This window comes from Lissotriton helveticus, chromosome 4_1 (genome assembly GCF_964261635.1).
Source record: "Lissotriton helveticus chromosome 4_1, aLisHel1.1, whole genome shotgun sequence".
NCBI lineage: Eukaryota > Metazoa > Chordata > Amphibia > Caudata > Salamandridae > Lissotriton > Lissotriton helveticus.
The window spans coordinates 530,339,478-530,483,656 of record NC_136063.1 but is presented as its reverse complement, the minus strand read 5'-3'; positions in this window follow the sequence as shown (position 1 = coordinate 530,483,656).

Genomic DNA, 144,179 nt, shown 5'->3' with positions numbered 1-144,179 from the left:
CACAAGTCCACAGAGCACAGCAAGTGCCCTTCCCTCTTTAGCACAACAGCTAAACCCTGCACAATAGCTAGATCCTGCACAGCAGCTAACCCTTTCACAGTAGAGCGAGGCAAGTGTAACGCAAGACCGGAGCCCTGGTTTTCACTAACTCTGTTTCCCAAAAAGTCTGCAGAGCATGACTGGCTGCCTAGTTCCTTTAGAGTAGCAGTTAACCTCCGCATAGCAGCTAAACTCTACACAGCAGGGTGAGGCAGGTGCAGCACAAGGCTAGGGCACTAGTTCCCACCGAAACACCCCATAAAGTTCCACACAAGTGTGCAGTGCACTGCCATCTTCCTATCCCTATCTGACATTTAGCCCAGACAGCAGCACAGTGAGTCTAGATTAGTGCTTAGTGCTTTATGATGGTTGGCACATAGTTCTACATAAACAAGGCTCCAATGTTTCCACGGATATGCTCCTGCTCTTCCCTGGTGCTAAGATGTCTGTGGTTTATACTGACCATTGTTGCAAAGCATGGCTTTGTCAGACCCTTAGGATAAGAGTTAACCCCTTCAGCACATAAGGAGACTTTGATGGAGAACCCCCTGCTGGTACTTTAGTCCCCAGGGGTGGGTGGAGGAGGAATAAGGTGGGTTTATTGTGAGCGGCACTGTTTTCACACCATTACAAACCTATAATGCATGGCTACCTCAAGACCAAACACATATTAACCTCTTCAGCTCACAGTGATACTGTGCAGAATAAACCCCTGCTGGTGCCTCGTTAGTTTACTAGATCACAAGGGGCCTGGTGACAGGGAGGTCAGTGACTGACAGTGGTCGACTATGTTCTCATAAACACCGCTCCCACCCCATGCTTCTACACAAGCGGCTTCTCAATCAGCTCCTCACAGCTGTATAAATAATACATGATAGGAAAATTAACCCTGGCAGCTGAGCCTGGCATGCTGGTAGCCATGAAGCAGACTGCTAGCTACTCAACAACAGGTAGGACTTCAGAGACAAGAAGTAATCTCCATTTAGTCACTCAAGCTGCAGCTAAATGAGTTCATTGCAACTCTGCTGTGTCCTTCTGTAAACCATGCAGTGTATATTGTTTCTACAATCTGAGTGCTCTCTCTAGTGGTCAATGTACAATACATCCAAAATATCGTAGGCATAGAAAAGGGGTAGACACAGCTAAACTCAGATATGCAGAGGCAGGCAGAGTTTTTGTCGAAACGTGGAGTGACAAAACTGCTGGCGGGGCAGAGTTTAGGATTTGTCCCTGGGCACTCATCGTGCAACTATCTCCACATGCTGGCGCATGTGTTATGTTCAGTGATGGACCTCCTCGAAGCGACTCTCGCCCTCTCCGTGGACCCACACAGCGCAGAGGGTAAATTGCCTGCTACAAAACATGTGTACCATGCCAGATCACAGAATTGAGTGTGAGTAAAGTAGAAGCAGTCCTATTAAAACATGAAATGTTTGTCAGAAAGGTGCTATCGAGAGATGAGGTGCATTGTTGGTGAGTGGTAGTGAGGGAGTTCATGGAAGAGGAGGAAATGAGGAGGGGCACGACTGTTGCACAGTGTGCGCCACCAGTGCTAGGGCAAGCTTTGGCTGGGAGTGTAAGCCCCCCCCGAAGTTCGGGTCTAGTTGCTCCCCTGATCACAGCATCCATCATGGGCTGCATTGAACACAAATACTTTCAAAAGGCAAACCTTCAGCCCCGCATTTAGAAAATAAATGCAGCAAGTTTTATATAGTGCAAACTCAACCCAAAGGTACTGGAGCGATTTACATGATATATTTATTTATTTTTATGCATGAGGAGATTCATTGATTTGCAGAGAATAACAGGATGCTAATCTGACCCGAGACTCAAAACCCATCTCCTAAGTCAGTAGCTCCAGCATTAGGCCACAACCTCTACCACAAGAGCAGAATTGTTTTCAATGTTATATACCACTTTATGCCATACACAACCATTGTCAAAGCCAATAGTCCTGGCTTCTTGTAGGTGTAATGTTACTTGTATTATATATCTGGATGCACTGACAGAGAAAGCAAAATATCATTCGGGTGGCACACTATGAGAAGCACAGATTTTTAGCTTAATTGATTTTAAGCCATGCCCTGAACTGCATCGGTCACGGCCCTTTGAGAGATCCCCAGTTTTTTCATCACACTTAAAGCCCTGGTCTACAAGCGAGGTCGGGTTCTTGGCGCATATAGCCTTCGCTGCAGCGCACAGAGACCTTACTCTGCCGCACACAGAGGAAACAAATTAGTGGGAACATTGATGGAGACATCGTGATAAATGTCAATGCTTTGTGCTGAGGCACTCCCTTACAAACATCATTTCCTGCAAAATACTCCTACCTACAAAGTGCGCAAAATATTTTGTTTGCTCTACTTACCGAAGTGGGGGATAGAGTAATACAAAATGTGAACCTCAGTTCTGAATTAATCATAGCGGCACACGAGTGGCAGCTACAATTTCACTGGTACAGCAACAATACTGGTGGCCAGTTCTAGCTAAACAGACCAAAGATTATGTCCTTAAATGTGATATTTGCCAACAAATAAATGTTTCCACCACAGTACGCCCACCACAGACACTGCTCTTGGTTTCAAACAAGCTCTTCACTGCCTTTCCCTATTTTGATGACATTGATGATTTTTCTTTTAATTCCCCAGACCAACCACTGCATGGAACTCATGCATTTATAATTTTCCTCAAAAATACATATTTTGTTCCTCCATGGATTTCCATTTGGATTTCAATTTTCTTTTTTCTTCTGAATGGACACTATCTCCTAGAATGCTCTGCTGTTGACCTGGTAACCGAGGTATTGAAGCCTCATTCTGCAGCAAACCAAGTTCGAAGAGACCTGTCCCTGGTGAACAGTTCAGCAATTCCGGTACTTGATGGAATTGTTTGCTATAAAGTATCATATGGTATTTTTGGACCAATAGAAACTTTACAGATCCAGTATGTATTTAAAATATCCCTGTATGATATTATTACTCCTGGTAGCATCTCTGATTCTTGGGATACTCGCACAGTCAAATCAGTGCTTGATGAGCTAGAACAGTATACTGTATTTGAAAGTAAAGATATGTGTAGTAGAACATCTAATAATGATGAAATGTTTTATTTTCATCACTACATACACCATTTCTTAGTTAGTACTCCACAAGCAGTATTTAATTACACACAATAGGAACCATGCCCTATACCACCTATGGGTAGCTACAAAATATTCGCATAGAAGTTTGCATATTTTTGTGGCAATAACCCTTTAGACTCAGTGTCTAATCATTATGAACTTCTCCATTCCCTGGCAAAGAATAACATGTTAACAGACACAAAATTAATATATTCAACCCCCATTATTTCTCAGTTGTCAATACAAGGGTATGAACTTCAGAAAAGCAATATTGATTTAAAGTCCTTTTTATTCTCATGCCAAACTTGACTGTTGGTTTTGCAATAGACAATGCCTAACACAGCTTAAATACTTTATGACTGAATGCCTGGAACAATTCCTGCTTTTTAATTGATGTAATCATATTTACAGATATGGTCTGAGAGTTTTTGTTGGACTTCTGCTTTGATGATTCGAAATGAGATTGATCACATGAAAAACACGCTTTTTCATCAGATAATTTTGAATAATTGGATTACTTTCAGTGACTTTGTGGACCAAAATTGGTGACCACTGACAAAATTGAACTATTCAGCCCCCTTTATTTCTCAGTTGTCAATACAAGGATATGAACTTCGAAAAAAACAATATTAATTTAAAGTGGAACAAAATTGGTCACCACTGCCAGTATATACTTCTAGGCCCTGAAGAAGCCTTGTATTGGCGAAATGTGTTGGCTGAGAGTTTTGTGCTCACTTTTGAAGAAAAAAAGCACAAATAAAACCACCATGCACAAGCATGGATTAAATGTTGTTGTTTACACTGGCTGCCAGATGACACACATAAAGGTTATACTACTCTAAGGTACTCTGGCACACCTGCATACTCATTGCTTTATAGGTTAGGCAGTGCTAGGTAGGAGTGCAATTACATGTACTCTTATAATCCAATGCAAATGCACAATGGTTGAATTATCCATTCTGTTCACCATCCTTATAACGCTGATAATATTGCAGTGCACATATTTTACACAACAGTACAATTGCTTCAATAAATGTTTGAAATGCCAATTTGTGTACCTCTTATGTCTCCCTTTGGGCATGCTTGAGGTACCAACAAAAGGGTAAGATATGTTGTCATGATTTCCTTCGGGAATTAAAGTTATCATGTTCTAATGTTGCAGAAACCATCTGATGCTCTGTCAATTTAGAGGCCCAGATGTCGCATTGTGAGCCAGCCAGGAACTAAGTCAATATATTCTGACGTATGAGTGGGCTCAGTCCCACATAGTTTTGAAACCTAATTTTCGCTAAATGCACAGTCTTACTGGGAAAGTAGGGACTATACAACACTTTGGAGGCCTTTTGAGGACTCTTTCATTTTTTACTTGTTGCTCACATCTTTCCACTGCTGGGAAGTCTGAGCACCTTTTTTCTGGTCACTCCAACCATGGGCCTTCTTGGACACTCTAGTTCTGATCCATTTCTCAGCTGTATGCCCAGATCTCTGGGAGAAGACAGCTTCAAATCAACCAAATGCTGATGCAATTTCTCTGTGGTATAATTAGTTAAAATGTGCTCATTCATAATCAAATTATATAGCCCATCATAAGTGTCCAACTCATTGCTTTTATACAGCCTTCTAGTACTTTGACTGAGGAGTCTATTAAATCCATCCATGTCTGATTTTGACCTTTATGGGTGTCCATAATCTTCACTTTGAACTTTTCTGTGACGCCGTCAAAACTTTGCTTACTCCTTGCTCACCTGTGCTGCCATTGAGGAGGTCCTTTGTTGGGAAGAGACTCTGTTTTTCCACCACCAGACCCGCAGAAATTCCCGCTCGCCAACAGTTCTCCCGCGAAAAACCTTTGCCGCCTCTAGCCCTCCTCCTCCTCTAGCCCTCCTCCTTTGAAGCAGCGGACCGCGCACTGCCTACTACAACACCCAGAAGGCAGCGCGGTGCCACGAGAGGAGTGAAGGGGTGGAGCCAACTATCCCACATAATCGGAGCAGTGCTCCCGCGGCGTGGGACGCCGTCAAAACTTTGCTTACTCCTTGCTCACCTGTGCTGCCATTGAGGAGGTCCTTTGTTGGGAAGAGACTGTGTTTTTCCACCACCAGACCCGCAGAAATTCCCGCTCGCCAACAGTTCTCCCGCCAAAAACCTTTACCGCCTCTATCCCTCTTCCTCTGAAGCCGCGGACCGCGCACTGCCTACTACAACCCCCAGAAGGCAGCGCGGTCCCGCGAGACGAGTGGAGGGGGTGGAGCCAACTATCCCACATAATCGGAGCAGGGCTTCCGCGGCGCGGGACGCCGTCAAAATTTTGCTTACTCCTTGCTCACCTGTGCTGCCATTGAGGAGGTCCTTTGTTGGGAAGAGACTCTGTTTTTCCACCACCAGACCCGCAGAAATTCCCGCTCGCCAACAGTTCTCCCACCAAAAACCTTTGCCGCCTCTAGCCCTCCTCCTCTGAAGCCGCGGACCACGTACTGCCTACTACAACACCCAGAAGGCAGCGCGGTCCCGCAAGAGGAGTGGAGGGGGTGGAGCCAACTATCCCACATAATCGGAGCGGAGCCCACGCGGTGCGGGACGCCGTCAAAACTTTGCTTACTCCTTGCTCACCTGTGCTGCCATTGAGGAGGTCCTTTGCTGGGAAGAAACTCTGTTTTTCCACCACCAGACCCGCAGAAATTCCCGCTCGCCAACAGTTCTCCAGCCAAAAACCTTTGCCGCCTCTAGCCCTCCTCCTCTGAAGCCGCAGACCACGCACTGCCTACTACAACACCCAGAAGGCAACGCGGTTCCGTGAGAGGAGTGGAGGGCGTAGAAAATAAAACGACAAATATGAACATTGCCGGCACCATCTTGCTTAGCGAAGGCCTTTACGTGCACGTAAGCAGCAACCATTTTAGATTTCACGGCCATTTCATACTCTGCTGGTCACCTGTGAGTCACCCGACTCGCTATCATCCCCCCGTGCTCTGACTAAGCCTGAACACATGTACCAGGGTCGTAAAACCTTGTCAGCATGACAATGCTCCGGAGTCACTTCCCTCACCAAACCCACTTGTCCTTTCAACCTCCACTGCACCTGGCCACTCAATCCGGTCCCAGGCACTAACCGACCCCTGTGGGCATAGTTTATTACCCACAAACGACAGAACTTGCTTCACCACCAAAGGGGCCGGAATTTAATCAGTGACACGACCCCTTAGTTCTGACCGATTCCACATGTTTTAGATCCTGTCGGAATGTCCAGCTGCGAGATAGCGATCATCTGTTAGATCTGGGTGGAGGGACGATTGCTGCGGGGTTTGTGTGGGAACTAGCTTGAGGCGGGGATTCCAAGGATGTTTGACTATGCAATAAACTGATGCCAGGAATGTTTGACCATGTAATAAACTGACGTAAAAGCATATAAAAGGCCATGCCACAGAGATGCAGTTAGAGCACCTCCTGACGATAGCCCCGGTGTCTGATGTGATGTGTTTCTACTCTAGAGAAATAAAACTGTTCTTCGCCTTCCAGTACCCAGCGCCTGCCTCGTTATTTTTATTGCTAAATCTTAAGGTTAATTAGAGGTGGTTTGCACCAAGCGGCATCGAAAGTCTTGGGAGTCTCGCTGCTTTTCATCAATTGGCGCACCAACATCGGGCCCATCAGCGACACGTGGGTCCAGTGAGAGAGGTCCTAACGACGGAGTGAACATCTAAACGATAGGGAAGTGCACCTGCCTGAAAGAGACCCTCGTCTGGCTGCCGATCAACTGAACTTCACTGGTTCCGAACGGACCTCTCTCTCGAGAGTGACCTGCGGTCCTGACTGGGACCTTACAGGGACGGTGCATTTTTTGGAGTGAGAGGACAAACGGGCGCTGGAAGGGGACGACGAAGAACCTGTCCATAACGGTCCGGGTAAGGTCGTGATATATGACAAAGCTGATTATCTGATTGTATTGAAATTGTTTGCTCGAATACTAGTATTCCACTCTTTGAAGTTATTGGTAGTAATTGAGACATTCCCTGCTTGCAAACAAATGTAGAATAGGAATATTTCCTCTTTGCTGGCAGCGAAGGGCAGGTAGTGCGGACCTTTGTCCACGACCTATTGAGATATTTATATTGACCGCTTGTACGTCATGCCTGTCTTCTCAAAATTGTTCGATTGTTTTGGACCAGACCATTTGTTAGAGGTCAGTCAACCAGCACCACTAGAAGGCACCCCTAACAAGGACATGTATGTTAAATTTGGAGTAGCCATCTTTGCTTATAGCAAACTATGGCACAAATACACTAGAAAGGACCGGGTAAATCAGTGGCCACTGACGGGATCTTTTGATCTCGCTAAAATAGAAATCTTAGAAATAGCGCTCCACAAAAAGAAAGCTACGTCAGGCATGCTTGACAACTTTGGTCTCTGGCAGAAAGAAGCAACCCAACGAAAGAGAAGAAACAAAGCTAGACTAGATAAAGAGATGCTAAAAGCAGCTCACCAAGCTTGTAAAAAGTTAGAGGAAGATATAAAAGAAAGAGAGACTGATAGAAATGAACAAGAATCGAAAATATCAGGCCAAGGCCCTGTTAGAACGCCTTCAACTCTTTACCCTGAGTTACCGGCCAAACAGAGAATAAATGATGACCTCTTGTTGGGTCCCCCGATCATCTACATGCCACCTCCTTAAGCCCCTACTCATCCTGTAGTACAGCACCAAGAACAGCAAGGTACCAACGGAGATGCCACAACCGTTTCCGCTCCAGTCGAGCCACTTGCACCAAGTGCCTTATCAACGGACGCATTAGTAGAAATAGGATCAGTAGAAAAAGGGTTGCCCAGGGTTCCCCGATTAAGTACGCACGAGCAGGCAAACATTGACAAGATAGTCAAAACCCTAGTGCAGAGAAGAGAAACGGAAGAGTATGTGACTGGCATATGCAATTCTTATGTCGAGCGCCACAAACGATTCTTCATTGTGCGCTTCTGCTACTACACACTTACTGCCTATGAAGAGAAATATCAGGATGTAGGACCCGAGAGGCTAATGCCTCTTTATAGAAAAGTCGACATAGGAGACGAAAACAACAACGATGTAGCAGAACTATTTTTTTCCACGTTAGAAGTATTCCGCCACCTCGTAGGACAAGGGCGGATAGATACAGACAGAGCATCCTCAAAGACCTAGGTTTAGAAAGACATTTTTACTTCCTACTAACCATTTCAGAGCTACCGAGGAAAGAACTAAGAAAGTTATGTATTTCACATCTAGAGCAGTTACGACTCGCTAGCGAGGTCGGAAAAAGTTCAGTCCAGCACATTCTAGCTATTCAGACCACCTTCACCTTGCAGCCTTACTTAATTTACAAGCTGAAGACTTATGAGACATTTTTACTGACTCGTTTCAGGTTTGATACCTTTCACCGTTTGGTGACCTTTCCTCAACAAAACGATTGGTCAAAGAACCTTTCTCTTTGTCCCTGTGACGATGTTTCTCTACAGTCACCGATCCATGTAGTCTTATTCTGCAGATTTTATAAAGACCCAAGGAACCGATGGATATTACCAATACTTAAAATTATGGGTCTACGTAGCTGCCGCCCTGCATTTCTTGTGCTCCAATTTCTGGAAGTTGAGGCTTACGCTAAAAATATTGCCTGTTTTCTGAAGTTTTGTGTTATACATCGAGCAAATCTTGGCTAGATCTCAATCAGCGAAATATTTTAAAAATCTTTGTATTAACTTACAACCAATTTGTACAGACTTTTTTATTGTTTTTTTAATCGCCCCATTGATGTACTTGTGGAATTTTATAAAGTGATGTTTAAACTTACTGTTTGCACATGTTTTTATTTGAACTTTTATGGTTTTCTATGAAATTTTGGAAACCGAATAAAGAAATTTTGAATTTGAATTTCTGTGGTGAGTCGAAATCCTTCTATCAATGCTGATAGGACTCAGCCACAACTTCATGAAGGATCAAAGTCTATCTCTGTCCTTGACTGAAACAACTCCCACAATAGAGAGCACCCGTACTGGTGATCTATCCTCCTCATTTTGCAGGCCCTCTCAAAGGCTGCAAACCATTTATCAATGTCATCGTCATCACTAAACCTTGGACCAATCCCTTTGGGGATCTTAGGGTAAACAGTATCCTCTTTTTCCCTATTAAAATTGCTGCCACCATTATCTTTAGCCTTTAAACTCATCTTGGCCCTGCTTTCATCAAGGGCTAGTTTCCTTTCCTTGAGTTCAATCTTTTTCTCCTCTAGTGAGAGGAGATCAAGCTCTTCCTCAAGGCTTACTACCAACTTATCATTAGGGGGTCTGCTAGAGTTATTTCTGTCACTTTCTGATGGTTAAGAAGGTCTGGGAAACAATGGAGAGTTGTGGTCTTCACTTTCTTTCCCATCATCTTCTAGTTGGGCTAGGGCATCAGCCTCCCCCTATATAGGGTCTTGCTCTGAGGAATGGTTTTCCCTCTCTAGTTTTTCTTTCTCATGGGAGCCAAGGGCCTTCTCAAGATCCTCCCTTTTGGCTGTTACTCTCTAGCCAATGCTCCTAGCATTGCACAAAAATGTTAGATTCTTGAACTTAAGAAGAGGCATGACAGTCAGGTCGAGGTTCTTGAAAATCTACGTATCCTACACCTGCCACCAATGTAGGAAAGTGAAGCCTAACAAGCCTCACTGCATAATACTCCACTTTCCTACAATTTGCATCAGCAACTTTGGAAACAATCCCCCTAATCTCAGTGAGGTAACAAAATATCTTTAGGTACTTCAAGTGACAAATTAGTGTTCCTTTTTTGTATTGAAGTCCATATAGGAAACTTTGTTATGAGATTCCAGAGTTTAGAAGTAGAGCTGTTACAGGATGGAAAATAAATAGATTATATAAAAAAGATTTAAGAAGGAATGGTACAATTGTTTGCTCTTTGTTGGTTTTCATGTGCAGGTTAGTTGATTGATTTAACTTTTCCGTTATGAAAAATTACATGACCATTATTTCAGTGGTTTTCTGTAAAAACAATATCTGAGTAAAAGTGTTAACAAAGTAGAATGGAAACAATGTGCTTTGATATTATTGCTGGTGATGTTCTCTACTTGTAGGGGCTCCTTATGAGTCCATTGGGTTTACAGATGCAGGGAGTTTGGATTGAGAATCCATTGGTAATGGCAAGATGCAGAATTAAAGGGCCAGCAAATATTGGGCCTTAGAAATGGGGAATAAGAGGAAATCTGTGCTACCCCACCCATTTCCCTGGATTATTCCCAATTTTTACGGTGCGTTCCAACTGGAGATTTAAGCTGCTTACGCAGCTGAAATGTTGGGGGTTGGGCTAAAACACCGGAATATTGTTTTTCGCATGATTTGTAATCCCGATGTTGCTATTAACCACTACTTTTAGTCGATTGAGCAATGTATATGTTTCATCTTTATGTCAACTGTTTCAGTTATGAAATTAAAATGTATTAACTTTTTATTCTTCCAATAGTATTTCACTGTCAAGTAATTCAATTCTGTTCATAAAACGAAAAATCTTTCACGTCTCTGGCAAGAGGAAATTTGTTATAACCGTTTGAAAAAAAAATTGAAACTGGGAGAAGTCAGAAATACCCATCTCTAGCTACATGTGTTGTATTTCTTGGTATTACTGGCACAGTCTGCAAATAGTCAGCACTGAGAAGCACAAGACTGCAAGATATATTCTTAAGATGCATTAAAAACATAACACAGCCATGTTTTATTTTAGGTAAAAAAAATGGCTGTCATGGGAGTAGTTCTTACACTTTTCATTGGTTGAAGTTTGAGCTACTAAATAATAAAGTTTAGTTTGCACTCCAAAATATTGAAAAAGTACGGATTACTGTATGAAATACATAGGATTAGAAGTTGATTACCACATAGAATGCAGTTGTTTGCGTCTGAATTATCCTCATGGAAAATGTAGGCATCTTGAGTCTTCTATGACCGTTTCGGACCTTGAAAAGGTCACTTCAGAACACGAAATGGAATAATGGTCCAACTGTGGTGTGAAAAACCTGTCTGAACTATTATATTATGTACTGCCCAAAAACATTAATTTTACCTTTACTTTTTGCAAAATTCCTAATGTGTGGTACTGAACTGTGACATTGTCGAGGAACAGTGACACACAGTCTGGAATAACAAGCATTGGCATTGCCAATAGGTCTCGCTTGTGGGACCTTATAAGTATTTAGTTTTGCAGCACAATATCCGATTATGCAACAAGGATATTGTGCTGCAAAACTAAATACTTATAAGGTCCCACAAGCGAGACCTATTGGCAATGCCAATGCTTGTTTTTATTTAATGATATTTTATATAGCGCGAACATTGCCCGAAGGTGTCAGAACGCTTTACAAAAGAACCAGTTGCGTTATAAGGACTTTGGATTACATCAGTTACAATAAAAGATACAAACAGAAAAAATGTCAAATGTACAAGTTGTAAAGTCACTCAAGGAAGAGATGTAAACAAAAAACTGCAAATGTCCAAGTTGTAAAGTCACTTAAGAAAGAGATACAAACAGAATTTTTTTGTGCAAATGTACAAGTTGTAGAGTAACTCAAGGAAGAGATACAAACGGGTAAACTATAAAATCACATAGGAATGGTAGTAAGTATAAAGTACTACATATACTAGTGGGTAGAGTACCTGTAAATCCCGAATGTTTTTCTGACTGACGGTGAGGGTGGCGCTAGAGAGCGATTGCGATTGCGAGACTGAGCAGTTTGGGCAGGGGGCTGATCTCTTTACCATACAGGCAAAATGTCCGTCCAGCTGAAGGGAGCTGCTATTTTTGTGACTGCGCGGCTGAGACTGTTATTGGAAGTAAATGAAGAGATGCAGGTGCTCTCCAGCGCCGGCCCGCTGGGAGGGTCTGATGGCCGCTGCTTGAAAAGAAAATGCACATGTTTCCCGAGTCCAGCAGCAGCTGCGAGACAAGGATTTATGTCGCTCTCAGAACTCGGGCCTTTGAGAATGCTACATTTAATCACACGCACAGAAAGCAGAGCAAATGTTAAAGATGTTGCATATAAAAGGCAGGGGGCTGATCTCTTTACCATACCGGCATGCTGTTTATTTTTCCAAAGCTTGAGAAAACCTGTTCGATAAAAAGCTGAAGGAGGAGGGGGTGCGAGGGATGAGGGAACAGCTGGCTGGGGAGGGGGAGGAGAAATGCAAGGAAGGCTGTGTGCGGCGTAATTAGGGGAGGAGAAGCCGAGAAGCCGCAGAGCGCACGCTGGGCGAAGCCCTTTGATGTGCTGTGCGGCAAATGGAGGGAGGCTGATGCGCGTTCATGTTTGAACACGTGGTTCACGTGAACTTCATGAAAACCGCCAGCAAAAATCTGGTGGTTTCATGAAGATTTTCGCCACTTGAATTCTCTCTCCGCTCGATGCACATGCGCGCATCGATAGGTCGCGAGACCTAAAAAGCACCAACACTGTTTTTCCGCAGTATTGTTCGATTTGTTGCTTTCAGTTTTCACAGTGCCCTTCTCCAGAATGCTGGGCTGCACCCCGGAAGTGCTGAGGCTGTCTTTTCTAACTCCAGGTAAAGACTAATAAGATAGACTGGCTGCGGACAAGTCATGTATAAAATTGTACGGAGATAGTCACCCACAATAGCAGTGGTTTCTATGAAGGGTCCAGAGTTATACCTTAGACAATATGAACTAAACTCTAGCTGTCCTTGTTACGTAGAAGTTGTAATGGCAAGAAGTCTCATTTGCTTTGTATACCCATGTAAGCTTTTGTGTAGTGATTGGACCTTTCTGAGTTCATTATTCACCCTTAAGCTATTCTCATGGACCATCTTCTGAAGGTTGAGGAGTGACCTATCCATAAGTTGGATTTTTCATAGAAATACTAAGAGTTTCAGGTGGCCTCCTGCCTTCCATTCTCCCCAGGTCTACCATTCTGCTATAAAACATGTTTTGCAACACCGGGCATCATAGCACTTGCCCCTGCTTACATCAGCAAGCACTTATCTTACAACATTTTGTTGCACAGAACTTGGAAAATGTCTACTCATTGGTTCTTTCCAATTTAGAAAGTTTTTTGCATATGGTACACACTATCAATCAGTACATTTATAGAGCGCGCTACTCACCCAAAAGGGCTGAAGGGAGGGGGGGTGCTGCTACTGCTCAAAGAGCCAGGTCTTGAGGTGTTTCCTGAAGGTGAGATGGTCCTGGGTCAGTCGTAGGTGGGCGGGGAGGGAGTTCCACATCTTGGCTGCCTGGTAGGAGAATGATCTTCCTCTGGTGGTGGTTGTGCGGATCCGTGGGACGGTGGCGAGGGCGAGGCTGGCGGAGCGGAGTTTGCGGGTTGAAGTGTGGAACGTGAGGCGGTTGTTGAGGTATTCTGGGCCTATGTCATGGAGCGCTTTGTGTGCGTGGGTGAGGTGCCTGAACGTGATCCTCTTGCTGACGGGGAGCCAGTGGAGGTCTCTCAGGTGGGCTGATATGTGGCTGTGGCGAGGGATGTCGAGGATGAGTCATGCGGATGCGTTCTGTATGCGCTGGAGTCTTTTCTGAAGTTTGACTGTGGTTCCTGCATATAGGGCGTTCCCGTAGTCTAGTCGGCTGGTGACAAGGGCCTGGGTGACCATCTTCCTAGTTCCGGTAGGGATCCACCGGAAGATCTTACTGAGCATGCGCAGGGTGTTGAAACACGAGGATGAGATGGCGTTGACTTGCTTGGTCATCGTGAGAAAGGAGTCCAGGATGAATCCCAGGTTGCGTGCGTGGTCAGTGGGTGTCGGTGCGGTGCCCAGTGCTGTGGGCCACCAGGAGTCGTCCCAGGTGGATGGGGATGGTCCGAGGATGAGGACTTCCGTCCTGTCTGAGTTCAGTTTCAGACGGCTAAGTTTCATTCATTCCGCGACGTTTTTCATTCCTTCCTGGAGGTTGAGTTTGGCAGTGGCTGGGTCTTTGGTGAGGGAGAGTATCAGCTGGGTGTCGTCGGCGTATGAGATGATGTTGAGGTTGTGTTTGCGTGCAATGGGGCGAGGGGGCTCATGTAGATATTGAAGAGGGTTGGGCTGAGCGATGAGCCTTGGGGTACGCCGCTGATGATATCGGTGGCTTCGGAGCGGAAGGGAGGGAGGCGGACTCTCTGGGTTCTGTTGGAGAGGAACGAGGTGATCCAGTCTAGGGCTTTACCTTGGATCCCGAAGTTGTGGAGGCGGGTTATTAGGGTGCTATGGCAGACTGTATCAAAGGCGGCTGAGAGGTCTAGGAGGATGAGGGCGGTTGTTTGCCCATTGTCAAGCCGGGTCCTGATGTCGTTGGTGGCTGCGATGAGGGCGGTCACGGTGCTGTGGTTGGCTCGTAATCTGGACTGGGATGGGTCGAGGGAGCCATTGGCCTTGAGGAATGGGGTCAGCTGTTTATTGACGATCTTCTTGATAACTTTTGCAGGGAAGGGAAGAAGAGAGATGGGCGGAAGTTCTTGAGGTCTTTAGGGTCCGCTGTGGGTTTCTTCATTAGGGCGTTGATCTCTGCATGCTTCCAGCTCTTTGAGAAGGTGGCGGACGTGAGGGAGTTGTTTATGACGTTCCGTAGGTGGGGTGCGATGATGGTGTCGGCTTTGTTGATGTTGTGAAGGCATGGGTCGGAAGAAGAGCTGGAGTGGATGGTGTTCATAGCGTGGGTGGTGTCTTCAGTGCTGATGGGAGTCCAAGTGCTGAGGGTGGTTGTAGGGGGCATTGGTTCGGTGGCTGGGGGCGGAGTCAGGGCACCGAAGCTGTTGTGTATATCGGCGATCTTGCGGTGAAAGAACATGGCGAGGGAGTTGCAAAGGTCTTGCGACGGTGTGATGTCGTTGCTGCTGGCGCTGGGGTTGGAGAGCTCTTTTACGATGCTGAAGAGTTCCTTGCTGTTGTGTATGTTGTTGTCCAGCCGCTCTTTGAACGATGTCTTTTTGGTGGTGCGGATCAGCTTTTGGTATTTGCGAGTGGCGTTCTTGAGGGCTGTCAGGTTTTCTGTCATCTGTTCGCGGCGCCAGGTTTTCTCGAGGGTTCGGCAGGATTTCTTCGATTCTTTTAGGTCGTCGGTGAACCATGTGGTTTTCCTGTTCCCGTGCTTTCCTGGAGGGTTCTTCAGTGGTGCAAGGGCGTCGGTGCAGTGGATGATCCACTGTGTTTCGGGCTGCGTCGTTGGTGTCAGCAGTGTTGATTGGTGGGTTCTGGCTCAGTGATGTGATAGCTGGTCTGTGGTGACTTTGCTCCAGCATCTGCAGGGATCTGTTGCGGGCGGTGGTGGGATGTGGTCTTCTTAAAGGTGAAGTGGATGCAGCTGTGGTCGGTTCAGCGTAGTCCGGTGGAGTGGCTGAAGGTGACGTGGCTGCTGGCAGAGAAGATGGGGTCGAGCGTGTGGCTGGCGTAGTGGGTGGGGGTGTTCACCAGTTGCTTGAGTCCGAGGTTGGCGAGGCTGTCGAGCAGGGTGGTGGTGTTGTTGACGTTGTTGTTCTCCGGGTGGAAGTTCAGGTCCCCTAGGAGGATGTAGTCTGATGAGGCGAGGGCATGTGGGCTGATGAATTCGGCGATGGCTTCACTGAATTGTGTGCGTGGGGCCGGGGGTCTGTAGATGAGGGTTCCTCTGAGGGTGGTCTTGGGGTCGGTGTGGATCTGAAAGTGTAGATGTTCGGCGGTGGTGAGGGCATCTTCGGAGTTGGTCATGACGCCAATGGTGTTCCTGTGGATGATGGTGATTCCTCCTCCGGTTTAGTTGACGCGGTCCTTTCGAGTGATCTTACAGCCGTCCGGGATGGCTGTTGCGATGTCGGGGGCTGAGGAGGCGTTCATCCAGGTTTCTGTGAGGAAGGCGACGTCTGGTGCTGTTGTGTTGAGGAGGTCCCAGAGTTCGACAGCGTGCTTCTGGACGGAGCGGGTGTTGAGCAGGATGTATTTGAGGTGGTTGTTGTTGTTGCCTGGTCCGGGCAGTGGGGTGCAGGTTCCGACACAGGTGGATTTGCAGACTTGGCTGGAGAAGGGTCCGTGGGTGCGCTTCGGGGTGGCTTGGTAGCAGGCGGATGGTCGGCCGGTGTTGAGCGCGTGGAGGGTGGTGGTGTCGTATCTTCGTCGGGTTTCTTGGTTTTGGCGGGCCTTCGGTGGGCCAGCAGTGCACCCGCTGCGTGCGTCCTCTATATGAGGGGATGTGGGAGGGAGGAGCAGCTGGGAGGCGGGAGCGGGGCGGCAAATGGGAACCAGGGGTCGGGGACGCAGCGGCGGGAAAGTACGAGGGGGGAGCGGAGATACATAAGGCAAAAAAGAGGTCCAGAGGGACGAGGGTAATGGGTCACACAGTACAGCGGGGGCAAAAGCACACAGTAAACAAAAAGGAAATACAGCTGGCAACAACAATTGACAATAAAGACCAACCGCAGTGGTGGTAACGCGACAGGCAGAGGAGGGGCACAGGAGCGAGCGAGAGGCAGCAGCAAGGTCAAGCCTAAAAAGAATTTCCTTTCTGTGTAATATAGTTTTAAGGCGTTAATATAGCTTGTAAGCAATGACATTCATATTGATCAATTATGTCCCTGACTCATCATACCTTATATTCAAACCACAACAGAACATTAAATGTATCTAAACAATTTTTATTAAAAGAGTTATTTTCATATACTTGGTATAGACACTTTATCACAAAAATGAAAATCATATAGTATTTTTCCGAACAACAATATGCATATATTTACTAGACATAATACATGATTTATAATACATACAAATCAATTAAAAACAGTTTGTCGACGCGTTTCGGTGCTTCGATGTTTGGACCACCTTCCTCAGGACTAAGTTAAAACATCTTCTTTATTTATTGCAATTTTACTTTGCGGTACCAGTTTTAATCCGGGAGTTGAAGTAATAGTAGGTACTCCCCTTCCACTCAGCTGTATCGTCAGAGGATTTAGTAGTTTGTGCAGGACCATCCGAATTAATAAATACGCTTCATCAGGTTTTATATTTATTGTTTCCATTTATTTATTTTGGTTCGTCCTAGTCCTTTGTTCCTTATGGACTTGCACGATGATCTTCCCTCTTCATTAATTTTGAGGTGATCAGCAACGTCTTGCAAAAAGACGAACGCTACGCCTGCCCGGTCTCCCTGGTTGCCAGTGTTAGCAGCAAGGTCAAGGGCACACAGGAGGGCTGTGTGGTGGATGAGGGAGAGACCTACCTGGTGACATGGTCAAGGGTCGCTCTCTTCACCACCGTGCGGCCTCCATATGAGGGGATGTGGGAGGGAGGAGCAGCTGGGAGGTGGGAGCGGGGCGGCGAATGGGAACCAGGGGGGTGGGGCTGCAGGGGACACAGCGGCGGGAAAGTATGAGGGGGGAGAAGGGGTACAGAAGGCAAAAAAGGGGGCACAGAGGGACGAGGGTAATGGGTCACACAGTACAGTGGGGCAAAAGCACACAGTAAACAAAAAGGAAATACAGCTGGCAACAACAATTGACAATAAAGACCGACCGCAGTGGTGGTAACGCGGCAGGCAGAGGACGGGCACAGGAGCGAGCGAGAGCCAGCAGCGAGGTCAAGGGCACACAGGAGGGCTGTGTGGTGGCTGAGGGAGCGACCTACCTGGTGACACTACTTCATCACCCATTTTGAGCTGTATCATACAACCCTGTGTAACCAAAATAAAGGATGAGAAGAGGTATCAGAACACACGCATAAATAAAATCGCCACACTATTGTTCCACCAAACACCTGAACTATTGCCACGCTCCTCCACCTTGTAGCTCCCTCTCTGTGCTCCCAAACCCATTAAAGACAGATAAAAAAGTAACCACAAACCTGTACCCTCCTTCAGTTTCTTTTCACCTTTACCATATTGTTAGAAATAGGATTTCTGGTAGGCTAGGGCAAGGGCCGAAGCCAGGCAAATATCTCTCCTCTAGTCAGTGTAAGGGAGTTACACTCCTAAAATAACCCCTGCTCACCCCATTGGTAGCTTATCACAAGCAGTAAGGCTTATCTTAGAGGCAGTGTGTAAAGCATTTTCACATAAGCCACAGTAATACAGTGTACGCACTACAAAAGGACACCACACCAGTTTACAAAAATATACAATATTTTTATATAATTAAAACAAGACCAAAAACGACAAAAATCCAAAATACTATACGTAAAAAACAAGTCTGTAGTTATCAAAATAAGTTTCAAACAAAGTTCCTCGATGTTGATAGCTCCGTCAAGGCTACCACGGCGTTGTGAACAACAAATGCAACAGTTCTGGCCGGTCGCGGGGTCGCAGGCCAGCTTCCGTGTCTGGAAGACCCGCAAATAGTACCTGTGAGAAATGCAGGGCGATGAGGCCCTCGAAGTCACTCACGTTGCAGATCGAGCTCCTCTCTGATGGAATCAGGAGCACTGGCGTCGGCATGCGTTGGGTGATGCGGTGCGAAGTGCAGCGGTGTGGCGTGCAATGCCCCCAGGTCGCGGTGCGAGCAGCGGCTCGTGGCGGCGACGGATGGCACCTTCGGTGAGACCAGGGTTGCGGTGCAAGATGAAGGCGGTGCTCGTCACAGTGCTAGCAGGTCACAGTGCTAGCAGGTCATGGTGCAAGCAGCGGCGTCGTTGTTGCTGAAGTGTTGTCATCGGCTGACAAGCAGGAGTTGCTGGTGCTGGCGTTGGTCGGCCATGGCTGCGGTGTGGGATGAGGGCGGTGCTTCAAGTGTCTTACGAGCGGTGCCCTCGAAACACGGTGCAAGCAGTGTCAATGATTTTGGCGTGGAGTGGTGGTGTCAGGGAGGACAAGGCGTCCTCGTGAAGCAAGGCAGTGTGGCGTGCGGTGCCCACAGGTCGCGGTGGAAGCAGCGGCTCGGTGGCGGCGTCGACAGGTGTCGGCGGTGAGACCAAGATTGCGGTGTGGCAGTGCCCTCTGCGGTGCCTTCAGGACACGAAGCCGGCAGCACCGTCTTAGACGTCGTCGAGTTGCTTCTCCTCTGATACAGCACAAAACACACAATCCCCAGTGCTGCGGGCAGAAGAGCTTGCAATCTTTGCTGCTCCTGAGACTTCGTAAACAGGGAGCTCTACTTCAAGCCCTTGGAGAGACTCACAAAATAGGTTGCAGAAAGTCCAGTCCAGGCCTTTCACTGACCAAGACAGAAGCAGCCACTGCAGGTCAGCACAGCAAAGCACACAGAAACGTGGTAGTTCCTCCTCACAGCTTCTCCAGCTCTTCTTCTTGGCAGTCTTCTCGATCCAGATGAGTTCTAAAGTTCAGGGGTCTGGGCCCCAGTATTTGTACACAATAATCCTTTGATCTGGCCAGCCAGAACCAGTTTGACCTTCTCTGATGTGATTTCCTGGCAGGAGGTGGAGACGGAATTGTCAGAGGCAGACCAGGCCCTCTGAGGTGCAAGGAAATTTCCTCCCCGTTCCCCCATCGCAGCCCAGGTCTATTCAGCCTTTTCCTGACCTACCTAGACTATCTGGAGCCCCTCTGGCTCCCCAGTCTTCTGTCATCCAAAAACCCAGACAGGCAATCCACATTCCAGCAGAGGCACACGGGATGACTGAGCAAAAAAATACCTACTTTCTAAAAGTGGTATTTTCAAACACAGAATTTAAAAATTACCTTCAGTAAAAGATGCATCTTTAGATTCTGAGTCCAGGCCTACTATACTTCATTTTTCTACCTAATCCCTTGGGCCAGTTACGTTTATAAGATGTTATAACCACACATCCCATGCTCTCCTATGGGGAACTGGTAGCCTTGCAATAGTGAAAAACGAAATTGGCTGTAATTCACTCGGGACATGCCAGGCACACCCAGGCATATCCCACCTTTCACATAAACTGCACCCTGCCCACAGAAGTACCTTGGGTCTACCTTAGGGGTGTCTGACATGTAAGAAAAGGGAAGGTTAGGGACTGGCAAGTGTGTGCACTGGTCAAGTCGACATGGCAGTTGCAAACTGCGTACAGACTCTGCAATGGCAGGTCTGAGGTACATTTTATGGGCTACTCACTTGGGTGGCACAATCAGTGTTGCAGGCCCATGAGTATCATTTGATTCACAGGCCCTGGCACACTCAGAACACTTTTTGACACAGAGAGCGTCTGCACTTTACCACTGATCAGCAGTGCGAAAAGTGCGCAGAAACGTGACGCCAGCAAAAAAAGTGTCAAAACCGAGAGGTCAGAAAGCAAAAACTCAGGGGAAACACGCCAAAACATGCCAAGTCTAACACATACCCATCAAAAATACAAAAATATGCAGGCCTGTGTCCACTCTGCTTCTGGGTGTCCTCAACAAATGGACCTAATACTTCCCAGAACACTGCCACTCTTACCGATCTCATTCAGACTCACCCCCCTAAATGTCCTGAAAATAAAATGTTTGCTTGGTCTGGTGTCACTCCCTTTTTTACCTTTTGTGCCCTCCCTTCCTAATTCTGCAGAATTGCTGTACAACTTTCACTGTCCCTAACAGCAGGAGCAACCTGCAGCAATGCTGCAAATCTGCAGCAGATGTGTATCAGCTAAAACAGTCATGCACATTTTGTTGCTTCCTGGAGGTTGTACAAACATATTGAAGAAGGGGATGGGTGCAACTTCCATGTAGCCTTTAATTTACAGGCCCTGGGTTCATATATGAAGTACCATTTACCAGGGACCTATAAGTAAATAAATATGCCAATTGGGGGTATACCAATTTTACCATGTTAGGACGAGAGAGCACATGCACTTTTACTCCTGGCTATCAGGAGTAAAGTTGTAAGTAAAAAATAATGTTTTCAGCAAAAATGAGGTGGTGAAGGCAAATAATCTGGAGGAATACCGTGCAACCGTTGGCCATTCCCAACACTGTGAATTGATCCGTAATTCTTCAGGCACCAAATTATCTGTAGCTCTTAGACTTTATATTAATTTAGCTCTGTGGAACCCTCCTGCAATGGCAAGGCAAAACCAAAGATCTAGGAGTCTAATATAGGGCACTTTACCTCTAACTTGACAATGTTGAAATGGCGTGTGCAAATGTAGGGTATTATGGCACTGAAGTGTATTGCATTTGTAACAAACACAGCAATGACTTAGCCCTATAGCCCCCAACGTTGTGACCAAATGAAATGATGGTATTGATGTGCTTAGCTTTGTCAAGTGCCCACATACAACCAAGCTTCATCTGATAAAAGTAAAGGTAACTCTTTAGTCAATAGAATGTTCCTACTGTTGGTTCTGTGCTGTCCTTAGAACGTTAGGAGTGTTCCTGTGAGAGAAACAGGCTGTGACAGGTGTGGAGCAGTGGAGACGTTCAATAAATCGTATTCAGAACCTACTTTGGAGTTCGTACTTCTTCCACCAACAGGACCCACTTCACAACACCTGCCAACCACCATGTGAACTGGTAATGTTTTGGCAAAAAGCTAAGATTTGTCAATTTTAGGATTGATGAAGATATTTGAGGCATTCCACTGAGGCTCAGGGATCACCTGATTTGATCAGTGACTACGAATACATACCAGGCTACTTGTGTAGGCATTCAAATGTTTATGTTTCTCTTGTCATTTAGATAGCGACTTTTGGGTTGAGGTCAATAAATCAACACAGTGGAGCTGTGAAGAGGTATACTTCTATTGGATATTGTAAGATGGATGCAGGAATAAATCAGGCAGGTGATGTGGAGGGAGATGGATTACTCAGCCGTGCCTGCCGCAGAAAAGGTTGGTTTAACACATGATGAAATGGTCGCTAGTTGTCTCCATGCAAGAGTTCCTGGTGCTGGATATAAATTTTGTACAAGCAGCGCAGATATGATACCCTGATTTTTATAAGGAATATGCAGTCAAAAATTAGAATCGACATGCAAGAGATCTGCAACTGTATAACTCTGCTTAAAATTGTTAGTGTGGACAAAGGTGCTTTAAATTGAAAGACCATACAGACATTTATAAATGTTATTGCATTTGAAAACTGAGACACTCTTGCGATAGTAAGGCCTCGGATAGATGGGTGGATACCATTATTGGTGGCCATATTTGTGTTGGTCCACAGGGAAGGAAAGGTACAAAATGTATGGAAAGCAGCTATGCTTAGTGCTGTGCATAGGAAGACCAATATAAACTTAACTGTAAATCATTGATTTTTATTGATGCTCTGCCCTCCATGAAAATCATTGTAATGGTTCTTAAAACATATTCTGTTGAATTAAGTAATAGTTGTTAAATTTTCCATAAAGTACAATGAGGTTTCCATGCAGGGATTTCCAGGGTGCATAACACAGTGGCCTTGCCCCTGATGGCTGAAACGGTCACTCACAGAGAAAATGCACCACTTTTTCTGGACTTCTCTACAGTGTTTCACACATTGAATGGACTAAACCATGCTCAATTGGGTACACAGCAACAGTTACTTCATAAGATCAGTGAGTTGTACAGCGGCACTTAAGCTAGAGGAAAGCTCACAGAGAGCAAGGGCTTAATATCAGATTCATTAGAAGGCTTTACGGCATTAGACAGCGCTGTGTGTTTATCTATTCTATTAAATATAAATATAAGTGCCCTGATGATTGTAGTGTGTAGTTGATTACCGGGACAGGTCAGAGGGCGACCACTTTGCTTCAATTTTCTTAGCCAGTGATGTGGTATTATTGGTGAGAACCCTAAATTACCTCATATAGGGTCTGTACATCCTTGAAAGATACACCAGCGAAAATAAGCACATAATTAATGTCAGGAAGACTCACGTCCTATGCTTTGGGCTGAGTAGATCTCGAAATTGCTAGTTTTGGGATATGAGTAAATTAGCAGTTGCCTCCGGTTAGTATTATACAGTCTTTCAGATAGATGAAGGACTGAGAAGCGGTCCGCCATTTAATGCTAAGAAATGTGCTGTTACAGCCTTGGCTGGGGGCCTAGCTGGATTCACATACAATCACTGTGATTATTTGGTATTGATCTTAAAAAACCTATATGGTCAAGTGCTGTCTATTTTATTTTATAGCACTGCTACTTCATTTTTGTTGGACCCAGGCTTAGATGTTGTTGATGGCCCAGTCTGGAACAAGCTGATTGGAATTCCTTAATTTAGTCCTTTCCTGAGACACATTGACTAGGGTTTGTTCCTGAAGTCAGCCTGGACCTTGGCTCTATCAGAAGGTTATAGATCATGAACAATGGAAGACTATCAATGAATCTGAGATTGGTAGGTTTATTGGGCTTAGCTATATTTTGAATCCATGGGCAAAAAGAGTATTTTCATTGTCAATACTTGTTTGATAGCCATTGTAAGACTCTTAAAGGTTATTCATCGTTTTTTAATCAAAGGTATGCTTCAGTGGTATGCCGCTGTTATCAGCCCTTTCTCGATCTTACTGCCAATTAGGGCTATATCCCGAAGGAAGAAACATCTATATACGGGTCAGAATGTGTGTGCTGCCATTTTTGGATATTACAGTTCCACATTAAAAAAGCTCTGTTGATAGTGTACAAAAATGCTGTAGCGCACAGCATGATTTCACTAAATTCCCCAGCCTTTTAAGTATGCTATGCAATCTTATATTTTAATTACTGCACCAATGTTGCCTGATGCTAAAAGAGATTGCCATGTTTTGTTTGCGCCGTAGTCCAATTTAGGTACATGCCAGGAATGTTCAAAATGGTTAATTATCTGAACAAACTTTGGCTACAACACACATTTTCCTTATATTTTTGTGAGGGAAAGTTCAATTATCTGCAGAGATCCACAAAATTTCTACCATTCAGTATCCTCAGACTTGTCCATATAAAAACAGTACCCCACTTGTGTGGGTGAGCCTAACTCCTGAAACTGGAAAGATCACAAAATGGAACATGCACAGATCAAATTTTCCACTCAGAAGCATCCATTTTTTTAAATGTAGGTAGCTGTGGAATTTGGGACTGGGCGTAGTTGCCACCTCGGGAAATCAACCTAACCTAGACATTTCTGAAAACTAGGCAGCCAGGGATTCCAGGGTGGTCTAACTTGCCTGGATCATCCTACCTTTCCTTTTCCGAAATGCCCTTACAACCTCAAATATTGGCAGAAAACATACATTTTCCTCACATTTTTTCTGAGAAAAAGTTACAGAATCTCTGGGGATCTATAAGTTGCATACCATCCAGTGGTCCCTCACTTTTCGATATAAAAATGGTGCCCTGTTAGTGTTGGTGAGCCTAGCACGTGCAACAAGAAATAATTCAAAATGCAGCATGGACAGAATCTTTTTACGCATAACCAACCCTTTTTTGGAATGTGGATAGTTGTGGATTTTGGGCATGTGCCCGACCTCCACCCAGGGAAATCTACGAAACAACAAACAATTCTGAAAATCAATCGCTCAGAGGATTCTAGGGTGGTGTGAATTGTGTGGATCTCACAAATTACCCAGAAGTTTTTAAAACCTGAACCTTTGGCACAAAAATCACATTTCCCTCACATTTTTGTGAGAAAAAGTTCCGTAAATTGTGGGGATCCACAAATTTGCAACCATCTAGTATTCCCACACTTGTCCTAATAAAACAGTACTTTCACCTGTGTGGGTGGGACTAGAGCCCACAAGAGAAAAAGCAACAAAGTGCAACATGGAAAGATTACATTTGTCTACTCATATACAACCCTTTTTTTTGTACTGCAGTTAGCTGTGGATTTTGGGCCTGGGCTTGTCCGTCAAGTAGGGAAAGCTACCAAACCTAGATATTTCCAAAAACAAGACACAGAGGAGGTCAAAGGGTCTGTGCCCTGCATGGATGCCATGATGTTTTCTTACCTATTCTTCCCTTACAACCTCAAACTTTGGCAAAAACAAGTATATGCTTAATATTTCAGTGAGAGATTGTTCAAGAATCTGTGGGTATCAAGACATTTCCTACCTGCCAGTGTTTCCATACTAAACCAGATAAAATTGGTACCCTATTTTTGTGGGAGGGCCTATCACCTGTGACAGGAAAGGCACTAAAAGACAACCAAACAAATCAATTTTTTTCACTCAATACCAAACCTATTTTTGAAAGGTATATAGCTGTGGATTTTGGCCTTTGACTCGGCTGCCATTCAGGAAAGCCTACCAAACCCAGACATTTCTGAAACCTAGACACCTAGACCTCACTCCAAGCAACTATTGCCAAATTGCTCTCTTGGACGCTACAGGGAAGATCTTTGCGGCCAGCGTCTTGAACCATCTAAATGACTGGGCCACTGCCAGGAGGGCAATTCCTATTGTCAAAGCAGGCTTACATCAAAATCATTCAGTGACTGATAACATTGCAATCTTGCAAACTATCTTCGACAAATATGTAACCAGAAACACTCAGGTAGTTTATAGTTAATTTTACCGTAGTGCAATAAAAAGATGTTCTCTATCTCCGGGAAGGCGGCACTTTTCAGCCCTTCTTGATATCTATCGCACAAAGATTACCCCTATATTAATTTACACATTGGAGCACATTGCTAAAAAAAGGTGTTTTTTAAAAAAATCTTAAAGAAGGGAAAATTCTGCATATGGTCGCTTCCGCAGGTCAAGCTACACCTGTACAAGTGCTAAGGCTAGAATTAGAGGTAATCAGTGCATTCACAAGAGTCTTGGCAAACATCATCAGATGGGCCTATAATCTACTACACACAACCGTAGGCTCATTGAGAGCGCTCTTAATTCAAGAAAATGTCAAAGCTGGTTCAGGAAAAAATTATTTAAAAGAAAATCTAGAGATTGCTTTGGAGTCCTTTCAATGTTCCATTAAACTCCTGCAATCTTGGTCACTAGCACTCTTGAAGTTTTTCCTGAAAAAATCTACCCTGAGATTGAACTTTGATACTAATAAGGCTTGTGGTTTACAGCTATCCCATTATAAGCCATATTCAGCTAGAGTAGAATATAAAGTGAGTCAAAAATATTTGAGAACATTAGGTTAGGTGCAACATTTTGATGTTGCAATTGAGGACTCTACCATTAAAAGACAACTAAAAACTGAGGTGACACACTAGATAAATCAGGCTCCTGTGATCTGTGTGGAGGAGGTATTCATGATTTGGTACATGTATTATACGTTTGCCCAAATAAACTCCTGGTTGAAGCACATAGCCGTTTTATAAAACCTATATGCACTAAATATAATATCTTTAGACTTAATGATCAAATCAAGCAAATGAGAGTCCCCCAAAATAAATGTGTATGCTATAAAGTATTCAAATTTGTTAAAACTTTCTTACAGCTGTTTTAAAGATGTTTAATCTATGAATAATAATATCATCTGTATCTATTGTGTTTTTTATATTGTGGATCTCTGACGAGCTCTAAATCAATCAAATTTGATTTGATTTGATTTACACCTAGACGAATCCAGGGTAGTGAGACTTGCATGGATCTCTCAATGTTTTCTTTACCCGGAAGCCCTTATAAGCCTCAAACTCTGGCTAAAAATACACATTATCCTCACATATCTGTGAGGGAATGTTCTGGAAATTGTGGGGTTCAATAGATTTCCACCCAGCTAGAGTGTTCCCAGTCTTGCCTCAATAAAAACGGTACCCCACTTGTGTGGGATGGCATAGCAACTACTACTGGAAAGGCCCCGTAATACAATATGAACAGATCAAATGTTTTCACTTGAAACCAACCCTTTTTTGCATTCTGGGTAGCTGCAAATTTTGCGCCTCGTTCAGCTTGAACCAAGAGAAATCTACCAAATCCAAATATTACTAAAAGCTAGACATACTAAGGAATCCATGGTGCGGTTGTTTGCATGGACCCCCCCTTTCCTTTTACTACCCGCAATGCCCTTCAAACTTTTTCAAAAACACACATTTCCTCACATTTCTGGAGGAAAAAGATCTGAAATATGTGCATACCCACAAATTTCCTAATGTCCAGTGTTCCCACACCAGTCCTGATAAAAAGGGTACATAACGCGCGGGTGGGCTTACCGCGGGTGACATGAAAACCCCCAAAATGCAACATTGACAGATCAAATTTTTTCAATCAAAACCATCCCTTTCTTTGTATTGTGGTAAGCTGTTGATTTAGGTCCTTGGTCAGCTACCACAGAGGAGAATCTAGTCTACTGTGCCTTGTGTGGATCCCATGATGTTTTCCTACACGCAATGCCCTTCAAATCCCAAACGTTGGCCAAAAAGCATGAATTATCCTCACAATCTGCGTCAATTCTTTAGAGGAAATGTTGATATCTCCACACTGTGTATTGGGTTGTGTTTCGTCATTGGCAGTAGGCTAAGCTACAAAATTGGGCTACTGTGCTGTTTTTTTGTGAGGAGTATCAGAACATGCGGTGGTAGGAATTTTGGGGATCTGCGCAGATTCCAGAACCCTCAGCCAAAGAAATGCAAGGTGTGAATTAAGGGAAAGTTCAGGTTTCCAGACCATTGTGGGTAAGAAAACATTGTGAAATCCATGCAAGGCACACCACCATGTACTCCCCGAGTGTCTAGTTTGAAACATATGCAGGGTTTAATAGGTTTTCTGGATTGCCAGCTGACCAGTACCTAAATAGTGCAGCCATTCGTTATGGCAAGCAAGAGGAAATTGCAATCTACCAACACTCTGTTGGCACACATGTAAAAACCACACCCTAGAGAATCAACATTTCCTCTCGCTTGCCATGAGGATGGAGATGCTTTTGTCACCAGGGCTTTCAAAAGACTCTGTCCCCTGTTGTGACATGGGGGCACAGCCCAATGCCTGAGTGGGTGGACCCCATCCCTTTTTTGGGAATTTTTTTTCCAGGTGTCTAGTGGGCTTTCTGTTTCCCGGGCGGTAGATTGAGAATTGTATACTCCCATCCTACATAGCCTGTCAAAAATCCATGAAGGCAATCAAACTGGAGTTACCAACTACAGGAGAGATCTAGGCAAAAAGGAAGGGGAGAGAATGTGAGGGTAGTGAAATTCCCACCTTCCCTGAAATTGTTAAAGGGAGTATAAATCAGGGTGTAAATTTGAAATGTCAGACAGGAATGGCTAGATCATTGATAGATAACAAAACCCTATGCCCTTTCTGACAGTCAGGTGCTTCTTTGGTGTTTATCCGCAAATAATTTATAAACAACTTTAGCTGGCAGCAGATGTTGGTGTGCTGCTTTTAGGGTGATGTGAAGTCTTTGCAGGAGGGTAGTCACTGAATGAACAATGTAAACAGTGATCTTCTGTGGGAACATATGAGAATTTTAGCCAAATTAACAAAGGATTGGAGAGCTTTCCAATAATGAGTTTAATTAGTTGTTGTATGCAAGCTTTGCTAAAGTAGCCCACTGATAACAGGCATTTTAATGACCCATAAGAAAGCATCATAGATATTGATCTAGGGAATCATTTTACCATTCTGTTTGTCTTGCTGTCTGAAGGTGGTAAGCAGTAGATTTAAAATTCCCCCTACTCACTTGTGTCATTACTTGTTTCCAAATACATTATATAAACTGATTCCAATTTTTTTTTAAAATATCAATGAGGATCATCATGTAAATGGAAAATGTGTGATGAAAACACCTGCTTATTTGACTGCCATAGGACGTTTTTTTAGAGTAGTTGTGCCAATGTTGATGAGCAGTGTCGTGTGGCCATTAAATTGAGGTACATCAATTATTAACTCCATAGAGATCATGCTCCAAGGCTGTTGTGGGGTAGGAAGAGTTTTCAATACTCCAGCTGCAGGTAAATGGGAATACTTGAGTATGCTTCTTGACTAATGTCTTGAAATCGGTCCACCAAAAATCTTGACTAATTTATTCTAGCATCTTTCTTTGTCCTGGATGACTAGTACCAGGTGAATTTTGATGCCATTTCATTACTATGCCCTGAGTCTTTTTGCAGAGGAAGGAATAAGGTTTTTCCCCAATAAAAAATCAGTTTTGGCAGGATCTAATGATGATTCTTAGCTTCCTACTGTGTTCGTTTTGACTAATGCTAAAAAAACAGTTTCCTGATATGTGGAAATTGCAGGGCTGCCTGGCGCATTACCAGTTAACTTGAAGTTTTCTGAGTCAACCATCTGTCAGGATAAGGTGTCAGCATTTCTATATCTATTTACAGGCTAAACAAAAGCAAAGGCAGTGAGGGAACACAATTACAGCTGCACTTGCTATTCTATCACTAAATATATTCTCACCAAACAGTCTAGTTTATGCCCTCGTCTGTAAGTCCACTGCCCCAAGACCTACATTTAAACTAATGATACACTGGCTCAGAGAGGCACACATTAAGTAGCAAACAATATGCATACAAATCACACAAATTATTGTGGAGATTTGTCTTCATAGAAAAATCATCTTTTATTCTTGATCCACACAGCCAACGCATTTCACCCCAGCAGGCTTCATCAGGGCTAACAAGGAGAATTCTATTCCACGTTTTAGCAAATAGACGAATGATCCTCCAGTATAAATTTTTTACACAGGGATCCTTATCATATTGGGATTCATTACGCAGTATCCAATTCTCCCAGTTCGGCTCAAGTAGTCCGTATTAGGTTTCAAAATTTGTATGTTAGTACAATGTACCTCCACGTCCGTTAGTTCCAAGTTGAGTAATTTGTTTCATATGCGACATCCACGGTGATGTGATAGTCCACCCAGATCCAAAGAAAAACACGTGTTTTGTAACCAAAAATTATCATGTGAGTAAATGTACGTTCTGACTATTAGCGAGTTAGTGTTCCCAATCTCTTCAGTTTCTACTGAAGAATTTCCACAATCACCAACCCCGTAAACCTTATAACTGATTGTATGCCTGCATTTAGCCTGAATCTTTACACTCCCTCAGACTTCTGAAAATCTAGATGAGAGAGCAGAACCATGACCCCTACAGCAGGAGCTTTGAGACATTTTTAGATCTCACCAACAGACCTAGTGTTAGCAACACCTACCAGCTACTAAATGGCAGTGCTCGAAAAGAAATAATCAGCAGTCCTTTGCTAACAAGGCTCATGAGACTGCTAAAGGTAGCCCTGTCTACTTTCTCCTAACTTCTTTGTCTAGGTCTCACCTACTAAACCACAGGAATGTAGAAAATCCACTGTCTTGGAAAGCTAGCATTACTCCCATATTGTGCCATTCGACAAACAAGGACATCCAAAATGGACTACACTTCACTTTTTGTAATTAATACTGTGAGCCAAGCTTTAAGGGTGAACATCAGAAAACATCTGCATCAGTATTTGTAGAATCTCCTTTTCCATGTTTGCATTACTGACCCCATATACTCTCTCATGCTGCTATAATCATGGGATTACTTTAAGTGCAACATAAACCTCATGTCGTTTCCTTAAATGTGCATCCAGCCACTATTTTAATCTTCCAGTCCTTGAGCTGATCAGTTGTCCTTGCTAAAACAGTGGTTTTGAGGTACACTTTCCGGGAATAGACTGTTCACCTGATTCTAGTGCTCATCTAAAGTACATAATATGTCCCTGATGTCTCCATTAACTACCCTTGATGCAGCTGGAATCTGTTGCGGACGATTTGGAGTGATTCTGAGGAGAGTAAGGGGAAGGTATTCAGTTGTCTTTTTCTTCTTAGCGAGTGATTTTGGAGTGAGTACCCTGAGGGTGGGAGTGGTTGGGGAGTTGTTGATTGATAGTTGTTTCCTTTTCACATGGTTTTGTTAATTTTGGCATCAGCTCCTTATTGTGCCTTTTTTGTTTGTCATACTGAAATGCAATAAAATATATCTGAACACAAAAGTACATCAATTAGTATATTCTCACATGCAAATAAACTCAAAAAGAATCCTCTGTATTTCAATGAAAATTGACTTTGGTTTAACATTTCGAATTGTTGCCTCTCCTTTTCTTTCAATGAACGTCTCCTTACTTTCATCCTCCGAATGTCTCCTCTCTCTGAGAAAAGCCCATTCCAGGACACATGTTTGCCCTAATCTCTATTATTGGATTTCGTGCCCACACCTCATTTCAAAGATCACAACCTCTCCTTTAAAAGTCATATGACTGCAACATAAGAATTCTTATTCTCCTTTAGCTAATCTGTGAATAGCACCAACCCTTTGAATGAATTCACGTACTTCCTGCCCCACAAAAGATCACACCTAACTCTGATTCATTTATGATACCACATAAAAACTGCAGTGAACACATGTAATGGTTTCCTTAAGAGCAGAAGTCTAATCACAATGAGCAAGAGTAACCACCCAAAAAAACTATTAACCTTGTGTTCTAGAGCAGCGTAATGCCCGGCATGAAGCATGCCTTGTTAAGGGCAGTTAGCGCTATATAAATGCAAATACAATGCATTGGAATATATAATCTTCCTGGCTCATACTAACACCATAAAATCAGCAGTAAACCATTTGATTGCAGTTCATACAGGCTGCATAATTTTGCATTATACTGCTTTATATTCCTATACTCACTTAAGACAAATGTGCTATGGGTCATGTTTTTTATTGGCATTTTAAAACAATGCTACAAACAATACAAACAACAAGCCAGTTGCTGATTGATACATAATTGTCTATACATCCACATACCACTTTAATTACAAATGTTATTCCAAGCATGCACGTTCCTCTTCTTAGTACGTAAAAGGATTGAGATCCATCCAACTACAAAAAACATCAGCTAAAAACCTGATGACAGGTTATAATCCACTACATCCCCCCTCTAAGGCTGTACACAAATAGTTAATCTCTGCAGCATAAAAACTGTGACCGTTGTACAGCAAGCAACCACCACCATGTACCAACCACCCCCAGGCTTCTTGTGCTTGTTTACAGAGCCACGGATACCTCTGGCGTGCCTCCATCTACCTCCTGACACTCCCGGGCCCATACTACAAAAGGCTCCAATATGTCTCTAGCCTGGACGCCGAAGGCATCAGTTCCCAAAAGGTAGTCAATTGCGAATGCCCAAATATGACTTTTCGATCCAGTCTTTAACAGAAGGAGCCCCCTTTTTCCCCCAGTGCATGGCCACTTGGAGTTTAGCAAATAGGAGTAATAAAGTGTGGAGTTTACAGACTTTAACTGGCGTATCCTTCTCATATTCCAACAGGCCCTGTAGAGGGTTGGGGTAATCAATTGTACCTATTATCTGGTGGATCGTAGTGAAAATGTTGGACCAAAATAACGACAGCTCAAAAGAAACGAGACCCCCAACACAAACTTCAAATCACATTTGGTGTCTGGAAGTTAACTAGAAAAAGTGGATGTCAAAGCCCCCCAAAGCTGACATCTCCTAAACAGCCAGTCGGGCTGTGCAAGGAGGAGAAGCTCTGCAAGACTTCTGCCTGTTACAAGGACTTGGGAATAAGGCCTTTCAGGGTATCCATGTCAGATGTAAAAATGTAGCCGGAGCACAACCACATCTCCAACAGCCGTCATCATCTTTCAGTCCCAAGTGATGTAAACTGGAAGGCGTCCTGTAGAATCTATGAAGGTTCTTAAAGTGTATTAAGAGAAGTTTGTAGTTAGGTGACAGAGCCATGAGTTGGCTGCAACAGTCAGCCCATTGTTCTTCCGTGAATTGAATTTGCAGTTCTTCATCCCATGCCTGGAATGCCTGTGGCTGTTTCAAGGGGGCCGAGTTTTGCATGTGACTGTGGATTCGTGTAATTAGTCTATGCGGCGAGTCCGGTTTAAGCACGTTCTCTAATGCAGGCAGGGTTGGCGGTGAGCTCGGGAAAGTATCATGTAATGAACGACACATAGCCCGGAGTTTGTAATATACGAACAGTTTGGAAAAATATATATCCTGCCCTTCTGCAGTAACCAGTGGAGACTTAAAAGTCTCCTCTGGATAGAGGTCTGCAAAAGTATCGAGACCCATTTTTTGTGCTAATGTCCTGTTAGTACCCTCGCCCATGGTGGGTGGCATTGGGCTGTGTGTCAGAGGTATTCAAGGGACATATAGCATAGGAATGTTGGCTCTTTTCCTTAACTCATTCCACGCCCACCGCATGGTTTCTACCGTGTCGATGCCGTCTCGGGGTCATTTGTAGGTCTGATATAATGCGACCTGCAGGGGGACAGGCGCCGCAGCATCCGCCACCACCGCTGCGTGAGGTTGAAAAGGAGTCGGGTGCACCCAGTGATGCAGAAACTGAGCCTGAGCCCTCCATGCATACAAATGCATGTCTGGGGCTCCCAGGCCACCCTGGCGCAGGGGAAGGGTCAATAGGTCCCAAGAAATACGTGCTTGTCCACCCGCCAAGACCAGTGAGACAAGTAGGTATTTAAGAAATTTAAAAAAGGCTTTTGTGAGGTAATAGGAATGTTGACGAATCCCATACATCCTACATATTTCTACTGAGCCATATACCCAAGTATTTCACAGGTTCATCTGCCGACTTAAGAGGAAACTCTGTGAGAATTGGGGTAGTAGTGTCTATTAGAGGAAAGATAACTGATTTGGCCAATTAAAGGAGATCCCAGAAAGGCCCCCAAATTTAATGAATTCCTGAAGAAGTGGAGCAAGGTTGGTTGCCGGTTCAGTTACGTACAATGTAACGTCATCAGCATATAGTGAAATAAGAAAGATCCTCGTGCTAAACCCAATCCCCCTGGCGGTATGGTGCTGTCTACTACGTGCTGCTAACGGCTCCATCGCTATTGCTAAGAGCAGAGGGGACAGTGGGCATCCCTGCCTTGTACCTCCGAGATGCCAAACGGGTGCAACATCAAACCATTCACTCGGATCCGAGCAGACTGCTTTGTATAGAGCAGACAGATCAGGCTAATAAACAACAGACTGAACCCCATACGACTCGAAATTGCAAATAGATACGGCCATTCAAGCGTGTCAAACACTTTTATAGCATCCAGAAAAACTGCGGAGGCTTTCAAATCAGGGTGTAAATAGTGCAGTACTGTAAAAAAGGTCCTGATGTCATTTGATGTAGACCTCCCGGAAACAAAACCCGATTGATCAGGGCGAGCGATTAATCGAAGAAGGGACTGTAACCGATTTGCGACCAGCACTGCCAATATCTTCACATCCACATTTATTAGTGACAATGGTCTATATGAGTCCAAATCATTCTCGGGCTTCCCAGGTTTCAACAGTGTAATTATCATTGCCTCGCGCATTGTCAGTGGTAAAATGTCCGAGGTCTGAACCTCCTCATATAACGCTATTAAGTGCAGCACCAACTCCTCCACATAAGCCTTATAGAATGCAGTCTTTAAACTGTCCGACACGGGGGCCTTATCCAGTAGTGGGCTCTTGGTGACTTGGGTGACATCCTCCACCGTGAAGGGGATGTCCAAATATTCCTATGCCCACGACCCAACCAAAGTAGTTCTAATGAGTCAAGAAAGGGGAAAAGGCCCTCCGTAATAGAATCCTGGGTAGTAGTGTATAACACAGGTAGAAACGGGAACATTTGTCTACAATGTCTTTCGGGCCTCTAATCACAGACTGTTGTGTAAGCAGTGGACCATGGGGCACGAAACATCGCCACCAGAGTCCTCCCCAACCTGTCCCCCTCTCTGTATCTTCTGGCCTGGGCATGTTTCCCTAAAAATGTCACTTCGCGCTGCGCCTCCTCCTCAAATTCCAGCAATTTCCTCTTTCAAAAGGGCCATCGTCATGGGATCAGTAGACGAATAGAGCTGTGTTTCCAGCTCCTTAATTTGGTTTTCTAGAGTCTCAAGCGTACCCCATATAGCCTTCAATACTCCAGCCTGCCGGGGCTATGCCATTACCCCTGATTACCATCTTAAAAGTCTCCCATAAAGAGGCCTCGTGTCAACCAAACCAGCGTTAAGGGTAAAATAGTCAGTGATATCCCCCTAATTTCTTCCTTAAAAGCATCGGCTAAGAGGGCATCCGGCGACAGCCGCCAAGTAAACATGTGTTTAATTGAGTTTGGGAGCATCAAGCGCAAGAGACAAGGTGCATGGTCCGACAGGGATCTAGGAAGATGTGAAACCTCACTGGTCCATGTAGCCACATCCGGGGACACCAGTCAGAAGTCTAATCTGGACCACGCCCTATGGTGTTCAGAGACGTATGTCCCTTCCTTGGCCAGTGGGTGACTCCGTCTCCAATTATCAACCAGGTTGCCGTCTAAAAATATTAGTGTTCAATGCAGCGTTAGCTGAGGGGTGTAGCAATTGAGATATCCCTTTCCTATCCAGATCGTCATTTAGTATTATGCTGAAGTCCCCTCCCCCCCCCACCTTGGCCCATATATCTTGAAAAAAGCTAGGAGAGTCAACATTAGGACCATATACTGCTACTATCACAACCAGAATCCCGCTCAGATCAACCAGTATTATCATGAATCTATCCTCTGAGTCAACTTGTAATTCACCTCCCTTCCAGTCCAGACCCCGTCGGACCAACACGGCCACCCTCCTAGAGTAGTTTGAGTAAATGGATGAGTACACAGAGCCCCATCTACTGTGCTTTAGCCTGGGAGAGGGTGTAACATTTAGGTGTGTCTCCTATAACACACATATATCTATGTGATGTCTTAGTATATATGAGTGGACAAGTCTTGATTTCCCGCAATCATTCAGCCCACGGATGTTCCATGTTAAAAAATGTAAACTTGTCATATGGTGGCCAACAGAGTATAATGCAAAATTACAGTAGGAACAAAAAACATTACCATGGTCGATAGTACCCAGTTGCGGTATTCTAAACTGTATAGCAATATACTGGCTAGAAACATAACATCAAATCCCCCCAACCCACCTCTCACTCCAACCCCCCAATCAGGTTGTAGAAGACCCATCCCAAACATCCTAAAGTTAAAAAAAACAGCTGTGGGGAGCTCTCCCAGGGGGGTGCAGTAACACCAGCATACACCCCTGCCGTAACAGGGTGGCCAAGAGAACTGCAGTGAGCCATGCTTGTCTCGCAAGAATTTTAAGTTATACCAATACACTGTAACAAGCAGATCTGGAACATAGACGAGCCATGAAGCCCAAAACAATAAGAGACTTGCAGGCCCCATCCCAACACAGTGCACAGGGTATCAGGCAGTGCCTGGCATGCAAGAATTTTAAGTGATACCAATACACCGTTACAGGCAGAACTGGAACACAAATTGGCTGAGAAACCCAAAACAATAAGAGTTTTGCGGGCCCCAACCCAACTCAGTGCATAGCAAATCAGGCAATTGACGTATCTGAACTAGAACCGCATCAGTCATTGTCACTCAGTCGGGCCTCAGATGAGTCCGCAGAATGAGGACCTTTTTTAGACTTCTTCCCACCAATGTGCTTAGCAAACTTTAAGGCGGAGTTTGTGTCTGTGAAGAAATGTGCAGCTCCATCGTGAGTAACTTTAAGCTTGGCTGGGTATAGCAGCAAATAGGGAATATGAGCCTGTAGCAGGATTCGTTTGGCAGGGAGAAACTCATGCCTCTCTGCCTGCAGAGCTGGCATGCAGTCTGGATAGAATGAGATAATATTACCTTTGTGTATGATAGTCCCCTTCTCTTGGGCCAAGCGCAGGATAAGATCTCGGTAATTCAGAATCCTGGCCAGGATGGGTCTGGGTGGACTTCCGACCGGGCGTTTGGGTCCCAAGGAACGATGAGCTCGCTCCACAGCAAATACTGCAGATAAATTTGGATCAAAGAGCTTGTGGGGCAAATCTGCGATGTAGGTCTCCATCTTGAAGATGGCCTTTGTCTCCAGTATGCCGGTAGTTCGCAGGTTATTGCGGAGGGACTTAGCCTCCAGATCCTCGTTCTTTGCATGAATGATGCCTAACACTCTATCCATATGTAGTAACTGTTCCTTGGTCTCAACTTAAAACTCGTGGAAGTCCAAGGCCCAATTTTCAAGTACATTGAGACGGGTCTTGTGTGATCCTACCAGTGTTTTAACAGCATCTGGTTGGGTAGTCAGCGCATCTAGCTTGGTGTCATGTTCCGAAGGCGAGATCTCATCTCCAGCATCTAGGTTTGCAGATACTCCCCCCGGTCGTCCGTCTGTGACTCAGGCGGCCTCTCTTTGCTGATCTCTGGATCTGATTCCGTGAGCCTCGTGGTTCTCCTATTTTCAAAGTTCAGCTTTGGCTGTTTTGCGTCCTGTTTGCCCATGGTTCGGCCCAGGCGCTGCAAACATCTCGATCATATAGTCAAATCAAGAGTTAAAAACAAGGGGGCATATTATCAAGACAGGCGATACAATTATTGCTGTTTTAGCTGCAGAAAACTGCCGCTAAAACAGCGATAATGGGCTTGATAATATGCTCTATGCCATAGAGCATATTATCAAGCCCATTATCGCTGTTTTAGTGGCAGTTTTCTGCTGCTAAAACAGCGATAATGGGCTTGATAATATGCTGTATGGAATTCCAATTAAAGCCCATCTTAGATGTCTTTCACATCTAACATGGGCTTCAATTGAAATTCCATAGAGTCTATGCAATTCCAATTGAAGCCCATGTTAGATGTGAATGACATCTAAGATGGGCTTTAATTGGAATTCCATACAGCATATTATCATGCCCATTATTTCCGTTTTGGCGGCAGTTTTCTGCCGCTAAAACAGCGATCATTTTATCGCCTGTCTTGATAATATGGCCCAAGGTCCCTGTTGTCTATGGGCCGCCCAAAATTTGGCAGCGGTGTGTTGATGCATTAACAGCAATTCCAGCAGCCATCCACTCAGTCGCAGCAGTTGCAGGTCAGAGCTGTTGGGCCAGCTGGGTAGGGACTTCGAGAGACGCCACAAGGGAAAATTAAATTAATACATTTTCCCTGATGGTCCTCTCTCGAAATCCGCCCACCCCCTTCCCCCCCGCCGGCCCCACCGCTCTTACCTGCAGTGGCGGTGGCTGCACCCACTGTTGCCCAGTGGCCCAAGATGCATTCAGCCAGGACCGCTCCTAGTATTTTATCTTTGCCAAAGCTTGTTGCTGTACATCACAACCATTGGTAAAATCAAACCATTCTTAAATGGCTGCTGTGCAGTTAGACGCATGAATGAGAGTAGTCTTGTAATAACTTTTTTGTGTCTGTGGAGGTGTTTAGGCTGGTGCATACATCTTAAATATATAAATGAAATATTTATGTTTTACCAAGTATTTGCACAGTAATTTATATAATTTCTTTTCCATCCGAAAATGGTTGATAAAATAAATATGTAGCGCTCCGTTTTGATTCCTTGCGTACATAAGAAGTAGAGTATGTGGGGCTTAATTGCAAGCCCCATGTGCCGCCGGTGCGGCACTTTTATAATGAGAAGAAGTGACGCAACGGCGGCGCAAGGGGCTTGGAAATAAGTCCCTGTATTTTTGTGCTTTCATTGTACTTCATCTTTATTTGCAAGGGAAGTCCCTGATGGGAATGACTCATCCACGTCTGAACCATGTGTGGCTGAGCACACTGCCCTTTCTTCTGCTTACCCTCCCTCCCTAGTTAGCGCACGCACAGTCTCTCGCTACTGCCTGCCTGCATGTGGGCCCATCACTGGTTGCACCTTTTCTGTAGCCTCTGGGTGGCCAACCATGATCACTTGGTACCTATGGACACTGGTGCCACGGTGGTTCCACGAAGCAGCCGGCACTGGAAGCAAGGTATACAAGTAAGTCTCAGCAGCGTAATAGAGGTATAGGCTGTTCTCATCTCTCTGCATTCCTAACTGCTCTGGGTGCTCACTGAGGTTCAGAAGTACATGCCCGCCCGCCTGCACCTCTTCTGCGGAAAAGCCAAAAGGCCAGCAAACAAAACACCTACTGGCTATGCCAATGCTTATTTTTATTATTGTGACGTCAGAGCTTTGAATTACTAGGTTCCAAATCCAGGGTCTGCACTAAGGAAAGGTGCATTGGCACCAGCTGTTGAAGCCATGTAGACACAGAGCAAGTTTATTGTTCACTGTCATGTTCATGCAAACCGACAATTTTTAAGACCGATTTGAGTATGATGCTGGAGCAAATTAAAAATGATAATATTCTGCAGAAATTTCAAGTGAGTCTCGCTGTGTGGAGTGATAAATATTTAATGCTCGTTTAGCATTTACTATTTGTTACTGTTTGCTCAACTCATTGACCTCAAATTCTCTCTTCTACATGCCTGATAAAATATCCTTAAACCGTAGTTTAATCCATACTTGAAGCATTGAACATGGAACATTTAATGAGATTATTTAAAAAGAAAACTACTTTTGCACTTTTCCTTCATGATGGACGCACAAATGATAGAAATCAAACCGTTAAAAACACAACTAAAGTAAAAAGCACTGAACCTCAGGTTGATACCGTCCAAGTCGGCCTATATCTAAAAAATGCTTTAACAATGAATTTCTTTGCATTCAAACCTCAGCCAGACTAACGCTTTCTTATTAAAAAAAATACGGTATTATAAACACCATTTCAAGCATGCCTTTAAAGGAAGTTCTCCAAGCATTAGAACTGCAGAGCCATCAAAATGAAATGTGTGTTTTTAAAAGAGGAGAAAGAAAACAGATTAACTAAAATAATTCAGAAATGAAATGTATGCTTAAAAGAATCAGGAATACAGTTTATAAAACAAAATATTTCCACAATATTTAATTAAATGAATACATAGGAGAAAGCTTCAAATGAAATAACATTACTGGTGGTTAGGAATAAAATTATATTCCAAAGTATCAGCAGAAACATAATGAAATTAACTTTTGTTGACCTCTCTGCCTTGCCATGTGTAGGACTGAACAAAAAAGTGACTCATGAATATTTCAAGACCATGCGCTTTGAATATAGTCTATCACATTTAGATGAGATTCTGGTTTTAAAACCTGTCATTTTAAAAGCTTATGATCAGAGTGTCTTGGTTTAACATTACAGCAGTCTAGCGTTTCAGGGGAAGAGGCCATACCAGAGAAGGAAAATATTTAGCTCTAATCACATTAATGTGTTTACGTTAGTTTTCATTGTCTAAAAGTTATCCAACTACTGCGGAGCTTGTCAGTTTGTCTTTTTATTTGAGCTCAATGTTTGCAAAGTAGGCACTGACTGGGCTTTGACTGTGCAGGCGGTGACAGACAGACCACTAACATGTTGCGACTTTTAGCAGGGTACAGTGCACGAATTAACTATATAGATTTAGGGCATAATTTAGAATTCGGGGTACTGGTTACTTCGTCACAAAGGTGACGGATATACCCTCCACCGAAATATAAATCACATAGGATATTATGGGATTTATATTTCGGTGGACGGGATATCTGTTATCCCTCTTGACGGAGTAACCAGTCCGCCGAAATCTAAATCTGGCCCTAAATTAATCTCTCTTTCTCATGAAGGAAAATGTTTCAAGGGGATTATGTGGGTTTGGTAGATTGTGAGAAATATCACTTGTACAAGCACAGTTCAGGTTAGAAATGACCTAAAATCATTCAGAGTTCATATGTGCCCAGTATGCCACAGTAGACATCAGGGGCTGTATTACATAACGTGACCTTGGGGTGCAACGGACATGCACGTCTGCTTTTTGGGCCGCCAGGGCACTTTGGTATTACAGAAGGGGCCACAGATACTTGCACAGCCACTTCTGTAATAGTGCCTACTCACGTCACACTAGCGTTATCGCAAAGGGTTATTCCCTCATTTGCATGGATGCGTGGCTCCATGAAAATGAGGGAAACACTTTGACTCTGTGGCCATGCCATATTAAGGATGCAGACGAAAAGGCAAAGAGGGGTATGCTGCACTGGAGGGAGAATAGGGGCCCATGAGCCCCACTCAGATATCCTGCTGCAGGTGGATACAGTCACTTGCTGCATCCACCTGCAGAAGGATCTCCCTCCCTTTTGAAAGTGCAGGTTGAGTGCTGCCTGTATTGTGAAATGTGGACTGGGTTCTTCAATCAGCAGACCCATTATTCACTAATGTACTGCCATCAGGGTAGAGTGAGTTCGCAGCTGCCCTGGGGACTGCATATTATCAGTAATAGGGTGCACTGTCCCTGTTTGCCCCTGGTGCGTCCAATTAGAGGTGAGCTGTTCACAAACAGTGACAGTGGGGCCTAAACTGTAATACTGGCCTAGGCATCTTAGCTCATGAGCAAGGAGCTGTTATGCCTGGTTGATGTGTATGTCTATTGTGGGGAGTGGCCCCTTCCCACTAACAAGTGCGCGCTGTAATCAATGAAACATGTTAGTTTCTTCACAAATTTCCATTTATTTTCTCCAAAATTTTTCAACGTGTAGAAGAATCAATACTTCATCAATTATTCACTTCCATGATTATTATTAACATAATCTTCTTGAATATCACAGTTAATTTCCAGTGATCAACAAATAACATCCACCCAATGCATTTCGGGTCAACTGAAACGGACCCTTCGTCAGGGGTCTATAAAAAATGAAACAGGACCAATTAATTCACAGTCCTACTAATCTATGATACAGTACTGAAGCTTAACAATGAAAATGTAATTGCTGCATGATAAAGATTAACATGTCCATATAGTCTGAAGGACATGACTAGTGTCTATATACGCTATAAATGAAGCCCAGAAAATTCAGTATAACTAGCTCAATATTATGTTACACGAATAATAGCGATGGTGACTCATGTTCGTAACTTTGAAACTACTCCGATTTCTCTGTGAGTGCTTTACGCGCAGTGATTCTCCTTAACGCTAGCGGTTGTACTTACGAAGGACCAGAGGGTCTCAGTCTGCGGATACACAAACTTCTCGTCTTATGGTTGGATTACGCGCCAAATGTTGGAAGTGTACAAGAGTCAGATGTCCGGTCACGTGATCGGCAAAGGAACCAATCAGCCGTGACGTAGCACGAATAACATTAATCATGTGATGGGGTATACGAAGGCTTCGCGGAAGTGAAGGATTCTGCTATTAAGATCAAAGACGGCAAATGTGACATGTTTCGGGTCTAACAAATGCGCATAAACATAACGATGTTGAGTGTAATCTATCACACATATGCTATTACATTTTCGAAGGTGCATTATATACAAAGTGAATACATAACTGTATTACCACTGTTTGGTCGAGCCTTGAATATGTTTTAAGGTCAATGCTGAAATGGCTTACATTCTATAGAAAACATGAATGTTCGATACGATCATTAAGCCCAATGGGGTGGGCAGAGTTCAATTTTTTGATCCGAAAATATTCTGATTTCAGTCTTTGTTTAACAGGATCCTGGTCTTGGCGTTGTGTGATTTTCTCTAATACCATGAAACGTAGTTGAGCGATTTGGTATTTAGCTTCCATCCAATGACCTGCTATGGTCGACTTAGTATTCATTAGTCTTGTGTTGCTTTTGTGTTCTGTTATACGTGTTTTAACTTTCCTTTCTGTTTGTCCCACATATACCTTGCCACACGGGCATTTAATGACGTAAACACAATTGGTGGTATCACAGGTGCTGTTGTGGTTGAGTTCAATTTGATATCCTTTAGTAGGATGGGTGAATCGATTTCCTACTATAACATTCCCGCAATGAATGCAGTTTTGGCATTTTTGCATGTCTTGATGGGTTGTGGTGATTCTCTTGGGAGTATTCAATAGTTCCTTAATGTTTTTTGACCGTTGAAAGGCGAATGTGATCTTGTCGTTATATAGATCTTTCAAGTCAGGTTCTAATTGAATTAATCTCCAATGTTTATTGATGATTTTTTTAATCTTGGATGAGTCTGTGGAGTATTTCAGTACACATACTGTTTTAGTTTCTTGAGTTTTTGTCTTCTCTTTTAACAAGTTGTCTCGAGATTGAGTAGCCACTTTTTTCAAAGCCGTTTCCAAAATCTCTTTCGGATAGCCTCTTAAATGATATTTATTTGTTTGTTCTTGTAAAGTGGTTGTCAAATCTGTCTCATTAGAGGTTGTGATGTATTCCTATAGGTTCTGAATCGATCCCCCTATTCCTGACCCTATTCTGGTTAAACAAACCAACAAGTTAACTAGCAGTCAGCCCATGAGGCAGAAAACCCCCATGATGCAGATACCGTTATCTGACGCAGTCACACTACGGCACAGGAACGTGTTATCTGATTAGGTCATAACGCTTGCGATCTAATTAGACAAGCGATATTCCTCCAGCCCCTGATAAGGCATACGGAGTTCTCATAACAAATCAAACCTATGACAACCTGGGCAAAACCCTGCGGCCATTGTTTTGATTTCACCGAGAACTTCAGCAAAAGAATGTGCTAACGAGCAAGTCGTATGACATCCTTATTGACGTATCTATGTCCATCCTTACGTCAATCTCGGCACCTTAAAGGTATAAATATTACCGATATTGCCCTATGCAAACACACGCGGTGGTGACGAGACGGAGCAGCCATACTTGCCGAAGCGAAGAGCAGAGCAGACCCCGCTGGCGCAGCCCCGCCTTCCTGACGCGCTGAGAACGAGACGCGCTGCTTTCTCCTGCCGAGAAATCCAGCACCGGCGCTTCCGGGTAGCCCTCGCAGGCAGCCTGGAATATCGAGACCAGAGAGAGAGATACCATCCCTCATTCAACCTAGATTCCAGGTACAGAACTGAATAACCCCTCGCAGAGAATTCTTTAGTTATTCACTTGGCAAAAACAAACTTAACTTAAACTGTAACTTTCTATTCCCGCCCACGTATTAGGCTTAGGTCAGGTACACGGGGTAGGCGTATTTAGAAACACCAGATTGGAAACAGTGGTTGATCTGGCCCACAGATACTAATAACTGTCAAGACAGATTCCTGAACAAAACACAGGGGTTCAAAATGACCAGGCCAGACCCTAGATATCCTCAAAGACATCACCCAGGGATAATAACCACCTACAGTGTGGGCAAATTATGCCTTCAATGGCTACAAACTTCCACACTGGCAGAAATTAAGCAACACCTAACTTTACTTACTGATGGTGCTGACTTGCGTGATTTCATTATGGGACCGCGCAAACAGCGTCAAAAACGTTTCATAGCAGCCTCTGTATATGCAGCATACAATGAGGCCTGGAAGGTTACTCAAATTGAAACAGCAGAGAGAATACGGGAAATTGACCGTATTAATTTGGAAAAATCACTTTCTGTAGTGGACAATGGGTTAATGACTCTGTCCTCCAGAATTTTTTCTTTGGACAGCATTGTGTCTTCAGCAATCGACATATTATCGCAAGACTTACTGTTATTACAACACGGTCAGTCCCAATTGCGTTCTATTGTACAGCTTGGCTGGACGTTACAAAATCTACGTTCAGGCTATGTGCCTTGGCGTTTAATCAACACAACGTCACTATTCCAAATCTTTAACCTTACTGATAGACAAGTCAGTATGGCACAAAAGGGTGCTGATTATACAATCTTGAACATTGAAAAACTCGAAAGATTAATGAGATGTCTGTTTCTGCTGGATTAGAGCGATATGTAGGTACAAATGTGATCCCTTTGTTCAAAAGTTCAGTTTAATTAAATCATTAACAATAGCAGAAACTAAACTTTTGAACAAAGGGATCACATTTGTACCTACATATCTCTCTAATCCAGCAGAAACAGACATCTCTTTATTCAAATTCTTCAGATCCTTAAAATTGAAATATTTCTGTAAAGATACCAAAGACATCCAGTCAGAAAATGCTTGGGAGAGAGATTTCAGACCGAAAAGTTCTTTTTGTGCGCCATTCACACACAAGACTATCGAAGCCTTTGAACGGTCTGTTCTTACAGACATCCAACAAATAACATTTGCAAAACCCAAGAAGAGTAATTTATCCCCCAAAGAATGGAACACCTTGAAAAATTTGAGTAATGACAAACAACTAACATTTCAGAAGGCAGACAAAGGGGGTGCCTTAGTAGTCATGGACACAGATTTTTATATTAAAAATGTGAACGATCATGTTAACAACTTGGATACTTATCTTCCTCTAGAATCTGATCCCACAGGCGAATATCAACTCATTCTTCAAAAAATCATTGAACATGCATTCGACATGAAATGGATAAATGAAACAACTAAACAATTCTTCGACATGAAATACCCCAGACGGCCAAAACTATACATGATACCAAAAATACACAAAAACTCTACTAATCCTCCATTTAGACCCATTGTCTCGGCGTGTGGATCGATCTCTGAACCAATAGGGAAATTTGTAGATAAATTCTTACAACCCATTGTACAAAAGAGCAAAACATATATAAAAGACACTACTTCGTTTTCGAATCTATTAAAGACCATTGAACTCGAGAGAAATAAGTCATATCTACTATGCACCATTGATGTCACAGCTCTTTACACCTCCATTCCCCACAACGAAGGGATCGAAGTGCTAGAATGGAGCCTGTTAAGCAGCGACCTAGAAGAGTCACAAAAACTGTTCATTATAGAACTGATGCAATTTGCATTATACTGCAGCTATTTCGAGTGGGATGGAAAGTTTTACAATCAAAGCAGTAGTACATCTATGGGGTTCCGGGGGGCTCCCTCGTACGCCAACATCTTTATGAGCAAGTTCGAAACGGATTATATCTTGGAAAATCCAGCATGGATGGAAAACTTGGTCATATACAAGAGGTACATTGATGACCTATTTATAATATGGAGAGGAAGTCGTGAAAAGCTGGAAAACAACATCACGATGTTGAATTCACACAATGACCGCATTAAATTTACCCACAAAATAGATGATGAGTCCATTGCATTTCTTGATGTGAAAGTCAGCATCCAACAAAACATTATCACCACCAACGTGCACATCAAAAAGACTGATAAAAATTCAGCATTACTATTCCAGAGCTTTCACCCGGAATCGCTTAAAAAGCATTTACCAACTTCGCAATATATCAGAATGAAACGCATCACCTCTAATGAGACAGATTTGACAACCACTTTACAAGAACAAACAAATAAATATCGTTTAAGAGGCTATCCGAAAGAGATTTTGGAAACGGCTTTGAAAAAAGTGGCTACTCAATCTTGAGACAACTTGTTAAAAGAGAAGACAAAAACTCAAGAAACTAAAACAGTATGTGTACTGAAATACTCCACAGACTCATCCAGGATTAAAAAAATCATCAATAAACATTGGAGATTAATTCAATTAGAACCTGACTTGAAAGATCTATATAACGACAAGATCACATTCGCCTTTCAACGGTCAATAAACATTAAGGAACTATTGAATACTCCCAAGAGAATCACCACAACCCATCAAGGCATGCAAAAATGCCAAAACTGCATTCATTGCGGGAATGTTATAGTAGGAAATCGATTCACCCATCCTACTAAAGGATATCAAATTGAACTCAACCACAACAGCACCTGTGATACCACCAATTGTGTTTACGTCATTAAATGCCCGTGTGGCAAGGTATATGTGGGACAAACAGAAAGGAAAGTTAAAACACGTATAACAGAACACAAAAGCAACATAAGACTAATGAATACTAGGTCGACCATAGCAGGTCATTGGATGGAAGCTAAACACCAAATCGCTCAACTACGTTTCATGGTATTAGAGAAAATCACACAACGCCAAGACCAGGATCCTGTTAAACAAAGACTGAAATCAGAATATTTTTTGATCAAAAAATTGAACTCTGCCCACCCCATTGGGCTTAATGATCGTACCGAACATTCATGTTTTCTATAGAATGTAAGCCATTTCAGCATTGACCTTAAAACATATTCAAGGCTCGACCAAACAGTGATAATAATGTTATGTATTCACTTTGTATATAATGCACCTTCGAAAATGTAATAGCATATGTGTGATAGATTACACTCAACATCGTTATGTTTATGCGCATTTTTTAGACCCGAAACACGTCACATTTGCCGTCTTTGATCTTAATAGCAGAACCCTTCACTTCCGCGAAGCCTTCGTATACCCCATCATATGATTAATGTTATTTGTGCTACGTCACGACTGATTGGTTCCTTTGCCGATCACGTGACCGGACATCTGACTCTTGTACACTTCCAACATTTGGCGCGTAATCCAACCTTTAGACGAGAAGTTTGTGTATCCGCAGACTGAGACCCTCTGGTCCTTCGTAAGTACAACCGCTAGCGTTAAGGAGAATCACTGCGCGTAAAGCACTCACAGAGAAATCGGAGTAGTTTCAAAGTTACGAACATGAGTCACCATCGCTATTATTTGTGTAACATAATATTGAGCTAGTTATACTGAATTTTCTGGGCTTCATTTATAGCGTATATAGACACTAGTCATGTCCTTCAGACTATATGTACATGTTAATCTTTATCATGCAGCAATTACATATTCATTGTTAAGCTTCAGTACTGTATCATAGATTAGTAGGACTGTGAATTAATTGGTCCTGTTTCATTTTTTATAGACCCCTGACGAAGGGTCCGTTTCAGTTGACCCGAAATGCATTGGGTGGATGTTATTTGTTGATCACTGGAAATTAACTGTGTTATTCAAGAAGATTATGTTCATAATAATCATGGAAGTGAATAATTGATGAAGTATTGATTCTTCTACACGTTGAAAAATTTTGGAGAAAATAAATGGAAATTTGTGAAGAAACTAACATGTTTCATTGATTACAGCGCGCACTTGTTAGTGGGAAGGGGCCACTCCCCACAGTATACAACTGTTCATAAGACACGGATGGATGCCGTGTGACATACGTTGCGCCAACTAAAAAGTTCTAAATATTCAGAGTATAAAGTAAAGAATAGAGTGCACGGGGATAACACTTTTGTTGTCGTTCAAATTTCAGTCCCGCCTATCCCTGACTGCACCACACCGGAACCATGCAATTAGATGATATAGCATCGTTAACTACTAATAAAGTGGAAACTTTAGGCTTCACTCCAGAGGCAGCTCTTGAAATATATGATTTGATACAGGAGACCAAACAATTCACTCCACAAAAAACCACAACAGCGCAATTAATAAGGCAATTTGAATACATGAGCAAAAAAGAAATTAATCAGAGGATGCACGCCACCACTCTAATTCACTACCACAAGAATAAAAGAATACCTAGAGGCCTTCGGATAGCCCTTAAGCCAATGCTGTGCAAAAATAGCAAAAGATTCGTCGAACGTTGGTACCAAATTTTGAACAAATGTTCTTTATACCTGATTTTGTTAATCATAGAGGAACTCGCTAAAGTGTTGATAGAATTAGAAGAGGAAATCAAGGTTCTACAAACTGAAATAAACAAAGTTCTAGATTTACAAAAAACATTAGAAGATGTCAGCAGCAAATTAGAAAAGTACGCCAAGGAAGTCATTGACCGTAAAGTACGCAAGTATCGCAGAGATACTTTAGATTATAAACTTGAAGAAGTGTACACATGGGCCGACATTTACAACCAAAGGAAATGGCAACCACAACAACAACAACAACAATCAAAAAAGACCACAACAACCTCATCCCAAGAGAGCATAGTGTCCGATTCTGACATAGCTCAATCAAGAAGACCTATAATTAAATCTAATATAACCACAGACAAACCCAACATACCAACAGATAAACCATCAACCAGCAAGGTGACCACTCAAGCGGGTTTTTTAGATATCAGCCCGGCTGCAAACGCACCACCGATAATAGTAGAATCACAAGAAGAGGACGCAGAAATAGAAAAAAGCATTGCAGAAAGGACCAGGAGTCAAGTATCGAAAGTCAATTAATCGTGAATATTTCATCTAAATCATTAACAATAGCAGAAACTAAACTTTTGAACAAAGGGATCACATTTGTACCTACATATCGCTCTAATCCAGCAGAAACAGACATCTCTTTATTCAAATTCTTCAGATCCTTAAAATTGAAATATTTCTTTAAAGATACCAAAGACATCCAGTCAGAAAATGCTTGGGAGAGAGATTTCAGACCGAAAAGTTATTTTTGTGCGCCATTTACACACAAGACTATCGAAGCCTTTGAACGGTCTGTTCTTACAGACATCCAACAAATAACTTTTGCAAAACCCAAGAAGAGTAACTTATCCCCCCAAAGAATGGAACACCTTGAAAAATTTGAGTAATGACAAACAACTAACATTTCAGAAGGCAGACAAAGGGGGTGCCTTAGTAGTCATGGACACAGATTTTTATATTAAAAATGTGAACGATCATGTTAACAACTTGGATACTTATCTTCCTCTAGAATCTGATCCCACAGGCGAATATCAACTCATTCTTCAAAAAATCATTGAACATGCATTCGACATGAAATGGATAAATGAAAAAACTAAACAATTCTTCGACATGAAATACCCCAGACGGCCAAAACTATACATGATACCAAAAATACACAAAAACTCTACTAATCCTCCATTTAGACCCGTTGTCTCGGCGTGTGGATCGATCTCTGAACCAATAGGGAAATTTGTAGATAAATTCTTACAACCCATTGTACAAAAGAGCAAAACATATATAAAAGACACTACTTCGTTTTTGAATCTATTAAAGACGATTGAACTCGAGAGAAATAAGTCATATCTACTATGCACCATTGACGTCACAGCTCTTTACACCTCCATTCCCCACAACAAAGGGATCGAAGCGCTAGAATGGAGCCTGTTAAGCAGCGACCTAGAAGAGTCACAAAAACTGTTCATTATAGAACTGATGCAATTTGCATTATACTGCAGCTATTTCGAGTGGGATGGAAAGTTTTACAATCAAAGCAGTGGTACATCTATGGGGTTTCGGGGGGCTCCCTCGTATGCCAACATCTTTATGAGCAAGTTCGAAACTGATTATATCTTGGAAAATCCAGCATGGATGGAAAACTTGGTCATATACAATAGGTACATTGATGACCTATTTATAATATGGAGAGGAAGTCGTGAAAAGCTGGAAAACAACATCACGATGTTGAATTCACACAATGACCGCATTAAATTTACCCACACAATAGATGATGAGTCCATTGCATTTCTTGATGTGAAAGTCAGCATCCAACAAAACATTATCACCACCAACGTGCACATCAAAAAGACTGATAAAAATTCATCATTACTATTCCAGAGCTTTCGCCCGGAATCGCTTAAAAAGCATTTACCAACTTCGCAATATATCAGAATGAAACGCATCACCTCTAATGAGACAGATTTGACAACCACTTTACAAGAACAAACAAATAAATATCGTTTAAGAGGCTATCCGAATGAGATTTTGGAAACGGCTTTGAAAAAAGTGGCTACTCAATCTCGAGACAACTTGTTAAAAGAGAAGACAAAAACTCAAGAAACTAAAACAGTATGTGTACTGAAATACTCCACAGACTCATCCAAGATTAAAAAAATCATCAATAAACATTGGAGATTAATTCAATTAGAACCTGACTTGAAAGATCTATATAACGACAAGATCACATTCACCTTTCAACGGTCAAAAAACATTAAGGAACTATTGAATACTCCCAAGAGAATCACCACAACCCATCGAGGCATGCAAAAATTCCAAAATTGCATTAATTGCGGGAATGTTATAGTAGGAAATCGATTGACCCATCCAACTAAAGGATATCAAATTGAACTCAACCACAACAGCACCTGTGATACCACCAATTGTGTTTACGTCATTAAATGCCCGTGTGGCAAGGTATATGTGGGACAAACAGAAAGGAAAGTTAAAACACGTATAACAGAACACAAAAGCAACATAAGACTAATGAATACTAAGTCGACCATAGCAGGTCATTGGATGGAAGCTAAAAACCAAATCGCTCAACTACGTTTCATGGTATTAGAGAAAATCACACAACGCCAAGACCAGGATCCTGTTAAACAAAGACTGAAATCAGAATATTTTTGGATCAAAAAATTGAACTCTGCCCACCCCATTGGGTTTAATGATCGTATCGAACATTCATGTTTTCTATAGAATGTAAGCCATTTCAGTATTGACCTTAAAACATATTCAAGGCTCGACCAAACAGTGGTAATAATGTTATGTATTCACTTTGTATATAATGCTCCTTCGAAAATGTAATAGCATAAGTGTGATAGATTACACTCAACATCGTTATGTTTATGCGCATTTTTTAGACCCGAAACACGTCACATTTGCCGTCTTTGATCTTAATAGCAGAACCCTTCACTTCCGCAAAGCCTTCGTATACCCCATCACATGATTAATGTTATTCGTGCTACGTCACGTCTGATTGGTTCCTTTGCCGATCACGTGACCGGACATCTGACTCTTGTACACTTCCAACATTTGGCGCGTAATCCAACCATAAGACGAGAAGTTTGTGTATCCGCAGACTGAGACCCTCTGGTCCTTCGTAAGTACAACCGCTAGCGTTAAGGAGAATCACTGCGCGTAAAGCACTCATAGAGAAATCGGAGTAGTTTCAAAGTTACGAACCTGAGTCACCGTCGCTATTATTCGTGTAACATAATATTGAGCTAGTTATACTGAATTTTCTGGGCTTCATTTATAGCGTATATAGACACTAGTCATGTCCTTCAGACTATATGTACATGTTAATCTTTATCATGCAGCAATTACATTTTCATTGTTAAGCTTCCGTACTGTATCATAGATTAGTAGGACTGTGAATTAATTGGTCCTGTTTCATTTTTTATAGACCCCTGACGAAGGGTCCGTTTCAGTTGGCACAAAATGCATTGGGTGGATGTTATTTGTTGATCACTGGAAATTAACTGTGATATTCAAGAAGATTATGTTCATAATAATCATGAAAGTGAATAATTAATGAAGTATTGATTCTTCTACATTTTGGAGAAAATAAATGGAAATTTGTGAAGAAACTAACATGTTTCATTGATTACAGCGCGCACTTGTTAGTGGGAAGGGGCCACTCCCCACAATATACAACTTTTCATAAGACACGGATGGACGCCGTGTGACATAAGTTGCGCCAACTAAAAAGTTCTAAATATTCGGACCATAAAGTAAAGAATAGAGTGCACGGGGATAACACTTTTGTTGATGTGTATGTCTGTCAGCTACACATATTCCCTGATTAACCCTTTTAATAATACCTGTGCTCGGCTGAGATCAGGATGGTGCCGTAAGTGTATGTATCCATATTCTAGTTCCTCACTTTTGATGTATTTACTAATACAATTAAATATTTGAGGTCTGTGGAATTGCTTTTGATATCTCTTTATGATTATAGCTACAGTTTATAATCTTGTACAGTTTGAGACATTTGCAAAATAGGATAGATCAGTGTAGGAGAGATGTCAGTAGGAATGTGCCTGTACAGAGTTTGCTCACATTATATTGGACTGTACTGCATTATCTTATATTGTAGTATTTGTCTTGTGCCTCATACCTCTAACAAGGCTCTGAACTTTCAGGTGGTCCAGTAAGAGGGTGCAATGGGCCTCATTTAATGATCGGCAGGCTGACCGCCAAGCCAGCAGAGGGCCCAGCCTAATTTAAAGATCTATGTCTGGAGTGGACGTCCACCAGTGTAATGGAGGCTTCGAAGGCACAGATGGATTGCCAAGTGGGCCCCATGTTTGTTTGGACTGCTTGGCATTCCATTTTTGTTTTTCAGAAACAAACTTCTAAAAGCAGGAGTTTGTATCACAAAAGAACAAAAAAAAGCAACAGCTCTGATGCACATTGTGAGTGTTCTCCTGTGTGTGAGGCCATAGTTTGTTTTTCCATATGAGTCCACTATGCCTCTCATGGAGGATCCGGTCAAGGAAAACCAGTGGCAGCATATTCTTACTGTACCCTCACAACCTTATGAGCGAACAGTCCCACCTTAATGGTTTCTGAGGGCAGACACAGCTAAGGCTCTTCTGCAAAAACTAGCTGTTCTCCTACCTCTAAATAGATGGAATGGAATGGAAGGAAGGATGGATGGGAATGCAACAAAGCTTTGCCTGATATAACGTCATACATCACGATGGAGGATGGTCTGTTGGCTGTATTTCAGTCCTGTCATCAATCCACCTAGTCTACCATTGACGGACACCACTCCATCAACATGTCATATTTTCAGTTGTCTGCCATTAGAGTGGCACCAAGGGACTCTCTCATTGGAGAACAGTGATAATGGACAGGATTTCTGACAGTAAATATGTCCTTCAATACACACCTTATCAAAATCTACTCAATAGCAGCGCTTGCTGCTCCCACTATAAAAAAATCCTCTAACTTGGATTATTAAAAGAAAGCAATAATTTTTTCCATGTCCGCTGAAAAAACTGAACCTGGTTTCTTCACGCTCAGTCTTTCTGTTCTCCAACAGAGAACACCATAACATAGACATGGCAGTGCAAGTTAATAGTGGTAAAGAATATAGACCCTATTTCTCCCTTGCTGCAGAATATCGTGTGCCAATCTGTCCCCAGGAGGCGTGGAATGGATCAAGCCCTGATCTTTTGACTGGGTAGGAGTGTTCTGCTTAATTCAGATACTCTGTCCGTCACCACCCCCCGTTTTGAATCGTTTTGGCCACCACAAGTGTGGAAGGGTATGCTCAGATGTGAGTCCCTTGCTCACTGCACCATCAGGATTCAAGCAAGCCGGGCCGAAGACGGCTGTAATGCCAGAAACCGGTCCCCGGAAGCTTGTTTCCTTTCCAGTAAAGAATTGGCTTGGTAGTTTGGTCTGCCCTGTTCCCATGATGCACTGGGCCAGGGACAGACTAATTTGCATGTTGCCAGGTTCTGAGCTGGGATGGTGCAGTGAGCTAAAAAACGGTGATGGATCAAGCCCTGATCTTTTGACTGGGTAGGAGTGTTCTGCTTAATTCAGATACTCTGTCCATCACCACCCCCCTTTTTGAATCGTTTTGGCCACCACAAGTGTGGGAGGGTATGCTCAGATGTGAGTCCCTTGCTCACTGCACCATCAGGATTCAAGCAAGCCGGGCCGAAGACGGCTGTAATGCCAGAAACCGGTCGCCGGAAGCTTGTTTCCTTTCCAGTAAAGAATTGGCTTGGTAGTTTGGTCTGCCCTGTTCCCATGATGCACTGGGCCAGGGACAGACTAATTTGCATGTTGCCAGGTTCTGAGCTGGGATGGTGCAGTGAGCTAAAAAACGGTGATGGATCAAGCCCTGATCTTTTGACTGGGTAGGAGTGTTCTGCTTAATTCAGATACTCTGTCCATCACCACCCCCCTTTTTGAATCGTTTTGGCCACCACAAGTGTGGAAGGGTATGCTCAGATGTGAGTCCCTTGCTCACTGCACCATCAGGATTCAAGCAAGCCGGGCCGAAGACGGCTGTAATGCCAGAAACCGGTCCCCGGAAGCTTGTTTCCTTTCCAGTAAAGAATTGGCTTGGTAGTTTGGTCTGCCCTGTTCCCATGATGCACTGGGCCAGGGACAGACTAATTTGCATGTTGCCAGGTTCTGAGCTGGGATGGTGCAGTGAGCTAAAAAACGGTGATGGATCAAGCCCTGATCTTTTGACTGGGTAGGAGTGTTCTGCTTAATTCAGATACTCTGTCCATCACCACCCCCCTTTTTGAATCATTTTGGCCACCACAAGTGTGGAAGGGTATGCTCAGATGTGAGTCCCTTGCTCACTGCACCATCAGGATTCAAGCAAGCCGGGCCGAAGACGGCTGTAATGCCAGAAACTGGTCCCCGGAAGCTTGTTTCCTTTCCAGTAAAGAATTGGCTTGGTAGTTTGGTCTGCCCTGTTCCCATGATGCACTGGGCCAGGGACAGACTAATTTGCATGTTGCCAGGTTCTGAGCTGGGATGGTGCAGTGAGCTAAAAAACGGTGATGGATCAAGCCCTGATCTTTTGACTGGGTAGGAGTGTTCTGCTTAATTCAGATACTTTGTCCATCACCACCCCCCTTTTTGAATCGTTTTGGCCACCACAAGTGTGGAAGGGTATGCTCAGATGTGAGTCCCTTGCTCACTGCACCATCAGGATTCAAGCAAGCCGGGCCGAAGACGGCTGTAATGCCAGAAACCGGCCCCCGGAAGCTTGTTTCCTTTCCAGTCAAGAATTGGCTTGGTAGTTTGGTCTGCCCTGTTCCCATGATGCACTGGGCCAGGGACAGACTAATTTGCATGTTGCCAGGTTCTGAGCTGGGATGGTGCAGTCAGCTAAAAAACGGAGATGGATCAAGCCCTGATCTTTTGACAGGGTAGGAGTGTTCTGCTTAATTCAGATACTCTGTCCATCACCACCCCCCTTTTTGAATCGTTTTGGCCACCACAAGTGTGGAAGGGTATGCTCAGATGTGAGTCCCTTGCTCACTGCACCATCAGGATTCAAGCAAGCTGTGCCGAAGACGGCTGTAATGCCAGAAACCGGTCCCCGGAAGCTTGTTTCCTTTCCAGTAAAGAATTGGCTTGGTAGTTTGGTCTGCCCTGTTCCCATGATGCACTGGGTCAGGGACAGACTAATTTGCATGTTGCCAGGTTCTGAGCTGGGATGGTGCAGTGAGCTAAAAAACGGTGATGGATCAAGCCCTGATATTTTGACTGGGTAGGAGTGTTCTGCTTAATTCAGATACTCTGTCCATCACCACCCCGCTTTTTGAATAATTTTGACCACCACAAGTGTGGAAGGGTATGCTCAGATGTGAGTCCCTTGCTCACTGCACCATCAGGATTCAAGCAAGCCGGGCCGAAGACGGCTGTAATGCCAGAAACCGGTCCCCGGAAGCTTGTTTCCTTTCCAGTAAAGAATTGGCTTGGTAGTTTGGTCTGCCCTGTTCCCATGATGCACTGGGCCAGGGACAGACTAATTTGCATGTTGCCAGGTTCTGAGCTGGGATGGTGCAGTGAGCTAAAAAACGGTGATGGATCAAGCCCTGATCTTTTGACTGGGTAGGAGTGTTCTGCTTAATTCAGATACTCTGTCCATCACCACCCCCCTTTTTGAATCGTTTTGGCCACCACAAGTGTGGAAGGGTATGCTCAGATGTGAGTCCCTTGCTCACTGCACCATCAGGATTCAAGCAAGCCGGGCCGAAGACGGCTGTAATGCCAGAAACCGGTCCCCGGAAGCTTGTTTCCTTTCCAGTAAAGAATTGGCTTGGTAGTTTGGTCTGCCCTGTTCCCATGACGCACTGGGCCAGGGACAGACTAATTTGCATGTTGCCAGGTTCTGAGCTGGGATGGTGCAGTGAGCTAAAAAACGGTGATGGATCAAGCCCTGATCTTTTGACTGGGTAGGAGTCTTCTGCTTAATTCAGATACTCTGTCCATCACCACCCCCCTTTTTGAATCGTTTTGGCCACCACAAGTGTGGAAGGGTATGCTCAGATGTGAGTCCCTTGCTCACTGCACCATCAGGATTCAAGCAAGCCGGGCCGAAGACGGCTGTAATACCAGAAACCGGTCCCCGGAAGCTTGTTTCCTTTCCAGTAAAGAATTGGCTTGGTAGTTTGGTCTGCCCTGTTCCCATGATGCACTGGGCCAGGGACAAACTAATTTGCATGTTGCCAGGTTCTGAGCTGGGATGGTGCAGTGAGCTAAAAAACGGTGATGGATCAAGCCCTGATCTTTTGACTGGGTAGGAGTGTTCTGCTTAATTCAGATACTCTGTCCATCACCACCCCCCTTTTTGAATCGTTTTGGCCACCACAAGTGTGGAAGGGTATGCTCAGATGTGAGTCCCTTGCTCACTGCACCATCAGGATTCAAGCAAGCCGGGCCGAAGACGGCTGTAATGCCAGAAACCGGTCCCCGGAAGCTTGTTTCCTTTCCAGTAAAGAATTGGCTTGGTAGTTTGGTCTGCCCTGTTCCCATGATGCACTGGGCCAGGGACAGACTAATTTGCATGTTGCCAGGTTCTGAGCTGGGATGGTGCAGTGAGCTAAAAAACGGTGATGGATCAAGCCCTGATCTTTTGACTGGGTAGGAGTGTTCTGCTTAATTAGGATACTCTATCCATCACCACCCCCCTTTTTGAATCGTAATGTGGTGGCAGATGCTGACCCCCACCTCTTCAGAGTCCCACTTACTTTTGGTTGCATTAAAATGTCTCTGATGCCAAGCTTAATATGCTTGTGCATCAATGATGTTTCAAATACTTTTTTCTGCCAGCCTCCCTACCTAGGTTTCCTGCTACCGAATGCACAGTGACCTATTTTGATGACAGCTGTTTCTCTCCAACAGGGACTGAAAACAATTGCCACACAACATACTTGGGTGGAGATATGATTTCTTTGGCCTGAATTCTTCTGTGATCCTAAGTTACTTGCTCTGGATTTGCCATTTGCTGGTCATCCTGCACAGAATCAATACAACAAGAGACAGGGCCCCTCAATCTAAGGGTATGGAGCACCGTTATTTAACAGTAAAAACTAGTCTCCCTTTGGGACAACAAAATATTAACATACATATCTTCCTCATAGTCTCAACCCCTTCAATCGGCCAATCATCCACCCTATCCGTTTCCAATCAAACTAGTACCACAATGATATAAAAAGGATTACAGATTTTTACTGATATGTTAACAAACACTAGGTACAATTCAGTGCAAAGGTTAAAGTACACAATATATGTACATTTTAAACATAAAAAACAATACAATTACACGCAGGGAAAAGCACATAAAACAACAGGCACTTGTCTATTGCAACACTACTAATCCATTCAAAACATTATCACCGATATACGATATACTGTGAGAGACACAATCTATAATTTTGGGATATTTCACATATTCAGTAAATCAATATGTCAACGTGTTTCGGCGGACTTTAGTAGATTTAACCACCATCTTCAGGACAAATATAGTCTTCACAGGTTTTTAAATGTTTTATTACATTTCGTGTGGGAGACTAACCAATGGATCATCTCTACTGCAATGAACCAACATTTAATATAACATCATAAAAACGTTTATCTAAGCTTGGAAAAAAAACAAGATACAGAGAATAGTGTTCTAAATTCAAAAGTTGTTGGCAGTTCAAAAAAGGTTAGGATTCTAAAACATATCAATAATGTAGGTAAAAATCTCTTCATAGAAAGGTTATTAAAAAATACAATAAAAATCTGAAGAATCACTGCTGCATAGAGCCAAAAGCTTTGTATTAGGAAATGTTTTTCAATGTGGTTTTTAACTTATATGACCGGTTTGCATATGTTTAGATGGTGAGATATAGTTTTTCTAGTTGCAGATAGTAATATGCATGATGAGACTCTTGAGTTTATTAAAAGATGTAGAGAACAATATTTTTTGAGAAAGATTCCCTGAAGGTGTATATCTATCATGAAATCACATATATGTTTACATGGTGATCTATGTTCTCTAAGGCTGTTGAAAATGTAATGTATATGGTGTGGGCTGTGTATTTCTTTAAACATGCTGTGTTTAAAATTGAGGAGGGTTAATAGTGCAGAATGTCGTGGTGTGTAACTTTTTGTTGACAAATACTGAATGTATGTTTTAAAGACACAAGAAATACTTGAGAAATGATGTAGGTATGCCATTAAGAAATGGTTTTGTGCATTGAAAAAGTGAGAGTTGTTTTTAGTTTTAGAAACTTGGGGGCATATTATCATGAACGGCATTAAAATTATCGCAGCTTTAGCGGCAGAAAACTGCAGCTAAAGCGGTGATAATGGGCTTGATAATATGCCCTTGAGAATGCCAATAGAAGCCCATGTTCAAACCAGAACATGGGCTTCTATGGGAATTCACAAGGGCATATTATCAAGCCCATTATCGCTGCTTTAGTGGCAGTTTTCTGCGGCAGTTTTCTGCCGCTAAAGAGGCGATAATTTTAAAGTTGTTTCTTGATCATATGCTCCTTACTGATGTATGTGCACGCTCAGTAACAGAGCAATGTATGCTCCTAGAGAGCCATGTATCCAATTATATTTCAAGTGTGATGTCTAGACTTCATTTACACATAGCTCTGTAGAAAAGGATTGATGAACTAAAACAGGTAGTTAAATACTGACAGAGGGACTTAAACAATGAGTCACAAATATAGTCACAAATGTTATGTTTCTATCAGCAATTGAAGTGCTTTCACAGTAAGCCAGGCTCTACTTGGTAGTCATTCAATCACCCAGCCATTGCTCAGGCAGTCATCAAATCACTCATGCATGATCCTCGTACATATTCAATTACCCAGGCACTACAAATGCACTCTTATGATCATGCAGGCACTAATTATATAGTCATTGAACTATGCAGGCATTACCCATGCATTCATCTAATCACCCAGACACTAACCATTCACTTATACAATCACCAAGGCTGTACCTATGCATTCTTTCAAACATCCAGGCAAAACCCATACACTTATCCAAACACCCAGTTTCAAGTCATGCATTCATCGAAATAATGAGGCACAACCCTTTCACTTATCCAAACACTCAGGCACCACTCATGCACTCATCTAGTTACGCAGGGAGTACAATTGCAGTGAACCTATCACCCATCCAGTACCTATACACTCATTCAATTACTGAGGCAATACTCTTACACAAATACAATCACTCCAGGAGTACACTTGCTTTCATCCAATCACTCAAGCTTTAACAATGGACTCATGCAATCACTCAGACACTAGTCATGCAGTCATCTAATCAGCCAGGCACTACTGAAGCACTCCCTCAATTATCTAGTCACTGCCCATGTACTGATCTAAACACGCAGGAACTAACTGTTCACTCAGGCAAACACATGAGCAGCAGCCATGTACTCATCCAATCAATGAAACACTGCTCATGCACTCATCCAATCAACTAGGTGCTATACATGTAAGTAAACAATCATGTATGTACTATCCATGCACTCTATAAAAACCTATATACTATCTATGCTCTCCTGGACTCATCCAGGCACTAGCGTTGCACTAATTTAATCATCCAACCACTACCTATGCATGTATTGAATTATTGAGACATTAGTCATGCACTTATCTAATAATTCATGCACTACTGATGCACTCATTCAAACACCCAGATAGTAGTGATATACTCATGGAAACATGCAGGCATTAACTATGCGGATACAGAATAACCCATGGAGTTCTCATATACTCAGGGAATCATCCATGCACTACCAATATCCTCACAGAATCACCTAGGGACTCCCTGTGCACTCATTCAATCATCCAAGAAGTATTGATGTACTCAATCACAAAAATATGTCTTTACAAGTTTTAGTGAGGAATATGCAGTCTTTTAGAACCATCTGATGAATTACATATGCATGAAAACAATGAGAGAGTAATGTTTTTTAAAGGGAATACTCCTTGTCCCCTTGACTGATATCAAAAGACAAATGGAGGAGTACCCCCTGGAGTCACTCCAATGCCTCTGCCAAGGCTATAGAGGTGCACCAAAGGCTTAAAAGGGCAGATTTATCCTTTGTTAGAAGACCCCTCACTCACCAACCTAGTTGGTGACATGCTTCATCATCGGGGTCCCACCCGAATAGCCGAGTGCCGTCCGGGTGTGCTGCGACACCTGACTACAGTGGAGCGGGTTAGTTTTGGGGATTTTTGTGTAAGTGAAAAAATGGTGATTAAAAGTTGTCCAGTTGAGTACTCACAATAAAAAACTTTATTCTGGAGTGACTGGGCAACAATAAAAATTATTAGTTGGACACCCTGCCGATTTAGGTAGGCCTGTGGTGTCGCAAGTTATGTGTGAGATAAAATTGGTCTACATGTTTTAACCACTTATATAATTATAGGGTTTTCATCAGGACCAGTGATGGTAGCCCGGGTGGTATACACTCCCTAAGGTGTACCCTGCCCTTGACTATGTGAAAAAACCACTAGCAACTCACAGTGGTGGTGAATATGTTCTTTTCCCGGATTCCTAGAAAAGAAAGCCTGCAAAGAAAGAAAGAGACAAATGCAAAGTATAATACATTAGACACAGAGCGTGTTTAAAAGTGCTCCTCATATTCTGCATCCAAAGTGATGATGAAATACGGTGGATGTTAATGCATGGCTCACAAGTGGTCATGCCGGGGTGCCATTGGAATAGAATAAGCACCATAGGGCTTCAAAAAGGCTAGATCGTGAGTGAAAGGAAGTGCTCTTCATAGGGAAGTAAAATCACTCCCCAATTCTCATAGACACACATGCTCGATTAGTTCTTTCAAAGTGGGTGTCAATGCTCGTGCTTGATACGTTCGAGCGTATAGAGCACGAACATTGACACCCACTTTGAAATAACTAATCGAGCATGTGTGTTTATCTAGCGGTACCGTGGAATCAGTGAGTGTGTTATGAGTGCACAGACAAACAGCATTGAGTGGGTTGTAATATACATTCGCAGGCCCTTTTTGAAGCCTTATTGTGATTATTTTATTCCAATGGCACCGCAGCATGACAGTATGTGGACACCTGAAAAGATTACAAAATAATGAATATAAAAAGCAAACTATGAGAAAGAATAAGAGTGGACAATATCTATATTACAAGAACAGGAAAGAATGAAACAAAGATGGACACACAACCTGGAGACAGAAACTGTTTAAGGACATCAGAGCCAGGATATTTCGTGGTAGAGTGGTTGTAAATCTACTGAGAAATATGAAGAAGTATGGAAGAAGGAGAGAGGCACTGTAACAGAAAGAACAATTTGAAGGAGTAGTTGATAAGGCTTGGGAGAGGAAGATTTTTTATTTTGATTACAAATAGAATGCAGATTATTGACAAAATGATGTTGTACATAAGGAATCAAAACCAGAAGAAAAGATTAGTGAATAGAAGTAACTTTTGTACATTTTCTAGTGAAGAATGGATACATACTTCTACAATATGAGCCTTTCTTAAATGAAGAAAACTATCTCCAGGATAACACATTAGTTCATGCTGTTGATGAAAGAGGACGATGTTATGAAATTAAAAATGGCACTCCTATAGCGAAAGAGGTGATGCTATCTAGAAATGTAAAACAAGTTATTGCAGAAGAGGTACAGGGAAGGCATATACAAATGAAATTGTGGTAGTATTTGTAGTATTCAACAGTAATCCATTGATATACTAAGAACATTTCTACATATCTTTCCAAGGTGAAGTTTAAAATACAAAATAAGTACTTTACAAGGATTGGATCCTTACAAGGTTAGAAAGCATACACATTTGGAGAAACACTCACTACCTTGTTTATCAAAGAAAGTGTGCCAAAGCACCTTTCATCATTTCAGGATTTAAGCTGCATCTCTCAACAATGCAAACTTTAGTTAGGAGACTGTACTATGGGAAAACTCTTGCTTTATGTTTAGAAGAAATTAATGGAACACTTTTGCATGGTACTGTGGCAAAGGTAGAAAAAGTTTGTGATGTGCAGTTACATTTCCTTTGTCAAAAACAGGACTCTATGGAAAATGAAGAGTTGATAACAGGAGGAATTGCAGAACAGGACACAGGGGGTATACTATCAAGGCAGGCAAAATGAAATTATTGCCGCTAATGACATGCAAAGTGGGCGTACCCAACCAGTAAGCGACTGTAAGCAGTCACTAACGTTGCTATCGCCTATTAGCAAGGCAGGCGTAGCGATAAAAAAAATTGCGCCAAGCGCAAATATCGCTAAAAATTAACGCCTGCTCAGACCAGTTCTTAACCTATATATCCAATGTGAGGTGGATATTCAGGTTAAGACCCTATTGGCGTTAATGCCTGAATATTGTTGGTTTTCCAGCGATATTCACGCATTTCGCCGCTATCGCCGGATATTTTATCGCATTGGATATAAACATTGCTAATAGCACGTTATCTCTGCAATAAAATTCGGCGATGCTTGGCGATAAAAAAAAATTGCTATGCTTCTTCAGCGATAAATATCGCTACTTGTTGATAATATGCCCCACAGTTATTATAGTTGATAGCTTTGAAGAAGAGATTACAAAATTTAACACAGTGTGCTCTTAAAAATCCAGAGTCTGTTTGTATATGTTGTTGACACACTCACTGCAAGATTGAAACAGGGAATGTTGACTTATATTTAAAAAGAGAAAAAGAAAATAATGATAACTGGAAAAAGTTTGCTGTATACTTATTTGTAGAGGAACGTGTTGTCTTGTTCATACAGCAAGTTGTATGTAAGTACTGTTACAATACATTAGAGTATAACAAAATGCCTGCTAGACCTGTGTATATCAAGTTACTACTGGTTCCCATTCCGGAACCACTTCAAGGTTTAAATATTTAGCAGTCACTTCTTACTCAAAGTATACATCCATTTCAGGCAATAGCCCATATGGAGGCTGTTGGATTTGGCCCTTTTTTCAGGGTCATCCCTGAACTTTTTTGCTTTCCTCCTAGTCTTTTTTCTGACATGGTGTTGGTGGTTTTCGGACTCTGGGCCCTTTAGCACTGCTGTCCAGTGTAAAGTGTGTGTGCTCTCGGTGATAAACATGGTAAGATTGGTCTACACCTGTTTGGCTTATTTAATTTACCTGTCAGTCCCTTGTAAATTGGTATCTCATATAGCCGGGGCTGGTAAATTAAATGCTACTGGTGGGCTTGCAGCGCTGATTGCGCCACCCACCAAAATAGCTTTTCAAACCTGTCTCAGGCCTCTGCCATTACAGGGCCTGTGTACGCAGTGTTACTGCCACTGTGTCGAGACACCTAAAGTGTGTGCCATGTCTGTGACCCCGTTTAACTGCATGTCAGTCACCCCTAAGTTAGGCCCTAGCTAGCCCTATGGGTAGGATGCATTGTAGTTAGAAGGTAGGATATGTACCTTAAGTGTGTGACATGTCCTGGTAGTGACAAACTGCCATTTTGGGTTTCTCACCGCTGTGAGGCTGCCCTCTCGTAGGAATGCATTGGGGATTCCGAGATAAGTGTTTCAGTGGTAAATCCTGATACGAGAGGAGCAGCGTGGTCAAGTTTGATATGTTTGGAATAGTGATAATTAATGCTATGCAATTGTGTGCGCCCAACTGTGCCCCTATTAAGTTCCTGGACTCTAGCGCTTCGTGAGCACTACTTTTCTTATACCTGGTGCCCCAGAGAGGTAGACTCCGGCCTTTCTCGGACAGGAGGAAGACATTTTCCAAATGAAAAGGAGCGTGGGGGCTCTGCAGCGCTGCGCTGCAATGGGTACATCGAGAGAATCACGGCGTGGGGATTCCCCTACATTTAGGGTACTGGAGGCAGAGCCTACCCCGCATTTCCGTAGTTTTTGAGATCTGACTGGCAGGTGCCCACCCCGCATTTGAGTTTATTGACCAGCCTGAGCCCACCCCGCATTGGTGTGTGTTTTACCGCCGGAGCCCACTCCGCACTTTGCCCCGGAGGAATGAGCCAGGAAGCAAGAAGCTTCTGACTGTGGGCAGGGCCTGCCGTCAGCTGACCAGAAGCTTGCGGGCTCCATTTCTGCCAACCGCTGCCAAGGGGGAACTGTCCAGAGCCTCGCAGGCTCCACGTCGAAGTCCCGCGTCCCAGGAAAGGAACTGGGCGGAGTCAGGAGAAGTCCCAGTGGAGCAGGGACTGTCGAGGCACATTGTCAGTGCCTGAAGCCCACCAGTAAGTCACGGTGAGGGGGGGGTGAGTGCAGAGCCATGTGGGTGCTCCTGAGGCACTGCGAGTGCCAGTACTTGTTGGCTTTCTCAGCTGCACCGCAGTTGCGGGCACCTGCACCGTGGGGGCAATTTTGTTGATAGAGTCCCTGAGTGGGGCTCGCCAGGCATAGTTGTTGCCAGTGGTCATTTCTATTCAGCGGCACCACAGGTTAGCGGCAGCTGCAACATGGAACATTTTTCCTTTGTGATGATGAAGAAGGGAGATACACTCTCATTGCACACTTTGCTTTTGCTGCTTTGCCAGCCAGAGGGCTAGTTGAGAAGCCCTATCTTTGCGCCCTGACATTCTGGACACAGGGCATTTTTGAGCCCCAGAGAGATGGCCAGTTGGCCTGGGGTCAGTTTATGTTGGTAGGGGGCAAGACCCAAGGTGATGCATGCACCTGGTGGTAGTGTTACTATGGAGCACTGCTGATTTATGCATAATAGGTTTGTGCCTAATGCGATGCCTAATGTAAATGTTATGCTATGATGTTTAGGCCTAATGAGATGGCATAATGTGTTCATGCTACTGGTAATGCTGAGTTTATTATTTGTACAAACAACAGTTGTTGGACAGAATGCAGAACAATGTCATACATTCACCCCAGTACAGAGATCTGGGCCTAAATCCATCGTTTTATTGCACTCCACACCACCCCAGATCAGACATGGCCATATGCAAATCAGCCTTGACTCTGTGCCTCATGGGAACAGTCCAGCCTGAACTGCCAAGCCATGTCTTCCCTGGACCGGAATCAATCGGTTTCTGGCTATCAGCCGTCATCAGCCAGGATAGCTTGACTCCAGTGGTGTGGAGAGCATGGGACTCACGCCTGAGCATACCCGTCCCACTCGGGGTGACAAATGCAAAAACAACAGTTGGTGGACAGAATGCAGAACAATGTCATACATTCACCCCAGTACAATACTTCTTCTGGTATGTTTTCAAGCGGTACAACATGCTTTTGCTGTGACCCTTAGATAAGGTCTTCTCACGTATGCTGTACATCACAAGTTTAGTTGTGGTCTTCGATTTACCAGATGGAACAGGGGAAAAAATCCCAAGATATGTTTTGTTTCTTCATTGCTAGTTCCTCATCAAAAGACGGTTAATGTGCATCAGAGCCCTTCAGGTGTTCAACAACTACAGTCAGTTGTAGGTCTTTCTCTGGTTCTTCTGATGTGATTTGTTTTTGTAGAAATAGCCCAAAATAGTTAAAAACTAACACAATTTTCAAAATCAGTTTGGGAGAGAATGGGTAGTTTGATGGGTATTTGGTAGTTAAGTTCAATGTTGAAAGATATTTTTGGAAACTGTTGTTTTTTACAAATGTGTTGTTAAAATAATGTTAAACCAATATGTTACTAAACAGCTGAACTCAATCTTTGTGTAAAATATGTCTATATTTATTTTTACTACTCGTGACTACTTACATCAACGTAACCTCTGGTGTTGCTGTGAAGAAGGAAAATGCCTTTTTGATGTAGTTTTTCCGGCAAACAAATACATAGGGGAAAATGAAATTAGTATCCTACTAAACAGCTACACTGAAACTTTATCTAAAATATGTCTATGTATGTGTTTTACACTTTGTCAAAAACAAGCGGTATTTGTGGTGTGTCCTTGGCAATCACGACATCATCGTGAAAATCAAAAATATTTGGAAATAAGATCATTAATGTACTTTTTAAATACATTAGTGACAAATACAACAATAAGTGGTGCACTATGAAGATGTAATGGTAAATATCGAATTGTAGAAAATAAATACAGGGATGTTATAGTTATGACAGAGAATAATTTTTTTTTAATTTATTGAAAATTCCAATGGTTATAGTGATGCTATAGTTAGGAATTAGCATTAAAAAACCTTAGGAATTCACTGAAAAAAACAAAGGTTACAGCGCTGTTGTAGTCTAACATTTCACTCATACAAAATCAGAGACATTCAGCAGTTGTAGTTAGCTGAGCTAACTATAACTAGCGCCCCCGCAGCACTGCTTATGACCTCACATATTACATCACTCACAACATGATCAGTGACATCACTGATGATATCTCAAATGGCATCACTGATTAGAAACTGAAATTACAAACTTTGTAGCTGGACACATTTCCATTTCAAAAAAGTTATTTCACAACTATAGCAATCATATTTCATGAAGGAGTTAATATAACCTCTACACACTACACAATGTATTTATGATGTGAATGAGGATGGACAGAGCGCAATGACATAGAAATGTTGTTCAAATCAAGACTACTTAAAAATGTACCAAACTTAAATTTGCTATTTATAGAACTGGAGTTCTAAGCACAAATTAGGATAACAAAATGTTGCATTGGGTTGATATGCATATGAATTATGTGTTTCTGAGATATAATTCGGCCTGTTAGGGGTATTGTCTATAGCAAGTTGTTAGAAATAAAAGAGACTTTTAAAATAGAGGTAAGGAATTTATAAAACATCACAGGACTACATTATGTTACTACAGATAAGAACTAAATGGTGGTACTCTAAATACCAGCAGGCTTAGGTTGCATCTGAGAAGTTTCTTCTTCACTTCACCAGTGTATCCTATTTTGGTTGCATAATGTTCAATAATAAATAGTAATACATTTTTCTATGTTTACATTTTTCACAGTGTTTGAACTGCTGCATAAAAAAGAAAACAAATGATCAAGTATGGTATTTCACATTCTGTAAAATTACATCCATAGACTGCACCCTGGCTGTTATGATGGTGTTATAGTTCATGCAGAATGTTGAAAAATGCTTTAGTTGTGGTGACATTTCACTGCATCTTCTCTCAACTTAAGCTGGAACTTTGTTATCAGGAGCAGGGGCTGGAGGTCTGGAGACTGATGATCCCTCTAATTTGTTTTCTCTGTGCAATTTTAGGTTGCTACTCCTGGTATGTTTTCAAGCAGTAAACCATGTTGTTATGTTATGTTATGTTAACCGATTCTTCTATAGCGCAGCAGCTACTCCAGAAGGAGTGTCCCGGCGCTTTGGCGAAGAGGTCCTTCGAGGAAGGCAACATAACTGAGAGAGCTTAAGGAGAGGCAAGGGGCCTATCTAGTGAAGAGCCAAGTTTTTAAAGCCTTTCTGAAGGACATAAGGTTGGGAATCTGTCTCAGGGAAAGGGGGAGCTCATTGCAAGGTCTGCAGAATTGCCAAATCAACGAAACAACTAGAAATGAGCAAAGGAAGAAAGTGGATGATACGCCAACACTTAACATGCAAAAGCACCTTTGTCGTCTATATGGTCGAATGTCCGTGCCATAAGAAATACAATGGCAGCACCATATTTGAGACAAAAAAGAGAATCCTGCAGCACACACATGCCATGACTCATAAGGATCGTACCAATGCAATTGCCGAACATATGGAAAGTTCCACGACAATAACTGGGGAACATTGCGTTTCTGTGCCATTGATCAAATACCAGCATCCGAAAGAGGTGGAAATCGAATAAAGTCTCTCCGACGAAGAGAATCACGACACATTATCAACTTCATAACAATTGAACCGAGAGGATTAAATCAGAGTGAGGAATTGTATGTCCACCTACGATATAGAATGTACAAAAATGTCAAAATGGGCGATTTACAACTATTGAAAAACTAATCTCACCAGAGAGAATGAATAATCACATATTGATGATCAGTTGAAAGAATTGACTCACTGAAGAGCTACAATTGCTACAACTCACTCGAAAAAAGCTGTTGTTGAATTCTGTAACTTTATTGTAAAAAGTGATAGTAAACACCTGATTGAGGCAGGAACACAAACTCACTAACGAGACTGTATCACTCCTAAATATAAAGAAAAATGGAACTGTCATCATGACAATCGCTGCAATTCGAAATGCCCCAAATTTTAATATAATTTGTTGTACCTCTTTTTTTAATTTTGGTCGGAATATACGAGTGAAGGAACTTCATTGACCATAATGCACCAGCAAGACACATGAAGTATCGCGGTGCTTTAAACATAAAAGAAGGCTAATAGCAGAGCAGAACATCCCGTGAGCAAGCCTCAGGTTGAGGTGAAACGCGTTGGGCTTATTTGGTTGCAAATAAAAGTCGCTGAAACTTAAATGGAATCTCGAGAGAGTGCGTTCTTTACATGCTAATAGAAATTATCCACAGAAAGGATACTTTTCGGTTTGACTCCACCAAAAAGAACGCACCACGCCAAACTGAGGGCGCTGGCCTCCATGTGGGTAGATTAGGACGAATATATATATATATATATTACCTACTGGCATCACCAGTAGGTAGTTATAGTTAGGACGTGGTTTCTATTCAAATAGCGGTTTTTCTTTTGCCAATATCTTTAGTGCCCTTTGTCGAATCTTCGCAAATTTTTCAAAACTAATGGTACGGACTGGGCAGCTCCTGTGTTGGCATTTTTGGGGTGATTCGTGAAGCAGGAGCCAAAAAAAAGGGGGGCCCGAAGCGCGTTTCTCCATTTTAATTTCCATAGGAATTTTGAAAGAGGTGACAGCCCAAACTGCTGAATGGAATTACACCAAATTTGGCAAAAAGGTAGGGATTGGTCTAAGCATGCGTGTTTTAAATGGTGTAAATCCATTTCTAAGAAATTCAAACATAACAAAATATTGATGTCCGATCGGAGCATAACCACACATCTCATTGTGAGATCTGATTGGCTGTCAGCACTTCATCCTGGAATTGCTGGCAGCCATCTTGGGACCAATATACATGATAGCACCCCGTTGAAATGCACTGTAGTGAATAGAAGGTTGTGAGGGTCACTTTTTAAAAGGAAAACTATAAAGGGTGATAACAGACTTTAGTTACATTAGAATTCATTTGTTGATGGTACCATACTAATTTTAGGAATTGTGGTGTGTTCTAAGGTGATTTTACCCTGTGAAAAACTCTCTGCTGGGAAATTACGAATTATGTTTGAGAGAAAACTATTTTTTCATGCTTTTCACATAGAGGTTGGGAAAGTGGTCCAGAAGCTAAAATGATAGCATATTTTCTGTAAATTCACATTATCTTTCTCAGTCATGTGAGAATTAAGCTTGATATTCTCAGTAAAACATGTACATTCAACAAGGGCAGAGTCTGTCAGTTGATTCATTTGTGTTCTACTGCAGCTTCCCAGAGTGTTCTAAAGGACAACTAGAGAGCTAACAGTCTTACTTATGACAAAAGTATGGCACACCTGAAGCCATCTTGATTGGAATAAACTGATAACACTTAAAACATTTAATTTGAAAAGAAACAAAACGAGGGGGTTCATGTTGTCATAGAAATTATGGTTAGTGCTGTAGAAAGAAAAATTAGGACATGTTTTAAGTGTGATCTCAAAAATATTCCTGTTTTACTTCAACAGGAGCAGCCTGTCAATTGATTCATTTGTGTTCTACTGCAGCTTCCAAGGGTGTTCTAAAGAACAACTAGAGTGCTAACAGTCTTACGTATGACAAAATGATGGCACACCTGAAGCCATCTTGATTGGAATAAACTGGTAACACTTAAAGCATTTAATTTAAAAAGGAACAACATGAGAGGGTTCATTTTGCCATAGAAATTATGGTTAGTGCTGCAGAAAGAAATATTAGGGCACATTTTGAGTTACTTCTCAAATCCTCTTCTATTTCATTAAAAAATTCTGACATGCAGACTAAACCATGCACTTTCAATACCAGCAACAGACTTCCAGTTAACTGAGCAGTAGCTTTACTACAGTGATCTGATGAGCAACTAAAGTGCTAACATTCTGAATTTATGGCACATGTGTAACATATCTGAATGTCTTCTTGATGGATTCAAAGTAAAAAAACTGAAAGCATTTCCTACTGAAGAGACTGTAGTAAATGAGGAAATTAGGAAACGTCATTACAAATAAGTCTCCCAAGATGGCCACCAGAGAAAAAAGAGCCCAAATGTAGCACAAATATCATCCAGATGTAGTCCACATATAGCCCAATGACAGTAGTGTGGAAAACACTTTTTATTTTTTTGCAACTTTATGTACTGCAAACTAGTCAGGTATTGGAGCATTGCATCTTACTTGGACCCCTTATTGTGTATATTGCACAAAGTACTTGAGATTGATCTTGCAGAACATTGAACTTTACTATTCTGTTAACCTGAAGTTGCTCTCAACTGGGCTTTGTAACACCCGTTTTTACATATTAGTTTTAATTAATTCTCATTGTATTGTATTAAGAAAGAGGATTTACTGTTTTTATGTACACTTTTATGATCCATGTTTCTAAATCAGATCGAAAAATGTTTATTGAATTGAATTGAAGTCTCCCAAAATGGCCACAAGTGAAAAAGGAGCCCAAAGTAGCACAAATATCACCCAGATGTAGCCCACGTATAGCCCAATGACAGAAGTGTGGAAAATTCCAGAACCAGTTTGGGCACTTTTAGATGTCAGTTAGTAAAGGTTAATATGTTGAACCAATAGAAATGTGTTTTATAACTTGAAATAATGTAGGAAGCAATGTGATTTGTTGCTTACATGTATTTGTGTAGAGAAAGAGTCAGAAACTTTAACATTACTGGTTTTGCCTTGCTGAGAGCAGTGTGTTACATTTATTGTGTGCATAAGAAAATCTTTTCTGAGTTACTGATATTTTATATTCTACAAATCAATTTGGAAGATGAGTTATACATTTGTGAGGTGTATTATGTGTAACCTTTATTTTTCAAGATAAATAAATAATCAAGAACTTTGATGTTTGACATATATTATTAAATGTAGAGATGTATATTGTAGTTTGTTTTATTGTAGTTAAATGTTGTTTGAAATAGATTCTGTATAGTATTATGTGTATATTGGAATATGGATTAGTGATTATGGTTGTTTGTTTTAGTGTGTGGATACGTATATTTGTAGTATATCGCATACTTTTTGCTGTTGCTTTAAATTTGGAGGTGGAATCTATCAAATTTTAAGGTGTGCATGGACTTCTGTCTGAAGTATGTGTTTACTTGTATATGTATTTTCATGTGTCTTATATATTTGGAGGTGCATGATGTATAACAAAGAGGTGTTGTTGCTTTTTATATGGTAGGCTCAAGACTGTGAGTACTAGTAGAATGGTGAAGATGTAGCACAAAAGTGTGGTGTAAAAGATGGTGACATAAGGTGTTATTAATTAAGCTTATTTTTTAAAGTTTCTGGAGAGGTACAGTTAAAGTATGCCACATAATTTTTGATGTTTGCTTGAAATTAGAAGTTTGTTCTGTGTTTTTTTAGGTTTGGATAGTGTTATGGTACAGTAATAAGGTGAGACTTTTACTGAAGATATGTGAAGGGTTCCTACTTTCTATTTGGGTAGGTGTAATACTATAAGTAGTTGTAGAATGGTTAAGCAGTAGCCTGAAAGTGTGTTTTGAGATGTTTGTAGAGATTTTATTTATTAGAGTAATTGGTATGGTGTGAAAAAAGTTATATTTCATATATGTCGCATATTTTCAGTGTCTGTTTGAAAATTGAAGTGTCCTCTGTGAAGTTTTGAGCTGTGCATGGTGTTGTGACTGAGATATGTGTCTACTTGCTCATACACTTATAGAAGCACCCAGACACTACCGTTGCACTCCTGTAACCACTCAGGCAGTACCTTAGTACTTCTGTAATCACAGAGGCAGTACTCATGTACTTTCAAACTCACCCACATACTCACTTTTTATGTATTCCAGTAATTCCCAGATATTACCCCTTCAGTCATGCAATCACCCATGCACTGGTTATGTACTACCCCTACAGTCATGCAATCATGCAGGCTGTACCTATGTAGTCATATAATAACCCACACACTATCCTTGCAGTCATAGAATCACCCAGGCCCTTCTATTGCGTTAATCTATTCACCTAGGTATTACTCAAAGACTCATCAATGCCTTCAGGTACTATTTATACATTTACCTATGTACATTTATCTATGCACCCAACGTGTCTGTTTGCACTCATGCAATTAGCCAGTCACTATCTATCTTTTCCTGCAATTATCCAGTGACTACCCTTCAACTCATTCAATCATCCAAGCACTACCCATGGAGTTTTGGAATCACTCTGGCAGATCTATTACATGTCTCCGTTTCTAGGTTTTACTATATTCCAGAAATATTGTATACCTATTTGTTTTAGATTTAAAAAGGTAGAGACGTGTGTATACACTCTTTTAACAATGTGGAGAGATTTATGGTTGAATCATGTAATAGTGTGCTGCTTTATATTTGGCTAGGCACAACACTCATGCAGTTATAAAAACACTCAAGTACTACCCATGCAGTCTTCCAATGATCTAGGCACTACATATGCACTACTGTAATCACTCAAGCAATACTGCTGCACTCATGCAATCATCTAGGCACTATCTATGCAGTCATGCAATCACCCAGGTATTATTCATGCACTCTTTCAATCATGTAGTCAGTACTCATGCACTTATATAATCACCCAGGCACTACCTATGCACTCATGCAATCACCCAGGTATTACTCATGCACTCTTTCAATCACCCAGCCACTACTCATGCACTGATATAATCACCCAGGCACTATTGTTGCACTCCTTCCATCACTGAGGCACTACCCTTGTACTTATGTAATCACTCAGCCAGTAGTCATGCTGATATGAAATCACCCAGGCACTACCTTTGCACTACTTTATCCACTCCGGCTCTACCTCAGTAGTCCTACAATCACCTGGTAGAGTATTACTCCATGGGTGGCGGCATAGGTATCACCGTTGACTCACGGTCTGAAAAGGGGGAGAGGATGTAGATTTAAGAAAGCGTGTAGTTTGCATTCAAACTGCGAGGTGCAACTGTAGCGAGTGAGTACATCTGTGAGCGGAACCTGGGTCTATTAGGAGTTTGATGTCCTGACGTGTTCATTGATATTTAACTACAGCGGGGGTTTATTATGCTTGCAGTTTGGATGCACACTACACGCTTTCTTAAATCTACATCCTCTCCCCCTTTTCAGACCGTGAGTCGACGGTGATACCTACGCCACCACTCATGGAGTAATACTCTACCAGTATTTAGGTGAGGTATATTAGACCATTGGGAACTCACTGTATTCTGGCCTGTTCACGTGGGGGGGGGGGCACTAGAATGACCTGTGTGGCATGCACTCTCTCTACTTTGTGTAAGGATCGAGGCAACACTGGGCATCTCCTCTTGAGCACCTCATTGGCCTCTGTGTGCTTGGGGTTAAAGAGGGACTCTGGCATATCGGCAATGGAACATTACCAGGTTTGTCGGACCTGACCAACATGAGACAGCATCTTACTGGCTCTTGGCTTTGTTTTGAGCTTACCGGGGCCCATAAGGGGTGAATGCCGGTTCACCACCCTAAATCTCCATGACCAGTCATAGGGCTGCAGTCAACCACCAATATTGACTCAGGCTATGATTTTTTGTTGTTGTTAAATTTTCACTTTTTATTGATTGTTTCCTGCATTTCTTGTCCATCTCTCCTTTTCTTGTTTCTAGGTCTCACTGGAGAGAAGACAAATTGTGTGGTCACTGCGGTGCTCTAGTAGGAGCTTAGAACCACGTGTACCTCCAGTTTAGCATAGGGGCCAGCTACCCCTTACACCTACACTTGCTTTTTGTAAACTACACTATCACTATTACCCTCTGCATTGGTCCTGATGAAACACATTGGATCTATTAGACCACGCTAGCGCGAAACATGTCGACTTGACCACTATTTATGTTACCCAGGGTACATTATTACCCATTTTGTAACACACACCCTTTTGGGTTTTTAATATGACAGGGGAACCCATATGTCACTAATAAAATTACTGCCCTCCGGTATCCCCTAGCCATTTTTATCTACCCCCCCACTTGCACCATCACTAAGAGTAGGACCCTCTCTGTATACCCGCATTTATCAAATGGCTGTTCTCTTAAAAGATCTCCTAAAAAGTGACCCTTCGGGGGACCCGTAGGGCATTGCAGTGCTGGCCCGCGTGGAGCACTGCCCGATGATGAAGCATGACATTCTCCAGGGTGTGTGAGGGCAATAAGAGACAAAAAGTGTCTCACCCGCCCCCCCTTGTCTCACTTGAGAGGGTCCGAGACCGTATCTAGCTTTTTCTTCCTTCTCTAGGATCTCTAACTTTACCCTTTACCTTATCTGAGTGTGGGCGTGATTCCACAGCGAGCACTGGGATGGAACAGTGACCCCCCTTACTTGGTTATAACACTAGAATTAAGAGCACAGACACTGGACCTTAACAAGCTCCTGGTCCCCCCCTCTTTTTGTTTGATTCCATTTAACTTTACCCCACTGTGGAATTCTTTGCTCTTGCCTTCTATTTTCTCCAATTTTTGTTGTTCTAGGTAGGAGCGGAGTAGACTGGGGAAGCTGGTGGATTTATGTAATGGGGCAGATATTATCTCATTTCTAGAAATGCAATCGGAATCCATCTGTTCTCCCTTTAACATACTCCTGTGCCCTCCACTTTCAAAGTCTTCAGCGCCGGGACGCCCCGTTGGGGCAGCTGTGCGCTCTATAAAATACACACAAAAAAAAATGGTATAGATAAAAAGGGTTTTGTTAAATTCCTCCAGAACTAGGATTTTTTATTTAAAAAATGTTCGGGCATTACTGGGCCTGTTTTATACATTCATTGATGGAGCTTTTATTAAACAATGTGGAATGCACACTTAGGCAGATTTATAGTCATCTGGAAGAACTAATGCCTGTTGACTTGGAGAAGCATGCATCATATTGGCAGATAAATTTAGGGATAGGTGACAAAAGTTTCTATCAGTCACCTGGCCTTGGTTGCACTCTCCTTTTGTCTGCAGGACTACAGGATCAACAGTTTAAAACCATATTAAATGTATTTAATACCCTAGCCAAAATTGCCAGGTGGGGTATGACTAAAATGTGCTGCCCTCGATACTGAGAGAGATAAGCAGATGTAGTAGTACCTATGTTTAGTGGTTGTCCCATGCTTGAGTCTCTTAAAACAGTAAGTTTTTTATTTCTGGGGTTGATACTTCATAGGGATATTGTAGTAGCTCCACAACTGGTTGTGGACGACGATGCTGATGCAAGGGATACTGAGGGACATTCCGAATTTGTATTTCTTGTAATGGCTTGTAATGGCGGTATTAAGTATCTGTGTTGCTTCTGCCTTGCTCAGCCCACTCTTGCTGACATTTGGTCAATGGCAGGTGTGATTGCTCTCGATAGCTAAGCTGAAGAGTAGTTTATATATAAGAAAGAGGAAGATGTACAGGAAGAGAGGGGGAGGTGGATTCAGGGACTTTTGCAATGGTGAGTCAGGAGATCTTCAGCAGAAGCAGGGGGGCTTAAAGGGGTGCTATCTGTTATCTATTTCTATGAATTTGCTGTGAGTTAGAATGTGAATTTCAATTGGAGAAGATACTGTATTTACTGGACTAACAATTGTATTTATGTGAAGCACAATGAATTGATGGTTTGACGAGGTAGCTTTATTTACAAACTATAATGAATTTATGTTCATGATGTGGTATTTTAATGCAATATATGCTCCTCTTGTGTATAAAATGAAGAATCCTCAATAGATGTTGAATAAATTGCAAATCTATATGTAGGTGACAGTGATGAGTGGTTTCCTTATTGACGTCTCCTTGCAAGAGTAGAGTGCATGGTTCTCCCTTTTAAATACCCTAAGATTTGAAATGCCCACAATCCAATGCACCACTCACACACTGACTCACAGACCCATACAGCCACTCACACACCCAACCACAGACCCATAGCATCAGTTACACAGCCACTCACAGACACAAACTGGCACTGACACAGCTTACAGACCCGCACAGCCACTCATACACCCACTCACAAATCCACTCATAAAACCCCTCACACAGCCACTGAGACACTCCCACTCACAGACCCACACAGACACTCATACATCCACTAACAGGTCCACGTATGTTCTCACACACCCACTATCAAAGATTACAGGTTACATTTATGAAAAACTATTTTACAAAAACTTTCAAATTCACTGAAAAAACTAAGTTTACAGGGCCTTAGAGTTGGGAAATAACATTAAAAAGATAGAAATTCACTGAAAAGAACCAAGGGTTACAGGGATGTTTTAGTTAGGAAACAGAATTTAAAAAACCTTAGAAATTAATTGAAAGAAAAAACAAAGGTTACAGGGATGTTTTTTAGGCTCAGATTTCACTCATACAAAACCACTGAAATTCAGCAGGTATAGTTACCTGAGCTAACTATTACTTACAACCCTGCATTGCACTGCTTATGACCTCACATATTATATCACTTATGACAAGGTCAGTGACATTACTCTCACACAACCAATCTCACATACCCAATCACAGACCCATACAAGTACTCACACATAAACTTGCTGATCCATAGAGCCACTCACACATCCATTGACTTATATATCCACTCACAGAACTTCTAAATCACCCATGCACGCATTCATGTACCCACTTACTCACCAATACAGCCACTCACACATCCAGTCATGCAGACATACACTTGCACACCCACTCATGCAACCATATAGCCACTCGTACACTGAGTCAATCTCACACAACCAATCTCACATACCCAATCACAGACCCATACAAGTACAGCCACTCACACATCCAGTCATGCAGACATATACTTGCACACCCACTCATGCACCCATATAGCCACTTGCACACTGATTCAGTCACTCATACAGCTATTTATTTTATTTTATTTATTTATTTTGGTCATTTGATTTCACACACGATTCACTCCTGAAGCTGTATCTCAGTGCTGCACGAGAAGAGAAAAGGAGTGAGTCTAAAACAGGCAAGTCTTAAGCCCCTTCTGAATGGATGAGAAATCTGGGCAAGAGTGAAGACTAAGAGGGAGCTTATTCCAGTGATAGGGGAGTGTGCAGGAGAAATATCTGCCCCCATATCTTGAGGTACAGATATAAGGGATCTCAAAAGGGCCTTGTCTGACAATCTCAGACATCTTGTAGGAAGGAAAATATTCGAGAAGACAAATAAGCTGGCTGAGACTTAAGGAGAGCTTTATGTGTCAAACAACAAAGTTTAAAGATGGGAGGCTTCCTAATAGGCAGCCTATGAAGCTTTCTAGGGATGAGAGAGGAAGGTGTGCGAGAAGGAAGATTACAGATTAACCGTGCAGCAGTGTTCTGGACCACCTGCAATTTAGATATCAGAGTGTCATTTACTGAGGTCAACAGGGCATTCCCATAGTCCAGGTGACTGGTGATGAGAGCCTGGACAAGAGTTGTCCTAGCAGCGTCTGCAAGCCACAGCAGGGCTTTTTTTAAAAGCCTCATGGTAGCAAAACAAATACTGCAGATGAAGCAAACTTGATCTTTCATCAAAAGAAATCGATCCAACCTCATTCCAATTTTTTTTTTATACCTGCTTAGGTGCAGGAGCTGAGCTGTGCGGGCCACCAGTCGCTGACCATATCTCTGTCGCTTTGCCAAATAGCATGATCTCTGTCTTGTCGCTGCTTACTTGCGGACAGTTGTTATTCATCCAAATAGCGACTTCCATCATGCAGTTTGCAAATTTACTCTTAAACTTGTCATTATCAGGACCAAAGGAAAATAGTAGTTAAATATAATCTGCACATGACACGATCTCCACACCACAGGCTCTAGCGATTTAAGCTAATGGGGCCACATAGATGTTAAACAAACTGGGGCTCAGGCACAATCCCTGGGGTACTCCTTTGTCCATATGCAACAGTCATGACTTGAAAGAATCCAAGCAGACTTGTTGTGTTCATTTGGCAAGGAAGTCCTAAAGCCAATGTAGCACCCTGCCATATAGCCCAGACTTGTGAAGCCGGTAGGTAAGAATAGAGTGGGAGACCATGTTAAATGCTGCTGATAGATCCAACAATACAAACATGACCAGAGTTCTCACATCAAAGGAGAGCATGATATTATCTGATACAGCCAACAATGCGGTCTCAGTGTTATGGAGCTCCAAGAAGCCAGATTGGGAGAGGTCCAAGAAGAGGGTTGCTTCAAGAAAGGCTGAAAGTTGTTTATTAATAAGCTTTTCTATAGTTTTCACAAGTAAAGATAATAGCAAAATTGGTCCATGATTGGAGAGAACTATTGGATCAGCACTAAATTTTTTCAGCAGCGGAAATACTAATGCACACTTCCAGTCCCTGGGCACTTTAGTAGTGGTCACCGAAAAATTAAATATATCTTGACAATGGGAGCCAGACATGCCATTGAACTAGTCGTTGTCTTAGGAGGACAAAGGTCCTGCAGAGAGCCGGACTTGGCGTGGAGAAGCCAATCCAACATCTGGTCTTCCGAGCAAAGTTCAAAATCACAGAGGCTACCCATAGCTGAGGGATGTAGATGGCTAAGATCAAACTCATTCCCAGGCGAGCCTAGAGTGACAGAGAAATTATTATAAATTGGTTGATTGTGTCTAAAAAAAAGTCAGCTAAATCAATGCACATCTCCTGTGAGGCCACAGTAGTAGAAGTGCATGCCCGGGGTTTCAGGAAGTACTTTATGTAGCTCTTTGGGAGAATTGTCGGCATTAACAATTATGGAGGCAAAATATGCTTTCCGTGCTGCCCTAATCACATAATGATAGACTCTAAGCCTGGAGCGATATTCTGCTTTGTCCTAGGAGGATATAGTGAGATGCCATCTATGCTCAAGGTGTTTACAGGCCCATTTTTCTTGATACAAAGTTTGCGAGTACCTCAGAGCTGGACTTCTAGAGGAAGCAGGTGAGCATTTTTTAAAAGGTGCAGTGCGATCAAAAGTGATAGTCAGGGAATCGTGATGGACAGACAGAGGTGTGTCTGCATTCAAGTGAGATAGGGGCAGTGGGGCAAACTGTAGACACTGTCTATGTAAACATTGTCTTCATAGAATTTCCATAAACAGTTTTACGAAAGATGGAAATCCTGATTAAATGATGAATTGACAAGGTAACAGGAAAAGGTGAATAGCAAGAGACTTTGTTAGCATTAATAAAGATAAGATCCAGTGTATATCTTGCCCTGTGTGTAGGATCAGACACTATCTGTTTAAGACCCAGTGATTCCAAATCTCCTAAGAGTAGAATCCCACCTGGATCATTCCTGTTTTTGCATTGGTAGTTAAAGTCACCCAGTACAAGAAATTCGCAGAGGACAAGACGTAGCTGCAATGTAATCCGTTAGTGCCTGAATAAACTCATTTTTCTTGCCTGGAAGACAATATAATAGCGCGCCTTTCCAAGCTTTTGTGGCAGAGAAAACTATCTTAAAAATGAATTTCTCTAACCAGCCAGTCCAAAGGGTGTCAATTAACACAACCTTTAGGGGGTTGCGAAAAGCAATAGCAATAACCCCCAGGTGCTCTCTCCGGTCACTACTCACCCAGCTACTCACTCACCCGTACAGTCACTCATACAGTCACTCACTCACCCATACAGTTACTCAGACACCCACTTACTTACTCATACAGATACTAACACATGTACTCACTCACTTATACAGTTACTGACATAAGCTCACTCACCCACACATCCACCCACTCACCCATACAGTCATTCACATACCCATGCACTTATACATACACCACTTATGAACCCATTCACCCACCCATACAGTCACTCACACATCTCATCACTCACCTATACAACCTCTCACATACCCATATACAACTGACACACCCACTCTCACCCACACAGTCACACACATGTCACTCACACACCAAGCCACTCACTCACCCATACAATCAATCACACACCCATAGAGCCACTCAGATACCTACTCACACATAGATACATACAGTCACACAGCCACTCACATAATATGTGTTTCAAATAGTATCTCTCATTAGTAGTACACAAAGTATACTCAGTTAACTTTTGTAGTATCTTAGTATATAGTTTTAACATTCAGAAACTTTCAGAAAACACTCACAACCATTGAATGATGTCACCAGTGTTGTCACTGACCATGTCATGAGTAATGTAATAAAAGCAGCATATTTTGGAGGCGTAAATTATAGTTAGTTCAGGTATTTATAACTGCAGAATTTCAATGTTTTTGTGTGAGTGAAATCTGCTGAGCCTAGCTATAACATCTGTGGAACCTTTGGGTTTTTTGGCAAAAAAAAATAAAATATATATATATATATATATATATATTTCAACAATACAATCCCCATTGTACTGCGTAATCTCGGTGCACACAGGCATGGACTCCAAAGTTCTGGTGCTTATATTTTAATATCCTATGTACAAACGTTAATATAAAAATTGACAATGGCCAGAGTTATATGTGCAGAGATTTGAAGAGACACAATTTGATAAAATACTCTTGTTACAATCACTATGGTATTTAGAGGAGCCAACATGTTTGAGATATAAATACACAGGCCTCCTTTGGGTCGCCCGTGCTTGGACTCAATCCCTGGGCTGTGAAATGTTTTTAAACCATTTAAATGGATTGGCTCCACTGCCCAAGTCGCCTGTAAACAAAGAATGTTAAATTTGGACGTGAAGTCGATCCATTCATTCATATTATATTTATGACGTAAACCAGCAACGTTCCATTAAAGCACATAAAGGGCTGTGGCAGGACTCTTGACCCCCATAGCTGCTAACAGCGGAAGAGGCGCGTAATCCACAAGACCATGCCCGGAAATATCTAAAGGCGGAGACGCCACGTCTATCTCCGTGTGTGGCCCCCTCTCATGCCCCATGATGGTCACAAAGTCACACTGATTTAATGTTTATTTTGCTCATTACATGTCACGACGGGTTTCGGTCACCACAAAGGACCGTGATCACTAACAGCCGCTCTGCGCCATTATTCTCATTAAGAAAACTTTACAAAACCCATGTGGTAGAGCATATAATAGGCACTGAAACAGTCTATATCTGTAACTTTTCCATGATTAGATTACAGACTTCTCAATTTCTTTGAAATACATTGTCACATAATATTTGTACACTTGTAGATTATATGCCCTTTGATAAAATGTTTAGTTATGGCATAGCTTATTTAAATAAATAGATGTTAAAACATTTATCTGAAACATTCTTATTAAAACCGAAATGTTCTAACATTTAAATAAGCACCCTATGTTGGAATGATCCATGTATCCACATTTAAAAATATATATAATAGAAATCTGTCTATTTTTATCAAATATTTGTATATGGTGAAGTCGCAAATACATATTTCTTTAAATATCCCTTTGGAACTTACTTGGATTTAGTATCAGGTTAATTTAAAAGCACAAATGCTTAATACTCTACAACTCAATTATAATATTCTGAACTCTTTACCATTAATGGATTGAAAAAGTTAATAACATAAGGTGCCTATATGTGCCAAAAAAGTGCTAAATCTAAAGACGTGCAATGTGCTACCGAAGTGCCCAAGTGCAAATACAGTACATTTTATTTAAGGGAAATTATCTAGCAGCCAAGGTAATATAAGCTATTAGTAGCTATTAAAAATTATTTCACCCAGTATCATTAACAAGAATTCTTAAATTCATAAGAAATTGTACAAATCTTCATTATTATTCAAACCATACAGAGCTTTAGAATCTAGTTCTAAGATGAAATGTGTCTCGAGTTGGCAGAGCATTTTTTCTCTGTTGCCTCCTCTTTTAGTTTAAAATGCCTTGCCACTGGATATGTGGGGTCAGAATTCACTGTTGCCCTAAGGTGTTGCAAAATTCTCACTTGTACCTGTAACTTAGTGCTACCTACATAGCTCAGCCCACAGTTGCATTCCAGGACATATACGGCAAACTTAGTTTGACAGTTGACATTGCCTTTCAGATCTACAGGTTCAGGACTGCCTGGTGTTGTGTATTGAACTGTATTCCTGACAAATTTGCATGTCCTACATGAGTTGCATTTGTAAAACCCCTTTTTAGGTGCAAGCCAGGTTGTCTTAGTATGTATCTCTGGGCTGATTTTAACTAATGTTTTTCTCATAGATGAGGCTCTTCGGAAAGCAAGTGTAAAGACTATAGGCCATTGATTATTAATAATAGACCTTATCTTTCTTTCCTGCCGCCTGAAAGTAGTAATCAACTTAATCTTAGAATCCTCTTCCATTCTTGCATTATAGGTCTTATATTCGGGGTCAAACTAGATTGTTTTGGCATTAACATGTATTCCCTAGGTATCTTATTTGTCTTAGAGATTGCCTGATCTATTATCTTACTGCTGTTTCCCCATTCCAGAAATCTTCATTTGGTTTCTCTTTGGCAAACTTCTAAATCCTTATCTGATCTGAGCTACTGATCTTACGAAACCGTAGAAATTAACCATATGGGATGCTATTAACCAGGTCCTGGGATGAAAACTAGAGGCATGCAATGCTGAATTGCCTGCAGTCCCCAATGTTAGGTTGTCTCTAGTTTGTGTACATCTAAAAAAAAATCAAAGGATTTTTTATCAATGTGTGCAGTGAATTCTAAATTCAACTTGTTCTTATTTATGTTATTCACAAATGTCTCTGAACTGGCTTTGGAACCATTCCATATAATATATACATTGTCAATGTACCTCATCCACTTGAATAGAGGTTCTTCATATTCCTTTTGATGCATCACTCTGAGAACCTGTTCCTCCAACCAGCCTACATGTAAACATGTAAACATGCATAAATGGGGGAGAAAAAGGCTCCCATCGCCACACCCCTCACTTGCAGGAAAACCTCCTTCCCAAATGAAAATAAATTGTTTTTCAAACATCTTCTTATCAGATCTAAAAGCGTGTTATGGTTATACATTTCAATAGGTCTGTTTCTTAAAAAAAGTTTTACCACCATCAAACCGTCTTCATGATCAATGCTAGTATATACAGAGGTTATATCCAATGTTATGAGGGTATAATCATCTGACCAGGGCACATAATTTAGTTAAAAAATCTCCAGTGTCCTTAGTGTACAAAGGTAGACCTTGGACATGTTCTTAAAGGAAAAAAATTACATATTGGGGCATTATGGTTGGTCTGCCTGGAACTGGGTACACTTCCTTGTGAATCTTTGGGATAAAATATATAACTGGTAAAACAGGAAATTCATTGTGTAGAAATTAAAATTTGTCTTTTGAAATAGGACCGTCATGTTTACTCTTGCTTGAGTACATCCCTGGTGGATTTGATCTGTTGAATATTAGATCTTTTATAACAATTAATGTTCTCAAGTTGTTTGTAAGCTTCTTGTAGATATTCTTTCTTGGGCCAGAGTACTATGTTACCTCCTTTATCTGATTTGTTGATCACAATTTCATTGTTGTCTCTAAGTTTCTTCATCAGATTATTGTATTGTTTTTCGCGAGATTTGAACTTGCTAATAGTGTGCCAGGTTTTATGATGCAATTTCTTAATCTCTTCTATCACCCAATTGTGAAAAATATCTACTGCATCATTAGAATGAACTTAGATGTTGGTTTGAACGTGCTTGTTGCTGCTGCATTAGAATTGATACCAATATCCAGTAATGCAACTTGAGCCAGGTTTTGTCCTTCATTGTATCTTCTTTTATTGGCTAAATCTGTTAGGATTAGTAGCGTAGGATACTTGCAGACCATCAGCTTTTTCACATCTTTGGAGAGGATCTTGACTATTGTGGCATACTCCTTGTTTGAATTTAAAAATATCAATTCTTGTCTGACCAGAATTAAAATTGTTCGCCGAACAGGATGTTAGCCCAAAAGTTAGTAGCTGTATTTCTGCTTGATTTAACACTGTATCTGATAAATTGATGACTGTATTGTCTTCTGTTTTTACTTACTCCACCATTGCTTGCAAGTTTGTTTTCTGCTTTTTGTGTTTCCAGAGCTTCCTCCTGGCCTGTCGTATTTGATTTCTCCTTTGTCTAGTACTTGCTTGGGTTTCCATGGCCTTAGCGCTTGCCGGAGATTCCACCATAAAAAATCAAGTTCCTCTGCCTGTGTTAATGTTCCCAAGTCGTTTGCTCAACTTTTGGAAATCAATGTGCCATCCTCAGAATTCATTTCTCTGACTATTGAACTGAGGTCGATGTAGATAATTGATACTATTTCCTCTCTGAGATTATTGATTCTTTCATTCTGTACTACAATGTTGGAAGTAGTGAGTCGTTGACAGAATAAAATGTTCAAAAAAAGTAAAAATCTTCCCAATTTCATAATCTACTTTATCTCTTGCAAATTTAAAATCTTTCCTTATTTTGATGATTTCTTATTTTTTTAGCCTATATTTGATTTCATTGCGAGTTTTGGCAATAGGATCCTTCAACTCTGACTTATCCAATTCCTTATTGATAACATCTATATCTTTGATGAGTGCCTCACGGTCAATTTGAGCATGTTTGACGAGAATTTGGACTAATCTCATGGATGTCTCTAAATTACTTTCGACCCACTCTTTCAACATCATTGGATTGGGGTTCTCAAAACTCTGAGCAAACATTATTCTTAAACTTTGTGGGACGCGACCAGCTTCCTGTGATTTTTGGAGCGATTTCTGCTCCCACCATTTTGTAATTTCACTTCTCATATGCTTTTCCACTGTCTTGAGTAATACTTTGACATCATTGTCCACCGGTATATCTGTTGTTCGCCTTGTTTGTTTATTTTCTGTTATTGCTGGTAAGTTCTCCCGCACCGTCTTCCGACATGTTATAAATTGTGAACCCCACCAACATATGAACTGCGTATCGGTCTGATTAAAAATCAGCACACCTCCCACCTGTTGAATTTGCTCTATGACTCACCGCTGGCCTTGATATTAGCCACAGGTCCTCCGACTCGCGTGCTATCTCTGCCAGTATTACTGCTAGTCTTCCTTAGTGCAACAGCTGGTAACTGAGGTTCTCTTGTGTTCGAGTCTCCACCACTCTTTGGCTGAATACTGCCTGACCTCGTCCGGGGATGGGTCAATGTGTCGGAAGCAGTCATCTTCAGCAATTCAACATATAACAACAATCCCCTTTGTACTGCGCATCCCCGGTATACACGGGCATGGATTCCAAAGTTCTGGCACTTATATTTTGATGTTTATTTTGCTGATTACATGTCACAATACGTTTTGGCCACCTCAAATGGCCTTGATCACCAACAGTGGCATTATTCTCATTAAGAAAACTTTACAAAGCCCACGTGGTTGAGCACATAATAGGCACTGAAAATAGACTATATCTGTAACTTTCCCATGATTAGAAAACAGACTTCTCCCTTTTTCCAAATGCATTGTTAGATACAATTTATAGTATCAAAAAGGAGAGGGGGGACCAGGAGAGTATTGTGGTCCAGTGCCCGTGCTCCACTAGCAATACGTTTAACCAAGAACAGGGGTCACTGTTCCAGAATTATGGGTGCTGAATAGTCACCCTCACATAGAGAATAGAAAAAGGAAAGAAAAATGTGTTCAGACTGAAAGAAAAATAGGTTAAGCCTAGGTCTGGTATCCACTGTGGAAGTGGGAGAATGCACTCTGTCTCTTGTTGCCCTCACACACCAGAGAGGTGTCATGCTTCATCATTGGGCATTTGCTCCTCGTTGGGCCGGCGCTGCAATGCCCAACTGGTCCCCCAAAGAGTCGCTTTGGCAGAGATCTATTAAGAGAACTGCCGTAAGTAAAAGTCACTTTGTAACTGGAAATGTATTAATATATAGGACGGCGTGTTCTGTATGTGTGCGTGGAACAAATTAATCATTTAATTGGCTAAGGTGTTCCAACAACAAGCTTAATGTTCATTGGGTGCGAACTATTGAAAGTAGAAGTGTTTTCTGCAATTCATTTCTGCTCTGTAGAGTAGCAAGGACATCTAATTGGCTTACATGTTGTAAGGAGGACATCTCATTTGCTGACGTGCTCCAAGGAGGACTTTTCCAAGCTTAATGTTGATTGGCTGTAAACTGTTGAAAGTAGAAGTGTTGTCAGCGATTCCTTCCCTCTTCGCGGAGTATTAGGGACATTTCATTGGGTAACGTGTTCCAAGCGGGACCTTACAAAGCTTAATGTTCATTGGCTATGAAGCAATAAAAGTAGAAGTTTTGGCAGCCATTCCTTCCTCCTCTGCGGAACAACATGGACACTTTTATTGGCTAAAGTGTTTCGAGCACAAGTTTGCTCCTTATTGGGTAGGAACGGTTCACTGTTGTCAGTGATTTTGTGACGCACTTCCAAAGGAGTATGGGAAAAGAAAGTGGTAGAGGGGAGGTTAGGAACACTATTAACTCTGTACAGTGGTCACAAGGTGGTGGACAGGGATTATGGAGGTAAAAATAGTTTTTAGATGTTTTAAGGGCCATTTATATAATTGCTGTGTGGTGTACAAATCACGGAGGAAAAAATACAGTGTCTTGCCATGTTTTTTTTAATCAAGTTTGAGGGTGGGATACTTCCCATAAGCACTATTTACTTATAATGTGGTGTTTACTTTTCTGATGGGGAGGTGTGGTTGTGCAGCAGAAATTTCAGTCTAGGTTTGAAACAGTTTTTATTTAGCAAATACAAATAAAGTTTCTTCAGAAACTGACGCTGTATATATGAAAGTAGTGACAATTAAAAATGCAATTTCATACAATATCAGTTAAGCGCGGCCATACCCTCCTTTTTTCTGCTATAGTTTGTAAAAGTATTGCCCCATTTTCTTGATAATGTAAGAGGGCATCAGTTACTTTTAGATAAAGTAGAATGGAATTGCTACAACAAACACTTCCGCACTACATTATCTGAGGTCAGGAGAACAAGTAAAAAACAGTTATATTCTACATAGAAATGTATGCATTATTATTTTTCAAATTTGTATTCTGTAGAATTCAGGAACATTCTGTCATAGTGCTTAGAGGTTGCACACTGTTCCACTAACAAATTACATACTCACTTAAAAATATATAGGATAGTACAATTATAATATACAGAACTGGTCCTATATATTCTTTAGGGAGAAGGTGAATAGGAACCGCAAATGAGAAGAATAGAAATTAGAAAATAACAATCAGAAATGTAGGGTTTATCAAATATTTAAAGTAACAAAGTATGTATGAAAGCTATATTTTTTATTCTGCAATTTCGTAAAATATGCTCCCTGAAAAAAATATCTGATCAAGTACGTTCTAATGTTTGTAAGCTGTATTACAGATGGCGCCGAAAAATCTCCTATTCCTCTTCTGTAACAATAGGACAATCTATTACAATATAATGATTGATACCATTGTTACAGTTAAAAGAAAAGGAAAATAAAGTTATCTATTTACCAGAACATCCATTACGAAATACTTTCGAGCTGTAATTATTTTCTGAGCTTCTTTTTTCTGGGAGGTCAAAAAGTTTGATCTTCGGGGCGACGGGTCATAAACTCCTCTGAGATCATGACTGTGAAAATTATAATATATATATTCACAGTATATGATCAAACGGTGGGAATAGACTAAAAACCAGAAGCTGGTGGCGTTGCTTATATATCTTTACTCTTTGTGACAACGGGTCATGAACTCCACTGAGATTAGCATAACTGTTAATATTATAATATACATATTAACAGTATATAATCCCTAGGGGAAAACACACTAACAACTGGAAGGTGATTGTAAATGTTTAGGGTTTGCGCTGACGGGTCACCAACACCTCTGAAGCAAAGTACAGTGTCAATATTATAATATAGAAAGTCACAATATATAAGCTGAAAGGAGCTTGAAAAGGAGCAATGTTTGTTGTAATCTATCTGTTTCTGAAAACAAGCTGCTGACGTTACAGAGAAAAAGGGAAAAACATGCAATAACACTTTTTTCTAGATATAAATGTTTAACTATTGACAAATAGCCACAAAATATAACTATCTACTATGCCATAATGAAACAACTTACAACTCCGGAATATGTTTGTTGACGCAAAACAAGAATCCGATGCTAGAAAAGGTAACCTGCATCACAGATTGGCGATGCAGAAATAGCTCGCGAAAACAAAACTAATTGCACAATAGGTGTGTTTATATATAGTTTTTGGTTGTTTAGTAGTCTATGGAAGGAAGATTCTGCTCCATCTATGTGGTTGTCACGTTTTACAGTTTACAAGTGCTCAAGCTTTAACTGTTTTACTTGTGCACGTGTTGGGAAATGTTACTGTGAAGTTGTAAAGGTTTCGATTTCCATAGTAACACATATGAGGTCCTTATTATCTACATACGTTGGAGAGTTTAAAAAGTGTTACCCGGTAAACTGTATCCTTTGCATTCTCTTGATTAAAAACATCCAAATAGAAGATATAAAAAAATATCGTTTACAATAGAAGAAAAAAAAACGTATTAAAATGTATTATCTCTATGCTTTTTAATTGAAAAAATGCCAGCATTTGTAAAGCGTAAAGCTACCCCCAGCAAAGGTGTGCTGGCGCTTGGGGTGTTGGGAAGATTAAGCAAGGTGTTACCTTCAGTAAGATAGTGGTGGGCTAAGATGCTAATGGACTTTGGAATCGAACTGTGAATGCTGTTCTTGAAAGTCAGGTATTATAGGTGCTGCATCATACTTTTACCACACTTATATGTTAATTACTGCTAATTAAGTCTTACATTATAAGTAGGGCTCCTTGATTTATATTTTTACTGATTTTTACAGATAAATACAGACAGAAAAGTATTTATTTTCCTCTCTGTATTTATTTTAAGGTGGGGATAAATACGGAAATTGGGTTATTTTTTGAGCGTTTGTAAATGCTGTCAATGATGAGTAGTAGGCCACTAGGTCTGTCGTTCTAAAAGTAAAAGGGTAAAAACAATAAAAGACTTTTAGTAAAGAGCCTTAAAGAGCAATATATATCCTTGTATAAGAAAAGTTGCACATTTAAATATGAAGGTTGTGTATAGTTTATCATCTAAGAGTGTTTACATAAGTGAAAACGGTCAGTCTTTCAGCCATGAGTGCATATTTATCAATAAAATAAATGTGGAAATATACTAATTTCTGATTCATTTTTTTACAAAACCCGAAACATATATGGGTAAATATACATACAATTATTTAAAAAAATATATGGATAAATACAGATGGAAATGTCCAGTAAATAAATACCATAAAACCAGGAGGTATAACTATAAGTTATAGAACACTACTGTCAAGTTTGTTTTTACTATAAAAAGTATACACGTGTTTTAAAATTTTACTTAACAAACACTATAGGTTATAGGGATATTGTAGTTATAGTTAGGAATTATCATTTAAAAAACCTTCGAAATTCACTGAAAAAACCATAGGTTTCAGGCTGGTTATAGTTAGGAATTATCATTTAAAAAACCTTAGAAATTCACAGAAAAAAACATCAGTTTCAGGGGTGTTATAGTTAGCTGACATTTCACTCGTACAAAACCATTGAAATTCCTCCGTTATATTGTATGATGAGGTGTATCTGATTGTCACGTGCATGATGTCATCAGTGATGTCATTTGAGATGTCATCAGTTATGTTACTGACCATGTCATGAATGATGTAATATGTGACATCAACAGCAGTGGCTTGCAGGCACGCGAGTTATACTTAGTACAACTAACTATAACGGAGGAATTTGAATGGTTTTGTACGAGTGAAATGTCCAGCTAACTATAACACCCTTGAAACCTATGGTTTTTTCAGTGTGTATATATATATATATATATATATATATATTATCTACTGGCGGTCGCCAGTAGGTATATATAGTTAGGATTTTTTCTCTATGGGATTTTTGAAAATTCTATGTCTAATAACTTTGGCGTTTGTGGACGGAATTGGCTGAAATTTTCAGGAAAATGGAACATTTTGTTTCTGAGCAGCCCCTGAAATTTTGGGGGGGGGTCGTCAAGGGGGGGCCGAGAAAAAAGGGGGGTCCCAAAACGTGTTTTTCCCATGTTAATTTCCATAGGGCGGTTGGCCTCACTTTTAGCCCGAACGGCTGAATGGATTTGCACGAAACTTGGCAAAATTGTAGGGACTGTTAGCCCGATGTGCCTTTGCTAGGTCTCAATATATGTGCTCCAGTGGATTTTGAGAAATTAACGTTCAAAAAATATATATATCTGTAAGCGCGCTCCGGGCAGCGCCCCGGTTCGCGTACCTGACGCGTAACGGAACTTCGCGAAGCGAAGCTGATTGGCTCTCCGGTGTCTGTCAACATTCTAAACAGTCCGGAGCGGCCGCCATCTTGTCTCTCGGTAGGATCGAGAGACAAGAGGAGGCCAAAACAAAGGGGGAAATGACCATAAGGGGGCATAGTAGATCCTCCCTGACCCCCTAGGTTTGATATGGAGGCTTTAAAAGGGCCCTGCGGGGCAAAAAAAAAATAAAAAAAAAAATTGTTTTTTTTCCGTGGTGAGCGCCCGGTACGCGCACCGGGAAGCGGTCCGGGGAGCGTACTATAAGGAAAAAAGAATGATAGACTATGATATTTTGAAATATTGTATGTTTATTGATTGTTCTTTTTGTTGTTTTTTTATTTTTTTATTTAAGTAGCAGTATTAATGATTATTAAATATAAATGTATTTTTGGAATTGTGCACAGTATACTATAAGTCTGACTTTACATTATAATCAATTTGGTACTAGTTTATGAATTACATATAAAAATGATTAAAGACTCAAACAATTTTTTAATATTACATATAATTTTATTTTTCGGATTGCTTTTCAAAATTTAATAGAACGTCTAACATTTGACTGTCCGATATGTCCTCTTGTTGAGTGAACATAACTTCCCACATTTGACCGTCATCATAATGAAGTAAATGATCCACAGATTCTACACATTGTAGAAGTTCATGGTCTCGTGATTCATCCATGAATTCCAAGTCAATGGGTTCAATTATTTCCTCATTGTTCATGTCTAGGACAATTTCAAAGGAAACGTTCTGTTCTCCTTGCATTTTTGTGCTGAAATTTGAATAAAAAATAAATATATCAGTAGAGATAGGGCACTGGTTGGTTTAAGTTCAGACAGGTACTTTTGAGGCATGAAGTAGTACTATTAAAAAGTGCCTGTGAAAAAGCCTATGTAAATTCATAATTATACCACAGAAACCTAAATTAATCCATAATTATAATAAACAAGCCTTTCTCAATGTCTAACTCTTACAGAGGGATAGTATATAACTATCTGAAAATGTTTTCAAATTTATAAACTAATATCTTACCTTTTAAAAACAAGTTTAAGTTGTGAGTGAAAATGATCTTGCAATGTAGTTCAGGAAGTAGTAGTCAAAATGGCTGTGTTTTTCTCTCTTTTTTTATATATATTCAGGTATATAACCAATCAAATGTCAGGTAAAAAAAGTAGAAAATGAAAGTAACATTTTAATTGGTTGTCAATTCCAACACTTCAGATGTGTTTTGTGAAGTAATTTACCTCAGGGTATTTAGAGAGGTCTACAGGCTAAATGGCTAAATGGTATTCCAACCAAATTTGTGAAAATGGTAGGGATTGGTATGTAGTATGAGTTAATCTATATTTGGTGACATTGTCTCCAGGGTTTTTTCTGTAAATTACTTTCCCACCTTTTTTAATGGAGCGCTTCCCGGTGAGCGCCCCGGTACGCGAACCGGCAGCGTTACGGGAGTCCTCCATTTTGTGTTTCGGTAGAATTGAGATACAAGATGGAGGGCAAATAATGTTCAGAATGGGTAGAAGGGGGCACGGTAGACGTATCTTGACCCCCTAGGTTTTCTGAGGGTGGCTGAGGAGGCCCATATGTGCGAGAAAAAAACATTTTTTTTAAAAATTTCGCGCGGTTAGCGTCCGGTGCGCGTACCGGGTAGCGCTCCAGGGAGCGTACATTTTTGAAAATTAGTGAAAAAAGTTAGAGTAAAATAATAATTGTGAGTGATCAGATGTAGGGTAGCTCTGAAAAGAGCTTTTGGGTCCTGTGGCTGATGTAGGTACCTACAAGTAGGTAGCAATGCACAGTCTTAAATTGAGGATGAAAATTCTGTTCCCCTCATTTGAGAAGTGAACTCCATCTCCTCTGTAGATATCTTGCATGTAGTAACGCAAGTTATTGTTGTAGACGGAGCCCATTCCATGGTCTCTCATGTAAGCTGAAACAGACTTATTTACATGCTTCCTCGATTTCTCAATTTGTGGACAAAATTGGTTCGACCACCTCCATTTCTGTCTTTGGCATATATTTGAATATACCAAGGCAGTTTGAGGAAAAAGTGCCATCAATTGCTCAAAGGTGTCCTTTAAAAGCATTTCCAGACCTACCCCAGTCAAAGTGCCCAAGTCATTACCTCCACAGTGCACAATTAACAGGTCAGGTTTTGGCAAATGCAAAAAGGTTATCACCAATGGTATCAATTGGTGACATTTTAATCCTCTGTGGGCAATCCACTTGATTTCCACATTTTGTAAATGGAGGTTAGGTAAATTTCTGTTATCAGCAAACCTTTGAGCCCAGTGGATATAACTATGTCCAACAATCCAGACAGAAAACATGGTGAGAGGAGGTTCTGCTGCAGTCAGATGAAGTGTGGCAATGAAATGGCAGTTGAAAAAATAAGAGTTTAAAATGAAAAAAACTGTGGAGTTTCTGTGTTAATGAAGCAGTAGCAGTGATTGGTGGATTTTGATTGCTGAAAACAGAAAGTTAGGGTGCATGGATGAGTTCTTTGAAAGATGTAATTTGAATGGTCAAGAAAAAATCATTTTATGAAAGATTGCACTGGATATGCAGGTGTACTGAGAGTTCAGAGTTCAATTGAAACATTGTTGTGTGAACTTGCAAACATCAGAGGTCTTTCAGGAGGTGGTTGCTATGCAAAAAAGCAGAAAGGGCAGAGGGGGGAAAGGTGTTGATTTGAAAAAAGTGAGGGAAGAGTTTTGATTGGGTGACATGAGAGATATGTGTGATGAATTACAGCTTTTCAGTGCTTTTTATGGCTGCAGACTCTGGAGTGCATACCTTTTGCTCTGCTAAAGACAAATTGGTGTGTTTCTGAGACTGTTTTGAAACTCATAAAGTATTTGCTAAGGTGAGAAAAGATTCATTTAATTTAGATAGAGAATAGTATGGTTTAGGGAGAAAATTATGAAGAAAGTTGTGTATTTAAAATGTTGCTTTGTGTCAAGTGTTTTACAAATAGATGTTGTTTCTTTGTGTTACAAAGCCATGTTAAAAGTGACGCAAAAATAGGGCAAGGGTCTTACAAAAATGCTTTCATGTGTCTTAGGGTATTTTAACTCACTTCCCCATGAATGTATGAATATAATTGCTTTACAAGATGTGTTTAAAAACATTTTTTGAAATCAATTAGGTTTCTTGATATGTACTGCTAGAGTTTCATAGGTTGCTTGGGGCATATTTTCAAGGCTTTTGAGTTCCTTTGATGTAATTTTTCCCATTTTAATTTAAGACCTTTCCCCGTGGTGCAAGGTCCTTGTAAATATGCCCCCATCTGTGCTTGGCAAATTTAGATTTTAATTCTTTGACTAACATAGCCATGTTAAAAGTGACTCAAAAATGTTGCAAGGGCCTTAAAAAAACGCTTTCATGTGTCTTAGGCCATTTTAAGTCATTTCCCCTTGAATGTAGGTATATAATTGATTTAGATGATGTGTTTAAAAACGATTTTTGAAAACAATTAGGTTTCTTGATATGTACTGCTAGAGCTTCATAGGTTGCTTGGGGCATATTTATAAGGCCTTTGAGTCTCTCTGATGTTATTTTTCCCATTTTAATTTAAGACCTTTCCCTGTGGTGCAAGGTCCTTGTAAATACGCCCCCATCTGTGCTTGGCAAATTTAGATCTTGATTATTTGACTTACATAGCCATGTTAAAAGTGATCCAAAAATGGAGCAAGGACTTAAAAAAACGCTTTCATGTGTCTTAGGGCATTTTAAGTCACTTCCCGATGAATGTAGGTATATAATTGATTTAGATGATGTGTTTTAAAACGTTTTTTGACATCAATTAGGTTTCTGGATATGTAGTGCTAGAGTTTCATAGGTTGCTTGGGGCATATTTATAAGGCATTTGAGTCTCTCTGATGTTATTTTTCCCATTTTAATTTAAGACCTTTCCCCGTGGTGCAAGTTCCTTGTAAATATGCCCCCATCTGTGCTTGGCAAATTTAGATTTTAATTCTTTGACTAACATAGCCATGTTAAAAGCGACCCAAACATGGTGCAAGGGCCTTAAAAAAACGCTTTCATGTGTCTTAGGCCATTTTAAGTCATTTCCCCTTGAATGTAGGTATATAATTGATTTAGATGATGTGTTTCAAAAAGGATTTTTGAAATCAATTAGGTTTCTTGATATGTAGTGCTAGAGTTTCATAGGTTGCTTGGGGTATATTTAAAAGGCATTTGAGTCCCTTTGATGTTATTTTTCCCATTTTAATTAAAGACATTTCCCCGTGGTGGAAGGTCCTTGTAAATACACCCCCATGTGTGCTTGGCAAATTTAGATTTTGATTATTTGACTTACATAGCCATGTTCCATACAGTTCTCACCTTCTGCGTAGTCTTTGATATGCTAGACTCCATCTGCACTATGAGATACCTAAGCAAAGGAAACACAGGTGATGTGATTGTGAAATGAGGAAAAGAAACTCCACATTTTTCAATTACATCACCTGTGTTTCCTAAGTTTACGAATGACATTGTGCAGATGAGGTTTAGGCCTGTCCACGGACACAGAAGAGGTCTGGCCTTTGTTCAAGAGTGAAGTGGACATTACTTACTTCATTGGTAGGACTTCACATGTATTATCTCCTCTGTACTCTTCAACAAGCGTAAATTTCATCTGCAACCCTGAGTAGGCCTCACCTTAAACAAACCTCTGGATAGGCCACACCTTATCGTCATCCTGAATAAATCATTTAAAATGTTAGGGACAGATTTATGATAGGTGTATGCCTCTTTTGCGTCACTGTGCGTCACTTTTGTGACGCAGCGGCGGTGCAAAAGATTTGCTATGTGGCGACATATTTACAACTTGATGCATCTAGGCAGATGTGTCATGCTGTAAAGTCCCGTGCCACATGAAACCGATGCAGCAGTGATGCAAAAGATGCACCATGTTGCAAGACAGGCCTCACTTCATCTCCAACAAGATAAGAAGCTGAATCTTATGTAAATGTCAAAATTGTTGTATACACTGCTGAACTTCTGTGTACTCTTTGATATGCTAGACTCCATCTGCACCATGAGATACCTAAGCAAAGGAAACACAGGTGATGTGATTGTGAAATGAGGAAAAGAAACTCCACATTTTTCAATTACATCACCTGTGTTTCCTAAGTTTACGAATGACATTATGCAGATGAGGTTTAGGCCTGTCCACGGACACAGAAGAGGTCTGGCCTTTGTTCAAGAGTGAAGTGGACATTACTTACTTCATTGGTAGGCCTTCACATGTATTATCTCCTCTGTACTCTTCAACAAGCGTAAATTTCATCTGCAACCCTGAGTAGGTCTCACCTTAAACAAACCTCTGGATAGGCCACACCTTATCGTCATCCTGAATCAATCATTTAAAATGTTAGGGACAGATTTATGATAGGTGTATGCCTTTTTTGCGTCACTGTGCGTCACTTTTGTGACGCAGCGGCGGTGCAAAAGATTTGCTATGTGGCGACATATTTACAACTTGATGCATCTAAGCAGATGTGTCATGCTGTAAAGTCCCGTGCCACATGAAACCGATGCAGCAGTGATGCAAAAGATGCACCATGTTGCAAGACAGGCCTCACTTCATCTCCAACAAGATAAGAAGCTGAATCTTCTGTAAATGTCAAAATTGTTGTATACACTGCTGAACTTCTGTGTACTCTTTGATATGCTAGACTCCATCTGCACTATGAGATACCTAAGCAAAGGAAACACAGGTGATGTGATTGTGAAATGAGGAAAAGAAACTCCACATTTTTCAATTACATCACCTGTGTTTCCTAAGTTTACGAATGACATTGTGCAGATGAGGTTTAGGCCTGTCCACGGACACAGAAGAGGTCTGGCCTTTGTTCAAGAGTGAAGTGGACATTACTCACTTCATTGGTAGGCCTTCACATGTATTATCTCCTCTGTACTCTTAAACAAGCGTAAATTTCATCTGCAACCCTGAGTAGGCCTCACCTTAAACAAACCTCTGGATAGGCCACACCTTATTTTCATCCTGAATCAATCATTTAAAATGTTAGGGACAGATTTATGATAGGTGTATGCCTCTTTTGCGTCACTGTGCATCACTTTTGTGACGCAGCGGCGGTGCAAAAGATTTGCTATGTGGCGACATATTTACAACTTGATGCATCTAAGCAGATGTGTCATGCTGTAAAGTCCCGTGCCACATGAAACCGATGCAGCAGTGATGCAAAAGATGCACCATGTTGCAAGACAGGCCTCACTTCATCTCCAACAAGATAAGAAGCTGAATCTTCTGTAAATGTCAAAATTGTTGTATACACTGCTGAACTTCTGTGTACTCTTTGATATGCTAGACTCCATCTGCACTATGAGATACCTAAGCAAAGGAAACACAGGTGATGTGATTGTGAAATGAGGAAAAGAAACTCCACATTTTTCAATTACATCACCTGTGTTTCCTAAGTTTACGAATGACATTGTGCAAATGAGGTTTAGGCCTGTCCACGGACACAGAAGAGGTCTGGTCTTTGTTCAAGAGTGAAGTGGACATGACTTACTTCATTGGTAGGCCTTCACATGTATTATCTCCTCTGTACTCTTCAACAAGCGTAAATTTCATCTGCAACCCTGAGTAGGCCTCACCTTAAACAAACCTCTGGATAGGCCACACCTTATCGTCATCCTGAATCAATCATTTAAAATGTTAGGGACAGATTTATGATAGGTGTATGCCTCTTTTGCGTCACTGTGCGTCACTTTTGTGACGCAGCGGCGGTGCAAAAGATTTGCTATGTGGCGACATATTTACAACTTGATGCATCTAGGCAGATGTGTCATGCTGTAAAGTCCCGTGCCACATGAAACCGATGCAGCAGTGATGCAAAAGATGCACCATGTTTCAAGACAGGCCTCACTTCATCTCCAACAAGATAAGAAGCTGAATCTTCTGTAAATGTCAAAATTGTTGTTTACACTGCTGAACTTCTGTGTACTCTTTGATATGCTAGACTCCATCTGCACTATGAGATACCTAAGCAAAGGAAACACAGGTGATGTGATTGTGAAATGAGGAAAAGAAACTCCACATTTTTCAATTACATCACCTGTGTTTCCTAAGTTTACGAATGACATTGTGCAGATGAGGTTTAGGCCTGTCCACGGACACAGAAGAGGTCTGGCCTTTGTTCAAGAGTGAAGTGGACATTACTTACTTCATTGGTAGGCCTTCACATGTATTATCTCCTCTGTACTCTTCAACAAGCGTAAATTTAATCTGCAACCCTGAGTAGGCCTCACCTTAAACAAACCTCTGGATAGGCCACACCTTATCGTCATCTTGAATCAATCATTTAAAATGTTAGGGACAGATTTATGATAGCCGCGTGCCTCTTTTGCGCCGCTGTGAGTCACTTTTGTGACGTAGCGCCGGCGCAAAACATTTGCTATGTTGTGACATATTTACAACTTGATGCATCTAGGCAGATGTGTCATGCTGTAAAGTCCTGTGCCACATGAAACCTGCATCAGTTTTCATATAGGTGTTTTGTTGCAGGGTATGCATTTATTTGCATGAAAGCCCTGTAAAACTAACACAGTGAAATTTAGAAGATTTCACTGAGTCAGCTTTATAGCATTGCTGAATCAAATCCTTACGCCTGTTTGAAACAGGCATAAGGAGTGATGCACCATGTAATGTGAGGCTTCCTCCTGTGCATTGCAGTAGACATGTCGCGCTTACGACGTGATTCCTGCAATGTGCTGCTTTTGCAGCACAGATGCGTGACGCATCTGTGCTGTTTTTGCTCAATGGTGCTCCACATTGTAAATGCGGCACACCATGGGTGGCAGAGCAGCGGTGCACATTAACTGGTGCATCCGTGGGGATGCGCCAGTTAACATAAATCTGCCCCTTTACATTTAAGTATGAGCAGGGGACACAGAGTCGGTGAGGCTTATCCAAGGTTAAGAAGAGATGAGTCCTGTTCACTGAAAACTTGGACATAGGCCTCACCTCCTCAGCATCGCTGGACATGGCTAAATAATAGCTGCAAAATGTTACTCTTGTTAAACAATTTTATTATTATAATCTCTGAGATTTGTCTCTTACTCTGCAACATCTCATTGTTGTTCTCTTTCTTTAAAGATAACGACAACATCAACCATGAGTGATAATGAGCAATCAGTTGATCTCGACCTTATCATTGAACTTGTAATTGAAACGTCAGTGGAAGTAGATCCCTTGGATGATTTAAATCCTGAGGATGATGAAGAACATGATGAGGATGCCGATTTGTCAGAATTGTATGACATAGGGTGGGAAGCTGACCTGCTTGAGCCTATGGAACTATAAACATTTATTTTTAAAATTATTTGAATTGAAAAGTAAAAATTTAAACCGTTTCATTTAAAATTAAACACAACTTCAAAAACAGGTTATGTGTAGTGTCTTTAATGAAATAGTAAAATATGCTCATATAATTAGATCAGATTCACATATAAAACAGCACAGGTAAAATGTAGACGCATTCCATTTCTTTGCTACTATTTGTGATTTCTAAATTTGCCAATGCACTAAAAATTATTCTATGTAAAAATAACAAGTAGTGTGTTAAATTTTTGATGACTGTTATTGATTTACTGTTTGCTAATAGTGGTTAATAACATTTTTTATTATATTTTACCACAGATTCAACTGCAGATCATTTCAAAATTAAAGAATGCCTTCGAAGGACAGAAGGCGAAAGGCTACCAAACATCAAAGACAGCAGATTAAAAAATTATTGCAGCAGACCTCTACAATAAAAACTTGTCAAGTCACCAAGAAAGGTCCGGGTAAGATAAAGAAATCATTCATAAGAAACATTTGTAGAAAAAAAAGTAGTACTACAGAAAATGTTTTAGTCCAGAAAAAGAGAAGCAATTTAAACGGAAAGGGAAGGCCAATCAAAAATGTTACTGCTAGAGCAGGAGATAACTCTGTGCATGGTAGTAGAAGGAAAAATCAGTTTAGGGACATTCGTAGACGAATGTTCCGCAACAGGATAATTGGCAATTTGTTAAAAAATATTAAGAAAGGTCAGCAGAAAGTGTTTTTTTATAAGAGAAAAAAAAATTGAGAAAGTTATTGATCAGGCACTTGAAATTAAGCGAAAGTTATTTATTTTGATAATCAATAGAACTAGGAAGCTAAACAAGGCAATTTATGATTTCAAAAGAAATAGTAGATGGAAGAGAACAGTTAATCGTAGTAATTTTTGTGAAGTATTTTCAGGAGAATGGATGCATAGTTCAAGTTGTGAGGCATTTTTTAATGAGGAGAGTTATTTTCAGGATAATGATTTGGTGCATGCAGTTGACACCAGTGGTCGAGCTTATGAGGTGAAAGATGGTTGTCCAGTTGAAAAAGAAAAACTTGTGACAACAGAGGCAGAAGAGGTGTTAGGTAATGAGGTTTTAGGAAGACGTCCTAAGGGACCTGTGTACACCTGGAAGTATAGTAGTATTTGCAGTGTGCGACAGGATTCCATCAATTTGCTTTGTGATTTTGTACGGACATTTAATAAGAAAAGTTTGAAGCAGAAAATGAAGTTGTTGCAAGAATTAGATCCTTGCAGAGTGAGAGAAGTGACAGGTTTGCATGGTCATTCACTGGCTTGTCTTTCCAGGAGAGTATGCCAGAGTGTTTTTCATCATTTCAGGATGCTAGCAGTGCATCACAATAAAGTGAGGAAATTAGTTAGAATGTTGTATTATGCTAAGAGTCCAGCAGTTATGTTTCAACAATTATGCACTGCTCTTTTGCATGGTTCTGAAATAGATGTGAAGAATATTTGTGAAGAAATTGAGTTTTGTTACTTTGGAAGTAAAGAGGAGAATGTTGAAATTGACCCAGAAGAAGAGGGTAATGTGGAAGATAGTGTACAGGTTTCCAGTACAGATAATTTTCAGAAGGAAATTGCCACATTTCAGGTGAAATCAAGTGAGAGGCCTAATTTCACTTGTGTGTGTTGTCGACGCACTTATTATAAGAATCAGACTAAGTTAGTGGATTTATATGCAAAAAGTGAAAGGGAAAATAATAGTGAATGGAAGGATTTCGCAACATACTTGATGGTAGAAAATTGTTTTGATTTGGGATTGGATCAACGTGTGTGTACTTATTGTTGTAACAAATTAAATCAAAACCGGATGCCTGCTAGAGCGGTTCATATTAATCTGGAATTGGTTGAGATTCCTTCTGAATTGAAGGATTTAAATACTTATGAATCTATTTTGATTCAAAGTATCCATCCCTTTCAGGCTATTGTAAGAATGGAGCCAAATACAGGGAAATTGCCTCCATCAGATTTACAGAGAGGATTAAAGGGAAGAGTTGTTTATTTGCCTCTAGATTTGAAGAAAAACATTAATACAATTGGAGTAGAAAAAGTGGAAGAGGAACCTCTGGTTATCTTAGTTAATGGGGTTCCGACAAAGAGTAAGAAAATGTGGCACGATTTAGTGGATGTTAGGAAAGTCAAAAAGGCAACATTGTATTTGAAAAAAAACAATAAGTACTATAAGAATGTATATGTTGCAGAAGAGGAAGTAAGTGAAGAAGAGGATAGCGATTTGTGTGCTGGTCAAATTGAGAAAGTAGAACCCTCTAAAAGTGAAGAAATATATGAACATTATAGTGTTCATCCTTTGCATTCCAAGGAAGTCATGGGGAATGCTATTGAGTTGTTTCAAATGAAACAAGCCAAAGGGAGTCCCATTAGTGTTTGGGAGGAAAGTTTGGAAGCTTGGTGTTTCCCACAGCTATTTCCAACAGGTCAAGGAGGAAGATATGATGAGCGACCTCATCAAATTCCTGCTTCTGAATACCGGACTTTACGATTGTATGCAGAAGATCCTAGGTTTCGACAATGCATTCCCTATTTGTTTCATCTCCTGTTTGAAAGCGATCTGTCTGGACTGTCATATGCAGTGAACCACATCTTGAAAAGTGGTATACAGATGCAAATATCTCGGCAAGTGACTTTATGGATAAAGTCAATGTGCAAGACAGTATTTTGGATTCTCACCTGATTAATCTCATGGCGTGTCAGCGTGGTACTAATGAGTACTGGTACCGTCGTCATGGTGATTTAAAATGTATGCTGAGGAACTTAGGAACTCCCACATGGTTCCTCACTCTCAGCTGTGCCGAGTATGGCTGGGAAGACTTACTTGAATTTCTACGAGAGGCAAATGGAAACATTGAAAATATCGAATTCAAGACACCCGGAGAACTGTGCTCTTTGGATCCAGTGAATGTATGCAGGTACTTCAATCATAGATTTGAAGCTATGATGTCTTTCATCATGAACAAGAGAAATCCACCTCTTGGAGAGGTGTTGGATTTCGTCTGGAGAAAGGAGTACCAAGCAAGAGGTGCTCCTCATATACATATGCTGCTGTGGATCAAGGATGCACCTAAATTTGGAACAGATCCAGAAGACTTAGTGATGAGTTTCATAGAACAGTATTCTACATGTGCTGTTCCAAATGCAAAGGAGGACAAAAGCCTAAGAGAACAAGTTCTACGCTTCCAAAGCCATCGTTGCGGAAAGTACTGTCGTCGTAAATTCAGAAACAAGGACAAGTTCTACACCAAATGTCGTTTCGCCTTTCCATGACCGGTGATTTCTAAAGGAAGAGTGAACAGTTTGATGTCTTCGCTGCGACATAATGTGATGAAGAAATCACCTAAAAACACATACAATTTGAAAAGGAACGAAGAGTCCAAGTATATCAACGACTACAACCCAGTGATTTTGTCCATGTGGAATGCTAACATGGATATACAGTTCGTGGCTGATAACTGTATGGCTGTGGCTCGGTATGTGACATCTTACATCACCAAAAAAGAAAAGACAGAATTGAAGGGTATGTGGGAGGACATTTCCCATGAAAAGAGCCTCAGTAAGAAGTTGTACAGTTTCAGTCTGAAGATGTTGTCACATCGAGAAATCGGAGCTTACGAATGTTCTGACCGGTTGTCTTCAGCAAGTCTCTATGCCAAATCCAGGAGTATCGTTTGGGCGAGTCTTGGTCTTGCTGCAACGCGTAATCGAGTTCTGAAACCTGTGCGGGAAATTGAGTATTTGGCGGAAAAGGAGCCAAACAGTACTGATATTTTGAAGACCAACATGTTGGATACATATTATCCAAATAGAAGCAGACACCTCGAGAATGTTTGTCTGTATGAGATTCTACAAAATTACATATTCAAGAGGAACATCAAAGAAGATATTGATAAAGGAGTGTATGTTGTAATTGGAAGTGAGGGATGTCTCGTCAAGCAAAGACAATGCCACTTGGTAAACCATCGAAAATTGAGTGGCGAATCTCCTGAAAAAAAAGAGTTTTTTTATTTAGCACTTTGGCAACTTTTCAAGCCTTGGCGTGCAGAAGAGGAACTGCTTGGAGATTTCCTCTGTTACGAAGAGTCTTTCAATGCCGCCAAGGAGACCATAGAATGTCCTGTTTTTCTCAAATATGTAGAAATGTTGAATGCGGAAATCGAGCAGGAAGCAACGATTGCAGCCGAGATTGCTAGAGACAGTTCTCAGGACAGTCAGAGTTCTGTTTCATTGAGTCAGGATCCACTAGGAGGACCAGTTATCGAAAATGAAGCTGCCACTGCCATGATTGAAGTGGAAAGAGCCATGGCACATGCTCAGGAGGATGAGGTTAACTTAGAAGACTTGGAAAGAAAACTCAACGTTGAGCAGAGGAAAATATATGACGAAGCTACCAACCAAATTGATCATGGATTAAGTCATGAGAAGAAAGAGTGCTCATGTACGTCGTTGAAACCTGTCCGACTGTACGTGAGTGGAGAAGCGGGAACTGGAAAAAGTTTCCTCATTAAAGCAATTTCATGTTATTTGCAGAAAAGGACTGAGTCATCACTGTCTTGTGTTGTCACCGCTCCAACTGGACTGGCAGCACATAACATTAAAGGTATTACTTTGCATCGTCTACTGATGCTGCCAGTGGAGCATGATAACAAATTACAATACCACAAGTTATCTGGAGATGCTTGTTGTGAAGTTTCAAGAGTCTTGAAGAAAATGAAACTTCTTATCATTGACGAAGTAAGCATGGTTTCCAATGTCATGCTTGCCTTTGTGCATTTGAGAATGCAAGAAGTTCTCAAAACAGAGTATGATGTGTTATTTGGTAGCAAACACATCATTGTTTTCGATGATCTTCTGCAGCTGACACCAGTGAAAGGACAACCTGTGTTCAAAATGTTCACGCATGAAGATACCAGGAAGTGCCTAGGGAGCATTGGCAACGTCAATATATGGTTAAACTTCAATTATGATGAACTGCATGAAAATATGCGTCAGGCGAAGGATGAAGATTACAAGAATATTCTACAAGATGTTAGAATCGGAAAAGTGACCGAGCATGGGAAAGAAGCTTTACATGCACGATTACTGTCAAATTTGTATCAAGAACAAGACGTTGTGCCTGAGAATATTTTTCAGAAAATTACTGAGAAGAAATCTGGAATATGTTTGATGCCAACTCTTGCAGAATGTGCCATCTTCAACAACAAAATGTTGTATTTAGAAAACCAAGATATTGTGAAAATGGAAGCTATTGACACAGTAGAGCATATGGGATCAACAATTATTTTGTCTGAGAATTTGAAATCAAAATTGGATTCATTAGAAAAGAGTATATCTAAAACTGCGGGTTTTGAAAAGACTCTGAATGTGTGCTTAAATTGCCGTATAATTTTAAGAAGGAATTTACATGTTGAAAGAGGTCTGGTAAATGGATCAATGGGTAATGTTGTTGATTTTGTGAAATACAGAAATAGGGATGAAATTGAATTTTTTTAAATTAAATTTGATGGCATTGACGAAGTACAGCTAATTGGTCGTTGCTCTGCTAGGTTTTTGCTTGTGAAAGACTTATATGTTCGCCGTAAGCAGTTTCCTGTTTGCTTGGCATATGCGGTGACAATCCATAAATCGCAAGGTTTAAGTGTAGACAGTGCATTGGTGAATATTGGCAGTTCTGTGTTCAAGGAGGGTATGGCATATGTGGCATTGTCACGAGTCAGAACTTTATCAGGATTGTACTTGTTTGAGTGTGATGTCACAAACATTTGTGCAGATCTAGACTGTGTTAAGGAATACAATAGGTTAAGAAGAGAGTATGCGCCACATTTGCCTCAATATCCTTTGTTTGAGAAACGTGTGGTAGGCCGGAAACGAAGAAATGTGACCAATAGTAGGGAGGTTGTAGCAAAAAGACGAAAAGTCGATGAAACAGAAATTATAAGCAGAAAGGAAAAGGATTTTGTTGAAGATGTTGTTGGTTTTCAATTTGAAAACAGTTCTGGTGTCAACTGCTATGCTAATGTAGTGGTTAATGTTTTGTTTTCTCTAGAAACTTTAAAACAAGAGATTGTGGTCAATTTGGATCAGAGATTTTGCAGTTTGTTGAATTCTGAGTTAGAGAAATGTAGCACTGATAGAACAAAAATAGAAAGTGTGTCTGAAATTCGAAATCTGTTAGACAGCTGTTCAGGTCAAACACAATTCTCTCAAAATATTCAGCAAGATTGTCAGGAGTTTTTAATGTATATGCTTGATGTATTGCATGATGAAGGTGTAGATGTAGATCACCTGTTTGGGCTTTCTTATCAATGGCAGCATGACTGCGAGAACTGTAGGGTATCAAGTACTACTAGTGTAGACTCAGAAAAATGTATATATTTAACTTTGCCAGAAAGTGAATCAGTGTCCTTTAATAAGCTAGTAAAAGCAGCTGATCACAACATGGAGTGTAGCCAATGTAAGTCTGAAATGTTGTCAACATTATTTATACGAACATATGGCCAGTATGTTATTTTAATGTTCCAACGATGTAGGCCTGATGGAACAAAATTGACAACTTTGATTAAAAATGTTGTGGCTTCACAGTTGTCAATATCAGGAAGGACTTTTGTAACTGCAGCAATTATATATCATGACGGTCCTTCAATAACATCAGGACATTACACAGCTTATTTAAAGTCTAGAAACGGCTGGTCATTCTGCAATGATTCTGTTTTGACTTTAAAAAAAAAATTGCCTTTTGACCTTAAAAATTCTTACCTGGTGTTTTTAAAACCAAAATTTTAGGGAAGGAATCTCAGGATTTGCTCTGAGGAATTTCAAGAGGTTCTAATGGCTCCTACACAATTTGGCCTTGAGGATAAGTGTAGTACAGAGTCAAAAGTTATTTTTGAGTTTTTAATAGTTCCTGGAAAAAAAGAAGGTTTTCTTACAGAAAGTGGTGGGCACGGATTAGTTAAAGGACAACAGAGTATTTCCCAAAGCAAACGGTGTTCTTACCATAACACTTGACGTCATGGATAAATAACTGCACTTTGAATGAGTTCAGAAAAACTGTTTCTTTTTATAAGCTAATTGAAGCAGCCAATAAAAACATGGAGTAGAGGTAATGTAAGTCTGCAATGCTGTCTAGATTATTTGACCAAACTTTTGATTATAATGTCATTTTAAAATTCCAACTATATAAACCTGATGAAAGTAAGTCTTCAACTTTAATTACAAATGTTGTGGCTACACAGTCGTTTATTTTAGGAAGAACATTTTTAACTGCAGCTATTATATGACATGATGGTCCTTTGACAAGATCCGCTTATTACACAGCTTATTGAAAATGTAAAAAAAGCTGCTGTTTCGTAAATGATTCCTATTTGACCACGATACAATGTTGCCTTTTTACTTAAAAATATTCTTACTTTCTGTTTTCAGAAAAGAGAATTTAGGGTAGCTAACTGGCCTATAATGATTCTAGGGGTTGATATAATTTTATCTACTGTTTTAAATTGCTTTGTGATTAAAAGTGATGTAGAGAATTAAATAATTGTAGTAGTCATAGAGGTAGTGTAAGTCTGCTTCATAGTAAGCAGTATCAGTGTCATAGGAAATGTGGAACATGAGTGAGCAAGAAGGGTGAGATATTACTAGTACAGGATTGTGAAAGTGATCTTGAACGTTTTCTTTCTGAAAGTTGCGGAAATACAAAATGACGGGATTTGCTTAGAAGAATTCCAAGAGTTATAAATGGCTCTTACACGATTTGGCCTTGTGGAAACGTGTGGTAGAGAGCGAGAAGTCATTTATTGTATGTAACATATTTTTCAAAACGATGGAGGTTTTCTTTCAGTAAGTGGCGGGCTGAAAATAATAGCAGCACAATAGAGTGTAAGCTGTTCATAGGACATCATTCGACGTCATGGAAAGTAAGTTACTTTTCAGGAGTTCTGATTTCTGATTTGTCATGTTGTATGGGTTTTTTAAACACAATCATTTTGATTGTGTTTTTTTTTCCCCGCTGTTATATGATGAATACCTTCAAGTCACTGTTTTTAGTGAAATTTGAAAAATTCTGAGAACAGCAAAAATAAACCATTTAACATGTATAATTAATTCTGTACTTTTTGTATTTATGATATACATTTAGAACTGTGTAGTAGGCATGGAGAAGCTGAGGCTTCTGTAAGTGTCAAAGTTGTTGCATACTGTGCTCACATTCTACGTAGTCTTTCATATGATAGACTACATTTCCACAATGAGATACCTAAGCAAAGGAAACACAGGTGATGTGATTGTGGAATGAGCAAAAAAAATTGCACGTTTTTCAATTACATTACCTGTGTTTCCTAACATTACACATCACATTGTGTAGATAAGGTTTAGGCCTGTTCCAGGAGATAGAGGAGGTCTGACATTTGTTGAAGAGTGCAGTGCACATGAGTCACTTCGTTGGTAGGCTTGCACATGTATTATCTCCTCTGTACTTTTCAAGAAGCCTAAATTTCATCTGCAAAACTGAGTAGGACTCACCTGAAAGAAATCTGTGGATAGGCTACACCTTATCAGCATCTAGAAACAATCATTTAAAATGTTAAGGGCAGTTTTATGAAGGCTGTGTGCCTCTTTTGCGCCGCTGGTACGTCACTTTTGTGTAAAAGATGCACCATGTTGCAAGATAGGCCTCAGTTCATTTCCAGCAAGATACCGTCACTTTAAAATGTATATAATTAGGACTGTGTAGGGGGCATGCAGAAGCTGAGGCTTCAGTAAGTGTCAAAGTTGTTGCATGCAGTGCGTACTCTTTCATATGCTGGACTACATCTGCACAATGAGATACCTAACCAAAGGAAACACAAGTGATGTGATTGTGAAATGAGCAAAAGAAATTGCACGTTTTTCAAATACATTACCTGTGTTTCCTAACATTACGAATCACATTGTGCAGATGAAGGTTAGGCTTGTCCAGGGAAACAGAGGAGGTCTGAACTTTATTGGTAGGCCTGCACATGTATTATCTCCTCTGTACTCTTCAACAAGCCTACATTTCATCTGCAACCCTGAGTAGGCCTCACCTGAAACAAACGTCTGGATAGGACACACCTTATTGCCATCCTGAAATAATCATTTAAAATGTTAGGAACAGTTTTATGATGATTGTGCACCTCTTTTGCGCTGCCATTGCGTGACTTTTGTGAGACAACAGCAGTGCAAAAGATGCACCATGTTCCAAGATAGGCCTCACTTCATCTGCATCAAGATACTGTTAGTTTAAAATGTATATCTTTAGGACTGTGTAGGGGGCCTGGAGAAGCAGAGGCTTCTGTAAGTGTCAAAGTTGTTGAAAAACTGTTTGTCCTTCAATCTTTTCCCTTGTCTTTTCTAATTTTTAAATACATGTTTTAATATTTTTCAAATGTTTTTCTCTCTTTCACAGATTGAAAGTATAAAAATAACAAGTGACTAAGTTAACGACAATTATAAGGTAAATGTTTTGTACTCTTTTCGTTACATTTCTATCACATTTAACTACTATTAGTTCCACTGCTTCATTTCTTTAACCCTCACTTTCCTGCCTTTGCTACTTCCCTCATTCCTTTCTCTATTACTTACTTACTCTACTCCTTCCACTCCTTTTCTCAGTCCCTCTCTTCTCATAGTTCCTCACTCTTGTTCACTCACTCCGTCTCTATTACTCTTAGTGTCTCTGACTGATCACTCTTTCACTACTTGTTCATTATGCTTTCTCTGTGTAGTTGAAGCACACTAAGGGGCATATTATGAACACAGCCAATAAAATTATTGCTGCTTTTATCGGCAGAAAACTGCTGCAAAAGCGGCTTTAGCGGCAGTTTTCTGCCGCAAAAGCGGCTTTAGCGACACATTTCTGCCGATAAAAGCTGCGAAACTTTTATTGCCTATGTTGATAATATGCCCCTATGTTATTTACATGTCTTTGCTGTTTCAATTATTCCTTTTCTGTTACTTCTTCTTTTCTGCGTTCTGTTTTTTCTCTCTGTTATTCCACATGTTTCAATCTTATTTTGAACATTCACTCACATTCTCTAAGAAACTCTTCTTTGTTATTCTTCTACTCTCCATTTTTTCTTTCACTTCCTTATCTATTTTGTTTTTCACAATTATACCCTCTTCCATCTTTTCTTCGGTAAATAGATCTATTAAACAGTATCTCTGGTTTAGTCCCTATAGCTGTCTTTCTTTTAACATTACTCTCTGTTTACTTCCCTTATACTTACTCTTTTTTTTTGTTTTTGTTTTTTGGTTCGCTCCCGGTTCGCGTACCGGGGAGCGAACCGGGAAGCGAACCAAAAGAAATAGAGGTTGCGAGAGTGCTAAACATTCTAGCAATTTTTTTATAAAGGGGAGGTAGTTCTGAAAAGAACTTTTTTTTATGTTTTTGTTGTTTTATATATTTTTTTTATTTTTCTGAACATTTTTTGTTTTTTTTGTATTTTTTGAACAATTTTATGTTTTTTGGGGTTTTTTTGGGGGGAAACAACGAAAAACAGGCATTAGAAAGGGCTCAACAGGAGCAAAAAAATGTTTTATTTTTTGGGGCGTTTTGAGCACTTGTGGTTTTCATATGCTCTGTTTATCAAATTGATACTCATGTTTGCACATGAGAGTAAGTTACCACAATAAAGACACACTATCTTCATGTGCACCAAATTTTCTTGAATGTTTGGCACTGTTTCCCGTGCCTCTGGCCCCGACAGAGTTACCTGTGCCGATGTACTGGCCACAGGAGTTGGTGGGTTGTCTTGGAGGTCACGCATCTCTGCCATGCTGTAATTAAGTGGATGCCACCTCTGCATATGACGATGCATAGTATAGTTGCCGAAACTATACTTTTTATCTGTGCCTCTAGATAAATCTTCTTTGCATATGAGGCATGTCACATAGCGAGCATTCACTTTTTTTTGTCCTTGAGGAAAAGAAAAAAACTGCCAAATAAAACTATTTTTGTGGTGAGATATCCGGGGCTCCTCACGTAAAAACTGTCTTGGCTGTACTTCCTCTTCCTCTTCTTCATCCTCTTCCTCCTGTGTGTTGGGAAGGAACTGTGGAGGTGGTCCTCTCTTCCTTGGTGGTGGTGGTGGTGGTGGGGTTGCACCAGCTGCAGCTACTACTGAAGCCATTTTCTACTAAGCAAAATAGGTCTTCCTTTCACAAAGTTGAAAGTCAGAGTGAGAAAAAAGGTGGGGGCTTTCATCATTTTGGAAAAAAAATTGTTCTAAACCAATGAAAAGTGTTATTAACAAGTCACATGACCTGTTACGCTTACGTTACGCGCTGCGGGCCGCGCCCCGGATCGCTTCAGTGGAGCTGCGCTTCGCGCCTCGGTTCGCGTACCAGAGCACTTCCGGGTGCGCTAACGCGGCGCGTCATAAGACGCATTACGCGACAACGCGATACATCGCGCTTCCGCGATGCGTCACGATGTTGATTTCTAACGCGGCTGTTCCGCAAACGGAACGTTTACCGGTTCGCGTACCGAGTCGCGGCACCAAATTGAGCTAACGGGAAGCTACCCGGTTCGCGGACCGGGAGCGAACCAAAACATAATAATAATTTTTTTTTTTATTAATAAACATACAAAATATATTTTTTGATTTAAAGAAGAATACATTTTAAAGCTTTTGATATTTGCTATTAAAAAACCATTGAAATTCACAGAAAAAAACATAGGTTATAGACCATATATAGTTAGGAATTAGCATTTACAAAACCTTGAAAATTCACTGAAAAAACCATAGGTTATAGACCATATATAGTTAGGAATTAGCATTTAAAAAATCTTTTTTTTACTCACACAAAACCATTGAGATTCCATATATAGTTAGTTGTACTAACTATATATCGCGCACCCGCAATCCACTGCTGATCATGTCACATATTACATCATTCATGACATGGTCAGTGACATCACTGATGACATCACTGATGACATCTCAAATGACATCACTGATGACATCTCAAATGACATCACTGATGACATCACTGATGACATCTCAAATGACATCATTGATGAGATCACTGATGACATCACTGATGACATCATTGATGACATCTCAAATGACATCACCGATGACATCACTGATGACATCACTGATCACATCTCAAAAGACATCACTGATGACATCACTGATGACATTAGTCATGTGATAATACGATGAATCTCTTCAGACTCTAATAAAAACTTAGATACACTCAGTGTAAACAGACACTCACAGACTGTCACTCATCCATGGAGTTACTCACACACCTAGTCAGTCATGCAAAGAATCAATCTCACATCCATTTCCTCAACTATACAGTTATACACACCTTACTTATTCAAACATATACTAACACATATTTACTCTCTTATACAATCCCTGATACAAGTTCACAATGATCCATACAGCCACTCACACATTCACTGGCTCTTATGCATAGTTATTTATATATGTCAACTCTCACATGTACTGTGTTTTACATATGTACTTACTTTGACATGTAGCACTTAGATATCCATTCACTCACCAATACACTCATGCACACAGTCAACCGCCCATACAGCTGTTTCCACATGCACTTTTGAACCCATACATCTAGTGAATCAACTGCTCACACATCTATGCACAGAGTCATACACCTCCCAGCCACCCACACACACACTCAGTCTCCCATACAAATACTTAGGCAATCAACCAATAACCCATATAGTTACTCATATAGCTACTGATCAACACATGCAGCAGTTTACAGAACAACAGACATAATGATGCACAAATTAAAACAGTTTAGTCACTAACCCATGCACTCAGTGAGACACATTTAATCAGTCACTCATAGAGTCAGTCATGCACCTAATAAATCCTTCATCCAGACACTTATAAATCCACTCATTCTTCAATATGTAAGACATATTTTAACTTTACAGAAACATACAGTCACTGGATGTTGTCATCAGTGATGTCATCAGTGATGTCATTTGAGATGTCATCAGTGATGTCATCAGTGATGTCATTTGAGATGTCATCAGTGATGTCATCAGTGATGTCACTGACCTTGTCATGAATGATGTAATATGTGACATGATCAGCAGTGGATTGCGGGTGCGCGATATATAGTTAGTACAACTAACTATATATGGAATTTCAATGGTTTTGTGTGAGTAAAAAAAAGATTTTTTAAATGCTAATTCCTAACTATATATGGTCTATAACCTATGGTTTTTTCAGTGAATTTTCAAGGTTTGTAAATGCTAATTCCTAACTATATATGGTCTATAACCTATGGTTTTTTCTGTGAATATATATATATATATATATATATATATATATATATATATATATATATATATATATATATATATATATTCAATCTCTCAAAGCACTCCTTCTGGCAGCCCTTCGCCTTTACTAGGAGTGGCTCGTTTTCGGCGGAGCCACCGGCACAATATCAACGAAAAACGGCGTTCCTTTCCGAGCACTCGGACATCCACAAAAGAACACAGTCCACGCAGTATCTCCAAATAGGTAAGGTTTATTCCTTCATAAACCCAACGTGACGCGTTTCGCGCTCCACGGAGTGCTTGATCACACAACTTGTCACCATAAAATGCAACCATTTCAAACATCCTGACATGCAACATGGAAAGCGAACACCGCTGTCAGCCGTTCCGCCATCTTAGATTAGTCAAATCCATACATGTAGTATTGCAAGCATTGAATTTATCCATATAACAATTGTTTCTTATGCTTAACTAAACAATATATCACAGTACATGCTTATACATGATTCTTATTTCTATAATAAATATGTGCAATTCATTTCTATTCACACTTCTATCTTTGAGATTAATATCTTACTTTGATATACGGAATATCTAAAATCATGGTGTGGGTTGTATGGTGTTTGTATCATGCCTGTATCCTTGATCTTAGCAAATTTCACTCAAACTCGCGTTCATACGTAACACCGTAATAGCGTGAGCATACGGGTTACCTTCTCAATGTACAACGTTGTCATAGTAACCAAGGTTACAACCTCGTAAAGTTCAATTTATGGCTTTTTTATAGACAAGTGCCGTATTATTAATGTTGTTGATGAGTTACGCACTCATCTGCTAATCATTATTGAGGGGAGTTAGAATTCTATTATGTACATAGAACTTCAATTCAATATACGACTAACTTTATTGTCCAACGTAATGAACAATAGTCAGCTATGACTGATAGAGTAAAGTGTCCTGGTTAGTGGAATATTCAACAATATTCACCTATCAGTCAAAGTAATCACGAGCTCCCCATGCCTTAAAATTACTTTGTAAAAGGTGAACCAACTATCAATATACATAGGTACTAGGAACATGATACGTAAATATTCTCTGGTTAGTGAGATAATGTACGTGCGTATCAGTAACTAGCTTATTAATGCAATACATGTGTAATCTGCCAGGACAAATTATGAATTTATGCATAGTGACAACCAAAAAACTAAAAATTAAGAAATCAGTAGTGCAACTCTAAAATCGAATACTTTTCGTTTCCGGTGGTAGAAGATAACCACAGTGTAAGGATTAGGGTACTGGTGTCGTGAGCCAGAGACAACCTCCCTCCCTTTACATCTGTGGAATAGAAGAGAAAAGAAGAAAGCAATTAGTTCAGAGTTAGAGAAAGAAGAACTCATTCAAGATTTCTGTGACATTTAAACATTATCTTTCTATTTGATACATTGATATACAGAAATAATTCTTGTAGATGCACATTGTATCCTCATCAATATTATGGCCTTTCGGATAGCGAGTACAAAGCCCTATAATGTATCTGGATTCTTTCTGCCTTAGTTTCAGTACCCAATTTCCTCCTCTTTGACCTCCGTTAACCTGTTCAATGATGTAAAATGATAGTTTTTTAGGGTCAGAGAAATGATGACTTTCAAAGTGACGTGCTATGGGATATTGTTGGTCTTGGTTGCTGAGAGCACGTGTGTTCCAATATACGTTTTTTAGCCATATGCGTTGTGCTGCCGATGTATATTAAATCACATGGGCAGACCAACGCATATATAACAAAGACGGTAGTACAAGTTAAAAATTGCTTGATCTGTTGCATGGTTTTAGTGCTTGGATTCCAATATTCCTTCACCATGTGGCTGTTTGCACACGCTTTGCAATGACCGCATGGGTAGAAGCCAAACAAATTGATACCCCTTGGGACTGTACTCCTACCTATGTCATTATGTACGAGTAGATCTCTCAGAGTACGTCCTCTCTTGTAAGTGATGCTAGGCCGTGATGGAAGAGTATCCCCAATAATGGGATCATTCCTCAGTATGTTCCAATTCTTTATCAAGCTTTTTTTAACTTGGTTAGAATTGTCATTATATGTAAGGATTACTCTAGTTATATCACAATCCTCTTTATCAGTATCCTCTCTGTTTCTAATAGACAGTAAGTCTTCACGATTAATCTGTGCCACTTTTTTGCTCGCTCTCTTAATGACCCACATAAGATAACCTCTTGTGAGGAATGTCTGTGTCATAGGTTTTTCTTCTGCCAGGGAATCACCATTGTTACTACAGTTTCTTTTGGCCCTGAGGAGTTCCCCGAAAGGGATGCTCCATTTAAGGTTGTCTGGATGGCTACTTTGGGCATGAAGAAGAGTATTCCCTGATGTGCTTTTTCTAAATAGCACTGTTTGAATGCTATTCTGCTTATTTAAATAACGAAGCAAACCACATTCACTGGATGATGTCATCAATGATGTCATCAGTGATGTCATTTGAGATGTCATCAGTGATGTCACTGACCATGTCATGAATGATGTAATATGTGACATCATCAGCAGTGGATTGCGGGTGCGCGAAATATAGTTAGTACAACTAACTATATAGGAGCAATTTCAATGGTTTTGTATGAGTGAAATGTCCAGCTAACTATAACACCCCTAAAAATTTTAAAGGTTTTTTAAATGCTAATTCCTAACTATATAAGGCCTGAAACCTATGGTTTTTTCAGTGAATTTCAAAGGTTTTTTAAATGCTAATTCCTAACTATATAAGGACTGAAACCTATGGTTTTTTCAGTGAATTTGCAAGGTTTTGTAAATGCTAATTCCTAACTATATAAGGCCTGAAACCTATGGTTTTTTCAGTGAATTTCAAAGGTTTTTTTAATGCTAATTCCTAACTATATAAGACCTGAAAGCCCACCAGGAATCTCCAGTATGCGCCAGGGGACTGCATTGCAGAGAGGTGTAATAAAGCCACGGCCCTTTTTACACCTCTCTGCAACGCAGCCCCCGGGCGTGTTTGCAGAGGGGGAACTAATTCCCCTTGCATACTGGGGGTCCCTGGGGGCCAACTAGCCCACCTGGAACCTCCAGTATGCGCCAGGGGGCTGCATTGCACAGAGGTGTAATGAGGCTATGCCCCTTTTTACACCTCTCTGCAACGCAGCCCACTGGCGCGTTTGCAGAGGGGGGACTAATTCCCCTTGCATACTGGGGGTCCCTGGGTCATATTTGCCAAACGCCGATATTCCGAACAATTGAAAATTACTTTTCTTGAGAAACATTTGGATTTGGATTATCATGTCCTATACTTTGGAATTTTTGAAAGACTGACTTTAAGGATGCTATAAATTACTCAAGTCTGCCCAAATTGTGTGGGTAAAATTGATACCTAGTCACTTTGAATAGGAATGTACTTACGTCTCGTCTAACATTTGAAAGAAATATCTAGTTATATGACAACAGGATATCGACATAACTTGAAGGAAATAAGAACGCCCTGAAGAAGTTCTGTTGTACAGAACGAAACGCGTCGGCTGGCTGTGGTACATAAACTTAATGAAAATAAAAGCATTTGAATATACACCAAGATTCAGCGCTTCAATAAGGACACTAAGTGATATGATTGGATTGGACTTATTGTGCAAGTGGTGCTGTGCCAAACTTTGGAATATTTTCCACTACTCTCTACTACTTACTCTCTACTACTCCACTACTCTCTAATACTCACTCTCTACTACTCATTCTCTACTACTCTACTACCCTCTACTACTCTTTCTCTACTACTCACTTCCTACTACTCACTCTCTACTACTCTCTTCTACTCACTCTCTACTTCTCACTCTCTACTACTCTCTACTACTCACTCTCTACTACTCTCTCTCTCTCTACTTCTCTCTACTACTCACTCTCTACTGCTCACTCTACTACTCACTCTCTACTACTATCTACTACTCACTCTCTACTACTCTCTCTCTACTACTCTCTACTACTCACTCTACTACTCACTCTCTACTACTCTCTACTATTCTCTCTCTCTGCTACTCACTCTCTACCACTCACTATCTACTACTTTCTACTACTCACTCTCTACTACTCACTCTCTACTACTCTCTACTCACTCTTTACTACTCTATACTACTCACTCTCTACTACTCACTCTACTACTTACTCTCTACTACTCACTCTCTACTACTCTCTACTACTCACTCTACTATTCACTCTACTACTCTCTACTACTCATTCTCTGCTACTCTCTCTACTGCTCTCTACTACTCTCTACTACTCACTCTCTACTCTATATTACTCACTCTCTACTCTCTACCTCTCTCTACTTCTCTCTCTACTAGTCTCTACCTCTCTACCTCTACCTCTCTACCTCTACACCTCTACCTCTCTACCTCTCTCTACACGCACACATATACACATATATATATGCATATATATGCATATGCATTTATATATATGTATGTGTATATATATATATATATACATATATAAACATATATAATCTGCATATCTATATAAATACAAATATAAATGCATGCATACATATACATATATGCATACATATATGCATGTTATTTACATGAAAGTTTTAAAAACACTAATAAAAGCAAAGCTAAAAAGCCACCTCATTACAAACAGAATGGCTTTAACTTAAACGAGGGCGAGATCTATTGCATTTTCAATGCTTGTTTACTTTGGTTCCATCAAGAAGGCATTCAGATGTGTCACACATTTGCCAGAAATTCTGAATGTTAGCACTCTAGTTGCTCATTAGATCACTGTAGTAAAGCAACTGCTCACCAGGGAAGTCTGCTGCTGGTATTCAAAGTGCATGTTTCAGTCTGCATGTCAGAATTGTTTTAATGAAATAGAAGAGGATTTGAGAAGTCACTTAAAATGTGCCCTAATTTTTCTTTCCGAAGCACTAATCATACTTTCTATGGCAAAATGAACCCCCTCATTTTGTTCCTTTTTAAATTAAATGTTTTCAGACTTACCACTTCATTCCAATCAAGATGGCTTCTGGTGTGCCATACTTTTGTCATAAGTAAGACTGTTAGCGCTCTAGTTGTTCTTTAGAACACTCTGGGACATTCTGTCATTGGGCTATACTTGGGCTACATCTGGGTGATATTTGGGCTACATTTGGGCTCTTTTGTCTCTGGTGGCCATCTTGGGAGACTGCATGTCAGAATTTTTTTAATGAAATAGAACAGGATTTGAGAAGTCACTCAAAATGTGCCCTAATTTTTCTTTCTGCAGCACTAATCATACTTTCTATGGCAAAATATACCCCCTCATTTTGTTCCTTTTTAAATTAAATGTTTTAAGAGTTACCACTTTATTCCAATCAAGATGGCTTCAGGTGTGCCATACCTTTGTAATAAGTAGGACTGTTAGCGCTCTAGTTGTTCTTTAGAACACTCTAGGAGGCTGTAATAGAACACAAAGGAATCAACTGACAGTCTCTGTCCTTGTTGGATGTACATGTTTTACTGAGAATGCCAGACTTCATTCTCACATGACTGAGACAGATAATGTGAATTTACAGAAAATATGCTTTCAGTTTAGCTTATAGATCCCCTTCCAAACCACTGTGGGAAAAGCATGAGATAATAGTTTTCTTTCAAACATGATTCATGATATCCCAGCAGAAGGCTTTTTCACATGGTAAAATCACCTTAGAACACACCACAATTCCTAAAATGAGTATGGTACCATCGACAAATGATTTATAATGAATTAAAGTCCTAAAACCTTCTATTAACTACAATGCTTTTTAATGAGGTGCTATCATGTATATTGGTCCCAAGATGGCTGCCAACACTTTGTAGTGGGCTTGTCTGCCCCTCGAGCCCAGCGCGTGACGCCTGTGTCATGGCTCTCGTGCCGCCCGTTGGCTCGCGAGAGAGAGTGACAGTTGGTGGTGGTCACGGCCATCTTATATGATCGGGGCTAGCGAGTAGACGTGCTTTTGAGAACTGTCAATAAAGCATTATCTTTAAACTTCAACTGTTCCTGCGAGTTATTACAACTCGAAAATGGCGACGAGGACGGTTCCCACAAAGAACCCACAAATATAAAGAAAGTTTACCTTGTAAACGAAGAGGTGAAGGAGCAGGCTTCGTGTCAGAACGGAGTTGGAGATCGAATTAAGGATCGTTCTGGTGTGAGAGCGGAGAGGCACCCTGTGGGGAAGTGAAAGAGGTGTGTGGCGATCGGTGGCAACACGCAAGAAAGACCACGGCTCTTTCACTTCGTGCAGCCGCATCCGGAGGCAAGCTGAGGTGAGGAGATCTGGGACGCGCTTTGGTGGGCGTGAAGGAGACGTTAATAGTCCCCGTCTTCGTCGTCTATCCTCACAGACCTTGCTCGTGGAAGAAAAAATAAATCACGCCCATCTCTTAAAGGAGAAGGCACAAGCTTGTTGACATTGTTATGTGCCGATCAAGTTCATAAATACAAAGGCGGTGGATTAAAGGGTTGTTTGAGAACGATACTGTTTGAGCATATACAAATAATAAGTTGGCAGAAAGAAACAAGGCACGTCAGGAATATTTAGAAAAATATATAAATAACTATTTCACTTCGTGTCCTCTTCGGATACAGTGTGTGGAAGGGAAAAAAAACATTCTAGCCCCGAATGTGAACTTAAGTAATAGTGAAACAGTGCTGGAGTTACCCATCGTTTTTAGTGGAAACATCTGGGAATCTGCATTTATATCTATGTACAGTTGGTTGTAGAGAGAAAAAAAGTTTAAAGTAAGACGAAATATACTCAGTCTCACTCATAGAATTACTCCAACCCTGCAAAAAACATGATGCAGTCTATTCATCCTCCGCCTCCTTTTCTGGATACACCTGGTGAACCACCAGTACCATGGAGTAAATGGTTTGATGCATTCGAAAATTATTTGGGAGCGATTGGAGCACATAGCTTCAGAGCAGAAAGGAAAAGGTTCCTACTACTTCACTCGCTCGGGTTTGAAGGAAGAGAAACTCTCAAACATTTACCTGATGTGGTAGGTGAAGTAGGTGAAGAAACGGATGAATACCAAGACACTGTGAAAAAGTTAAAAGTGAGATATGACAAGCAACCCAGTGTAGTTGTATCAAGACATAAATTCTTTAAAAGAGCGCAAAAGATAGAGGAGGATGTGGACACATACATTACCGCCTTGAGGAAGTTGGTGGCGGAGTGTGAGTTTGAAAACTTCAGTGAACAATTGGTTCGTGACCAGTTCATAAGCAAATGCCTAGATAAAACTATTAGACAAAAGTTGTTGTCCTTAGAAAATCCATCTCTAAATGAATCCATCCGTATTGCTAAGAGCATAGAAACTTCACAGTCCTCTATCAAAGAGTTGGAAAGTAAAAACACAGAAGTGGTTATACCAGTGCGCATAAAAAATAGTGTAAAGAGGAAAGATTATCCACAAAAATTTTTTTTCAAAAGAACTGACATCTGCTTCAGGTGTGGCTATCCATCTCACGTGAAAAGTGGAAGACCATGTCCTGCGAGGAATGCTACATGTCGTAAATGTGGGAAAATAGGGCATTTTGACAAAGCATGCCAAACTCATAAAAAAAATACAAACCAAGTCGCATGTGTAAAGGACTCAAGTGGTAGTGACAGTGATGACACTCTCAGCGAACTAAAAGACATGGTTTTGGTGGTCAATGAAGGAAACATAAAAAGTGGTGATCCTAATGATTGTGTAGATCCCTACGCGATAATCGGAGTTGGTGAAAAGAATCTAAGACTTTTGGTAGACTCGGGAGCTAGGATCACAATGATCAATGAATCATTATTCAGGGAAAAATGGGGGAATAGACCCCTGCAACCACCAGATCGAGAGCCGGTATCCTATGAAGGGAGGAGTATAGACCTTCTAGGATACTTTGAAGATGTCTTAGTTTTCAAAAAAACAGACACATATATGGGGAAATATATGTGGCTGTGCATGGTTTAGACATATTAGGATGGTTCCATCAAGGTTTGTTCAGTATGATGCTATGCCCGGGGGCAAAAGAACAAATATTGGTTGTTCGTGACCAAACACATGTGGAAGAATTGCTCAATAAATACCCAAGAGTATTTTCTGGAGAATTGGGAAAGATCAAAGGGTTCAAGCACAAAATAAAGATAAGGAGCGATGCTGTGCCTGTCAAACACAAAATAAGAAGTATACCCTTCAGCATAAGAGAAGATTTGGAAAAATAACTCTTGCCTATGCAGAAAAGAGGAGTTATTGAACCCATTGAGTCGTCGGATTGGTCCTCGGCTTTAGTGGTAGCTCGGAAGAAAAACAACAAACTCAGAATCTGCATTGATCTGCACAGCCTAAACAAGGTGATTTGGGTGGATTCGCACCCATTACCAAATATTTTGGAAATGTTGGGGGTAGTTGCAGGAGCGAAGGTTTTCACTAAACTGGATTTGGCTTCTGCATATCACCAAATCGAACTTGACAAGGATGCACGCCACTTCACTGCGTTCAATTCTCCATCAGGATTGTTCCAATTCTATCGAATGCCTTTTGGCCTGGCTTCGGCAGCCTCTGTCTTTCAGAGAGTAATGGTCAATCTGCTCAAGGGAATCAAAAACGTGGCTATATTCCAAGATGATGTCCTGTTGTTTGCTAAGGATCAACAGGAACATGACATGGTGCTGAGCAAAATGTTGTCAATTTTCCAAGAACATGGCGTGGTACTAAAAAGGGACAAGTGTGTGTTCTCAAAAGACAGTGTAGAATATCTTGGTCACACCATCTCAAGCGAAGGAGTCACACCAAAGCCGAGTTGGTTCAAGCCATTGTTGATGCTTCAGCAACCCAAAGACAAAGCTGGTGTTAAATCCCTTTTAGGTCTTACTGAATTCTATGCCCGCTGTATTCAAGACTATGCTACGAAGATACGCCCTATATCAAGATTGCTACAGGACAAAAGTGAATTTGTGTGGGATGATGAATGCAAGCTTGCGTTCAACTGGATCAAAAAACAATTGAGTACTGTCAAAGCAATGAAACCATTTGTACAGGATGTCCCGTGCACTATGACTGTGGATGCTAGTAGCTACGGTTTAGGGGCCGTCTTGACACAAGTGGTTGGTCCTAATGAACACACTGTAGGATTTGCATCCAGGGTACTTAGAGAAGCAGAAACACATTACTCTGTTATCGAAAAAGAACTTATAGCATGCTGGTGGGGCATTGAGAAATTTAAAAATTATCTGTTGGGGCGTAAGTTTACACTTCAAACGGACCACAAACCGTTGGGTGCAATTTTAGGTAATACCAACAACCGCAGTGCTACACCCCGCATAGCCCGACTAGCATCAAAGCTCCTACAATTCAATTTTGAGGTAGTTCACATTGCTGGGGGAAAAAATGTGAGAGCAGACGCACTGTCACGGTTGCCTGCAACTACCAGTCAGGCCATGCAATGTATTGATGACTGTTGTTATGACGAAAAAGAAGATTGTATCATAGCCATTGATGAATGTATGTACAGTAGGACAAGAAGGTTGGAGGGAGGCACTAGTAAGTGATGAGGCTTTAAAAGAGGTGATGAAGTATATTACCCAAGGGTGGCCTAGAGAAAAGAATGTGAAGGTGGCTGTACAACCATATGTGAAGGTGAGTGAAGAGCTGTCTATTGAGGATGGTCTGGGATTCAGGCTAGATAAACTTGTACCACCAGAGAACATCAGATCCACTCTTCTTGCCAAAGCTCATGAGGGGCACCCGGGAGCCACTCTTACCAAACGGAGAGTGAGAGAGTACTTTTGGTGGCCACAGATGGACAGAGACATTGATGCAATGATGCAGGAGTGCACTGTTTGCTCTTCTAGTGACAAATGTCTTTGCACAGCTTGCTCACCTCTTACGGCCATTCCCCTTCCTGGTGCTCCGTGGGAAAAACTGGGCATTGATGTGTTAGGACCCTTCCATAGTCTACCCCAACAATGCAAATTTGCCATCGTGATGGTGGATTACTACTCCAAGTGGCCTGAAGCCAAGTTTGTATCTAAGGTTGACTCTAGAGAGATTATTGACTTCATGAAAGAAATATTCATGAGAGAAGGGTTTCCCCAATCCATTATTTCCGACACTGGGGTGCAATTTGTGTCTGCTGAGGTAGAAGAGTTCCTTAAAGAATCTGTCATCGCTCATTACAGAAGCTCTCTTTACCACCCGCAAACCTATGGTTTGGTGGAGAGGCTCAATAGAGTCATAGGTGACTGTGTCAATTGGGCTATAGAACACAACAAGGTTGTTCCCCAATGTGTCAGAGCGATGTTATGGTTCTATAGGACCACCCCCCATTCTTCCACAGGAGTGTCTCCTTTTGAACTTTTGAGAGGCAGGAAACCATGTACAGAATTTAGGCCCGCTTGGATGTCAAAGTGGTTTAAATCTAATTCCACTACCCAAGAGATTGATGAAAGAGTATGAAACATGAATGAAAAAGTCCAGTCAAAACAGAAAGAATACTTCGATGAGAGGAAGCGGGTTAAAAACAGAGAGTTTGCTGTGGGTGATTGTGTCAGGATAAAGAAACAAGGTTTTGTGAAAAAAGGTGAATCCAAGTTTGGGGAAACAGTTGTGGTTGATAAAGTGTGTGGAAGTGCTGTTCGGGTCAAAGGACAAAACTGGTGGAATGCTAACAAGGTGGTGAAAGTCAAACATTTTCAAAAAGATATGAAGTGCTCTATCAATGCAAAGAATGTTTCACATGTTAAACCTCAAAGTGATCTCAGTGTTCAGGGTTCCTCTCCTCAACCCTCTACTGTGAGGAGGAGCACTAGAGCAATCAAGATTCCGGTTAGATACCGACATTAGGTCTCTTCCCTTCTACTGTGTACTTTTCCTGTTCTCTTATTTTCTTCTTTCTCTCTCTCTCTCTCTCTCTCTCTCTCTCTCTCTTCCTCTCTCTCTCTCTCTCTCTCTCTCTCTCCCTCTCTCTCTCTCTCTCTTTCCCTTCTCCTTGTTTTAGGGAAAGGAGATATGTAGTGGGCTTGTCTGCCCAGCGAGCCCAGCGCGTGACGCCTGTGTCATGGCTCTCGTGCCGCCCGTTGGCGCACGAGAGAGAGTGACAGTTGGTGGTGGTCACAGCCGTCTTATATGATCAGGGCTAGGGAGTAGACGTGCTTTTGAGAACTGTCAATAAAGCATTATCTTTAAACTTCAACTGATCCTGCGAGGTATTACACACTTCTTGGATGAAGTGCTGACAGCCAATCATATCTCACGCGTACCCCGCGATTTAAAAAAAAATTGTATGGGGCCTGGGGGGTCCTTGTGGGACCCCCTGAGCAGGCCTAGGGGGTCAGGGTGCTTCTACCCTGCCCCCTTTTTGAGTTCTACACGTTTGTTTTTCTGCTTTCCTGTGCCTCAGTCTACCGAGGTACAAGATGGCTGCCAACAATTTCTGTTTTGGAGTGTTGACAGACATTGGCAGCCAATCAGAATGCAGCTCGTACTCAGGAAGGTACAGAGTACAGTAAGCTTACAGAAAGCTTATATAGATATATACATTTTTTCAAATTAAATTTTCTCAACAACTACTGGAGGGATTTACACCATTTAAACAAAAGGCTGTACTGTGTACCAGTCCCTACCATTTTGCCACGTTTGGTGTAATTCCGTTCAGCGGTTCGGGCTGTAGCCGTGTCTAATCGTCCTATGGAAAATAACATGGAGAAAACACGTTTTGAGACCCCCCTTTTTTCTCAGCCCCCACTTGACGAATCCCCCCAAAACTTTCAGGGAAGGAGCAGAGTGGGCCATCTTCTTTGAGAAATTCGCGGAGATTCATCAACCGGCGCCAAAGTTATTCCCAATAGAATGTTGCGGATTTCCTATGGAAACTAGGTCCTAACTATATATACCTACTGGTGACCGCCAGTAGGTAATATATGTATATATATATATATATATATCTATATATATATATATATATATATATATAGATATATATATATATATTCACTGAAGAAACCATAGGTTACAGCCATGTTATAGTTAGGAATTATCATTTAAAAAACCTTTGAAATTCACTGAAAAAAACGTAGGTTTTACACACATTATAGTTAGGAAGTAGCATTTACAAAACCTTTGAAATTCACTGAAAAAACCGTAGGCTTGACACGTTATAGTTAGCTGGACATTTCACTCATATAAAACCATTGAAATTCCCCCGTTATAGTTAGTTCAGCTAACTATAACTCGCGCGCCCGCAATGCACTGCTGATGACGTCACATATTACATCACTCATGACATGGTCAGTGACATCACTCATGACATCACTGATGACATCTCAAATGACATCACTATATTATTATACATTTTTTATTTTTAGATATATTATTTTTTAAATTACATTACATATTTTTAATATAAATTGATAAAAAATGTTTGTACACCTCTCTGCAACGCAGCCCCCTGACGCGTTTGCAGAGGGGGAACTAATTCCCCTTGCATACTGGGGGTCCCTGGGGGCCAACTAGCCCACCAGGAACCTCCAGTATTCCCCAGGGGGCTGCATTGCAGAGAGGTGTAATGAGGCCACACCCTTTTTTACAACTCTCTGCAGCGCAGCCCACGGGCGCGTTTGCAGAGGCGGAACTAATTCCCTGGGAGGCAACTAGCCCACCACGAGCCTCCAGTATGTGCCAGGGGGCTGCTTTGCTTTGCCCCGGAGGGGGCGGTCCCCGGGGCAGTGTGGGGGGGGGGTTTGGCACCCCCCACACTTCTTTATCACTATGCCCCCACAATTTGGTCCCCCTGGGGGGTCATTTTTAAATAAACATACCAGATTATTTTTTTTAAACAATTTTGGCCTTGGGGGTCCTTGTGGGCCCTCATGAGCAGGCTTAGGGGGTCAGGGTGCTTCTACCCTGCCCCCTTTTTGTGTTCTACACGTTTGTTTTTCTTCTTTCTTGTGCCTTGGTCTACCGAGCACAAGATGGCTGCCAACACTTCCTGGTTTGAAGTGTTGAAAGCCAATGAGCATGCAGCTCGTGCTCAAGAAGTTTTAGAACTCAAAAAGGGGGCAGGGTAGAAGCACCCTGACCCCCTAGGCCTGCTCAGGGGTTCCCACAAGGACCCCCAAGTGCATCAGTCTACTGAGGCACAAGATGGCTGCCATCCATTTCTGTTTTGGAGTGTTGACAGACAGTCGCAGCCAATCAGCATGAAGCTCGTGCACGGCAAGGTGCGCGCACGGTGCTCGCACGGTGCGCGCACGGTGCGCGCTTATAGATATATAATTGATTTCAACTTTCATTTTCTCTGGAACTACTGGAGGGATTTACACTATTTAACCAAAAGCGTGATCTGCGTACCAGACTCTACCATTTTGCCAAGTTTGGTGTAATTTCGTTCAGCGGTTCGGGCTGCAGCCGTGTCTAAAGGTCCTATGGAAATTAACATGGGGAAAACACATTTTGGGACCCCCCTTTTTTCTCGGCCCCCGCTTGACGAATCTACCCGAGACTTTCAGGGAAGGCGCGCAGCGGAGCTGGCCAAAATTTTGGAAAAATTACAAGCAAATTCCTCAACTGGCACCAAAGTTATTCCCAATAGAATGTTGCAGATTTCCTATGGAAACTAGGTCCTAACTATAACTACCTACTGGCGACCGCCAGTAGGTAATATATATATATATATATATATATTTATATATACTTATATATATATATATATATATATATATATATATATATATATAGATAGATCGATAGTAGAAATATAAAGTATCAATAAGTACACATCCTTGAATGGCATTACACAGTTTTTAAATAACATGCATATATTGGCATAGACACATATAAGAGTTATTCATTTTTCAACATAGATATAAATATATGCTAGTACTTTATGCATTTATTTTATATATCTATATATCTATATAGCTATAGCCATTAATTCAAATGTCTCTTTGTGTGCTTTCTCTATATCCTGTTATATTTGGAGATATCTGCAGGCTAGCTCCTGCTCTGTAGGAGGTAGAATTTTAACTGCAAAAATGGAATGGATGCTTTTACTACACAATTGCTGTCCCATGGAGCAGCAACACTGAAGACAACACAAAAATATCACTATTGTTAAAAAGATACCCAATAGTGCTAAAAGTAAGTGCTTTAACCATCCTGTTGATAGCCATGACCATAGCCAGGACCAGTCATCAGAATCTGTAATTTTCCCTGCTCCACAGAATATTTGAACTGCATTCTTAATTTGTGCCACATCCCTTGCTATGTTTCCGCTTTTGTTTAAAAAATAACAGAAAGAGGAATTTAATAAAACGCACAGTCCTCCTTGTTGTAGTGTCAGGAGGTCAAGTGCAATTCAGTGTTGAATAGTCATGGCAGCTACTGAATTAATTTCCATCTGCAACTGTTGAAGTGCATCTCTTGTTGCATTGAATGCTACAGCTAACTCTGCAGACATATTAACTAGGGCCAATTCTAAATCATATACCCCATATCCAGGAATAAATATACGCATTAGTTCAAAGAATAGACCTTGTCTAGTTTCCAGAATAGTTGCATGTATATCTCTGTTATATCTATGAGCAAAACTCCCCAAATTTAGTGGCTCATGGTCTGCAATGTGTGGCATGACTGAAATGTTTGGTGTAAGATAAGAAATAGCACACATGTCTTCCCAGTGCCGGGGAAGCACCTTGTATGCTTTAGTGCCACAAATAAAATGTATCCCGCCCTGTAACTGTGTGTTCAATGTGTGATATTTAGTGAGATGAAGACCTACCCCTTCAGGAAAAGTGTTTTGGAATTGATCACAAAATTTGTAATCAATCCATGAAGAATTTATAAGCGTAACATTTGCCCATGGTGCAATGTATGAGCAGCGAGCTGACCATTTGGTGCCCTAGCATGCTTATTCTTTTGCTCAATAAATGGATCGTATAGAAGACCATCAGGTGTTATTAACAGTGATGTTCCAGTAAGGCAAAGTGTAGTTTACTTGTTTTCCTCGTACCTTAGCTGTCCAGTTCCTATTTACTAACTGTCTGTCTTTTATGTTCCAATTCCCTGTAATATTATCAAATTCTAATAAGTTAGGACACTGGATACTTTTTAAATGTCCTAGGTATCGGGAAGCTGGGTTACATCCTGAAACATGATGCTTTAAACATACAGGAAATGCTTTTTCCTTGTCTTTGTATTCTACTGTAGAGATACTTGGTATTGGGCTTGAATATTTGTCAGTATGGTACAACATGGGTACAATCCAATCCTTCCTTCTCCACAATCCCAGGTTACATTGGATATGAGGCATCCTATTCCTGGTGCATAATTTTGTATAGGCACAGGTATTTCATATAGGCCAATTGGGTCGCTGGGGTGTCTGGATAATTCTCTACAAATCCAGCAATTTTGAAGACCTAAAGCCTGGGCAACTTTCTCATGTACTGCAATGAGGGGATGGTCAGCAGGTTGTTGCAATACAGGTAGCACACACATAATTAAGGTACTAAAAAATACTGTTAGCATAATGCAATGCATTTTCTTGACAGTGGTAAATATCACTTTCAGAATTTAAAATAATGTTAGGCAGTGTCTTTCTGTCTCAGTTCCAGGGTACTTTCTGTAAGTGTCAATAATGAAAGTTCTTGTGGTGTGCTGTCATCTGCTTCTCCTCCTGGTCCGTAGTCGTCTAGTTCAGGGGCGGTTTCACAGACCTGCCCTGCGTTGTGCTCTTCAGCCTATTTTTGGCAGGTGTAGACCATCACCTTTTTCTAGACTGCGTTGCGTGCTTCACTAAACAGCATCAGTTGGTGTCACTGTTCCTGGGACACTTGATGATGGACCCTCAGCGTTGTTGTTAGGAAAGGTCTGGTCTGTCTCCCCCTTGTCCTGTGTTTCATGCTGCTCCACTTGTGGCCGGTGCTCATCTGTTAAAGGTGCCCCTGCCTCAGGCATTGTTGGTGCAGCTCTGCATCATGTTCTGTGCAGCCACTCGGGACGTCCCTGCACCTTTAGTGATGTTCTGGTAACCAGGAGCACAATGTGGGCTCCATTCCACCTAGAAGTAAGAGAAACATTTTTTATTTTTCTCACCATGACCATGTCTCCAGGTTTAAAAGGGTGTGTTTGTTCTGAGGAAGATGGAGCAAAACTTCCTTCACCTGGAGATGGTGATGCCTAAAGACCACCGACAATTGCACAGCATAGTCAGAAATCTGCAGCAGTGCTGCTTGGGATGCTGTGAGAGGCAACCTCAACCCCACCCACATGGGCCGCCCCATCAATACCTCATGGGGGGACAAGAGAGTTGTTCTAGATGGTGTAGCTCTCATGGCATGCAGCACTAAAGGCAGCGCATCTGGCCATTTCAGCCCTATTGCATCAGTTGTTTTGGCTAATTTATGTTTTATTGTGGCGTTCATTCTCTTTACCTGGCCTGAACTTTGTGGGTGGTAAGGGGCATGCAGTTTCCACTCTATTCCCATTAAATCTTTCATCAAGCATCGCACAACAGTTGCTGCATCATTCTTCCTAGTGGCAAACGCCTCCACCCATTTTGAAAATTGATCAACCCATACCAGCAAATATTTGAATCCATTCACTGGGGGCATATAGGCAAAGTCTATTTGAATGTTGGTAAAGGGACCCTCTGGTACTGGCAAGTGATCATGGGTAGCGGGGGACTGACCTTTAGCATGTTGGGCACAGACAAGACATTGGGAGCAGAATTGTGCTGTGAAAGCTGTTATCCATGGTGCAAACCATTCTTGTCTAATCAAAGCATTCATCCCTCCTTGAGCCATGTGAGTGGGTCCATGGGCAAGCCTTGTAATGGGTAGGAACATACTGCGTGGGGCCACTGGTCTCCCATCCTGGTGCACCAACAATCCCTCATCATCCGGCTCACATCCAGCATCAATCCATGCTTTTTCTTCCTCCTCTGGTGGTGCAGACCATTGTGTTTCTTTCATAACAGCCAGCAACAATCGTCTCTGAATCATCTGTATTTTTGGAATACTTTTTGTCATTGAAGGCACCATCTGTACTGGCTGTAACATGCTCTCTTTTGCTGCTGTGTCAGCCATGGAGTTACCTCTGGCTATCTCAGTATTGGCTCCTGTATGTGCCTCACATTATATTACTGCTATTCTGTTGGGTAGTAGGATTGCCTGTAGCAAATTCTTTACTAAGGGGCCATTTTGAAGGGGGCCTCCTGCTGCTCTTATGAAACCAAGATACTGCTGCAGCTGGCCAAAATCGTGAATAACTCCAAAGCCATAACGTGAATCAATGTAAATGTTAACATTTTCCCCTCAGCTAGGATGCATGCTCTTGTTACAGCATACAGCTCAGCTTGCTGGGCAGATGTGCCAGGTGGAGGGCTGCATTTTCAACTATGGTGTTTACTGTTGTTATAGCATACCCTGCTCTGTAATCAGAGGCTGTTAGTCTGCTGGAGGAACCATCAGTGTACCACTCATAGTCAGTTTTTTCTAATGGTGTTTGCTGCAAATCTGACCTGGGTGTGGTGCATGTCTCTACAAATTCAACACAGTCATGGTCAGGGGTATTGTCTGAATCACCGAGTGAAGATTATAATGTTGCCAAATTAACAGGTGGGCATCTTTTAATGGTGATATTGGTGTTAGACAACAGAGTGACCTCATAACCTGTTTGCCTGTCTGCCGAAAAATGTTGTGTTGCTGCAGATGACAACAGCAACTGTACCAAATGTGGCACATAAACAATAAAAGGGTAGTCCAACACAATGGGAGCCGTCTTCTCTACCATCACAGCTGCTGATATGACTACTCTCAAACAAGCTGGATGCCCAGTTACTGCTGCAGGCAAAGTCATGGAGTAGTATGCCACAGGTCGTTTTCCTGAGCCATCCTGCTGTGTCGGATCACTGAAAATATATCGACCACATAAATATCGAGATACAAAAATATCGATGAGAAAATATCGACGGACAAAATATCGACTGGCTATCTTCAAACAGGTAAGTACAAAAATATCGAGTTAAAAATATCGTTTACAAAAATATAGTTGTAAAAAATATCGACTTTAATAAAAACAATGTTTAATTACATTAATATAAAAAATTAATTACTAAAATATAATTAACAATACTTAAAATAACTTTTAATAATTAAATAATTAATGAAAGTAAAGAAATAATATTTTTTTAAGCATATTTCTTAAAACATATATATATATAGTAACAAAATTTAATTAAATAATAGCCAATATTATTAACGTACAAATACAAAAGAGTAAAAATTACTATTCCCACTGCAAAGAGTGCAACAGTGGATATATGACGTTACAACGCAACTTTTACAACGCACTACCATTACAACGTAAGTATTGGTAAGTATATAATATTTTTTTTTAATTTAAATTATTTAAAATTATTTAAATATATTTTAATTTAATTTAATTTCATTAAATTAAATTAATGTAAATTTAATTTTACTTTATTTTTACACTGTACCCCTGTACCCCTGTACCCCAAAACTGACCCTGAACCCTAAAAAAACCCTTTACCCAAAAACCCCAAACTGACCCTGAACCCTAAAAATACCCCTTTACCCAAAAACTAAAAACTGACCCTGAACCCTAAAAATACCCCTTTACCCAAAAACCCAAAACTGACCCTGAACCCTAAAAATACCCCTTTACCCAAAAACCCAAAACTGACCCTGAACCCTAAAAATACCCCTTTACCCAAAAACTAAAAACTGACCCTGAACCCTAAAAATACCCCTTTACCCAAAAACTAAAAACTGACCCTGAACCCTTAAAATACCCCTTTACCCAAAAACTAAAAACTGACCCTGAACCCTAAAAATACCCCTTTACCCAAAAACTAAAAACTGACCCTGAACCCTAAAAATACCCCTTTACCCAAAAACTAAAAACTGACCCTGAACCCTAAAAATACCCCTTTACCCAAAAACTAAAAACTGACCCTGAACCCTTAAAATACCCCTTTACCCAAAAACTAAAAACTGACCCTGAACCCTTAAAATACCCCTTTACCCAAAAACCCAAAACTGACCCTGAACCCTTAAAATACCCCTTTACCCAAAAACTAAAAACTGACCCTGAACCCTAAAAATACCCCTTTACCCAAAAACTAAAAACTGACCCTGAACCCTAAAAATACCCCTTTACCCAAAAACTAAAAACTGACCCTGAACCCTAAAAATACCCCTTTAATTTAACATAATTAGCAATTAATCAATTAAATTAAATTAATTACCAATTACATTTTAAATAATTAACAAATATTATTTAATTACCAATTAATTAAATATTACTACCAATTAATACATTTACATATTTAATAAATAATAATTAAATTACTTCCCACCCTATTTCCCTATAAACCCACAACCCGCTACAGGAAATACATTATTTTAATTTACATAATTAGCAATTAATCAATTAAAATAAATTAATTACCAATTAAATTTTAAATAATTAACATATAATATTTAATTACCAATCAATTAATTATTACTACCAAATAATACATTTACATATTTAATAAATAATAATTAAATTACTTCCCACCCTATTCCCCTATAAACCCACAACCCGCTACAGGAAATACATTATTTTAATTTACATAATTAGCAATTAATCAATTAAAATAAATTAATTACCAATTAATTTTTAAATAATTAACATATAATATTTAATGACCAAATAATTATTACTACCAATTATTAAATTTACATATTTAATTAATTATAATTAAATTACTTCCCACCCTATTCCCCTATAAACCCACAACCCGCTACAGAATAAAATTACACAATAATTAAAAAAAATCATTAATTAAAAATAATTATAACATAAAATGACACTTTTCACACATATTATAACATAAAAACACTATAAATAATTACATATTATATAAAAAAAGATATTTTTTACTTTCGATATTATTTACAGTCGATATTACTTCACTTACCTTAAAAACGATATTTTGGCTGTCGATATTCTGTCCTGTCGATATTTTCTCCAAACGATATTTAAAACTCGATATTTTGTCCATTCGATATTGTGGAGTCGATATTATGTCTGTGCACCTGCTGTGTCAGCATACCATTTGCAATGCCATTTTGCTCTGACACATAGAGATGCAAGGGCAGTTTGTAATCAGGCAGACCCAGGGCTTGCACAGTACACAAAATCTCTTTCAGTTTCATAAAACAGTCTGCAAATTCATTAGTCCATACAATGTTGTTGGGAGCATCTTGTAGTGTACGTTGTCGCAGGATGGCATCATAGGATCTGTACTCAGGGATCTACTGGCGGCAGTAGTTCATCATCCCCAGGTATGACAGCATTCCTTTCTTGGTGAACGGAGGCTGCATGTCCTGAATAATTTTTATCTTATCAGGTGATATGCAGCGTGTACCTTTGGATACCACATAACCTAGGTAAGTCACCTGTTTTTGGCAGCACTGGAATTTTGACAATGAAGCTTTGTGTCCTCACTCCTGGAGGTGATTCAGCAGCGCCTCAAGTGATGGAGATGCCACGAGTAGATCATCAGCGTACTGCACGATGATTCTGCCTCCTTCCAGGTGTAGGCTATCCAGGTCTCTCTTTACTGCCTGCACATATACCATGGGAGTCTCAGTATAGCCTTGAGCTGGTCTTCTGAAAGTATATTACGTATCTTTCACTGTGAAAGCAAAAAGGTATTCGCTCTCTGGATGGACTCTAATACTGAAAAACGCAGAGGAGAGATCAATGACTGAAAAGTACTCTGCCTCTACAGGTATAGAAGATAATATAGTATTGGTGTCAGGCACAACAGGTGCTAAGGGAACCACAATGTTGTTTATCTGTCGTATGTCCTGTATGAACCTATACTGCCCAGTATTGCCTTTGGGCAATGGAATGATAGGACTATTACAGGGGCCGGATGTCTTTTTAATGATACCTTGTTGCAAGAGAGATACAATCACAGGTTTTATTCCCTCGTCTGCCTGAGGTGACAGCCTGTACTGACGGACAGAAGGTAATTCAGCATTGTCTTTAAGTGTCACTTTATGGGGAGGGCATGTTTTCAATAATCCTGCCTCATTTTTCTGTTTTGCCCAAACCTCTGAGTTCACTTGCTCTAGGACCTTGTTTTTAGTCAGCTGTAAAGCCATATTCCCTTCAAGCTTGTCAAAAACTGCAGTCCTGTCCTTTCTGTTCATACACAACATCCAACACCACCCTTTGCCATCTCCTAACACAGACACCATTCCTAAAGGAAATGTAAAATCTTTAGTTCTAGGTAATTCCTGAAGGCTTTTGACCATGGGGCCCAAATCCTTAGGGCAGTAACCTGGTGCTACAGCTATGGATACATGTGGTTCAGAATCTGGCACTTGAAATAACCTCATTTCCTGTGGTCCTAGTTCAATGCTCACTGCACACTTTTCTTTTCCTACATATAATGTGTGCTCGAGCAACTCCATTGTCCAGTGCAAATGTTTTTCTGCCCTGAAGGCATACCATTCAGGCACTGCTCCTGTGAAAAATGCTGCAGTACAGTGCATGGGCTCAGGTACTAATGTCAACTGAACTAAATGAGTGACCAATTCACTCTCAATGTCAGGGCTGTATTTAAACAGTTCTTGAAACATGTTTTCATCAAAATCTCCATGTAATGGAGTCCATTGGTAACATGTTAGAGAGAGAGAGAGACAAGACGGGGGAAGGGGGGATGCACATAACAAAGAGTCCTCACTTAATTTGCAAGCAGTACGTTTTCTATTAACCAATTCTAACCCGTCCTCAAGTACTTGTAAGTAAACCCCATTTTGTGAAAAATATAACGTTGCATGTCAATTACAGAGGGGGTCTCCCCCCAGCAAATTGATGTGTGCATCTGATGACAGGAGAAACTGATGGGTCATTGTGAAGTAATCAACAGAAACTGGTAGGGGTTCTGACAATTCTTCATGCATCATCATTCCATTTACTGCTATAGTAGTGACTGTTTAACCACTACCAGGACCCAGCTTGTTTCTTACTGCGGATAGGGTTGCACCACTGTCTATAAGGAAATCGATCTCTTTATCTCCTACCTTAATTTGAAACATGGGATTCTCCTATGGTGTCTCTGATACCTTCATCATAATGCACTGGGCTCTGGTTGCTGCATTTTTTCCGATCTCTCTCTCCGCGTGGTGTCCTATGTTGATGCATGTTGCTCCTGGAAAGGATTCCTCAGGGAGTGCTGGGTCTGCTTCAGGTCTCTGGGTATGGGTAGTGCAGATGGCTGGGTCTCATTTCTGTCAAACCTTTCCTTCCTGTTGTTTCTATCATTTCTATTATACTGGTCACTTCTCTCATTCCAGTCCCTTCTACCTCTATTATTTCTACAATTGCATCCCCAGTGCCCATACCTCTGGCAAATTTAGCACCGATCCCTACTCTTGTCTCGCCTCTTGTATCATTGTCCATTATCCTGTCTTTGCTGTGCCCCCTGATAGTACATTCCCTCTGGCTCCTCCTCTCTTTGTACTTGCTGCAACATCATTCCTTTGTCATTTTTAGCGATGTCCTTCCTTACCTTAAAAATACCATCTCTTTCCATGGTTATGAGAAGCGTGCACAACACGTGATATCCTTTAGTGGACCAATCAGGGTGCCAAAGTTTACAAATGTGGGCCACAGAAGCTAGCAATCCATTCATAAGGATTTGCGTAGCCAATACCTTATGGGCCTCTGTGGTGCACGGTACCCCTGCACTGTTATCCCATGCTTTATTGTACCTTAAGATGTAATCAGACACTGACTCACCTGGCTTCTGCGACGTGGCAGTGACTTGAGAAAAATCACCATGTTTAACTGCTAGGCCATTAATTGTGTCCATGATAGACTCTAACCAATTAATCAATCTATTTTCTGTGACATCCATATTATTAGTCAGTATGGTCCAATCTCTTTCCTGTGGAATTTGGAACGCACTTTTTACTAAAGACCATCTGCTCCCATATCCTATTTGTAATAGCATTTCTACATCTCGAGGGAGGGGGTATAGGCAATACATATGAAGTCACTCATAATATTTTACACTGGCAGTGAGTGGGTCAGGCGGTCCTTAGTCATTTGGGCTACCTCCAAGGGGGTCCATGGCTTTAGCATGGCTGTCCCCCCAACACTATTTTTGGTGCAGTTAGTTTAGTGTTCAATAGTATGTCATCAGTATATGAGTTCTCACCCTTTCCCTTTAGGGTCCGTGTTCGTGACCATATATGTATCAGCCGTTCCCTCCTCTATAGCTTATCCTGTAGTTTATTAATAGAGCATTTTATTTCCTCCCTATCAGTGTTCACTTCTTCTTCGAACTCATCTTCCTCTTTCCTCAGGTGTGTCAACTGCTCGTGTTCCCCCTCATCGTTTCTCTCTTTTGCACTAAGGACTAAATCTTCCCTCAGACCAAAAGTGGAAGGTTGGGCTGGGGATTCAAAAGCATGGAGCATGTCCCCCTCCTAAGGATAAGTGCCCATTAAGGACTGATGTTCTAAAACTGCCCTCTCTTTAAAAAAAAAAATACTATGCTCTAACTGAGCATTTGAAATACTGAAAGGTCACACCAGCAAGTTAATATAGCTTTACAGCCTACTTACCAACTGGTGACATTACAGTCCTTCAATGCATTTCAATTCTGATGCCATTTTGTTGGGTAATAAATCTTCCAACCCTCCTCAGAGCAACTCAAGCAGCAAACAGACCCCAGCTGCCACAAAACACAGGAAATGTTCTTGCACCTTTGTCCGTTTATTGGCATGCCAAGGCAGAATGCAGACGCAGTGTCAGATCTTGGAACAAGCTTCTTCTGCCCCACATAGATATTCAGGGGAGCATATATAGGGCAGAAAGTGCAGTCATCAGTAAAATCCTTAGATGTGGACAAGGCCAAATACGGTTGTACATATACAAATAGAATTGTCATGCAAGCACAACACATAGAGCAATATAAGGACAGACACAAGGGAACAGAAAGCAAGTTTAAGCAAAATCTGCAAGATTCAGAGGCTTTTCACAGCTGTTAACCCATGACGTGTCAAAGAGGACAATAAAGGTCCTGCGGTCAGGCTTGAATAGATTTGTCAAAGGAGGGGTGATTTTTGGAGCACAGAGCAAGCAGTTTGGTCAGAGACAGACCTAGTTAGCTCAGTGAGTCTGAGATAGTGTGGAGGTGAATTTGGGATTGATTCACTTATTTGGCTGATGCAAACGTATAGATATATATTTTTCCTCACAGTCTCTCCACTAAACTCCCACGTCTCTAAGGTTATGGGCATTCCTGCCCCTACGTTCTACTCGTTGCTTTGTGCATGACGTCATCGCACACGTTACGTGTCGCCATCTTTAATTTCATGCCATTGCTTAGCAACCACTGTAATTACAGGTCGGAGGTTCTACGCTGCAATGTTTTTTTTTGCCTCCGTTAATTGTTTTGTTTTCTCTCTGCTTTACTAAACTGGATTTATTATTCATCCTGACAACTGGTGAGCTACATTTTCAGTTTCTTGAACTTAATTTTCTTTTTGTCCACGTTATTGGGAAACATTTTAAAGGGTGAAGTCTGGACGCTATCTGCTTCTTTTTTTGTATAGAGAACTATTCCCTTTTTAACTATTACATTTTCTACATAAAAGGGTGAAGTTTGGACGTTATTTCCATAGCGAACAATTCCCTTTTTCTAAACTTTTGCATATTTTACTATACAATAATGTCTACACAGAATTACAGTTTAGCTCCTCCTCAGTGCTTCTGGCCTGCTGGTGGCATGCAATGGCCAGAATGCAAAGCTTATTTTCTTAATTATATCAACACTTTGGATGCTAAGGGGAAAATGTCACCTGTAGAAAAGAAAATAATATTTTTACATTCTGTTGGTCCTGAAGGTCTTAAGGCTTACAATCAAATGACTAAAGTTGGTGGTGGAAGTGATCAAAATGTTGTTACTGCTGCAATTAATGATTTTGATTGTTATTGTTCTCATAAGGTTTGCATTGGCATTCTAAGATTTACATTTTTTCAGGGAAAGCAAAATACAGATGGGTCAGTTGATAGTTATGTGTCTGCCCTAAGAACACTTTCTCTTTATTGCCAATTTGGGGAGGTTTAGAGCCAGGTGGTAATGTATGCAAAAGATACCTCTATTCAAGATAGGTTGTGGGTTAATGGCGATTCCAAACTTGGATATCTTCGCTATAGTAAGAGAGGCAGAAATGTCATGTAGAAATGCTAAAGAAGTTAAAGTAGAAGAAAGTAGCAAAACAAGGAACATTGTAGCCAAAGTGGAAGGTGCAGGAGTCAAATTTAAATAAAAAATATATATATTTACAAAGGAACGTAGTAATGTCTCTGACAAAGATAAACTCAGGTGTTATAGGTGTGATAGTACCTTACACTTAGCAAATAACAAAAGTTGTTCTGCCATTAAACAAAAGTGTTCAGTGTGTGGCGTTATAGGACATTTGGCTAAAGTGTGCGGCAAACCCAAAAATAAGAAAGTAAAATGTGTGGAAGGTGAGTCAGGTGAGAGTGATTGTGAAACTAAAGACAGGGATTTTGAAAGGTCAGACATGTTGAACATTAGAGAGGATCCTTCTAAAATTTTGAACATTGATAATAATAATAATAATAATAATACTGAATCTTATAAAGCGCAACAGTTACCCCACACAGGGGTGTCCCGGCGCTAAAGCATCAGGTAATATACATCCAGGAGCGAGCTCCAGTATAACAACCCATATTAGTCTGCCCTAAAGAGCCACGTCTTCAAGGTCTTTCTAAAACAGGTTTCTGACTTAGCCTGCCGCAGAGACCGAGGTAGGGCATTCCACATTAAAGCTGTTCTGACTGTCAAAATTCTGCCCCCCAGGTGTGATTTCGCAAAGCGTGGGATGCGCAGCAGATTATAAGAATTTGATCAAAACGCATGGTTTTGCTTATCGAGACACAGTTTTCATTCAGATAACCAGGGCAATTTCCATAAAGAGCCCGAAAAACCAAAGTCAAGGCCTTAAATTTAATTCTTTTCTCCACTGTGAGCCAATAGAGCTCCTGCAAATGCGGAGAGACGTGGTGTCGGAAAGGTATGCGACAAACCAGTCTCGCAACCGAATTCTGTATCATCTGGAGGTGGCAAATGGCGTATTTGGGCAGGCCCAGATACAGGCCATTTGCGTAATCAAGCCTAGATGTAACTGTGGCATGTACAAGTGATTTGCGGCAGTCTTCCAGTAGGAAATGTAAAACTTTCCGGAGAGTTTTTAATTTACTAAAGCAAGTTGCACAGACCTGCTGTATTTGGGCTGAAAGAGAGAGGTCTGCCTCCCATCTCACCCCTAAATTTCGAATGCGTGTGGCAGGGGATGGTGGTGGACCCATTTCTGGTGGCCACCATAGAGCTGAATCTGGCACTGGGCCCTTGCCAAAGAACACAACCTTTGTCTTCCCAGCATTACATTTTAGTTTGTTAGAGTTCATTCATTGTGCAATATCACACATACAACCTTTGAAATTTTTAAAGGCATCTACCAACCGCTCCTTAAATGGAAAAACCTACTGTGTAAGAAATTGCTTTCACACCCCAGTTGGCAATCAGGGAAAACAGTGGAGCCAGGTAGAGATAAAAGAGTAATGGGCTCAACGCTGAACCCTGGAGGACACCACACCATAGCTGTTTTTGATTTAGATTCAAAAGGTTGAAGGGCAACTCTCTGAGTACAACCACTTAGATAGGATGTCAGCCAGGTCAGCACTTTCCCACCAAAGCCAACCCCTTGTAGTCTGTTAACCAGAATGGTGTGGTCAACAGTGTCGAATGCCGCGGACAGATTCAGGAGCACCAGCAAAGCTGATGCCCCTGAATCCAGCGACCATCTAACCGACTTTGCTGCTTCAAGGAGAGCGGTCTCTGTGCTGAATCCCGCCCGGAAACCAGACTGTGGGGCCGATTCTGATCCTGGATTTTTATTTTCCATACAAATAGGATTTGTATTTTTTTCCATACAAATTGTAAAAGTCCCTTCCAACCCGTGTAGTACGATTCGTACGGGAAAAATACATACAGATCGGCCCCATCGTTACAAATCGGATCGGGAAAAGCTGTACGACACGGACTTGTAAAAAAGACCATACAATTTGTAAAAAGGCTGTCCAACCCGTCAAGTACGATTCGTACCGGGTTGTCAGCATACGATTTGTATGGAAAATGGCCTGTATACGGGGAATGACTCGTACCGGGGAACAAAGCTAACCCCTATACGCCTCATACCCTGGTATGACTCGTTCTGGGGGTACGACTCATACCGGGGTACGGGTCGTATAGGGGTATGAGTTATACAGGGGTCCCCCCACATGCATGGCATGTGTATGGTGGGTACCCCAACATCGCGCATGTACGCAATGTACGTATGCAATTTTTGGGGTACGGTGTGTACATACGCAATTTTGGGGTACTGGTCGTGTACGCACCGTACAAGCACCGTACCCTAAAATCGCGTATGTACGCACCGTACCCCAAAATCGCGTATGTATGCACCGTACCCCAAAATCGCGTATGTACGCACCGTACCCCAAAATTGCGTCCGTACGCACCGTACCCCAAAATCGTGTATGTACGCACCGTACCCCAAAATCGCCTACGTACGCACCATACCCCAAAATCGCGTATGTACGCACAGTACCCCAAAATCGCGTTTTTGGGGTATGGTGCGTATGTACGCGATTTTGGGGTACGGTGCGTACATACACGATTTTGGGGTACGGTATGTACATACGTGATTTCGGGGTACAGTGCGTACGTACGCGATTTTGGGGTATGGTGTGAACATACGCGATTTTGGGGTACGGTGCGTACATACGTGATTTTGGGGTATGGTACATACATACGTGATTTTGGGGTACGGTGCTTGTACGGTGCGTACACGACCAGTACCCCTTCATCGCGTATGTATGCACCGTACCCCACTTTCAGTGCCATCCGTACGCACCGTACATACGCACCGTACCCCTGTATCCATGGGGTGTACGACGCGTACATGAGGGGGTCTGTCTCGTACTGTTTTCGGGGCATACAAGGTTTTTACGGCACTTTTTGGCTCTTGTAAAAAAAGAGCTGTATGGAGAGCCGTTTGTACGAATCGTACTTGCCGGGTTGTAAACTGCTGCCGGGAATACATGGGAACGTCGTGTACAGAGCAATCCAAATCGGAATCGCTTGTATATACGAGTTGTATGGTCTTTTTTACAATTTGTATGGAGTGCGTCTATTTGTACGGATCGTACTTCCTAGGTTGTAGGGGCCTCCATACAAGTACGAGTTGTATGGGGAAAACGCTCCATACCACGATTTGTACAGCGTTTTTCCAGGATCGGAATCGGCCCCTGTGTGTCATGCAGAGCGCCATTCTGCTCAATAAAAATGGTCAGTTGGCGCTGAACCAACTTCTCCAGCATTTCTCCTGGGGCGGGAATTAGGCAGAAAGATCTATGGTTGCTAAGGTCTCCTGGTTCCCCATTTGGTTTCTTTCTCAGGGGGATAAGTGTCACATGCTTCCATATGTTAGGAAACATGCCTGTGTCCAGAGAGGAGTTCCAAATGCGAAGTAGCCCATCCATCAAGGAGCGGGATAGCATTTTCCACAGATTGGGAGGGCAAGGATCATCTGGGGCACCTGACCGGCATTTTTGGATTTCTGCTAAAGCATTCTGAGGCGAGATCGGTGTGACGTGAGTCAGCGGAGGAACCTACCTCGCGACCGTGGACCTATCCGCTTTCTCAGTTGCCTCAGGAGTCAAGAAAGAGTCATAGACCTCTATGATTTTATTATCAAAATAACTATAGATTTTTTCACACAAAGCTAGGGACGGTATCACTTTGGTCTCTATCGCCTTGGGTTTGAAAAAAGTTTGGACTACTTTAAAAACCTCTCTACTGGAGTGGTCCGCGTTATGGATGTGCAACACAATATAGTCCCGCCTAGCTGCTTTTAGAGCCTTATGAAAATCTTTTAGTGCTTTTTTGTAAATTCCCTTAGCTAGAACACAATAACCCAACCTCCACTGGCGTTCCAATTTTTTGCCCCTACTTTTTGTTTCTTTGAGGGCACTAGAAAACCAAGGAGCAGAGGGAGATGATGTAATAGATTTCACTACTCTAACCGGCGCGACTGACTCCACAGCCGTGGCAATCCATTGATGTAAAGCCGCTGCATCTGCATTGGGGTCAGAGGATAAACTAGGGTAATTGTTCTGGAGAATAGGGCTTAATGAAACTTTGGTCAGGTTTTTCCAATTTCCTTTTAAAATGGATCGAGTGACTTTCACTTGACCTGGTTTAAGCAGAATAATCGAAAAAGGGATTAAATAATGATCTGACCAAACCAGAGGATAACGGAGTCTCCAAATCAATGGCAGAAACATTAGAGAAGACTAAATCCATGGTGTGCCCCGCTATATACGTAATAATGCTGTTAAAAGGAAACCTTTTTGCGACATGGTGATTGTTAGAGTGGAGATACAAATCTACACTGATTCTGGGTCTCCCTATTCCATAACAAATGAAAATGTATGGAAATCCAAATCTGTGAACAAACTTGGGTCCAAATTAGATCCTTGTGACATTAATCCTGAAGGATATCCATGAGAGAAGATTGAGATTATTGGTTTTTGTTTGCTTGTCTTTAAGTTTAAAGACAGTGAGTGTGTAGCTAAATTGTACGTATCCAAATAGGAACCTTCTGTTTTTGGGTGGTTTGAATAAGGCAAACTTAACATCATTCTCAATCCCAACAGTCCTGACCATGTCATGGTCATTGGAGAACCTAATGAGTGTAGTAAAGATATGTTAAATAAGATTCCTGAAGTTTTCAGGGATAGCATTGGAGAATTAATTAATTTTAAACACAAGATTGTTTTAAAGGATAATACATGTCCTAAAATTTACAAAGCCATAAATATCCCCATTATGGTGAGGAATGAAGTAGAAAAGGAGCAACATCATAGAGAGCATTTAATCTTCTGAATGGGTTTCTCCCATTGTAGTTGCCAGACAAGCTAATGGTAATATCAGATTATGTATTGATTTGCGCCCTTTTAAGAACAACATTGTGGTTGATCAATTTCCTTTACCTCGTATTACTGAAATGTTGGCTTTGGTGGGTAAAGCCAAGTTCTTTTCTTGTATAGATTTATCAGCTGCCTATCATCAAATCGTTTTGCATAACAGTTGTAAGAAATACACTGCATTTATTACACCATTTGGATGTTTCCAATTTAAGAGAATGCCTTTTGGCCTTGCGTCAGCTGCAGTTGTTTTTCTGCAGATTATGCACAAAATGTTGGTGATTGTAAAAATGCATTTTGTTTCCAGGATGATATCCTTGTTTTTGGCGACAATAAGTCTGTTCATGACCAGGCACTAGAAGTAGTTCTAAGCGAATGTCTGACAAAATATCGAGATTCACAATATCGACGTACAAAAATATCGGAGCAAAAATATAGAAATCAAAAATATCGGGTTCCTATACTTAACTAGATATATACACAAATATCGATTTTTTAATATCGATATACAAAAACATCGTTTACCTTTATATCGACTACATTAACATCGGAAAACAAAAATATCGCTATCTACAAAAAATAATGACATTAACTATAATATCCAACTAAAAGATGCAGGACTTGCACAGCGGTAATTCAGTGATTATAGTCAATAGTAAACTTTATAGCGTGCGAGCAGGGTTGGGCGCTGTCTGTACCTCCCAGCGAAACTGAAAACTAATACAAAGCTCCTCCCAATGGAAGGAGACACCCTGTTGCACCGCTCTGTGGTTCAGACTGAAAAGTCTAACTGTTTAATCATCAACGTTACTTCTCATCTTGGGGTTCCAAAAAATATTTAATTGTTCATCAAAGTTTCCATAACATGTAGGTTACTGATTGTACATCCAACATTAGCATCATCAGATATAATTCCTTCCCCAATGCATTTCGGGCTAATATGTAAGCCCTTCCTCAGGGGACAACTCTACAAAAAAAGGAACAAATCAACATGTCACTGTGTGTGCTCAAACCATTCAGGTGCACACATTATCACATATCACTGTGTTTGTGACCGGTATTTAAAAATAATCAAAAAAGGGTGCCCGAATGTTCTGGTGAAAGCCAACACTCATGCGTGTGTTGTTTGTTTAAAAGTATAATCTTCAGTCGGAAAAAAGATGGTATTTTGATGAAGATCCATCAAGCCAATAAACGTGAAAAAGAGTCAAGGTAGAAGCCACCTTATACCCCGATCACCGGACCGTGAACTTAAAAGTGATCTAGGCCGTTAAACATGCATTAACGTGAGCAGTATACTCACGGACTGTTTCAACAAGCTTTGACGCTGTCTCTGTAACAGAACAGCGCGTGTTAACCAAGAAACGTTAACTTCGTTTCTACATCTGATAACGTGGTCTCATGCGAGAGTACTTACTCGGTGCTGCGTTTCAAAGCGCGCATAGCCGTCAATGTGTCGGGAACCCCGGCGGTGTTCTCACTGGGTGCAGTTTTTACCGGCTCATGCATTAGAGTGAAAAGTGAAAACGGACTAATAAAGACCAGTGCAAACAAAAAACGCGGCGGCCATATTGGGTGAGGCATTCCAAGTGTACGCGAAAAATGAAAGTGAAAGAAAACATGGTCACATAGGATAAGCTTCAGAAACACAATGTATATGCATAAACATAACTGGTTACAGATAACATAAAAACTCAATTCGATCATTCAGACCGTGTGGCTGCATCGATGCCATGTAGCGAATCCAAAAGTTTTCTCTTTTTAGCAATGTCTCTTTGTTGTTGTGAGTGGGGGTGATTTGTTCAAGTATGACAAATTTAAGTTGAGCTA